This window comes from Phlebotomus papatasi, chromosome 2 (assembly GCF_024763615.1).
Source record: "Phlebotomus papatasi isolate M1 chromosome 2, Ppap_2.1, whole genome shotgun sequence".
Lineage (NCBI taxonomy): Eukaryota > Metazoa > Arthropoda > Insecta > Diptera > Psychodidae > Phlebotomus > Phlebotomus papatasi.
In genome coordinates this window covers 5,999,524-6,143,702 of record NC_077223.1, presented here as the reverse complement: position 1 = coordinate 6,143,702, position 144,179 = coordinate 5,999,524, and the positions used below count along the sequence as shown (strand labels likewise).

Below are 144,179 nucleotides of genomic sequence, written 5' to 3'. Positions count from 1 at the left end.
ACAAGAACCAACACGAAGAAAAGTCGATAATGCAGAATCACTTGAGAACAGTCAAGTGCTAACAGAACATCGAAACGTTGGCTAATACAGTAGAGCCCCGCTATAGGCCATACAGTAGACTCTCGCAAATTCGGCTCTTTTAAGATCGGGCCACTTTTTAATTCGGGCAGCAGTTACATTTGAAAAAAGTTTGTTGTCATTTTTCAAGTTTGATTATGATTATCAAATGAATGAAATATGCTCAAATTTGGCATGGTTTGTCTTAGTTTTGATGTGATTTTGCATTATTGAGGGATTTTCATGCAATTTACGTTATATATGAGTGTGTAAACTCAATATCTATATGCACATGAATAAAAAATCGTTGCATTTCAAAAATTTTGTCGCCCGAATTTCTGTCTAATTCGGCTGACATTTCGGTCCCATGTGCCCGAATTTGAGAGAGTCTACTGTATTTGGTTCTAGATTTAACACTTGGGTCGCACACTATAGTCTATGTCATTTTTTAAAATTATCAACGACTTTTAGTATTGAAATTTGCTCAACGGCTTCCACTTTCTTTGCGATTGTTGTACTTGTCCTCGCTCTCTTCATTATGGATCACAATTATCACAACTACACAGTAAAAAATAAGTACCACTATAATAGTAGGTAATTTTTGACATCTCTATTATAGTGGTAATTTTGGGAAAAGTGTATTTTTTAAAACGTGTAATCTTCAGCGTGTAATTTCTTTTTGCGTGTAATTTCCAGCATGTAATGTTTTTCGTGTGTAATTTGCAGAATGTAATTTCCAAATTTGTGTAAAAAGGAACGTGTAAACTTAAAAAACATGTAATTTCTAGCGTGTAATTTTATTTATTCGCAATTTTTTTCACATTTTTTCAAGTTTTTTTTTGCACTGCCGCCAGAGATTCCTCCATGTCCAGCATCAAATTGCCTCGTTGATTTAGAAGAAGGATGTGATTTTGGTGACAGATCTGTAAATTAGAAAAAAAAACAATCAGTTTTTCAATCAAACTTTCACTGGACCTTGGGAGGATCACCGAGCGATGGATTTAAGACTCTTTAAGAGCACAGGAGGCCCCACGGTGTAGAAACACTGAGGGAAATCGTCTATTCCGGGAATAGAATGTGGAATTATGACATGTTTTAACAAGTTCAATACCCGTTCAAATATATGCAGATTTTCACACTGTATTTCTTAAAGATTGGACTGAAGGACTGATGATCACAAGGGGTGGTTATTGTGGGGGCCACCACTGCCCTTTGGACAAGATTCCGAGGCAAAATATGCGCAAATAGAATGCAACTGAAAGTGACACCACGTAAATTTCAACACTGGATTTTTTCACAATCACTCATATAAAACATTAAAAAATACACAGTAGCAGTAGTATTCCACTTTTTTCTTGAGGGATTTGGTATTTTTCACAAAATTAGAGGCTATAAAACTGAAAAAACTAAAGAAAATACTCACCGAGGTGGATGCTTCCAGCAGCTGTCAAACTGTAATGGCGATTTTACACGTTTTTGAGTACATGCACCAAATTTTACACGTTGTTGAATATTTACCACTTTTTAAGTGACACTGTTCCACTTGAATAGTGGTAAAAATTACATGTTTCAATTACACGCTGAAAATTTTTACACAAATTATTTTTTACACAAAATTTACCATTTTAATAGTGGTAAAAATCAAAATTTACAATTTTTCTAGTGGTAATTTGGAAATTACACGTTATTTTTTTTTACACGATTTTTTACTGTGTACTCAATAAAGTTTGCCAAAAATATTAAAATAATTATGATAACATTGCATGTCGCGTACTAAAAAACATAACCTAACTTAAAATCAGTGTTTTGAAATCAACGGTCGATAAATTGTGGAACATAGAGCGACGGCCTATAGCGGGGTTCTACTGTAAAAATAAATTGAGGTACAAAAAAATAGACCGAACTTTCACCTTGACTTGTCCGAAATAACATTTTTGTTTAAAAGGATATTTAAATTTTGTTAAATCGATCCGGCTCACCTTTTAGATCGGGAAAAATTATTAAATCAAAATTCACATCCATTTCCTTCTCAAATTCTTTGAATATGTCTATAACACTCTTTTGCACTCTTCTTTTTCTTTTGAACATATTGCATCAAAATCAATTTTGTTCAATCAAATTTAGAATGCGAAACGTATGAGAGGGAAAATTAATTTTGATTTCATAAAATATCCTCGATCGAGAAGTTGTGGTGGAGGCGTTAAAAAAGTTTTGGCAGTTAAAATTTGAAATGGTTAACAAATTTTTCCATTTAGATCACTAAAATGTTCAGTATTAGAGTTACGTTGGAGAATTTAACCCAAGGAAAATTTCATGAAATCAAAATTTACATCTCTTTCTTTCACAAACGTTTTGTCAATGTCTATTTAAGTCTTTCGAACTTGAAATTGGATTGAACTAATTTGATATTAGATAGAAAACGAATGCGAAAGAGTGAGATCAGACAGATATATGCAAAACATTTGAGAAAGGAAGGTATGTGAATTTCGATTTCATTAAATTTTCCAGATCAAAAAGATATTCCGGAGTCATTATTAAATAATTTTAATATTTTTATCACACTCTCATCAGGAAAATTTAAACTAATGAAAATTTCCATCCATATTTTCTCAAACATATTGAATCTTTCTGTACCACCGTATTTATTTTGAAGATCTTATGAGAGATGGCGTAAACGTCAATACAAATTCAATTTAGATTTTAGAGAATGGCATGGTTTTATGAAAATTTCTTATTAAAAATGAAAGGCTAGACATTATTAAAAAAATGATTTTCATAAAAAAAGTGATTTCGTGAAATCAAAATTCGCGTCCCTTTTTCCTCAAAAGATTTGCCTATTCCACTCTTTCGGTTTCAAAATTGGTTTTAACTAAATACTAAATTTAATTTGTTATGACGTTCAAAAGAAGAAGAAAAAGAAAAGTTCTAAAGAGTTGGATAAACATATGCACTACTTTTAAGAAAGAAAGAGATGTGAATTTCGATTACATGAAATTGTCCTGATCGAAAAGGTGTACTAGGGCCATTAATATCAAAAATGGTTTCAGGTAAAATAAAGAGCTATTTATTTTCTACTTCACAAAACTTGTCTGAAAATTTCACTGCACTTAAAGTTCTGAATTGATTACTGCTTAAATTAGATTTTTCTTGACCAAATTTAGTTTTTCTCTTCGTGTGTATAGATATTAAAATTATTCGAACTTGAAATTTAGGATTTCGATTTTGAGAAACTCGATATTGAAAGTTTCAAAATTCATTTTATTTAATGTAGTATCCTGAATTGTAAGTTTAAAAGGGTCGGTTGAGGGAAGGTGGGGTTACTTTGACATACATTGATATGTGATTTTTCGTATGTTTTAAAAGAAAGTTGGTCTTTACAATTATTTTATATAGTTTCACAATTGTTTTATAAAGTTAAATTGCGTAATATAGGCTTCAGACCTAAGGCTTAGCCATAAGGCTTAATTTCTCTAATTTCTTATTAGTCGAAAAGATTTGGAAAATTTTGACTTAGAAATGGACTATTAAGGGAAAGTAATCTATTTGAATCAAAGGAACAAATTAAATTGGTTGCTATTTAGGGTTTTGAGACCTTCGAAAACTAGGCTAAACCTCTAGTTTGAAGACGGTCTAACGTTAAATCCCAATCAAGTTTTGTTTTTTTTACTGACCGTTTTTAAGAGAAACTGTTCTTTTTTTCAATTTTTTACTGTCCATTTCGAATTCTTTGTTGACTAATTTTTTATTGCTAGTTTATTCGATACCTAAAAAAAATAGTGTCACCCTGACCATAAAAAAGAGATTAAGCGTATTTCTCAAAATATTCACTTATACTAGTGATCTACCTTTAGTCAAATTTGAACTGGGTCTTTGGGTGACAATGTAACAGAAAGAAGTGTTCCGGAATGGACTATTCTACCGCCCTAGACCAATCTATTGAACTAAAAACACTTTCTAATAAGAGCTTCTTTGTAAATCCAGTCAATAGATCTATTATTGGTCTCAGACGCGACTATAAGTTATAAAAGAGAGCTTACTTCTTTGTTCTGTTTACTGGATCTCCTTGTATCAGTCTGGTCACTTCCATTGTAACTCTTTTGCGTGCCTTTGGTTGTTCCCTCGTGGTGGGTCACATTATTGTTGATATTCACGTGATTCTCCCTCAATTCATTCATCGATTGGAACTGTATGTGCCCCAGAGACTTTCTTCTCTGTTCACATACCTCATTCACAATAACACTCGTCCTCTGACTGTAGTCTGAACCCATTCCATCGGCTGGCTCCATAGGAGTTCCTGGGATATTCTCCATATTTACACGTGGTCCAAATGCATCACTAAAATCAGCACTGTATTAAAATAAGGTCCACCTAGAGTCATTCCGCCAATCTATTTCAGAGGTACAATCGATACCGGTCATAGTGGAGTGCCAAGTGGTACTTCAGGTGCAATAGTCGTGCAATGTGTTCGACAAACCATTGGTAACTGAATTGATAATGCAAGTATGGAATGTACGGCAACTATTAAAATTGTAACAATTATCCTTTGAGGAGGGTTCGCAGGTGCGATGTCTCGCTTATTTTTTTTTTCTAACACTGATTTTTAATCAATAACATAGCACATGCAATAACTGATATAAATATAAATATATGAAGACAAAAACAGATGGATATTTTATATTTAACTTAGAAAATATTCTTTAAACTCGTGAGGGAGAAACAATCATTTTAGCTATAAGACTATCATCAAGATGGAAATGCAACGATGAACATTTTTATTTTCCACGATAATGTTCACTTGTGAAAGATTGCACAAAGTGAGCTTGTGGTAAAATAAGACATAATAAAAACATAATAAGACATAACAAGTAGGGTGAGGCAGTTTCAGTCGATTTTCGAAAATATTATAATTTTAGATGGGAAATGTGTTATCTATATTTCCAAAATATAATGATAAAACAAAATGGAATAGGAATTAGATGGACTTAGATAGATTATAGGTTCATAAACATTTTGCAAATAAGTTCTAAAACAACTTAAGCTGTCTGAACTATCCTACACTCCCCTTTCAACTATTTTTGTAATATTATTCATTATTTCTAAATAAATTGATAGCAAGTAAACTTTGAGTGATTTTAGCTTATCAATTTATATTATTATACTTACTATATATAAAATCAGTCAAGTTCAGTTTTACTGACATTTCAATATTTAAAAATGGTTTTACCTGTTTGTTTGTGGAGCTAAATTCTATCACGGTATGGTCCAGTTTCTTTTAAAATTAAGTGAAAAGCCTAATTTTGAAGGTGTCCCAATTCAAAGGTGCCAGACTTCCCCCTATATGTTATACCTCAAAAGCACTTTCAGATCATTTATCGACTTTTAGTAACTCTTTTGAACCGATTTGTAAATCACTCAGGAGATCCCTCAAAATCGGTTCGTAACCGGTTTATTATCGGTTAATTACAGATTAATAGAACAAAAGATATTATGCGTTGGAAATAACAATTGGCATTGAATAGTAGGAGGAGTAAGAGAAATTCAAAATAAATTATACCGAAATTTCAAATATTTAACATATGAGAAACTGGGGCAGTAATAAACACGGGGTAGTTATAAACACAGCAGTGTTTTCAATTAAATTTCGAATTTCAGAGGACAAGCCTTACATTTTATAGATAGTATAGGGATCCTCGTTCTCTGAACAAGGAGTCGCCATACGTTCAAGTAATGTAGACATAAAAATCAGTGTTTACAACTAGGGGAAACTGCGGCACCACCAAACATGGGGTAGTACCAAACACTGCGATGTTTTAATCAGATATTAAGCTTGAGAGGACAAAATCTATAGAAATTAATAGAAATTATAGGTATGCTTGTCCACTGAAGATATGGTCAAGAAATGGCCAGAAATAGCCAATTTCCCCTACCCTATGTTTATTACCGCCCCAGTTTCCCCTAAATTAACCTCTTTAAACATAGAAATTTTCAAGGGATTCCAGTAAAAGAAAAATCAAAAATATTGAAATTTTGAGCCTTGTTTTTAGTATATTTTTTCCTACAAGAAATGTCAATATTAATCAACTTAATTTAAGTATATTTCTCAATAAGGTAGAGAAAAAATGGTCTTTAACAAATTGTAGGGGAATGAATTTCCTGGAAAATTGTAGAGCTAAGTACGCTCCCTAATTTTAATTCACGTTAATCGAAGGTGAACATTCGAAGGGAGAGTATTTTCACCCATATTTATATTGGCAATTTTTTTTTAAAGAAAGCCTTAGCATATATTATTAAACTTTCTAAAATCTCTCAAAAAAAAAATAATATGTCTCTTTCAACAAATTTTGCTCCAGTCTCCCCTATTCTGTGCCAATTTAATCTTTTTAGAAAAGGACTAATTAAGGAAAATGAATCGCAAATTGGCCAATTTGCCCATATTCGCAGAAACCGTTTCACTCGAAGTCAAACAGTAAGAGACATCGACTTCTGGCTACCGAGATATTTTTCTTCCTTTTATCCTTCAAGCTCCCACCATCCTTCCATTTCTTATTATTTATTACAGTTTATTTGGTTTATCTCAAAAATGGCTTCAAATGATGTCTTGAAATATCGTCTGCTTTGTCTCCAGCAGTATAGAATCGGTAAATTATCAACAATCGAATTAGGGGAAGGTGGGGTTGTTTGGAAACTGGGTTTTAACGTAATGTCACTTAGCGCCGCAAAAAAATTGTGGAACTTAATAAAATAATTGTAAAGTCCAGCTTCTTTTAGAAATGTACTACAAAATCGTATTAATGTAGCCCCATAGCTCAAATTGCCCCGTCTTTCCCTATTTTGGTTGAATATTGCTTTTTGTTTTTCCGTATTTTTGTTACAGGCTTAGAAGTCGAATGGTAACAGATATTGTTACTGGTCTATGTGGTCTATGGTAACTTCTCTATGAGATTGTTCAATATTCATTTTCTTGTCTGATAATAAGAATAGTGATAAATCATTTTTTGTCTTCGTAGGGCCTTGCCTTAAAATGTTTGATAGGTTAGTCAGAGCTAGCCATTTTCTAATGTCTCACAATGCTTTAAAAGCGTATTAGGGGAAACTGGGGCAGAATTCGAAAATATAATTAGACATTGATGTGTTATGCCCAACGCACAATAACTTTTGTTTTGTAAACATGCTTTTGGCATTTCAATGAGGGTGAATGAAACAGAGATCTAGTCATTTCCCTCTCTCTCATAGAAAATTTTGAAAACATGTTTGCAAACAAAAGTTATTGTGTGTTGGGCATTATAGTTTTAGAAGAAATCAAGTCACTGTTTATTCAGAGTAAACACCTCCCTCTATTTACTGGATTATTAATTTATCAGCCTGATTCAATTTTTTTCACAAATTATACGTAAAGAAAAAACTAATTTGTTAGCCAATTTTTTCCCAGTTTTCCCCTGATGTAGATTTTCTTCTCTGTTGGGGATTTGGTGTACTCAAAAGTAGGTTTTCTATTTTTTTGCTCTGGAGGTTGTCATCAATGCTAAGACGGCGGTGGACACCTGAAGCTACACAGTCTCTCATTAATATGAAATTGTACTTCTAAAGCGTCTAAAAGGCTTGTTAATGAATAAATTTATCTATTTCTCTGATCTATCCCAAGAAGAATGGTCGTTCCCCTGTACTGCAACACCTCCGCATCCTTTCCCAATCCATGTTTTTTTATAGGATAGATTAGTCTAATCAGTGTCTAATTCAAAACCTGTTAGAAATTGATTTTTTTCATCAAATAATAAGATTTTAGAATAGTTAATTTAAGGATGTAGTTGTGGAAGACTCTCAGGCTTCGCACACACTCTTGCTTCGAATACTTCATATTTTTCCAATATTCATTTAGTGTGCCTTATGCGGGCTTAAGATCTGAGGCTTAGCGATATGGTTTAACTTATCAACTCTCGTATTAGTCAAGAATTTTTGAATAAATATGACTTTAGAAATGAGTGTTATAGGCAAATAACCCATTCTTTCCGTATAGTTAGGCGGAAGTTACATCCTGTTCGAATTTCGAAGTGCTCAAGTGTCAAAATGTGACAGTCTTCACATTGTTGTGAGGAAAAAATAGAACAACGATGTTTATTGTTCTTGCCCCAGTATTTAATCAGTCCATAATAATCACTGAGTAACTCTTTTGCCAGCGTTTTAGTGTGATATTTGATAAATTTTCCCCATCTTGTTCGAAAATTTAGTATGAAAATTCGAAATTGAATTTGAATTCTTCGAACATCAACGACATTTTGTGCAAATAGAGTTCCATTTACCTTTTATCCAAGACACTATTTTAGAATCAAAATCTACTTCTGTTTGGGCTCTAAATTTTAAAAACCAATAAAATTGGTTACTGTTTGTAATTTTCAGACCTTCAGAAACTAGATAAAAGCTCAAGTCTGAAGCCGGTATTACGTTATTTAAGGTGTTCCAAAATCCTGGGAAGCTTTTCCAACTTTTCATTAAATAAAACCAGAGTTATGATGGGTTAAATTTATGTTAATATAAATTTAGATTTTATTTACAATATTCTTAATTAAAAAATGTTTCGTGCTCAAAGTAAATTTAAAATAGACAAATCAGTAGTGATAAATGATAGACCCTTATTTTAATCGTGTAATACTCCACTTTCTCCTATACCTCACTTTTTTAGTCCGTGATCAATTACTGACCTTCCTTCCAACTTAACACGTGGTGACGAATTGAATTTTTAATAAAAATATCCTCAGTACTATAATTATCTTTTATTGAGTAACAAATATCACGAAAAATAACATTTAAACAATCTATTGTCACTGGCGTGATCTAATTTCTCTGACGGCGCTTTCTCTGACGAAGGAACACTTTTTAAAGTTACAGACCACGCAAGAGGAGAAGGATTGAACATTTTCCCACGATGATTAAATGTGAAATTTTAAATAATATCGACATTCATGAATTAGGAATCATTATGATTTTTTTTCAGTCTTTGCTTTTTACTTATAGTGTTACATTACCAGTTTTATTGGGCGAATGGTAAGCATTAGAGTTTGGATTAGGTTAATTCTTGAAAATTTTCACAAAACGCTTTGTCTAAGAACAATACCACTATGCATGAATTCTTTAGCAATTTATCTGTTGAAATTCCGTGAGCATAAATACCACAGTGAATGAAGAGGTGTATCAATTTCTGGAAATTCCCATTTTGAAAAGGATTTGCAATTGTCTGGATATATGTGGTGGAATTGAGTTTATGAAGTGAAGCTGGGAACTAAATTTCTGCAACAGCTAACACATTAATTTATCTCTAATTAAAATTTTATTGCTCGAATTCTATTGAGACAGCAATATGTATACAGTGGTTCAATTATATTATGCTATTCGTTCGGTGGTTATCAGATCTATTTAGTCTATCAGTTCTATAATATTCTTCTTTTTTTTAGTTTTGAAGATCACAACAATTTTGGATTAATTAAATTATTTATTTATTTATTTATTTTCGAACCAGAATAAGTCGGAAATAATGGTGATTTCTCGACAGCCTGTGCAATGCACCTTACATGTTGATGGAAAATCATTGACACAGATGGAAAAGTTCAAGTATCTCGGGGTGTTATTCACGAGTCATGGTAGGTTTCATACCGAAATATTCTCGCGAATCGATCAAGCTTCTGCAGTAATGAGGGAGCTTGGCGGAAGCGCAATGAGGAAAGCCGAGCTTAGCCGTTCGGCTTAATTATCGATTTCACTGTGCGACACCTTGTGGGTGTCTTTGACGAGAGTGCCAAAATTTGTTAGAGGGTCATTTAAGGACCTCAAATCTGCAATCAGTTTGTCCGGGTCACCTCTAGATTTTTTTGAAAAAGCATTTTTTGTTTTTTGCTGTTTTATAAAATTCAAAAATTCATATCTCCGGTTCTAATTATCCGGTGGTAGTCACATAAAGCTAAACTGACGCGTAATTTCATCCTCTATAACTCTTGTGAACATATCAAGCACCTACGATGAAATTAAAGTATATTTTTTTTTAAAAAAATTTGAAAAAGGGCACCTAAAATGGTGCATTTTTCTGTGTTTTTCCATCTTCTAGTAATTTTCCCACTTTAATAGAGCATTTTATATGTCAAATAACTATGCCTAAAAGTTAGAGAATTTAATATTCTTTCATTTTCTTTTGGTTTGAATTTTCTATCTTAATTTGTTTATTCACAATAATTTCTTGAAAATAAAGTGCATTAAAATCTCTTATTATATATAATTATATTAGTATCTTTGTCTAACCTACTGAAGAGCATTCTCTTTTGCACTCTCACTTACACATTTCATTTAAAAGAGGTGAAATGAAAGAAAAGAGACGTATTTAGAAATAGAGAGAGAAGATTAGCTGTTATGAGTGGCAAAAAACTATTTTTCTCTCTTTATTTCTATATACATCTCTTTTTTTCATTTCACCTCTTTTTGTATGAAATGTGTAAGTGAGAGTGCAAAAGAGAATGCTCTTCAGTAGGTTAGACAAAGATACCAAATAATTATATATAATAAGAGATTTTATTTTTATAATAATGCATTTTATTTTCAATAAATTATTGTGAATAAACGAATTAGGATAGAAAATTTAAACCAAAAAGATATGAAAGAATATTAAATTCTCTAACTTTTAGGCATAGTTATTTGACATATAAAATGCTCTATTAAAGTGGGAAAATTACTAGAAGATGGAAAAAACACAGAAAAATGCAACATTTTAGGTGCCCTTTTTCAAAAAATCTTTAAAAAATATACTTTAATTTCACCGTAGGTGCTTGATATGTTCACAAGAGTTATAGAGGATGAAATTACGCGTCAGTTTTATGTGACTACCACCGGATAATTAGAACCGGAGATATGAATTTTTGAATTTTATAAAACATCAAAAAACAAAAAATGCTTTTTCAAAAAAATCTAGAGGTGACCCGGACAAACGGATTGCAGATTTGAGGTCCTTAAATGACCCTCTAACAAGATTTGGCACTCTCGTCAAAGACACCCACAAAAAGGTAAATTTTGTCGCACCGTGTTTTCAAAGCTGTGTCATTCCTATTCTCACCTATGGTCATGAGAATTGGGTAATAAACGAAAGCATAAGATCGCGAATACAATCTATTACTTACAAGGTTCATAATGCCACCTCACAAAATCCCAGGAAATCCTTAGATTTTCCTCTAGAGAAAAATGAAAATTTAATGGCGATTTGTGCGAAAGTTCACTCAAGTTTACATCTTCGCACACGATTCACGCCATCATTGAGCACACCATTTTTACCGTAAATACCGATGTGATTCTTTCATTGCACATCCAGTTTGTGCATGCTTGAATAATATTTTTATATCAAAGAAATGCAAAATTGCTTTTACAATTACCACAATTACTCAACTGCGGCCTATTTGAGTCAAATTACTTCTTGTTTCTCGACTTTAGAGTTTTTCAGTCGTACTCTTTATTGGTGGATCAAATCGGAGAATTACAATAATTGTAAATGGAAAATATAAACGGAAAATGTGCGAAGGGCAATGTCTTCGATGTACGATCGATCAATGTGAGTCATGCTTGTGAATTTTCTACCACCCACAAAAATGGCCACCTCCAGCCCAAAAGGTTTTTACATAAACATAAACCCTAATAATCTCTCTACCCCCTGTGATAGTCGTCTTTCATAAAAGTGATATTAATTGTGCAAAATTGTATGAAGTATGACACAGAAAAATTACATTTTTGAACCTGTTTTTAATTTTTGTTTCCTGAAACTAGGAAAAAAGGATTAGACTGCCAATTTTTCAGGAAAGGTTTAATTTAAGACTAGCTATTAAAATATATAGCCATAGTTGAGATTCATAAAGGAATACGGAAGAAATACGAAGTGTTTGAAGGTAGCATTTGTGCGATCCATCAAAGCCTTCCCCTACTCTGAGCTCTAAACCAATTTTTGGATTTTTTTATAATGCCAATTAAGAATGTTAGTATTCCATTTACCTACAGTAGGTGTCAAAAGTTTGTTGCCTCATGTGTGATCGGGAAACCAGTTGCAAAAAATTATAGAAAAAATTACTTTTTCGAATTTTTCTGTTTGCAAATGAATTTTCTGTAATCCGTAGATCTTATTTATGTATTTCGAAAAAAATAATTAATTTTATACCATATGAAAAAATTATTCTTTTCCAAAGATCATTTTTAATTCGTCAAAAGTTTGTTGCCTCATTTGAAAATGTAATTCAAAATGGTCAAAACATGCAACCAACTTAATGAAAACCAGTTACATTTGGAGTTTATTTCATTTGAGAGGCAAAATACATGAGGCAACAAATTTTTGACACCTACTGTACATCTTTATACTTCATTTCTATTTAGAAAATAAAAATAGTAAAAAATAGATAAAATTGCAACATTACCGTGTATGTTGCACAATTAAATTAGATAGGGATCGTCCGCACTCTTAGAAAAAATTAGTTCGTACAAGCTCATATGCAGTTATTAGAACTATAAAATATAGTAAATATAGACCCAACTATATATAATATTTAGTTTGGGTAACTAAATGAAATAGTTGACCACAGTTAGTTAAAGTATCCTTTTCATTTAGTTATCACAACTAAATCAAAATAGTAATGGGTACTATAACATATTAGTTCCAATTACTAAATAAATGGGGTTGATACCCATCTTATTGGCTGTAATAACTATATCATATTAGTTGTGGTTACTATATAGCATTCATTGTGATGCATATTTCTTATTAGTTGCTTAAAATTCGAAAGAGCTTCAACGCATTACTAAAATAAAAACCACTCTTTACTGTTGGAAAAGTAGTCATAACTTTATGAAAATATAAGCCCATCTATTTACATTGGTTGTGAGAACTAAAAGGAATTAGTGACCAATATTAGTTGGGATAATGATTTCATTTAATTAACACAAGCAAATATAATTGTATGAAAGCATTATGAAATAATTGCCGCAACTTATCCACGTAAATATTGTCTTATATTCTCACTACTAATAAATTTATTATGAGTATAATGTTTTAAGAATATAAGAACTATTTTAAATAGATTTGATAATAATCGCCCGAACAACTTATTTTCATTAGTAATCAGGTCTAAACTTTTCTAAGAGTGCGGGAATAACACTTTACACTTTTGTTTTTCCCAGTTTGCATTTGGAATTTTTGTCTTCGGTAATTTTTGTTTTTTGGAAACTTTATTTTTGGAAATCTTGTCTTTCATACATTTTGTACAATTATCGGAAATTTTGTCTGTCACACATTTTGCACAAGTATATTTTATAACTTTCTAAAAAGTTCCCTTTTCTCAGAAAATTTCCCTTTGCCTAAAAGGACGAAACTAAAAACTTCCCAAAACACAGAAAATTTCCCTTTGCCCCGACAGGAGATACTGATAACTTCCCAAAACACAGAAAATTTCTCTTTGTCCCAAAGGACGAAATGAAAAGCATTCCCAAGACACATAAAATTTCCCTTTTCCCCAAAGGACGAAACTAAAAATTTCCCAAAACACAGAAAATTTTCCTTTGCCCAAAAGGACGAAACTAAAAACTTCCCAAAACACAGAAAATTTCGCTTTGCCTCACAGGACGAAACTAAAAATTTCGCAAAAATAGAAAATTTCCCTTTGCCCAAAAGAACGAAACTAAAACTTCAAAAAAATCACCATTGTAATTTCATTATTTTATTTAATAAAATATACTTTTTTTTTAAAAATATTATGAAAGACAGGATTTCCAAAGACAAAGTTTCCAAAAAAAAAAACAAAAATTACCGAAGACAAAGATTCCAAAGACAAACTGGGAAAAACACAAGTGTAAAAAAGAAAAAAAAAAAACAGAGATTCCGCAAACCATTTATAAATTTTATTATATTTACGATGTAGGGGAAAGCGCGCTACCTTCAAATGACTCAAATTTCGAACAACTCAAGATTTTTCTATGATCTGGATTTGAGAGGAATTGGCAGGAAATTTGAAGCACCAAATTAGTTATTAAAATATAATATTATAATATAATAGTTCAAATTCATTAAAAACATCTATCGAAAAGAATGAATTGTTCAAAGCTTGAGTCGTCCGAAGGTAAAACCCTTTTCCTTACTTGAAAATATATTCTACAATCACTCATTCCTTATTAGAACCGGCAATTTCCCAACCATTTGGAACAGTTTTTATCACTTTCCAGGTACATTTTTGATGAGGGGTGTCTAATGTCTATGTCTTCTGATTTAACGACAGGAAATTCGGTATTGACTTATTTCATGACCCTCTTGATTGAATTATTCTTTTCTTTGGCTTAGTACAGGTTTACAAGTGAGTTTTTCTTTTGATTGTCTTCCGAAGAGTTTGTCATTCAGGGTTGCTTTGAACACTTAATTATAATCTTATCCGTAAAATAAGACGAGTAGAGTACATAAAGTGATTGTAAAATGATTAATAAATATTTTAAAGAATAATTGAATACTTTACATGCAATTCTTTGAATTCACAGTACTTAATTACATGCATGAATTACAAGGAATTGTACAAATGATTTTTTAATTAGGGTGGCGGCATTACTTGTGGCTTTTGTCTTTACTTATGGTCTCCTCGCAGAAAAACACTAGAATGTTACAAAATTATTTCGAAAAACTCCAAGTATCTTATGAAAAAATATCACATTTTTGCGATGAGGACATCAGTCAAGACAGGCCACAAGTAATGCCACCACCCTAAGTGGTAAAAGCATGCAGTTGATAACATTACAAACCCCTTTTGAAATGGCACATCAATGTTCAACTGATTCATCATTGAGCGTTGTTGACTGTGGCTCAGTGGCCAGTCATCGGCGGGTGTTTTAGTCAATGGAGACTCAACGATATCATCCAGATCACGACAGTGGTGCTCCTCATGCCAAGAACGCTTAAGTGGCTTCCCAAAATCTTGCCTCTGAGCACCCTCCAAGAGGGCCATATGCTTGATGTTGTCCGAACTGTGACGGGAGAACGGAAAGGGATCACATTGTGTAATTCTCTGATTACTTCCACTGCCCGGAACGTTGAGCACTGAATCCTGACTATATCTCCGATGATGTGTTTTTTGAGGCACTTGTGGTGTCTCCACAAGATTAGGAATTTCTATTTTCAGACACTTCACTTGATCATCCACACACGTCACTTCCGACTTATTCTCATCCTCATCATCTTGATTCTTCCTCGTTTCAACATCCTCCTTATTCGACATTAACACAGAAATGGCACTAATAGTCACTGGGAGAATCACAAAATGCACAAAAATCCTATATAAAAAAAGTTGTTGAAAAAAAAATTAAACAGACAATAATCGCGTTAGATTTATTTTCTTGTGGGTCAAAGAATGTCCGTCCACGGAGGCACGATTCACACGACTAAAATGGAAAAATTCCTTAGAAGCTCAATTTATGATTCAATATACAACCAACGATTTATATTGATTTTATTGAAAGGTGCTTCAAATACATATGCGTTGTCATAGAAAAGAAATAGTCGGGAGTGTTTCGGAAAGGATGCACAAAATCACAACGACCACTCAATCTATAAAATTATAATGCGATACCTTACAGAGCTTCACAAAAGTATACAAAAGCACAAAAACTTTTGTACTTTGTAACAGATTAATAAATTATCTGTTAAATTACACCACAGCTTATGATTTCTTTTATCTCTATCTCAAATTTTCATTTATTTTTTTTGAATTTAGTGGTTCGTGTCTTCGCCTTCATCGATTTGATGTTTCCTAATTTAAGAAAAAAATTATGAAAAAAATTATGAAAATATCTTCCTTTTTCGGTTGTATTTTGTCAGTGATGTATTGAGCGCGCGACTTATTTGACAATTGTTAACCCAGTCGACGGTCAAACTCTTCCTGTAGGGGAGACCGGGGTAGAATTAGCCACCAAATAACATTTTTCATTGCGTATTATTTGTACAAAAAATATTTGTATGAGGCAGATAAATATTTTAATGAATTGGAAGGGAAGTATATATTTAATACTAGTAAATTATGCGGGAAATTTAAAAACACTATGCTTGTTTTTCAGAATAATTATTTCTTTTATTAAGGTAAAAATTTTAAATATTCTAACAATTTATTGAAGAACTCTGGCCAAAGAATACTGTTTGTTGATGAATTTCTTTTAAACAGTTGAATCTTTTTGCTCTGACTACTTTTACTCCGCGCGAAATTCGTTCTACGACAGATTCATTCCAAAGAAATCGCCTGCGGGTAAGCAAATTATCTCGATGCATAATGCCATTTCGCACTTTTTTTTTGATCCCGAAAATGTGCATAATCGTGGGACTGAGTGTATGTGCCACGCTCTCCTGTGCCTTCCGGTGATGTGGGCACTGCAACGGTTGAGATGGGAAAATCCAGAGAGATGGATGTAGTGGAGGATGCTGCGGGAAGCTCAGCACTGCGCTTCAATCTTTCTCATGGCTTCCGGTGGCGGAGCGGAGTGGCTTGGTGGTGATGATGGAGGAGCTAGAGCGACGATCGGATTTCGAGGAGCCTGACGTTGAATTGTTGCTTCCTCAGCGGCTCCTGGTAGAAAAGACCGATTGGCGGTCTTTTCGTTATCAGGCTGCTGTTCAGTTTTCTTCTTTGACTCTTAGCCCTCAGCGCCCTCGTCGCCTCAGCAGGACACTTTGTTCCACAGGTTTAAATTTAAATAATGTGCCCTCGCAACAAATATTCGAATGAACCAATGAATGACCTGTAGAGAGTGCGGCCTATTCGACACATGTCAACCCTGTCGACGGCTGTATCCCACCAACCCAAATCCTTTATTCCTTTGACACACCCAAGTCCTACTATCGCCAGGCAGATGCTGAAGGTTGTTATAGTGTTTTTTTTTGCTAATGCCAATTAACACAAGTATTTCATTCATTGAGCATCAGTCACCGTAGACAGTTCACTCTCAGGAAGTCTAAATATGGGTGGCAGCCTCAGTTCCTTAACATTAGTTAATTGAGTCTGTTTTGGATTTACAAGCCGGACACGATTAACAGTGACAAAAAAAGTGAAAATGGGAAATCTTGAAAAAGGAAAAAATTTCTGTTGTTATGTGCTTCTGCGTTATCGATTTTTTTGTGTTGGTTCATGTCACGACTGTTTGGTGGTTTTTAAGCACGATGAGAACTGGGGAACGCAATTGTGACAGGGACAGGAACCAATATTAAGAAGAGTTGATAAAGTAGAAGGACAAAAGAACAGGCATTTTCTTCCTCTTTTCCAGATTTCTCCTTTCTTTTTTTGAAATAGCTCCATAATAATATCAATGACGTATGAAACAAACAGTTTTAGGGTAACGTGTGGTATTTCGGAACACTTTTTAGCATTTTAAAGTTTCGAACAGCTTAACGATTTCTCAAATTATTTTTCTCTTTGTTGATACAAATATTTATATTCCTTATGCTATCCAGAATAAGATTCTAATCGAGAAATGTTGAAACATGCATCATTTTTTATACAAAATAGCAAAATATGTAAAGAAGTAAAAATAGTATATTTCGGGACAGACAAAAGTCGCTATTATGCAAATAAATTTCACCGAGCCTGATTATTTACCATCAAGTAGAAGGTCTAAACTTCACTCTTTCATAAAAATTTTGTTTAAATTTGACTTGTAAAGTGACTTAAATCGAAAAACTAAGCACTGTTTGTGTTGACATCTGCAAAATTGACCACACTGAAGGTTTTGTAAAAAGTGGAATGTGACACTCACAATTAATGCGTATTTCTCGCTTTAAATTAAATAAAACTTCAGAAGTTTTATGATTACTTAATACGTAAAGAGCTTAATATTTCATATAGAACTTAAAAATAAATAGAAAACAAATACTTATAGCATTTTTGATGTGTCCCAAAATACCCATATTACGTCCCGAAAATCACCTTGTTCAGAAATACCACACGTTACCCTATTAGCTTTTTGTCTTTTGGGTTGAATATTACGGTCAAAATGGCGGTGGCCGCACTCTACAAAGAATTCCTGCATTTGCAAAGTGTTACGCTTCACAAAGAATAGATGTATATAGGGGAAATGCTTCTAATTTTGTCCAGTTTCTTATTTTGGACACTTTGAGGGTAAAATTGGACACTAAAAATAAATTGATTAAAATGATGGATTTTTATTCCAATATTTGATGAATAATGAATTCTATCTAAATATTTGTTCTTTTTGGAATATTTTAACACTAAATACGTTAAAATTTGAATATGATTTGAGTTGAAATTGCTTTGTTGAAAATTCAGTGTGAGCAATTGCTTACGAGAAATATGACAGAACTTCGTGGCTTACTTCAGTCTTATTTAGTTTTGGTGAAGTACTAACAAAGTTTGTTCGCTGTTTTTGAGTGATATTATTGAATATTGTGTTGATTCACGTTACTGATGATTTGTACATTTGACCTGAAGTGAGATTTGCCTTGTGAATTATATTTTTCGTGTGAAAAATGGGAAATTTTTTAAGACATTCACCAGTGAGGTGATGATTCTTATTTTGGACAGGTGTTTTTCTCACGAAATTTCGTGAAGTTTTAGCTTTTGTGATGACTAGGTTGGACAAATGCCTGGAGAAATGAAGGAGCATCATCTCTACGAAAGAGATGCAGTGAGAAATGCCTTGAAAGGCTCTCGGAAAGGGCAGGGAATGAGCGAATCCGCACGTACTTGGAGTACCGAAGTCAACTCACTTTAATGAATGATATGGAAAGTTTCTGGGCTTCTGTGACATTCTACGTTTCCCTTACATGAACAGGAAGAGGACTTGGTAAGATTGGTTCATAAAATGAAGAACAATGGGCATCCTGTTGAGGCGGATTATCTGTCCAAATTTACAGACAAGTTGTAAAAATTAATAACCAAGTTGTCCAAAATAAGAGTCAAATTCACCTCTACATATCAATTCATTTTTAAACGTATTAAAACTAATTTTAGTAAAAATGAGATGATAAATAGCTTGCCAAGTTTCTAAACAATCCTTCTGGAAAGAGAGTAACAAAAAAAGTCAATTAGTATTGAAAATATGGCACTTCAAACTTAGGATATCGATGGTTATATGCAGACTGTCCAAAATTATAAGCACTTCCCCTATCTCTGTCTATCTATTTAAAATTTCAAAAAGAATTTCTTACAAAAAATAGAAATATAAAGTCTTTGTTTTTTACTAAATAATTTATAGAACTTTCTTTTTCAAATTGTTTTATATTATCTGAATACACCGGGATTTCTATAAAAGACACTTCTATGACTTTTATTAAAACCCTGTTACAAAGTATTAGGAAAGGACAGTATAAGTATGAGGAGAATTTTCTGAAAATATATCTCATTAATGCTCATTTTGTCTCCCTGACTCTTGAACTTTATGTAGGACAAAAGCGATGGTGCATTGATTGTATTGGTTGGGTTAATGTTGAGGCCAAAATGACTTTTATGCCTTTGCCTGCGTGGCACATAAGGGGAAACTTTTCAATTTAGTAAGCAACTAATTGTTCAATAATTGATTAGGTGACCAAGTAAAAGGAGTCACTCATAGCATTTTATAAGCATAGTTTTTTTTTTACCATGATGTTTTCTTCACAGTAAAACTTTTTTGTGTTGAATGTTGAATATATTGGTCATTTTAAGTCTTCAAGCTATACCATATGAGATGAAGAACCTCATAACATAAGTGAATAGTTTGCGTTGGTTTTCACTTCCCACATATAGTCATGTTGAACTTTTTCTACCACTCAATTATGTATAGTGCATGAGGTTTTACACCATGGTAACGTACGTAACATAACAAAGAGACCATGCTTTTGCAGTGAGATTAAAAAGTGGAAGTTGCATTTCCACCGAAGTTTGTGCAAAACTATTTTCAATTGAATAGTATTCTGTGTAAGCCTGTCTTTTTCTAATCCTATGCAAAAAGCATTTGACTTGTAAGTGCCAAACTTTTTCGCTTTTCAAACTTTCCGTTTGTAGAAATTCATTGTGATGTATTTAATATTAACCTAATTAAATGATATGGGAATGCATGTTCTCTGAAGTTGACTGATAACTCTGCTAGCTTCCATTTCACGGAGATTCTCGTGGGTTCTTTGAAAATATAAGTTCTCCACCAAAATTTACTGGACAAGTGTTCTCGAGGATCAGCCTAATTCTATTAAGGCTTTTAAGTTCATTGAAACTGTGACTCATTTTAAGACAGGATCATTTTATTTTCTTTTAGGGTCTTCTTGAGTCTGAGGAGGACTTTGCAACCTCATTCGCTTCACTTACTTCATTGGCCTACGCACTAAGTATGAAGGAATGACATCTGGCATTTGAGCAGAACAAAAAATGCACGTACATATGCAATCGAATGGGTTAATCCATGAATAAATTGACAGTAGATAGTGAACTTGTTCAGAATTATAAAAATATAGATAAAGATGAAAATAGAATATTAAAAGTATTGCTGGGATTCTAAAAAATATTATTTACTAAAGGTTAAGAAAAAAATTGTGATACTATTACTACGGGCGGGAACCAAGGGCGTAGCCAAGATTTTAGTAAGGGGTCAAATTTGAATTTATAAGAAGAATATTTTTGAAGCATTATCGCTCGTTTTTAATGCAAGAAACCAAAGGTTTTCTAGAAAAAAAGTCAATTTTTTATTAATTTGAGATTCTTGAAATACATCAATAAAACCCCGTTTAAAGAGGTTTAAAAAACTAAGGAATACAAAAAAAAAAACTTATGAAGTGTTCTTTGAGGAAATTCTGTTCTTTAATCCATTTCTTCACCAATTTTGACGATTTTGATGGATTTAGACAAAGGAGTAGGGGAGGCTGGGGCAAAATTTGTTAAAACGAAAATTTCAATATTCAATATTTTCTAAAATAAAAGAGACTGGGGCTTGAAATTTTTATTATATGAACCCTTCATATAATATCAAGCCTTCATGAACCTTCTTAAACTTACAGCTCTTTTCCGTTTGAAATGCATAATAATTATCACAAAAAATTAAAATTTAAACACTGAAAAATATATTACATCCATATTTTAGGAAATCCATAAAGTTTGATAACTATATTGTACCGTTTAAAATATGTGTTAATTTTGAAAAGTTTTTGAACCGGACAATTTGACTGGGTCTTGAAAGAAAATCCTGGGAAATTGATAAAAAATTCAGTTGAAATACTCTTACGAGTCTCAAAAGCTTTTTTCTGCAAAATTTGTGTCAAAAATGCGCCGAAAATTCTATATTGGCCTCAATTCTGAGACCAAGATTAAGACCAAAATTTCATGCTGACAAATATTTCCAAGATCAAGATTTAATATTCTGACGCGAAGCATTTATGGAACTTAAAATGCCTTAGCTAAGAACCAAGATTTCAAAGATTTTCCACACTTAACGAAACGTAATTTCTGACAAATATCTTCATTTCTTTGTCGAATTTATTGAAATTTCGTCATATAAATTAGAAAAAATAATTTTAGGTTGTATTAAATAAAATACGACAGGATATTATCGGGAATAAAAGAAGTGCACAAAAAACTTGTGACCTGTGATAAACCCTGAAACTCTTATGCAAGATGTCATTCTTTCGCAGGTATTTTCAGGGTGTTGTGGTTCAAAACGTACATCTAGAACGTTTTCAACCATTACGATTAAATTACAAGATCAAACATAGTATTTTTCATAGTCATTATCTTTTTGTATCATCTCTTATAGAAACATTCTTCATCAAAAACTATTTTCGAATGAAACTCTTCAAATTGTTAGTATCTTTAAAATTCCAAGCACCTCCAAGTGGTTATTGGAATTATTTCAAGAAAACAAGAAATTTGAAGTCTTGAAATATTGGTTTCAGAATTTCAAATATTGATATTCACACGGTTTGTGTCTTGGATTTCAAGATTTCAAGACATTTGACAGATTTGACATCTTGATCTTGATTTTTTTGATTTCAGAATACCAAAATCTTGAAATTTTCTTGATCTTGATCTTGGTCTCAGAATTGAGGCTATTGCACCAATTTTGATTACTTTATGAAAATGTGGAAAGTTCGATGGGCACCCCAAAGGATCTTTTGAAGTTGTACTCTTGATTTCAGCTTGCTATGAGAAAAATTGATAAAAACCTCTCCCAAAGTTCTCATAAAAAACCATTTGAAGATTTTAAATTAGATTTTGTGTGATGTTTCTATAAAAAATCACCAATAATCTAATTTTAATCCAAATTGAACAATTTTGAAATTTTGACAAGCTTGAAAGAATTAATAAAATATTTTTCTAAAGGGAATTAAGCTGCTTCTAAACGAGGGTATTTTTAAAAAGTACCCCACTGTGTGATGTACCGGTGAGTTTTGGAAAATCTCCCCCTGTGGTTTGTGTCATGGATAAAATTTATCAGTTAGCAATTACAGTACTCCCATATGTGTCTCGACTGAAATAGAAAGTCTACCAGACTTTGTCCCATATGCCCGATTGAGAGAGACTTTCCGTACAGAAGTAGATCTTGAAAAATTCGAAAATCTATTTGAAGATCCAAAAAAGAGACTTTCTTACTTCTTAATACTTTCGCAAGGTGGCGGAAGTTACATCCTGTTCGAATTTCGAAGTGCTCAAGTGTCAAAATGTGACGGTCTTCACATTGTTGTGAGGAAAAAAACTGAACAACGACGTTTACTGTTCTCGCCCCAGTATTTAATCACTCCATAATCACTGAGTAACTCTTTTGCGAGCTTTTTAGTGTGATATTTGTTAAATTTTCCCCAACTTGTTCGAAAATTTATTATGAAAATTCGAAATTGAATTTGAATTCTTCGAACTTCAACGACTTTTTGTGCAAATAGAGTTCCATTTACCTTTCATCCAAGACACTATTGGAGAATCAAAATCTACTTGTGATCGAGCTCAGAGAGTCTACTGTATTTTGTGCGCCAGGAGGTAGGCAATTGTCACAGAGAGAAAGCTCAGTGTGACATTTTGTGTGCCTGAAAGTAGGCAAAATGACTCTGAGAGAAAGCAAAGTAAGATATTTTTATTTCGAAAGGGTAATTTCGAATCGAAAGTCACCCCTATAAATACCACTTTTGGGTACTTTTCTTTGTGTGAAAATACCCTAAAAGATGAGCTACCTTAATGTTATTGAATTATTTTTTGATTTATTTATTTATTTATTGAATATCTGTGGTGAGAGGGCATCAGCCCCTTCCTGACCCTTCTTAGCTGCGCCCTTAGTGGGAACATGGGGCAATTGTGGTAAGCAGATATATTAAAATTTTAAAATGTACTTTTCAGCTGATATGAAGTCTCAAGATTCAAACTTTTATTGTATGTAGCCTTCCGCATATCCTCCAAAATTTTAAGAAATTCGAAAAAGGTATAGGGTACCATAGGCTAACACAAGACCTACTTTGCACTTTAAAGTACTAATCCATTGTCTTTTTTTGATCCATATGAAACACTGAGAAAAGTTCAAAGTTCAATTTCAAAGTTCGATTCACAATTGGTCTAGTATATCCTATGAATAATAAAAAGAAAATATAATGGAATTTTGTGCTTTAAAAAAAATATTTTTCTTCCAGGAGGTATCAGTTTTGACAAACACTGATATTATGGAACACGATGTTATTCTTTTAGGATTGTCCGAAGAGTTTTCCCTACCTTCTGAGAATTGAGACAACTGCAAAAGATTTTATTTGAATCACCCCGAACATTTTTTTCTTTTATTACAATAATTAAATACATTTATTATATATTTAATACTTTTCATCTACACATTTACACATTTCTTCTAAAATTTTTTATTTCTCTTTTTTAATTCATCTATTTTTTAATTTAATTGTATTCCTCATTTGAAAAAATAGGCCGTGTCTTTTCAATAATTATTTCTATGCAATTTTTCCCTACAAATTTGCTCTAAAATTCCTATTTTATGTTATAGTAATTTAGAAATTATTTATTAGTCCAAAATTTGAATTGTCGATTTAAGTTTTAATTTTTGCCACCAACCATTTTCTTCTTTCTTTGGTCATTTTTATTTTCAAAATATGTTGTTAAATTTTTATTATATTATTAAAGTTTTATTCAGTTTGATTTTCTTATGGACCAGCTAAAGAGAATTACAGGCACGAAAAATTTTTGCTTTGATTTTTTTTAGGATTGCATTCTTTACAATATTTTTTAATTAATGTTATATCTTTAAAATTGTTTGTTTTTCTTAAAGTAATATTACTTGCACTTTGCTGTTCAAATCGGGAAGATTTACAAAGCTTATTGTATCACTATTTCTCATCCATTAGGCTTTCTGTTCAATATTTTTTTTCATTCTATTTTTTTTTGTGATACAAAAATATACAATTTTTTGGTAGTTTAATGGAGAAATAGGGAGGGATGGGACAGTTTCAGGACAGTAGCGGTTATACGACGAATGAATGGGACGAACTGATGGACGAGCACAATCGATCAGCGATCACGATATTCAAGATCTGTGAGTTTTGAAACGCGTTTCTGTGATGCTATAGACACACTTACGATTTAAGCCGATAGATCGCTTAACGTAATTTAAATCAAAATAACGATTTGACTCTTATCAATTTCCCACTAAGTCAGTTTTCAGCTTAAGCCGAGTGACGGATTAGTCAGAAATTGTTGGAAATGTATTCTGATCATTATTTTGATTATAATTAAAGTTTGCTAATCTGGGCGCTTCGCTATATCGATCGTTATGACTACGCTATCTAGATAAAATCCACTTAAAATAATATTTTTATTTTTATTTCCGTAATATAGTCACTACAGTAACATAATATAACTATTCAACTTTTAGAAAAAGCAAAAATAATATTTTTATCCAATAAATAAGTGAGTGTAATCGATTTATTTCAAGCTTGTGCTAGCTGGGTTCTGTAATAAAAACTTTCTTGCAGAGATATTTTTGCTAATGACAGCTGGTTGATTGAAAACATTTATTATTATTTATTATTCCTTGTGGAAGAAATATTTGAAATCTAAAGGTTTAATTAAAAGTGAAGTGCAATCACTCCCCTACAAGGTGAGTAAATCGATTTTCATGAAATAATAATATTTTATAAAGAAATTAGTGAATTTGTGGCTGTTCACATTTTGCTCTAAAACGGGCGCTATGCAAATCAAGATTTTTTTCCGGGAATCGCATTGTTCAGCACCTACCCCCTGGCAAAGGGTTTTTTATATGGGGCTGTTTGAAGCCAACTCATAAATTACTTCCAAACTCAGCTTATACTTCGAGTTCCGAAAAACTTTTTAGATGGAAATATAAGATATTTATCCCTCTTTACAAGTCACAGAGTCCTGTATACAAGGCACACCTCAATTGAGACATATATCGTGTAGCGGTCACGAGTGCAGAAAAATTTCCATACGAATCTGTATGTAAATGTGAGAACGTGGCTTCAAGTTTTAAGGCCACTTGCCAAGGAGTAGTTCAGCACTGTTTTACTGTTTCAGATGCCAAAGGGAACGAAGGAAAAGATTCCTAAGAACAAGGAAGATCTGAAGAATGCCTTGAAGTAGGTACGAGATGGTTCTACCATAATCTATGCATCCAAAACTTTTGGTGTACCAAGGGCGATACTGTACAACAAATTGTCTGACAAATACCCGGAAGAGTGCCCCAATGGCAGGCCATTGACGCTTACAAAAGAACAAGGAGAAGAACTTATCATGCGGATCCTGGAATGTGCGGATGGTTGGCATCCTATCAGCAAGGAACAAATTCTGGACAGCGGTTAAATCGTCTGCGAGACCTTCAAAATTCCAGGCCTGGAGATGCTTGCTTCAGGAATTTTCTCAAACGTCATCATGTGCAAGCCAAAGTCCTTCTCATTGGAAAGGGCTGTGGTTACTGCTGAACATCTCACGGAATGGTTTCAGAATTGTCTTGAATATTTCACAGAACACGATCTGCTGACCATTTCACCAGATCGGGTTTTTAATTTCGACGAAAATGCCTTTTTCTTGACACCAGAAGATGGAAATGCATTGGCCAGGACAGGTTCACGTGTTGTGCCAGCTCTTAAAAATTCTGGATCGAAGGAATGTGCCACAACACTCTTCATAGTGTATGCTACTGGCCAACTTGTTCCTCCAATGGTTGTTCATAAAACTGATATTACACCAAAGATTGCCGTTCACAACGCAATAAAAATTTTAAAAATGTAATAAAAAATTATTTTCTCGTTTTAATATGCTTGTAAATTGAGTGATCCAATTAAAAGACCATGTGATCCAATTAGCGAAGAGGCGATCCACTTAGTGAATGCTAACTTATTTCAGTATTATCATTATTTTATAAATTTTCTTTAGTATTTTTGATATTTTTTTTTATATTATGCTTCTGAATTAAACAGTGAATAATTCTATGGATTTAGAAGAAGTAAAAGAGAATTTCATCAGTCCAAAAACAAGCGTTTAAGTAGCAGTTTAAATCTTAAGTGTGTCTAGGGCATAAGGTTTGCACCTAATCTGACGAAGTTGTATTTCACATTTTATCACAGAAGCTGGAATTTTATTTCAGCTAAAATGTGTTTACAACTTGAAAATTCACTCAAACTTAATAGCTGTGCAATTTAACAAAAACATGTTTACTAAACAGCAACAATTGTGCTCATACCATTAAATTTTCTGATATTTTTAGATTTTATACAGAAACTTCATCATTTATTCCACAATTATATTAAGTCAGGGTGATTCAAAATGTTTGAACACCTAACACCCATTGATATTTCTCATTCTTTTTCATGTTTTCTTTGAGTTTGGGGATTTAAATTATATTCTTAATCCTGATGGAAACGTAATCTAAAATCATTTTAAGATGATGCTTAGGAAGCCCAAGTTATTTGAAGTAGTTTTAATAATTTATAGAAATTTAGTCAATTGAAATGGCATCCTGTTTGAGCTAGTGTTAAAAGTTCAAGCAATAAAATATATCAATAAAAAATGTAATTTCGTGGGAGAAGCTTTCCAATTTAGCACATGTAATTTGACATTATTGATAAACCACAAACGGATTCTCTCAATGAATTTCAAATTAACTTATCATACAATTCTCCATATTTCGTGAGAGCTACTGCTATAGTTACGACTAAGTTGAACATACCATTGATAAATTCTCCTTTTTATGAGAAAGTTCTTCAAAAAGTAACTAAAGTTTATTTTTGGTCAGTGAAACCAAGTCCCACATGTCTAGTTAAAAATTCAATATGATCGAAGAGTCATATATTTTGGTACCTCGGATAGAGAGGTGGTTAATAACAGGACAGGCATGTCCAAAATTAAGTACTCAAATTTTTCATGAGATGTTTACTGTAGTGGGCAGAGAGAATTATGAAAATTTCCTACAAAGAATCTTTGAAAAAAGAGCTTTCAGTGGTGAACGGGTTATCCTAAAAATTGGGTTAAACTGACATGAACTGAATTCGGAATATTACTGTATTTAAGTGTACAGTGAATATTACTGTATTTATTATGATAGATACATTTGTGTAAATAAAGCGCAATTCTGATTCTGTAATGTTTAAAAAATCATCAAGGATAATAAAAATGTTTATCTTTGTATCCTACCGACGCGACATTCCAAGATTGTTACTTAGGGATTTAAATTGCATAAGGATTATGTAGGAGAAGATTGTCAGTCTTCGAATACCGCATTTTCTTAATTTTTTTTCTTAAAGCAAAGTTGATGTCTGGGCAAATAATTACAATATTCAATAGTTTTCTGTACTTGAACTGACCAACTTCCAATAAATTATCTGTTTGATGTATATTAATTTCTTTATAAGACTACTGCAAGGACTTTTAAAAGTTATGTCTACCGTCTACGTCTATAAAATATTAATAACAGCAATTTCTTATATACAAATTACCTTAAATATTCGCAGTGGCGGCCTTTCTGATAAGATTTATGGCAGTTATTTGTTTAATAAAGCATTGATACCTAATATTACAAATTTTGTTTAATACTAAACCTGCCGACCGTTTTTGGACGGTTTTCCTAGTACACTCGGTCAATAACAGACCGCGGTAAGTAAGATACTCAACAAATTTTTCTTTGAAAAGAAGAAAAAAATTAAAATTTAAACACTGAAAAATATATTACATGCATATTTTAAAAAAGTCATAAAGTATGATAGTCATATTGTACCGTTTAAATATGTGGTAGGGTATTGTAGAATGAATTAGCAAATAATACAAATAGAAAATAAAAGCCACTTTAACATAGAATAGGCAACCGAAAACCCAAAATTGGCTACCTACGTAGTTTCGGAGATATCTCATGAAATGTGTACAAAAACAGGAAAAAATTTGCACTAAAACTGGTCGCATTTTTAGAGCTAATGCCACCTCCCTGTGCTAGGGTAAATTAAGCTAATTCAAAACCTGCTCCAAATGGAAATTTTTCGCTATTCCAAATGGAAACGTCATTTTTTCCATGATAAATACAGTACTAAATTATTTATTTATATAATTTTCTATACCACTGTTTCATTATTTATTTAATTTTGCTCCAAGTAAAGTGGAAATCCATTCATATTCACAAATTTTAATTTGTTAATTTCTTAGAAAAATTAACAGTGTACCTTTTCACCATCGAATTTTTCATCGATCGACCATGTTTTCCAATGAAAAACACAATAAGGTGACTGTTGTTTATTCGTTTTGTTTAATATTTATGTCATATTTCTGACTAATTTTCGTTAAATGGAGTGCTAATCTTTATTGTTAACGGTACGTGAAGTTTTCAAATGAAATAATTACTTATTTCGTGAACAAAAAGGGTTTTTCTGAAGTGTCTGCAAATGCTTCAATAGGAAACCCCGGAAATATGATTTTTTGGGGAGATTTTCTTATTGTTTTAGATGGGAAGGCAGAAAAGACCAGGAATAGGAAGAAATCCTGCACTCAAGAGCAACTCAAGAAGGCTTTGGAAGCTTTTCGTCGCGATTTCAATTACACTGTTTGTCTCCAATTAGAAAATTTCCCTTGTCTCCATTTGGATTAATTTGTTTCCAATAGAATCATTTTGCACTCACGTATTTTTCTTGTATTTAGGAAGTTTTCAAATTATATTTTTAAAAAAAATCACTAAACAGTAGCATTCCAGAAGAATCAAGGAGCAAATTTGTGTAATTGCCTTCAGAAACTTAACGTTACTTGAACTTAACGTGTTGAATCTTCTGTCAAAGTTAAAGCGTCTGGAAATGGTTTTGAATTAGGACATTCACCCTAATATTAAATTTTTATAAACCGGTCAATTTGACCAGTCTTTAGTAGGTTTAGTGTTAATGCAAAAATATTATTGTAATTGCTGAAAGTAAGTAAGAGTTCATGATATTATTATTCAGAAACATAGACCACACAGTGGAAAAATAAGACTTACAAAATATATAAATTTAAAAAACGATTAAACATTTTTCTACTCTTTTACTTGCAATAGAATGAATAAAATCAACACAATACGTGTTATAAAAAAAAGTAGATTTTACAACGGGTACCGGTCAAAATCCCGAACGCCAAGATCCCGAATGGGGCAAATAGGGATTTTGGCGTTCGGGATTTTACCTGCCACCGTTTTACAACTAATCCACCCTCACGTTTCTTCAACTCTAAGTGAACTTTCTAGAATGCTACATACATTCTAGAATACTATAATATATTGCTAGACCTTGCATTTGTATTCTACATCGTTAAAAATGGTGCAATAGATAAAAAAAAATGACCTTTTTCCTAAGTCAATTTTATCTATTTTGTCTGTTGATAAGTTTAACTGGGCTTTCTATATTATGCCATAATTCAATGTAATTTGAAAAATTTAAATTTATACAAAAACTTTTAATTCAAATTCAAAAGGAGAATGGATACTCAAGACCAATGGGGCTCAGTAAGTCTGTTTAAGTATCTCATTCTTGTTTTACTTAACCGTTACTAAGCTAACGACTGTGATATATTAGTGCTATAATTTCTAAAAATCTGTATATTAATTTCTGAATAAACACTTTTATCTTAGACATAAATCTTTCTACTTTAATTTACGTATGTGTCTTACCTGAAGTTTATCTTGTGAGGTATCCTAGGATAATAAGATGGAAAATGTCGTAACATTTTCCAATGGTTCTGTAAATGCAAAATACCAAAAAGAGTAGCTCAAAAAACAAAGACTTCGTGGAAAGCACAGTTCCATAACTGAAGGCGGGAGTCTGAAGTAGGAGGCCAAAAATTAGCTTTTTTTGAATTTTTTCTTAGAAAAGAAGAAAGCAACTAAGCTTGCTTAATGTTTGATATTTTAAAATGATTGGTGGATAATGTGTAGATCGTAATACACGTGTGATATAAAAATATCCAAAAATGCAATTTTCATGAGTGTTTTTGTAATTAAAAGAAGAAAAACCGGAGGAAATAGTGAAATCTGGCATTTTTACTGCGCAGACTGCATAGGCAGAGCAGTATATATATTTGAGGGTGGGGTAGTTTCATCCATTACTTCCCAAAATATAGTTTGTTAGGTTGAAAAATAATTATTAAGGAATTTTCACGTGTATTTTCAGATAGTCAATACTCAAAAGAAAATGACGTAAGTTTGAATATGATTTATATTCGTTTTGGAAAAGAGTCGTGATAAAAATTTCAACTGCGTGAAACTGCCCCACCCTTCCCTAATCCTTCGATTTTGGTAGAATTTTGGAAATCTGAAGTTTCAAGTTTTTTGGCATCACGCTGTTTATCCGTCTGTCCGTCCGGTTGCCGCCAGCTCTGGAAGCCAAACGGTTATAGATAGAGACTTGGAAATATCAGGAGACTCCCCATAAAGAGAATTTGATTCTAAAGGAAATAAGTCTTATTAATTTCTATTGATAACGTGAAATTTTAAAGGTAAAAAGTCATTTACCACCAGACTATTAGATTTTACTAACCATAGGATAGTAAATTTTAAAGACGAGTATGTATATTCTACGATTTGTGTCTGTCCGATTTAATATACCGTGTGCTGGGTGATTTTTTTTTACTATCCGTATATTAAAAGTTTGTATGGAGGTTAATAAATATTACCATCTTAGTTTTCTCGGTGCAGACAATGACATTAATTTGATAAGGTGTTATAAATAAGAAAGGACGTGAAGTGATTCAGTGTCATATATACATTTTAGGAACTAGAGAATCTTTTAGAAATAAATGGCATGTACACTTTTATATTGTATTCCTTTTGATGATAGATCATTTCTTATAAAAAGTAACGTTTCTATTAAGTCCTATAAGTCTTATAAAAATCATTTTATATTCAAGTGTCCTTTCCGTAGTATTCTTCCAAGCAAAAATCTACATTCCTTTTTGTTATGCCCAACGCATAATAACTTTTGTTTTGTAAATATGTTTTCAAAATTTCCTATATAAGTGAGAAAGATAATTAGATATATGGGTTTCACTTATTCTCATTGAAATGTCAAAAATATGTTTACAAAAGTTATTATTCGTTGGCATAATGCCCAGCGCACAGTAACTTTTGTTTTGTAAACTTTTTTTGACTTTTCACTGAGAGTGAATCACTCTCATAGAAAATGTTGTAAACATATTTGCGAAACAAAAGTTATTGTGCGCTGAGCATAATTTTTTGAAATATTTATTACTGATTATTATTATTATTTTAAATTCAACTGTAATGCCCAGCGCACAATAACTTTTGTTTTGTAAAAAAGTTCTTGACATTTTAGCGAGAGTGAGTGAGATCTAGATCTAGTCATCTCGCTCATTCTCATGGGAAATTTTGAAAACATGTTTATAAACAAAAGTTATTGTGCGTTGGGCATAATACACAACTCATAATAACTTTTGTTTTGTCAACACTTTTTTGTACGTTTCAGTGGGAGTGAATGAAACTGAGATCTAGTTATCTCGCTCTCTCTCATAGGAAATTTTGAAAACATGTTTGCAAGACAAAAGTTATGTGCGTTGGGTATAAGAAGAATTTCGAAGAGTATATATTGCTGCAAAATACTTGACTTACTAAATTTATATTTTATCACATCTCCATTTTAAGACAAAAATTTTGAAAAAAAATTGAAAAGGACTAGTTCAAAAATCATACTGAAATTATAAAGCGGTTTCTAATAGGGTTAATGAATGTTATTGAGTTAAATAGAATATCAGGAAAATATTTCGTTCACTCAGAATATAAGTCAAACAACTCGATTTTTCTTTTTTGCAAAAAACGTTAATATTCGCTTCTTGGATACTTTTTTATACTCTCTACCTTCCATGTGAATATTATACTTGAAAGATAATTATTTTCAAAGTTATAGAGATTTTAAATCTCAAGAATCCTATACTCCGCATGTAAAATCTTAGTTTCAAATCATTCTCTTGTAAAATTTGCCTACTGCGAGTTATTCATTTCTTATTCTGAGTGGTCGATTTATTGTCTTTGATTTACTTATTGTAGAAAACCCAACTAAACCGGATGATTATTAATTAAATCGCGACCGAGTCACCAACGTGTATTCTAGAACTCGCGGGAGAATTATAGTAACTCATTGGAGGGCTAACCCCAGCGCAACCCCAAACGCACTCTTTGACGATCGGCGAGAGACTGAAAGGAATAGACATGCGCATAGCCCTCCTCAAGACGTTACACCTAAAGTAACGACTACTATCCCAGCGAGCATAGATACGAAGGTGACTATAATACTACTTTATAGGGGACTATTTTTAAATTCAAATAGAGCCGTTGAGCGCTGTTCTACATTATATTGAGATTGACTTACCTTATTCTTGCGCAGTGCGTTTTCATGGAAGAAATTGGATTAAGCGATTTATAATGAAAATTACAGTTCTGCTGGTGCCTCTGTTTTAAAAAAAAATGTATTAAACGGTTTACTACTTACTGTTCTAAGTTAACAAGATGAGGTAATTTAGAATCATGCCTATTTTGAGATTTTCTCACTGTTTGAAATGTTGGAAAAAGAAAACCACGAAGAAGCAAAAGACTTTACATTCGAGAGTACTTCTTCGTTGTTTTTTTTTCCTTTTGCCATCTAAAACTGTTAGGAAATATCAAAATTTCAATTTAGACATAAATTCCAAATTACTTCATCTTACCCTATATCTTACCTTCATGAAAATTTTGTCACTTGGATAACGAATTATTGATTTTTTGCTATTAAAAAATACACAAGGAGTATTCGAACACAAAAATAAAAACGTCATGTCAGGTTCCCAAATTTTAGACTTAATAACCCATGTGTAAAAAAAATTTAATCTATCTGAAATGTTCTATATTTTTTTTAGAATTTGTATAGGATGTCTCTTAAAGTATTTACATTCATCTCAATTCAAATTACCCATGTTTTCTAATAACTGAACTTTTGATACTTAGCCCTCATAAACATAATTAGGTAAGATATTTTTAGACTAAAAAATATATTGTACTACCTATATTACAACAGAAAGTTTGTATTACAATTTAAGCATTATATTTTAAAATCTCTTCATTGTATGATATTGTGTATAAAAAATTGGTGAAAATATGTGTCTTTTGCTATGAATTAGCACCGCTTGATAACAAATAAATATATGACAAGAATGCTTACATTCGTTTATGATTTAACATCTATTAATTTGCGGAATATTTGCCTCTTTTCTACACATAAAAGTCATAAAAGCAAAATGTAAATTAAAAGTTATTATCACTGCTCGAACTCAAAGAGAGAGCGGTTGTGTAATCAACTTCTTTTCAATTTGTCACCGTCCTGGAGCTTAAACGGAAAAAGATATCAACTTCCGGCCTTCGGTGACCCGCAATAAAAAAAATAAACAATATCTTCAGACGTTTTTTTTCTTCCTTTTTCTCTACCCCCGTCCATCACCTTCAAAACCGTGTTTTTTCGGTTTATTTCGAAAACAGCTCATACGATTTCTTTTATTTTTGAATAGGTTTTGGAGGTGGTCCAGATGAACATTTCGTCCAATACGTATAATCTAAAAAAAAACCATCTTGAATTTTTTTAAGGAAAAAGTTTAACTACTTTGAAGAGCCTATTTTCTACCGATTTGATGAAGTTTTGATTTTTTGGAAAGGCCTTCAAATCAGTAATGAACTGGTTAAGTATCCGTAAATGATATATCTTTCTCGTATTTACACTTTTGATTTATCCGTATGCTTGTAACTCATGTTAGATGTTAGATGTAAAAAGCGCACTTCTTTTCCAATTTTCGGTTTTTAAATGTTTTTTTTATGATTTATTAATTGAGTTAATCGCTAGTACACCAGTAAACACCCAAAGACCATGCAAAAAAATCTCTCGTTGAGTAATAACCTTCCCGATTTGAGAGTTCTTTCCGATTTGAAAGTTCTGTATCGATTCGAAGGTATATCAGAGAGAACTGACCTAAGGATAAGATATTAGGGTCGTAAGTGGTGTACAGCTGAAAATGAAGTGCTTGGAAGTCTTTGGTAGTGGGAGTGTCTGAAAATAAAGTTTTCTTTGTTTAATTTCGAATCTTTCAGACTATACGCACCTTTACGCTCAGATTTTAAATTCGAACGGCAGTATAATTCGAAAAGGAGAACTGTAGGAACTGTATGAACTGTATTACGGGTTATGATACTTTTTTGTGGTAACCTTTTAATCAAAGTTCTCTCTATCCAATTCCGGAGTACAGGATTTTCCGGATCCTGTACTCCTGGATTAACGGCAATGAAGTAAGAGCGTGATGGTGCATGGGGCTTTGAGAATAGTAACCTTAGAAACATCTCACTGATCTGATCGCTATCCTGTCCCATGATCTATTTTTCAAAGTAACTTAACTAAGTTTTTCAAATGTGACCAGAAACTTTTAGCCGATAAAAACGATTAATTCTTGGAAAACAATATTTTTGATACGATATTAAATAAAATAAATTTTTGAAATGCATCAACAATAATTATGGATTACAGACAAAAACAAAAATTTTAAAAGGTATTTTTCTTATTATTATTTCCATTTCACCCGATTTCCGGATTTTTTGTTAAAAATTTTTGGTCGATACTATACTTCTAAAGTGCAAAATTAGTTATTTTATTAGCAAAGTTGGGATGCTTTGCTTGTGTATTTATAATTAAAAAAAAAAATTAAACAACTACCTACATCAACTTTACTTATGAAAAAGCTTCAACAAATCGTAACTTTTTATTAAATTTTGTTAAAATAAAGGTTGTTATTTAATAATTATGTAACGAATTTGCACCATGGGGGCCTAGAAGTAGTAATTTAATTACGATATGTTTTAGAATAATTTGCAAGCATGCTGTATAAGGAATTTTGCACTTAAGTCTATACTTCGGGAGGGCAATGTAAATATATTTACGTATAAACAATAACGAATTATTTAATGTAGTGTAAACTAGAATTTTTCTTATTTCTTATCGGATAACAACTTTCTTCATTTACTAAAGTTGTGATGCTCTTCCACTTCATTTACTATTTTAATCGTTAGACCCATTGATAGCCCCTTTTCTAATCTAGCCTCGCTCTCTCCTATAGAGTCGGTTGAATTAGCAATTGGCTTAACTGTATGTTCTTTGTATTCACATTCATTCGCAACTGCATATACATAGGAAATGCAGATAGTCCGTTCGATAATCTAACTTCTGGTATTTTAAATTTTTCTTCACTTTTATGTGTAGAATAGAGAAAATATGCTAGACATTTAGATGATACTTTATTATTGACGCGTACCTGTAATTCTCAGTTTCTTTTTTATTATAAATGTGGTAGTATTTCTGTGCCATCACACTAGGATTTTTCAATTTGTAAATTCAATTTAATTTTCACATTAATTGCTCCTATGCGTTATTTTGCATTAAGAATCAGTTGAGTTAATAGACTTTCACAAATTTTTCACAAAATGCTTCTAGACTGTGATAAATTTTAAGTTGTTTTCAAAGTTTTAATGCTAAATTCATTTAAAAAAAAAATGTAAAAAAATTCTAGTGTGATAGCGTAGTTTTTTTTTAATATATGCATTTATTTCATTAAGTAACCATTTTCCAACAAAGGCTCTTTCACTTTGAACAATATTTCACCCAATTTGGACAATAATAAAAACTAGGATCATAAAAGCTGAGATTATAAAAAAGAATCTCAGCTAAAAAGAAAAAATAAAATTATACGATAGCTGGAAATAAATTGGAATGTTATAGGGGGAACTGAGGTAGCTTTGAAATTGGGCTTTCAAACTGTATTACAACATGATATGGCTCAAATCCATTTAAAAATAGGAGAAAAAAGCTCAATTTCAAAGCACCCCACTTCCCCTAAAAATTTATAAAATAATGCAAAATTCTTGGATTTTTTTTCCATTTTGTGAAGAATAATTTCTGTAATAGCCTTCTCAAAATACTGTCAAAAACAAAATTGATTTATAAATTACATAAATTACATTTTATCGAAAATAAATATAATTAAAATATCACTGACCATTTAATTTTAACTACTTTCATTAAAAAAATTTACTGATCAAATATTATTGTGACCAAAGTGAAGAAACCCCGTTGGGAAAAAGTTTCTTGCCTTCAGGAAATTTTCACACAATTTTAGTTAATTTTAGGACTAATTAAATAGAGGGGGTCTTGTATTTGGTCACTTTTGATGACAAGTATAAAAAGGGTGGAATGTGTTAGAGGGTACTACTGTGTCTAATGATACGTATAATGGTTTTTCTGGGATAAAACATTAGGCCAATGATTTTAAAATTTGGTCTTCTTCATACCGTGCTCTCCAGACCATCACATTCCACAGAGACATTGGATGAAGCGCTATTATCCCGCTTTGGGCTATGTCCACAACTCCGGGAACGATCTTGATCATTTCGTTGTTCACTTTCTTGTACACTACCTCGATGACTGCACTGTTCGATGAGTTCTAAGTGATCCCTTCGATTCTGAAGTTGTTGCATATTTCCAACCGATGTTCCCGGCATTTGATCACAATTGAGGTTGTTCTGTGACGTGATATGCTTTGTTTTCACGAGCGGAGGGTTTTTGGTTGTAAAAGAAAAGGCTAGACCACGCTTAAGAGTTGCCCTATTGATTTAAATATTGTTAATTTTGTATTGCATTTATGAAAATCTTAGGGTGAATTGACCACTTATCGCCACTTTAACAGAAAAGATTATTATTATCACATTTTTTGCAAAACGATTATCAGAAACAGTAATTTACTGAAGACGGATATACACAAACAATCTTCATTTAGTTTGTCACAAAAAAAAACTTAAATAAAAATAGCATTTTCCTCAAATGCAAAATTTTGCAGCCCACCTCCCCCCTATTTTTCGTCACCTCGGTAATCTTATCACAGCTGAAAATCTTTTAAAATACAGAATCTTTCCTTTGATTCACAATTATGTTTTTGTAGAATTAAAAAAAAAAGAATATTAAAAACATTTTACATTCAGTCCCGGAATTATGCATTTCGGGATTATGCACCTGACGAGATTATACACATACAATTATGCAAGATTACCTACTTTTGAAAGACAATTGCTTATTGCTTATATGCTTATTCTTCAGTAAATTGTTTAATTTTTTTATTAATTATTATTAAAAATTTTAAATATTCTAACAATTTATTGAACAACTCTGGCCAAAGAGTACTGTTTGTTGATGAATTTGTTTTAAACAGTTGAATCTTTTTGCTCTGACTACTTTTACTTAGCGCAAAATTTCGTTCTACGACCGTTGCATTCAAAACAAATCGCCTACGGGTATGCAAATTTTCTCGATGCATAATGCCATTTGGCTAGTTTTTTTCGGTCCAGAAAATGTACATAATACCGGAATTGATTGTATAGCTTCATAGTAAAAAATGTTACAACACGTAGACTTACTTTTTTCAATGATTCTTGTATAAAGCTACTTAAATATACATTTTAGAAAAAAGTTTTTAATATCTTCAGCACACCTTTTAGATCAGTAAAATCCTACAAGGTCAAATTTCATTTCACTTTTCTTCTCAAAAGATTTGCATAAGTCTATCCCATTCTTTCGGTGTCAAATTTATACTGAACATAATTTAATTTGGTGTGGTGTTCAAAAGAAGAAGAAGAGTGCGAAAGAGTAGGATAGACGTATGAAAATATTTTAAGAAGGAAAGGGTTGTGAATTTTGACTTTATGAAATTTTCCTGATATAAAAGATGTGCCGAAGGCATAACTTTGTCTAATTTGAATACTGCCAAAAACGTTATTTTTGAGAGCTTTCAGAAATCTGGAAACTTTTTGGAAATCTACTCTCTGTGGTCCTTTGGTAACCTTGAGATGTTCCGAAACGGTGCCGATCAAAATTCGAAAAGCCAAAGTACCAAACAACGACATCCCAAAAAGCTAATATCCCACAAAGCTGAAGAAACAAAATCCCGATTGGGCCAAAATTCCGAATGGGCCAAAATCCCAAAAAAGGTCAAATTCGGAATAGGCGAAAATCCAGAAATGTCAAAATTCCGAAAAGCCTAAATCTCGTAAAGCTAAAAACCACTCGGAAGCCAAAATCCCGAATGATTTAAACGCTGAAAGGAACAAAATTATATGAAGAATAATGTGTATCATAATTTCCAAAACAATAGTTGAAGAATTCAGAATTTTAGCTTAACGCAGAACTTTTCACACTCAATAACAATAAATTTGTTTATCCTTCTAGCATCAAGAACAAGACTAAGAAACTGGACAGAAAAGCTAGGAAAAAGAAGAATGGGAAAATGGTAAGAAATTGGAAGAAAAAGTTTCGAGAATTTTTCGAGTAGCTATAAATTGGAAATTATTTTGTCAAAAATATTTCCAATTGCAAAAACTAGAAATTTGGTCAAAATAATTTCCAAATTAATGGAAAATTATCTGACCTGGATCTGTCGAAAGTATTTTGACGATATTTGGAAGATTTTCTATATGGAAATAAAATGTTATTTGGGTTGTGATTTAGCTCCTTTCGGAATTTGGCTTTTTGGCATTTTGGTCCATTACTTTAAAGTCTCGGATTCCAAAATCCCGAATTCTTAAAAGTATTATACCTACTTTCACGATTGCACCCGTGCTTGTTGAAAGCAAAGGAAAATTCTTTTACGCATTGTCCTTTGGATAATTTCGTCCTTTCAGGATTTTAAACATTCGGAATTTTACCGTTCGGGTTTTTGGCTTTTCGAGATTTTGGCGTTCGAGATTTCGGTTCCCGGTATTTTAGTTAGTTTACGGGATTTTGACCGGGACCCATTCCCAAGAATTCTCGAAATGTTTAGGACTTCAAGAGAACTCTTATAACACGAGAGAGTTTCCATAATCATCGGAAAATCCTAATAATCCTAAACAAACTTCGTGAAAAGATTTAGAGGTTACTTTAGAGATTACCTAGGCGGATATTTCGTCCATATACGAAAATACCGTTGAATCATTTCTAACAACGGTTTTTCAAGCTCAAAGGTTAAAGAAACACTAGAGCAGACCTGTGCTCGTTAAAAATCGTGTAATATCGTAAATTTTGTGTTGATAATTTTAATGGAAATTACAGATAGCCATACTGGTAACACTAATTCCGCTCATTCACGGTGACATGATAAATATAATATTTTTGCGCCAAAAACACATAACAGACATAAAAACTCGTATAGAAAAAAATTGTCTTCTTGATATCTTTGTCTGAAGATGGATAGCTGTTCACTACACATATTTTTACTTGAATCTTTGCAGAAATTCAAAGAAATTAAATGCAAATATCACTTTAAATGGAAAGTTCTTAAATCGCGCGCAATTCAACTGTGAGAGAGAGATAGAGACACAAATAACTCACTTGACAAACGTCTGGCGGCGCTGCGGTTGAAAAAAATCTCTAAAATGCGACAAAATATTTTCTTCTCTATTTTATCCTTATTAGCAGGTCGTGTCTCTTCTTGTAATATGTACTTTTGCATTCCTTATTAACCAAAATAGTGTTATACAAAAGGGTTTTTCTCAAACCTTTCCTGAATTTTGGGACAGCTCAAAAGAATATGAGTCTTCCAGCTTGAAATTTCATCACAAATTTTTTGTTGTAATATCGACAATTATTCACAATAACTGTAATTCAACTAAATTTTTTAAAGGATTTTCTTGTGAAAATGACAACTCTAAGGTATTAAACAATTTTCACATTAAAGAATCTCTCACTTTCTCTACGTGAATATTCGCGGCATTTCGAAGTATACCAACAGGCACCACCAAATTCAATTCGGCTTTTCTTTTAGCTCAGGCGTGCAATATAGAACGCATTTATCAAGCTATGGGATCATATTTGGGTCCGTTGGAAAGGTCGTGGAATTTTCTATAAAACTGAGTCGGTTTCAATCGGTTCTGAACTGGTAATGAATCGGTTCATAACCGATAAAGAAATTTTATCTGAAAATCAATCCTATTACTTTTAAAACTATTTTGGAGGATCCTTTGAATGATTTATGAATCGGTTAAAATCAGTTGAGAACCGGCAAATAATAAATGATGCGAAAGTACTTTTGAGGTATAGCATCTAAGTCATGAGTTCGAGCATTTCGCAAAGTCTGGGACGCTTTTCCACCCCTTTTTACAAAAGATCATTACATCGACACTAAAAGTGGACCGTGAGCAGTACAGTTATCTACCCCTTGGTTGTGAATATTTGTTTAAAATTACATAAATATATAAGAACAGTACACAGAATGTTCTTCGATGTATCAAATTATTTTGTCAAAGTTGCGAAAAGTGGTTAATCCACCCTAGAGACTTACCTTGTGGGAGAGGGAGGTGGATAGGAAATTCCGCGGTAGCTGGTAGACAAAAGGCTACCATGTGCTGCGGAAGTTCCTGGTACCAAGAGGGTATTACTACTGCTTTGGCTGACAAAACTGGAATACAAATCTGGCATACTCTGTCCCTTATTATCACTCTGTTTCACTTCAAACAACACTGGACTATTAACTTTGCTAGAGTGAGGTTTTTTAGGTAAGTTTAACAATTTAGGCTTTGTCCCTGTACCACCCTCCTCACTTGACATGGAATTCGCTCTCTCAATATCCACTGAAACAGTTCTTAATTCATTCAATTCCATGGAGCCACTGAAATGATTGGGAAAACGTGTAGGTAGAATTAAATTAGTCTCCATTTCTCATGAATCACCAATATAAAATACCTTTGACTGCTCCCTGCTGATTTGGGAGAATTTTTAACACTCTGCCCAATACTCTTACCATCAATGCAGCTTTTCTGGCCCTGCTTCAGTCGCGTATAGAGTTGACGAGCTTTCTCGAGAGCCTCATACCAACTCTGTGTCAGCAGAAAAAATAAATAAACAAAGTTATTGAATGGAAATGAATACCACCCAGAGCGATCCCACCCTTCCGCAGCATAAAGAGATTATTTCCCAAGTCTATTAATGGGAATTTGATTATGAGTCAAAATAAAGGTTACTATATACCTTCGCCTCTGAGCATTGAAGGGAAAAAGCTGTGGACACCAAATTGAATTCATTCAAATATACACAGTACACTGTCTCGTCCCTCAACATTATCTTCAGTCTATCGGTGAAGAATGGCGTTCGGCAAACCTTAAATTAAAATTGAAAAATCATTCTAGAAAATCATTATTTTTTTTCTACATCTGGATTAATAGAATTAAGTGACCTTTTGGCAGATAAATTAACTAAATTAAGTAATATGCTACGGTCTTCTAGAACATTAAAAGTTTGTAAAGCCACCGCTAGGAGGTTATCAAGAATAAATTTAAGGAGGGTTGGCCAATTTAAATGCTCATGTTTTTTCTATCCCTTAAGGCATTACGTGTCACGAGGACTAGAAAACTGTAAGGGAAGGCTTTCAAGCTTCGCACATACTGTGGCTTCGAACACTTCATTCCTTTTATGATCTAATCAAACAATAGCAATATAGTGAGAATTTTACGAACTTTAGTTCAAGTTAATTATATTTGAGTACATCGTCAATCAAAGCAAGTGGAGATAGGTAAAATTCCTATACTATACGAGTGCTATACCAACAACTGAGCTATTAGATCCCACATGCTCTGTTTGACTTTTTATATAACCTTAACCAATTGCTTTGTGCACTGCAATCGCTTAAGGCCTCTACACATTGGGAGCAATTTTTGTCAAAAATGCCTTTTTGAGAGCATTTTGACGTTTTCACCAACGGCACTGCGAGCAATTTTATTCAAAAGAGTATTTTTTGACGAAAATTGCTCCCAATATGTAGAGACCTTTACTCTCGGGGTTGAAAGATTTGCAAACGGTATGGTGCGTACAATTAAGTCGGCAGCCCATAGTGTCTATGTATTTCGGCCGGTTCAATTGTACGCATCATACCGTTTCCAAATCTCGTAGCCCTGAGAGTAATGTCCTGGACACACTTACGACTAAAGTCCAGAGACGACTAAGCTCGTTCATAGCCAAGTCAGTTCCTGACATACTACAAACGAGGCTTAACATTTTCTGGCACTCACAAAACATAACTTTCGTGGGTTTTATGCAGATATTTCTATTAAAATGCACTAGTAATCCTTTGAAAATGAAACGACTTGTAAATTTACTTGACAATTCACGTATAACAACAAGAATTATTCACTAGAATAGCCAAAATTGGCTTAAGTCGTGAGTTAGTTTCCACCTCACAAATAATTGTAATTAACAATAATTTTATTGGACGTGTACTGAGACATGATATTACAAATAGTTTCATTTTCAGAGGAGTATTAGTGCATTTCAGTAGAAATATCTGCATAAAAACCCACGAAAGTTATGTTTTGTGGATACCAGTGAATGCTAAGTTTCATTTGTAGTGTGTCAGGAACTGACTTGGCTATGAACTAGCTTAGTCGTCTCTGGACTTTAGTCGTAAGTGTGTCTAGGGCATAAGCGATTGCAGTGCACAAAGCAATTGGTTAAGGTCGTGTAGCAATTCAAGTAGAGCATGTGGATTCTAATAGCTCAGTTGGTACGATTTCTTTTATTTTTCGATATGTTTTAGAAGTACAGTGCCCGCTCTCTAATCCGGATCGGCGTAATCCGGATGAGTTATTGACGGTTACATTTAAAATAATTTTGAGGTTATGTATGCATGTGTGTTCAGCAATGAAAATGAATTATCCTGTAATGTTTTTGTTTACTAAATGATTTATAATAGCATAGAATTCTCTAATTTTGTCTTTTTAATCTTCGTTAAAAGTTTTCTTCTAATTCTACAAAAAAAAAATCTTATATTATATTTTCGAGACGTTGAATAAATTAAGAAAAAAATCCATCCGGAGCATTTTTGGAACGTTCTTAGAATTAATATATCCATCATAAAACCGTAAGTAAAATCTTATCATGGTTGTCAAATAATAACTGCAATAATGTTCATAAATTGGTGAAAACCAGAAATTTGGATACACTTTTATGCAATCAATTGAAGAATGTGACAGGCACTCCTCAATTATTTTAATTTATATAAAGTTATAAGAGTAAGCTACCTTTAATTACATAAATGCTTTAGTTCCGTGAAATTGCCTAATTTTTCTCTATATAATATTGACTATTAATATATTAAGGGCATTAGCATTTGCTGTTTTATTTTATACTCTCTGACGCAAAATTGAATATTTTTCCTTGATTCAGAATATAATCCGGACAAATCGATTTTTTTTTGCATAATTCGTTTATTTCGCTTTTCGGGCATTCCTTGACACCCTATACTTTCCCTGTGAATATTATACCTGAAAATAAATTATTCTTAAAGTTATAGCGCTTTTTCTAAAAAAGAAAAATCACACTCATTTTTCAATTTAGTCAGGATAAGAGTCGCATAACTCGGACATCTGTCATATTGTCTACCAATCATCCGGATAACGAAGCGGGCACTGTAGTCCAGGTGCACATTTCATCTAAATATATCTATGACCTAAAAAAATCACCATCTTAAATTTTTGAAAGAAAAAATTTAACTACTTTGCAGGGCCTATTCTTCAACTGATTTGGTTAAATTTGGATTTTTTGGAAAGGTCTTGAAATTTCGAACCCGGCTGCATCGGTCTTTATTGGTAAGGAATCGGTAAAGCACCCGTAAATGATCTTTTTTTTAGTTCATTGCTGCCACTAAAATGATGATCGGACTTTCCGGTTACATGTGGCGTGGCCCGATGACGTTTAAGTAGAATTAAAAACTAGAAAAGTCTCCAACAATATTTTTATATTGGGGTAATATTTTGAAATTTGTCCAAACTGAACATTTCATCGAAATGTTATTAGCACCAGTCAGAGTGGTCAGAGTGGTCGGGGTCGTGGATCTTGTCGTCGTGGACACTCGTTGCGGATCGTTCAGTCTTCTGCAGTAATGATTCCTATTCTTATTCTTCTTCGTATTCCTGTACTATTCCTATTCTTATTCTTACTTTTGTTTAAGAGATTTGGGTAATCACCCAAAGAGTAAGATCGAGAGTATAAGCTGCCGTGTACTCGGGTGGTTATAAATGAACCACTCGTCAAGATCGAGTGAGGAATGTAACCGTTCGTGAGATGTTAAGATTCGAAGAGCTAATTCTTCGTGTTCACGAAAAGAGATTTCCCAGAAAAAGCCATGCAAGCCATTGTAGGAAGGCGTCGATCTCGGCTGAAAAAAATCAGGATCTTGCCATCGAACGCCTTGGAATGGATCACGAACATCTTTCTGAAGTGGCGAAAGATCGACAAACGTGGCCTGTTAACCTGGGTATCTTAAGCCCTCCCCTACGATCAGGACAAGTCATTGTGAAAATAAATCAGTCTGTGGGAGTGATATCCAAATCCTTCATTTTTTCATAGAGTAGACACAAAAAATGTGTGTTTCCACCCAGGATCGAACTGGGGACCTCTCGCTATCTATACGAATGCTCTACCACAGAGAGTGAGATAGACGCCTACATTTTGGCAAATAATGTTTATGCCTTAAACACACTTACAACTTAAGCCCAGAAGGCTTAACAAAATTGTAATCAAAATAATGTTTTGATTAAATTCCCATCAGTTTCCCACTAAGTCGTTTCTCGCCTTAAGTCGAGAGACGGATTAGTTAGAATCTGATGGAAATGTAATCTGTTTATTATTTTGATTACAATTACGTTAAGCTGTCTCTCGGCTTAAGTCGTAAGTGTGTCTAGGGCATTACCGATCTTTGGGGTGTCATTCGTTTTACTATAATCGTGACGAGAAATTTATTAGCTTGGTCATTCCGAATAAACAGCGACCTCAATGGATCGGTGAATAGTGTTGGACCTAAAGTGAAGATATTCAAGGCTGATCGGGTAAATTACTGCACTGGCCACACTGATACTTTGTAAAGGGGTTACTTTGTAAAGGGTTATCTTGAAATTCTCCCTCAAATGAAGCGCACATAGGCAATTCATAATTGAACTAAGATAAGATTTTGCCAGGGGTCAGTTCTCCATTTCGGATATTCCGATGCATCCAGGCCACCAATTGGGCCCCTTATGCTTCCCCACTCCTATTCTATCTTATCCCCCGATACGGGTAGCCGCTCAATATCACAGCTCTGTGAGCAGTCAGTGCCGTTACTATATCACAGCATCCCTTCTCGGTGTGTGTTTGGGATCAGTGACAGCGAATATTTGTATCGATTGAAGTACCACTTTCACATCGAAACTCGTTTTCGTACCAGCCTCTATTGTTTTTAGGCGGTTCACTTTTTTTTTTTTTTTTGCCAATATGCACCATTGACATTACTATTCATTCATTCACTGGACGAATTCAAAGCCGATATGGCATGAGAAATCTTTTTCTGCTGCTGCTCAGCTTTGAACCCCAGACCTCGCAGTCATAGAGCTACTACTCTATCCACTGATCCACTCGAGGCCCATAATTGAACTATATAATCCTAAAAAAAATGAAAGTATCGCTTGATTCTTTAAGATTAATATTAATATTAAGAAAAGCCGGAGAGAGAGGTATATAGTATCCAAAATTTCAAATAGAATATCACATGTGTTAGAAAGAGTACACTATAGTGGAGTAATACGATGAGTAAGATATTACTGTTCGTATTAATTGCTTTCTGAATCGTATTACAGGCAATTCGAGTAAATTTCCATGTATGCCAACTGTGATTCAGTCAATTTTCGAGCGAAACACAAGAGAGAGGCAAGATAAAACACTTGCTATCCTTTGTTGGCATTCTCGCAGTTCAGACAGTATTAATCTTAATATCCTTAATATTAATCTTATACATATGTGACATGGTCATTAAGTTGTGAACTGACTTACTATTAGTTTCAAAGTCACATGTTCGAGCGTTTCGCAAGGCTATAGTGCTTTATACCACTCTTTTTGTAGGATCAATAAATAATTTTATGTGGAACATATTTTCAGGTGTGCAAGACACAAGTGAAATAAACAATATTTATTCTGAGTATATGTCGTATTAATTTGGTAGAAAAGTCTTTACCTTTAACTCTTTCGCGTCCATAGGGTCATATATGACCCGGGGAAAAAAGTTTCTTTTTGGCTATTTACACTAATTGAAATCTAACTGGAGTCTTGAGAAAATGAGCCAAGAATCTTACATCCTTCTATTATGATGTCGTGCACGAACAGATAGATTTCAATTAATGTAAATACCCAAAAAAAACTTTTTTCCCCGAGTCATGACATTACCCTATGGACGCGAAAGAGTTAATAGCTTAAAATTAAAATTTTAAAGAGCGTTCTATACGTTAGTAAATTAAAATTTATAACTTTATATTACTCTACTGAGAAATACATAATAAGACACTTAACAAAGCATAATGGCAAAGGATAGTAGTTAAATGATGTAAAATGACAAGAAATGAAGTAATATGACTAGGCAGAAATATGCTGTCTATTTGCAAATCAAAAGCTTTCCTCTTCTGCTCATACGGACAATTAACTTGAAATAATGGGAGGATCAATGCGTCACAGGAGTTAACTTAATATTGAGATACATCAGCAATTAAGTAGTCTCTATTCCCTGCCTTTGTTATATACTTTTACATTATATGCTTACCTTGAGTTCACACGGAGTCTTCTTGGTGTTTATCCTGCAAACGAGCAGAATGTCTGTCAGCAGGAAACAGTGGACGTCGAACTAATGCGATGCGGAAGAGTATGATAAGAATCATGTTCGAGGAAAGCGGTAGAGAGAAAAAAAAACATCAATTAGGATTTTTTGCGTCATTCTCATGACTAAGTGGGGTTTTGAGGGTGGAATAAAAGGGGTTCTCACCTTGCCTGTGAAGTCCTTGAATTTTAGGTCACCCTCCATGAACACATGGCGGGTCGTTTCCACAGCACATCCTTCAATCGAGTCACTCAAGTCAAACATACTGCTATACTGCCTTGCCATACAATCCAAAGTGTCGCCACTTTTATCCTTTATTGTTCAGAATTTACATGGAAAATAGGTGTAATCATCAATGATTTACCTTTGAGACATCTAAAACGTAAATGACTGTCGAATATATGTTATCATAGAATTTCTTTACGAAGGAGCTCATTATTTGTTAAGACAGAGATTTGAACAAGCGCTTTACTAGACGTTATGCTCTTATACGGGCTTCTTCAGACCTAAGGCTTAGCCATATGGCTTAACTACACTAATTTATTATCAATCACGATTTTTTGGAAAAATATAACTTAAAAAATACGGTCAACTACGTGTAATCAAGATCCTGTTATCAGTTATTTTATGAAGTTATGTTATTTTAGAGACAAATGGTTGGCACACTTTAAAAATATGCTAATTAACTATTTGTCTCTAAAATAACACAATTCCATAATTATAACTGGTAACATGATGCTGTTTGCACGCATTTAACCATTTTTGCGCCACTTTTCAAATTTGTCAAGAAATTTTACAAGCTTGCGAAAAAAAAATTCTTCTATTTCATTTCTCGAACATAGCTTTGCCAAGAAACTTTTGGCCAATAGTGTAAGCTCACATATATTCAACAGTGGCAACCATAATAGTAGGGGAGACTGGGGCAAAAAGTCACAAAACGGATATTTTATTTTTTTACAAGCTACCCTAGCGCCCTAGAAATTTCTAATTAGTACTGTTTTATAGAAAATTTACTGCTCTACAACTTTGTGAAAGTCATTTTTCTCTATTTTGTAAGGAAATACATTTATCGAGCTGTTTTCTAAAAGGTAATTTTGTGGCCATTCTCAAAAATGCTGGGGCAAATAGTACCAGGAGGGGAATTCTGTAACGCTCTGGCAATGCCATATGACAAATTGGGTTCGAATCTTAGGAGAGCTTATTCGAAAATGCCATTCTGTAGCCGTGACATTGCCATTTAATGTCACGTGGCATTGTCAGAAGTCACATATTTAAGATTTCTGGCAATTCAAATAGCAATGAATTTTATTGAACAAATCAACCAAGACGTACTCTATTCTCATAAAATCATCAAATAAAGGGATTTCATTAAAAAATCAATGAATTGCATTTTCGAACTCATATGATATGACAAAAAAAGTTCGATTGATATTGTCAGGTTTCGAACTCACGCGTGACAATGCTACAAAAATTACAGAATTCCCCTACAGGTATGGAATATTATCACATTTTGATTTGCTTTATTACGGACTTTCGTCAATTTAAAAAAGTAGCTAGGTGACATATTTCTTTAGAAAATTTATTCCTCTATACCTTTTTAAAAGACAGTTTTCTCTATCTGAACGAGAAAAACGTTTTTTAAGGTTTTAGAAAAAAAAACACCCAAGAGACTGCTAATCGTTTGACCAATGCAAACAACAAGCGGCGAGACGCGGAAATTACGTTTCTTCTCGCCGTGAGACATCCGAAACTGCTTCGATCTTTGTAACATTTTGCTCTATACCTTTTGTTACTTTTTACTCCAAGTGGTCATTTTTAATGAGAGGAATTTCTGGAGATAAGAATCTTTGTATAATTCTAAAATTGATGGTGGTTTTGTATTCAAAGAATCCAAATCATTTACACACAGACAAATTTTGACTCTAAATTTAAGAATATAACTTTTGAACTTTGAACTTAAATTGGACGTGAATCCCCGAGGCGTTTAAGTTTAGAAGCTCTGAGCGAAAGAAATGGGCTAAAATCTCTAGCTCTTTCAAGTTAAGAGATTGGGAACTTAAGTTCTGCATTAGCTGGAAAATGCAAAATGTCAACGGAGTTCCAAATTGCAACTAAAACTAAATGATCAAGGATTTAGAATTAGGGCATTGGCATTCATTGGATGGGATTTGAAATTAAATTCCTGGGTCTTTCTGTTTAAGAATTGTCCATTTTTCTGTGTGCAGGAAATATTTACCAGTGCATAAATTTTAGAAAATAAGTAGGTCAAAATTGATATCTGCTGTAAGGAAAACATTTGAAAAATAGGGTCAAAAATTTCAATATTTTGTTTTTATTTTCCTTGTTTGAATTCTAAGAAACTTACGACTTTGAAGAAGGTCTATGGAGGCCATCTATGGAAAAAATTTTAAGCCGCTATCTCTTTTATCTTGGAGAATTTTCAATTTTTTAATTTGTGACTTTTTGCCCCAGTCTCCCCTACTCTTTGCAACATTACTTTCAATATAATTATTTTAGTTCACGAAAAAAGGGTAAGGGATATTTTTTAGGCTTCACACACACTCTGGCTTCGAACACTTCATATTTTTCTCATAGGGGAGGTAGGGCTACTGTGAGCTGTGGGGCTACATTGTTATACGATTTTTTTCGCCCATATCTAAATGAAGCTGGTCTTTACAATTATTTTATTTAGATCCACAATTGTTTTGTCTATCCAAATTAGATCAAGTTAAAACCCAATTTAAAGTAGCCCCACCTCCCCCTATGTCTTTTGTGAGTCTGACATGGAAAAATTATGAAGTGTTGGTAGCCGGAATGTGTGAGAAACCTGAAAGCCTTCTTCTACTTAGCATAAAAAAATCTTCAGTGGATTACTTTGACTTACCACAACATCATAACCGTCAATTCGTGCAATAACTCCTCTAAGACGCTCCATGCCTTGTATATCGGATAAAGAGGAATCCACGCTGCTTACAAAGTTACCAACCGATTCAATCTACAATGGAAAAGTAAATTATTATTTATAATTATTTATTTTTGAATTATTGTTTGTTATTAATTTAGTAATTATTATTAAGTAAACTTTAAGTAAAGTAAATTTTATTAAATAAATTTAGAATTACTATTAATTATTATTTAGTAAACAAATTTAGTAATTATTAAAGCATCTGATTAATAGCGTCTCCTCGCACTCTCTTTCTTCGATTTTTTTCAATTAAAACAGTTTTTTTTATTTTAACTCAAAGAGTTTGAGCATTCTACAAAGCTAGGACGCTTTGCCATCTCTCTGGAACTTTATAATTTCAAAATTCAGCCAAAATATGATATATTGAGGAATTAGGAGTCGAATATAATCGCCTCTATCAGAAAGTTTTATATTATTTGAGTATCAGCTACGTTACTTGCTAATTGAAACGACAATGTATATAACTCACAATCTATGAATTACTATTCTCCATCTTTGAGCTAGGAAAATAAAATACGACAAAAATATCCACAAGAAGGAATAGAAAAATCACAGTTTTGGTGATATAAATAGGGAAAAAAATGTGTCCCGCAGGGACTTTTTTATTCTGAAGAAATCCTTCAGCTTCCATAGAATTTAATGTATGATGATGATGATGCGGAGAAAAAGTGCAAATTACTGAGGATTTCCCTTATCATCTTTTTATTATCTGACAAGGTAGCATGAATTCGCGTTTTTTTTTTCTTCCCTTATCGTCCTAGTATCCACCGTAAAATCATCTTCTATTCACATGAAATTAAGTGAAACATTTCACACAACAATTTGTTTGCTTTTTCATTGAGTACAAAAAAATCCCATTTTTTCTGCAACATTAGTTTTCCACATTGTCAATTATCCACCATTTCGTTCTTTTCCCTATCACAAACTTGCCTCTTGAACACCCATAACAACATGTTGGAGTCCTTTAGCCAAGGTTTCCAACACTGTAACCTTCTGTTTTCTGAGGTGAAATCAGACCTGATAGATAGAGCTCAAACTTTGGGTGTAGGGGAAAGCGCGCTACCTTCGGACGACTCAAGCTTCGGACAATTCAGTTTTTTTCTATGTTCCTACTGGCATTGGACTAGCTATCAAAATATAGGAGAGTTCGGGGTAGAATTATCCACCAAATGAAATTTTTCATTGTGTAGGGGAGACTGGGGCAAAAAGTCACAAATTGAAAAATTCTAAATTCAATATCTTCCAAGAAAAGATAGCGGCTGAAATTTTTTTCTATAGATAGCCTCCATAGACCTTCTTCAATGTCGTAAGTTTCTTAGAATTCGAACAATGAATTTAGGAAATAAAAAAAATATCAAAATTTTTAGTCCTATTTTTGAAATATTTTCCATGCAGAAGATGACAATTATTACTTAGGGTGCAAGGAACGTCTATTGACACTTTAAGAACTCGTGTGAGCACCTATTGACACCCTACTCTGTACCATTTGGGACACGAAATTTGAACATCTTTGTTTATAGTAAAAGGTATATTACAGAAAAAACGTTATATTACTTATATTTTACTAGATACATTAAATAATTTTCAACATTTTGACGAAAGTGTCAATAGGGGTTCCCTGTCGAACAGACGTTCCTCCGACCCTACATATTTTCCAAAATTGATGCACTGGTGAATATTTTCTAAATAATTTGGATTCTTTGAATACGGATCCGTTATCTATTTTAGAATTTCACAAAAATTCTTTTCTCCAGAAATCCTTTTATTAAAAATGGTCACTTTGGGTAAAAAGTAACAAAAGGTCTAGAGCAAAAAGTAACAAAAAGCGAAGCAATTTCTGATATCTCACGGCGAAAAGAAATGTCATTATCATGTCTCGCCGCTTGTTGTTTGCATTGGTCAAACGATTTGCAGTCTTTTGTGTGTTTTTTTCTAAAATAGCTTAAAAAGCGCTTTCGTCGTTTTCTCAGTTTTCTCGCAGAGAAAACTGTGTTTTACAAAGGTGTAGATGAATAAATTTTCTATGAAAATATGTCCCGTAGGCAAGGATGATTAACTAACGGATGGAGCATTTTAATTCAGAAATGGTATATTTTTCTTAAATTCTTTCTAATTTTGACGTCTTAGATCCCACAAAAATAAATGTAGCACGAAATGGTAGGCACATGTACAGAGAATATATTAGGTGAGATTCTTAACAATCTCACCTACTATAATCCTAACAAAATTTCATGTCCTCCGATCGCGCTCAAACTTGGCCAAAATGCGGCGGGCCGGCCGCTCTCTTTGGAGCTTAATAGCTCCTAAACTAAAAAAGATATCGACTTGCGGTTTTCGGCAAAGGTTATATATCGGGTGAAAATTGCAACTTGGTGCATTGACCCCCCACCCCCCACCCCTCCTTCCGCCATTTTGAATACCCCCCTTTTTTTGTTTTCTCAATAGCTCCGCCCCTATGGCATCGAGCGGGCTCAAATTTTAGTATGTTATAGCTGGGCCTAAGAGCTTTCCAGCAATACCAAACTTAAGGTACCCCGACCCCCCTGACCCGAGCTATAAGGGTCCAAAAAATAATTTCTTAAAATGGCCATAACTCCGGTTCTAATTGTCAGAATTTAAAAAATGAGGGCTTTTTGGAAAGCTCTCGTGAAATGCCACTTTTCCTTCTAACATTGCAAGTTCATAAAACCACCGCTAGGGGCGCTTTTTTTAAAAAGAAAATTTTTAAATCTTAAAAGTTAAATAACTCAAAAATTCCTTATGCAATCGGGCTGAAATTTTAGTATGTTGTAGCCGTTGATTATACCTATCAAACAAAAAAAACCTTAAGTCGATCCATAACCCCTGACCCGAGCTATAAGGGGTCAAAGTTCGAACATTGACCGGCCTCTATCTCCGGTTCTAATTAACATAGCAACCTAAATTTTACCTTTTTGGTTTCGTCTCGATGAGCACTTTCAGATGGAAGTTCAAAAAGTCACCATAGGTGGCGCTGTGATAGCGTCAAAATTCATCGAAATTCAAAGTCACTTTTCTCAAAAACGGCATTGTGCAAGTTAATGAAATTTTAGTATGTTGTAGTCCAGTCTAGGACGTTTCCAAAATGGTGCGTATGTGCGCTGTGGTTTCAATAGAACCGGAGATATGAGGGGTCAAAGTTCACAAAATTTAAAAAATCATATCTCCGGTTCTATGTGACCGATTTTGATGAATGAGGGCTTAAACGAAAGATCTCACCAAATACTACAACTTTCTAGAATATTTGAACTTCGTGGGACCAACACCAGGGGCGCCACAGTCGAAAAACCAATTTCAATATCACATAACCTCAATTATCTCTACTGTCGCTGAACCGATTTTGATGATTACTTCGACATAATTATAGAGCACATTTGTCTCTACATTTCGTCCATACATCATTTTCCACTCAGACTAAGCTATCACTCAGATTTTGCCGTTTAAGTGTGAAAAAATTGATTTTTCCCATAATAACGCTTTGAAATCACTCAGATGCCAATTTGACTGCCTCTACTCCACCAAGACACTTAAAAAAGGGTTTTGAATGGAAAGTCCCACAAAAGACAACAATTCTTTGATATAGTTGAAGTTCAACAAATGACTACTTGGGGAACTCTGGATGAAAAAACGAGTTAAGAAACAAAAAACCTCGATTATCTTGACTTCTGAGTAATCGATGAGATCATGTTCTATGGAAAAATTATAGAGAACATTCTGGTCTACATTTCACCCATATAACACTTTTCTGTCAGTTCATCCAAATCCTTGATATTTTGGTTTAAATACAAAATTTGTATAATTTCACGAATTTTATTCAAGATAACTGAATGGCGTCTCCCAACTTCAGCTCTAAATCGAATTTGCATGCACTCCGAGTTAGCTCACGTTAAGAATCTCACCTACATAAGCCGGTTAGGATTATCTGTCCCTTTTTATTGAATTTAAAATGTTACTGGTGTTACAAATAGAAAATTTCTCAGAAAAATTCAAAAAATTGCGAATTTTACGTTTTTTTTCATATAGGTTTTAGGAACTGTTATCCTCGTGCAATCATTATAAATTTTGAGCCAATAACATAACATTAGATACTCTTTCATTTGGAAAAAGTTTTAAAATGATTGCATTAGGTTTTATACTAAAACTAAAAAATCACTTAAGAAAAAATATACCATACTTTTGTACGGAAAATGTTTGAGAATGCTCCGCCATGCCCGTAGGTATTTTTTCAAATTTACGGAAGCTTGTAATGAAGCGAATCAAAATATGACCATACCCCAACCCCGTGTCTGGTACTATTTACCCCAGCATTTTTTAAAAATGGTCACAAAATTACCTTTTAGAAATCGGCTCGATAAACGTATTTTCTTACAAAATAGAGGAAAATTACTTTCACAGTTGTAAAGCGGTAAATTTCCTATAAAACTGCGCTAATTGGAAATTTTTAAAGCGCTCGAGTAGCTTGTAAAAAAATAAAATATCCGTTTTGTGACTTTTTGCCCCAGTCTCCCCTATAATTTGTACAAAAAATGTTGTATGAGGATGATAAATATTTCAATGAATAGTAAGAGAGGTAAGGGATGTGTTTACTTCGAATAAGTAGTCGTGTCCTCACTATTCCTTCGAAGACAAACTATAAGATACCACTATCTAATACTATACGAGGCTAATTCTGCCCCGGTCTCCCCTAATATTATAATGGGTTAAATTCATTTAAAACACATTGAAAAAAATGAATTTTGCTAAGCTTAAGGCGCCTAAAGTTAGTGCGTTTTTCCCTATACGTTTCGTACTCTTAAGAAAATCTCTCTAATTAGGAGGGGAATTCTGTAACAGTTTGACATGACAATCTCATATGACAAATTTTATGAGGTAAATTCGGAAAAAATAATTGAAAGTCAGATTTACATCACTTACTAAAAGCTTTATAGAGCTTTTTGTAATGACTATTTGATGCTCATTAGCCTTCACTATTGTCCTATTTCCAAATTTATCACGAAAATTTGTCATAAGACATTGTCATATCGTTACAGAATTCCCCTACGGGTCCGGAATAAAATCATTTCTACTCCAAATTTTATTTTGTCAGTAATTCAGCCCCTATATAGCATGGATTTGTATTAAATTTTAGTAATGTGGGGTCACAGTAAAAACCCTGAACGCCAAAATTCCGAATTGGTCAAAATTCCGATAGTCAAAATCCCGAAAGCGAAAATCTCCAATTTTCAAAAGTGTTGTAACTACTGTCATGATTACACCGGCATTTGTTAGGGGCAAAGAGAAATTTTCTGTGTTTTGGGAAATTATGCCATACATTATTCTCTGTATAATTTCATCCCTTTCAGGATTTTGACCATTCGAGATTTGGTGTTTGGGATTTTAGCTTTTCGATTTATTAAAATTCAAAATTCAATTTATTAAAATTCCCAACGCCTAATATCGGAGCTAAACATAATGCGTAATAATAAAAATTAGGTCACTTGTCCGTTGCCCCTTGTAAGGAATCTCAGTTACATTAAGCTTATTTGGGCTTATCACAGGTCATTATATATCCCTTCCTTCCTGCTTTATATAATATTAATATACTTGTTTACATACGTAACATAACACGATAAATAACATTGTCAGTTGAAGAACAATAGTTATGACATTGAGAAAAATTTTCGTATGGTAAGCAATAATAAAGAAAATTCGATAAAATCAAACGATTTCCTATCTAATAGATCTGTTAATAAGTAAATTGCTGGCTTGAACTATGAACTAGAGTTATTCATTAAATTCTTAAAGGCTCTTTGCAATGCAGGAAAAAATATTAGACGTAACATATCATTACGAAATAATTAGCTGGAATGTTTAAATTTAATGTGAGGGTTGTAAAATACATATTTCAAACCGAAAACATCATACCAGATTGCACGAGTAATAAAGCTAATGTGTAAGAAACTGAAGAAATTAATTTAATTTCTTGAATTAATTTACCACGACTTGCTAATAATGTTTTGGGGGTGGTTAAATTTATGTGTACGTCATTCCACTGTGGTACGGGTGTTATGTGTATCGCAATCGCAATTGCAGAATTTTAGAGTAAAAAAATATTACCCCTATGTCCTATTATTTACATGAGCGCTTAATTATATTTAAACAAACTACATAACGCTCCATGGAAATTATATCAACCCACATAACCCTTCATCCACTGGGGTAAGTGTGTCCAAGCTCCGCTTTGAGCAGAATTAAGGCTAGAGGGAAGAAATTATTCCGAATCGTTCAGAATAATTTCCTGCTCTTCGAGTGGTACCAGAAGCTTCCCAGTCAACGGATCCTGGTTGAGTTATCCCCAGTGTCCTTCGACAGCCTCTAATGGTTGGCTAAAAAGCCTCAGGGGTATCAAAGGCAGAAATGCCACCTGTTATTGGCAACGATCAGTTATCTCTCTGGGGAAGGGCATAAAATTCTGCACGCAACTCGGCTATGGTAAGCCTCAACGCAGAATCTCAGCAGAAGGTTCACTATGAATCTCGTTGAAAGTCGACTCTGATAGCCGTTGGAGGCAACTGAAGTTGGGCCGTTGATTATCAGGCACGCAAGTGCCTCTGATTAAGTGAAAAAAAAGCCCTACAAAGTCATTAAGACACTTACTCTTTCTACGGGTAAGTGCCGCTGTGCTCTGCACCATAACTTTTCTATTTAATATTCGTTATAATTTTAATGGTAATGTAATTGTTTTTATGGAAGAATCTTTGGAATTAAATATTCTGAATATTCATTCTAGAAGTCCTCGAAATCATCATCGATGGTATGGACATGTTCAACGCATGAATGAAGAAAGATTCCCCAGAAAAGCTATAGAAGCCATTGTGAGGAGGCGTCGTCCTTGCGGCAGACTTAGGACAAGGTGGCTGAACCAAATTCAGGATCTTGTGTGGGTGCGCCTTGGGATCGAACCCGAACATCTTCCTGAAGTGGCGGAGGATCGATAAGCGTGGACTGCTAATTTGGATGTCATGGGCCCGCGACCCCAATAGGGATAACGATAAGCAGTTGAAAATGAACATGATCATTTTCAACTGCTTATCCCTATTGGGGTAGCGGGCCTATGACATCCAGTTTAGGAGCCCACGCTTGTCGATCTTCCGCCACTTCAAGAAGGTGTTCACGGTCAATCCCAAGGCGCTCCAAGGCAAGATCCTGAATTTGATCCAACTACCTTGTCCTAGGTCTGCCGCAAGGACGACGCCTCCTCACAATGGCTTCTATAGCTTTTCTGGGGAATCTGTTTCTATTCATGCGCTTAACATGCCCATACCATCGTAGTTCTGATCTCTCAACTCGATGAAGCAACTCATATACTCTTACTTAGCTTCTCACGAACGTTTACGGTCCTCACTCGATCTCGACGAGTGATTCCCTCAACCCTCAAATCGTGATTTTATACATTCGGTCATTAATAATAACAATAATGTTGGCACAACATTCCATGAAGGAACAAGGTCTTCCCACAAGGGGATTTCTAGACATGCATTATTATTTTTTCTTGTACGGTATGAGGTTGTCAGTCCCATGCCCCGTGGAAACAAGTGCAGTGAAGATCTGAATGCAATCCGAACGAACACCTTTAACGCCAGAAAAATTCCTGATGACCTAAAGAGGATTCGAGCCCGGGACACTTGCATCACAGAGCGAGTGCTCTACCACTTGACCCATTGAGATCTCTCGGTCATTAGTCCTTGAAATTTTATGTTAAATATTCATAAACTTAAAGGTTTTTAAAAGGAAAAATTGCTCAAAGTACTTTTGATATATTAACGAAACTATGGGTCCTTCAGGGACGAGTTGCACTCTCCTATTAATTAAGGACATAGAAAATATATTGAGACTAGTCCCGTGGCTTTGGTTCTTATGGAAAGGGAAATAATATGCCCCTTCCTTTGGCATTACAATCACTCAGCAATACTTAATATTCTGTTTTATTTAATAGTTGATTCTTTAAACGGATCTTATCGATATTCTGGGAAGAAAGATAAAGGTTCTTTATCTTCTAAGTCTAAAGGATTTGTTTGATGAAGTCCCAGTCAAAAACCCGAAATCCCAAACGATCTTTCGGGATTTCGGCCCTTTCCGGATTTTGTCTGTTGGGGATTTTGAATTTTCGAAATTTTGGTATTTGGGATTTTGGCTTCTCGGAATTTTAGCGTTTCGGAATTTTAGCTTTTTGGGATCTTGGATTTTCGCGATTTTGTCGTTCGAGATTTTGGCTTTTCGGGATATTTGGCCCATTCGGAATTTTTGCTTTCGGGATTTTGGCTCTTCGGGATTTTGGCGTTTCGGGATTTTGGCTTTTCGAGATTTTGGCGTTTCGGGATTTTGATTTTTCGGGATTTTGAATTCTTGAGATTTTGGCATTTGGGATTCTGACCGGTACCGGTTAGATAATAGTTCCCTCGCTGTATGTATCGGGATCCATTGTAAATCTTGATGATGAAGTCTTTATACCCTAAGTCGGCTTTAATGATTATGATCAATTTATGAAATATATTTGAGTGCTGTGTTACCATTTTCATCTTTCAACAAAGTGTTTTTTTATAGGTGAATTTTAACCGTGAGAAATCACATAAAATGTCTGCCATCAAAATTACCAATTTTGGGCCAATTTTGCATTTGTACTCCTATAATCTAGGAAAGAAGGGCTAGACTGCCTATTTATGGATTTCCTATTTTATTGCTAGCCTGCCTTTCCCTAATACCCCACTAGAGGGCAGTGTGACCTAAGAAAGAGATCTCTGAGACTTTAGCTCAATTCTTTAAGACGGCGGCAGACGCTCATTATACGACAGTTATAATTAAAAATATAAAATTGATAAAAAATTAACTTGCTTACCATTTCAGTCAAGTTTTCAATAATAATCTGGTCTCCCATCTCCTGTTTGATGGTGTTCAGAATGAGCTTATACTTGGTGAGTCTCTGCATTGGTGTAACAAGGATATCTGCCAATTTCAGTCTCTGACACAATTCATGGGCTTCACACCAAGTTAAATACGCCGAAAAGAAAATATTGGAACGTGTGAGATGTTTGCAGTAGTTAACACATGAGGTCTGTTCTGAGCAGAATTTTTTGTAGGGTCCAAAAATTTCGGCAAATGAAAGAAATCCCGGTTCCAGAAAACTTATCTTAAGTGGTTGTGCTGTATCAATACTCCATCGTACCATTGGATAGACAAATGTAGTCCAAAAAGTTAAATTTGCCTCACAGAGTTCCCAAATGTTGGAAAAGAGCTTTTTCTTGTTGACATCCAAAAGTAAATCTTTGGCATTTAGGGCATTCATGCAGGCCAGAAAGTGATCAGTAACAGTTTGAAGTGCAAAAATATACTTTACTTCTGTCATAACGATCTCCCATAGTCGCGATTGGAGTAATTTCTCGAGATCTGAGAGGCCTTCGCAGTTGACAAAATCGCTCCAGGCATTGTGTGGATTACCTAGGTAATTGAGGGCATCTTGGAAATCAGGGTAATTGCAGGTGTAGGAAGATGTAGCATTGGGTATGCCATAGACCATAAATTCACTGAGGATATCACAAAGTCCACTCTGCTGTACAAGTTTAATGCTTGACAGAGAAGCACCTGATAGGAAGAAATTAGAGAGTGATCGGGATTTTGGTTGGATCCTTGGATCATCGTCAAATGACGTTGCAGAATCTCCTGTTCTGCGTGATCCAACTGAAGATGCTTTCCTCAGTGAATGACCACTTTTCTGTCTCTTTGGATTTTTTCCTAGGTGGGCAAAGGATATATCTTCAAAATCAGGATATCCCAGAAAGAAATGTACCGTAGATGCGAGTGACTTTGTCCTTCGTTTGTGATTTTGTCCCTTTACTGTTGAATGGTTCTTACCGATCAGACCTGATAGATTGGATCGGCAAAGACCATCCTTAGGCCCTCAATAGAATCAGGCTGATCCTCTAGAATATTTAGCCTCTAAAATTTGACAGTAAAGGATTAGTAGATAGCTTTCGGCCAGTAAACTGAGTATGAGGGACAGTGAAACACGGTATTGACCTTTGGCTCCTTTCTCTTTTTAATTTCCTAAGCCGACGTTTCGAAGGGATTTTCCTCCTTCTTCAGGTATAGAAATTTTGGGGAAAAAATTGTCACAAAAATCGTTACACTGAGAGCACAATTCGGACTTTGCACGAGAGAAAATTTCTCCAACAACATCCAACAAAGACTCATTGTTGGATGTTGTTGGAGAAATTGTCTCTCGTGCAAAGTCCGAATAGTACTCAGTGTAACGATTTTTGTGACAATTTTTTCCCCAAAATTTCTATACCTGAAGAAGGAGGAAAACCCCTCCGAAACGTCGGCTTAGGAAATTGAAAAGAGAAAGGAGCCAAAGGTCAATACCGTGTTTCACTGTCCCTCGTAAAGGATTAGATTAAGCAAATTTATGCAACGGATCTCTAATCGATTATCCCTAGTCCTCCGTGTATGACAGTTTGGAATAAACCTTCACTACCAAATTTTACAGGCTAAATATTCTTGAGGATAAGCCTGAGTCTATGTTGGCCCTTACGTGCTAGAAATAAGGAACAGTCTTGGGAACAGTTAACCAACAGGAGGGGGACAAAGTCACTCACATCTACGCCTACGGTAAAAATTAATCTACCTGTAACAATCAAAGTCTTTCCTGCCAATTGACCTACGTCGACATCCCTGTCCAAACTAACTAAATACTTTAAATATGACGATGAATCTGTCAATAACAAATTAAATTGAGTTTTGCAGCTAAATTGATATTTTTTCAATACACTTACCTCCGGTTATCGGATAATCTTCATTAATGGACAATTGAGAGAAACTTAAATTCCTTTTGATGAGGCTGCTCTTGATTGCTACACCTAAGGGTACACCATCAGCAACAGGAACAAATTCCTTATCTTTTGCATTGAAAACAATCGTGAAGAAATTTGGTCGTTTGTCCTGGAAAAGTACAACACTATATTAATAAAATTAAAAAATAATTACATACATTTGGCTAAAGCAACATTAAACATCTAGGGGAAAATTTCCATTGAGAAAAGCAAGGATACAATTATTTTTTTAATGTATTATCCGAATTCCAAAATACGCTACAGAGGATCGTAAAGAGTATTACATGGCATAGAGTCAGTAATAGGATATTTTTTTATTTTTCATTTTTTTTTATTACAGTATTAATAACTTTTAGTAGACAATTAATCGACACTTACACGTAATAACATTGAAAGATGTGTAAAATTCAGTCCGATGATCAAAATAAAATAATTCATGAATTAATTATTTTTATCAAACAAAATATTTCGTAACTAATCCAATTTATTTCTAAAAATAAAAACATTTTTCCGCAATAGAACATTAGGAATACATTCATTTTCCATACAGTAGAGTTCTAAAATATCCTTGTTAATAATTTATAATTTCAATTGATTCCAATTAAAAAAAAAAGAAAAAAACAATTTTTGGTCTGATTTTTTTTTATTTTTGTAAAAAATCTCTTTTATCTCATAATTACATATAATTACCTTTCTTTTTAGAACTCTTATCAATGAATAATAGGAAGGATTTTTGAGATGAAACCAGATGATACACCACTAAGACTTTGATTATTTTCCATTTTTTTCTTTTTATCAGCCAATTAGATTACTCACTGAATGAAAACGTTTTTAATGGATGATTTCACAATTATAATTTGAGAATGGTTTGCAAAATGTATGATAGGCAAACATTCAGAAAAAATACTTTGTGTCTGAAATAAAACAGTTTAGAAAAAAAATGATTACATAGATAGGGTGAAATAAATTTCAGAAAACAAATTTACTTACTTTAATTAATTTGTTCAATTTCTTTTTAAAAGATTTGGAGAAATTGTTGTAAACTACCTTCGCTTTTCTAAATTTTAAGGTTATGCAACTTAAAGTGAAACAAGCTCTTTTGCTATTGGTTTCCTTGGGATAGCATAATTGAGAAAAAAATGAAGCAAGTTAAAAAAATTGTAAATATTTAATTATTCATCATTAAAAATTTGCAAAAACAAAAAAGGAAATTTACAGTGAACTTTGTAGGGGAAGGCTTTCAGGCTTCGCACACATTGATTCTGTTCAATAATAACCTTTCGAAAAGACAAGGTCTTTCCAAGGTCAAGCCAAACCTATTCGAAAATCTACCGGGAGCCTAAAGTAGAAGTTCACGTACTCGCCGCTTTAGCGCTGATTGTTCTGCCATTTCGAATTTCAGTATTCTTGACACTTTGCTTTAAAGTTTGCTGCAAAAAGTGAGTTTTTGTGGAAATACCGGATAGCAGAACGTTTGAATTCCAATTTTATTAAAATACAATGCCCGCTCTCTAATCCAGATCTGCATAATCCGGACGAGTTATCGACGGTTACATTTAAAATAATTTTAAGGTCATGTATACACTGTATACATGTGTATTCAGCAATGAAAATGAATTATCCTGTTATGTTTTTGTTTAATAAATGAAGTATAATAGCATAGTATTCTCTAATTATGTCTTTTTTAAGCTTCTTTAAAACTTTTATTCTAATTCTATAAAAAAGACTTGTATTATATTTTCGAGACGTTGCACAAATTCAAAAAATCCAACCGGATTACGAAGCAGACATCTGTCATATTGTCCCGCAATATTACAAAGATTACAAAGCGGGCACTGTAAATGTCCTTTTGATGAACTTGCTCACTTCAAATTCATCGGTTTAAACATTCGAACTTCCAACGTGTTTTTAGGTAAGTTCTCTCTGATAAACCTTCGAATCGGTACAGAAAAACACTCAACCGGAGAGAGCTCTCAAATCGGGAAGGTTATTACTGAACGAGAGGATTCTAGCTTCGAACACTTCATATTTTTTGCATGTTCCTTTAATGCATCTGACCTTTGAGTAGAGGTGTCCGAAGCTAGGGTGCCAAGCTTGCAAGACTTCCCCTATTTAAAAAATAATTTTCTTTGCAATTTCTCAAGCAAAGATAGAAGCTATTATTATGTCTGAGATGTGTAAAAAGAAAATTAAGCCTAATTTGCAAGGAACGCGATGGCTAAAGCTTGTTCGGCATACGAAGAGGTTATTTCTGACACAGTAGCTTGAAGACATTAAGGCGCTAGAGCAAAGGCAGGAAGTCAGAACCTTTTGCAGGACAGTAGCGTCTCTCTAAACGCATTGGATTACATACGCAGTCGTCAATGTATAAAGATAAGCGCCTTGACAGACTTTAGGATTAACCGAGAGACGGTTTAGACTAATTATATTCGAAATAATGGTTAAACCACATTTCTATCATTTTCCACTAACCCGTCTTTCGGCTTAGGTCCTAAGTGTGTCAAGGACATAAGGCAGGTGAACTTTTGACTCAAGCACCTGAAGTTGTAGAAAGATGGAAAGAGTACTTCCAAGACCTGTTGGGCGTAAACGATGGACAGTCGAAGCAGGTGGAGAAGATACTAGCTGCGGACGGTCAGGAGGGGAACGCCCTTTCTTGAACGGATGTGGCGAGGGCAATCCGCTTTTTGAGGAACACCAAACCTCCAGGGGAGGAGAACATCCCTGCGGAGTTGATGAAGCTTGGAGGGGATGAACTTTTCAACCGCACCCACGGTCTAAACCGTAAAATCTGGGTAACGGAGCAGATGCCAAAAGACTGGAACCTTGCACTCATGATTGCACTCAGTAATAAGAAGTAATGCATTTATTAAGTTCTCACATATGTTGGCCTACGCGGACAACATGAAAATCATGCGCCGCTCCACACTCGCGATGAAGGAGACATTCGTCGAAGTAACCGCGGCAGCTGAGAGAATAGGACTCAAGGTTAACGAAAGCAAAATGAAGTGCATGGTCACTGGCGATACAGTTTCCCGATCGGTACTGACAACGGGTAATGAAGTCGGAATAGAGGTTAACGAGAGGCTCGCAGCGGGGAGTAGAAGTTACTTTGCACTCTTGGTCAACAAAGATCAGGACATACAGAGGCATACTGAAGCCAGTCATAACGTATGGTCTGAAAACAGTACCGTTAACCCTCACAGAAGAAAGAAAGCTTCTGATCTTTGAGAGACGGGTCCTACGGCGAATCTACGGGCCTTGCCATGAGGATACTATACAGGGGAATTCCGAATAAGAAACACGAACTGGAGGAGCTTTATGGAGAGGCCGACATTGTGGCTTCTATCCGGGCAAGAATATTGAGTTGACTCGGTTAAATTTGCCGTATGCCAGAGGAGAGAATGCCCAGAAAACTCTATGAACAAAATCCAGTGAGAACGATGAGGAGGGTGCGTCTCCGGACGAGATAGAAAAACCCTGGGGGTGATGCGACGTGTCGCATCACCTCCAGCAAAAAATAAAAATATTTGTATTTACTGAAGGTATTTATTTCAGACCAAATCCATTAACATAACACGCGATAGAGTGGATATAGGAATTAGCATATTTAGAGAACAAACTGATCATCAGCAGTTCCTGCAAGAATGAGAATATCTTCTTTAGTTGTTGAAGAGTTTAGGGTTATGAATATGTCTGAAGCACCAGTATCCTGTCTGGCGGATTCAAGGGCCTTCCTTAGGGCAAATACCACAACAATGGCCATAGAAGTGGCTGGTTCACTACAAGCCTTAGCTCCCAATACACCTGCCGAAGCAGATATTGTTTGCAGAAGCGTTACTCGAAAATCCACTGGAATATCTTTAGCACCTGGAGGTTTGTAATTCCATGCACGATTTGTCAGCAGTTCCCCGGTTTCACGGTTGTAGACGAGTTTCTCATGAAGCCAGTAACCAATACCTATCATGAAGGCTCCTTCTACCTGACCAACATCCACTCTTGGACTAATACTCTGTCCAATATCCTCCACAATGTCCACTCGACGAAGCTGAAAGTCTCCAGTAAGGACATCAATTTCGATTTCGGCACAAGAAACACCGTAGATTATATACGGTGGTATCTGTTCAGGGGTAAATTGATGCGTAGCCACAAGTTCAATATTGGCCAAATAGGCCGCCTGAACAGCATCCTCCCATGTTCCAAGAGCCCGAAAAGGAGCTAAACGAACATTTAATATCTCACAGCAAACTTTGACAGTGGTTCCTAGGGCATCAGTAGACATATTTCCAGCAGAAACAAAGGTATTTGCACTCACCACATTGTTGGGCGTCTTAATTTTCACCATTTCAATCGGTACACCAAGGATTGAGGCAGCAATTTGGGTACACTTTGTATGGACACCCTGACCCATTTCAATTCCTCCAAGACTTATTACCACACTTCCATCTCCGTGGTAGATAGCCACAAGGGTTTCAAAAGCATTGACAAACAATTGCGGAAACTGCATAAGGGAAATTGCTATTCCACGCTTTCTCCATCGATTGACACTATTAAATTGATTGACTTCCTCAAGTCTCTTGTAGTATTCACAGGAGACTAGAAAATCTGCAAAAATCTTCCTTATAGGATTCACAGGAGCAATATTGGCTAAGCGAACTTCAACAGGATCTTTCTGCAACGCCCAAGCAATATGTTCCATAACCGTTTCGGCATTTGCTATGACTTCGGTACTTCCTGGAGCTCGCATCCAAGTGTTCGAAGGCGCCTCAGTGACAACGTGATGAAAGACAATAGTCCATGTCAAAGTTACGTAAGCATTTGAAGTAAACAAGGATGAGAAGAAGTCCATTGCTTCATTAGTAGAGCACCCAGAATCATGAGTAACATCGCAGTGTAACCTCTGAATAAGACCCTCGTTGGTAAAATCCACATCGTATTCTGAGAATGCTGGGGTTCTCTTTCCCATAGAACGCATATTTGTTATCATGGGGAGAACCATTCGTATAGGACGATGAAGGTGATAACATGCTACAGCTGCAGCTGCTGCTATTTGTCCACATCGACTAATTTTAGCCCCAAAAGCTCCCCCAACGCGTCGAACACGAATATTTAAGGCATTATTGTTTACCCCTAGCACCTGAGCTACTCCCATATTTATAAAATCCATCCATTGACTGCTTGGGTACAGATCCATCCCATTTTCAACTGGAACGGCAATTGTTTGTTGGGTTTCCATGTGGAAATGATACTGAGGACCACAGAATAGAAAACCCTTGATGTTGTTATCAGCCTGGCCTACACCCTGTTGAGTAGCCACTTTTATAACGATAGGAGTTTGGAAGCGATGTTCAGTAAACTTGCGATCTTCTTTGAGGACATCCGCAAGAGTTGGTAAAACCTTATCCTTCTTATCAATAGAGTCCCCTTTGAAATACCGATATAGAGAAGCAAAGGTTCCTTCGTCTTTAACTGTGCTAGTGCTAGCATATTGAATGTTAACCAAGTCTGCTGCATGGACAGCCTGAGACATTTCTTCAGCAACAATCATACCTACAGGCTGGCCATGGAAGAGAACCTAAAAATACAGAAAGCCTAATTATCAAGAACATCACATTCGAAACTTGAAGAATTAACCTTTCCACTGCAGAACACCTCTTCAGGCTCTAAATAAGATGGTAATAAAGGACCTTTCTGAGAAACAAAAGAGTTTACACCGGGAATGTCTTTGGCGCTGTAGAACGCCTTGACACCTTTCACAGCCAAGGCCTGACTTGCATCGATACTTTCAATAGTTCTCAGAGCATCATTAGCCAAGACAAAAGTAGCCCAAAGACCATCATGCAGATAAATATCATTGACATATTCCGCCTCTCCACTGCACTGGACCAATGCCTCGATTTTCATAATGGGCTGAGTTAAAGGATATAACGCAGGGGTTGATTCATAATTTTGTTGACCAGAAGAAAGTGGTCGGGCAATCAAACTTGATCCGCTTAGATGGCGAGGCTGTACAAGCGGACTAGGAGTTAGATTTAAAACCATCTGCAACGATATGAAAAAGCTTTAGCCATAAATTTTTTTGGAAAACCTATGCCAGATGTACCTTGTAAAACAATCCTTTGGCGAGTCTTCGACGAAAGTCCGCCGATGAATTAGGAAGGGAATCATCGAAAGCAAAATCAGAATCTATAAGATCAATAACGGACTGGATCGTCTCGTTGTCGAACAAATTCTTTCCATTGATGTAGTTCTCAATAGAAGTTGCATGGATAAAAGTGGGATTGACTCCACCGTATACGATTCTCGAAGATATTACTGTCCCTGACCCCTGGGTCATCTCCAATAGGAACCCAGCATTCATATAAGTGATGGCATTCTGAGCCCTATCCGTCATCTTGTAAGATCTCAGTCGGAATCGATCAGGAGCTAACTGAGGCATTGTTATCAACGTTATCACTTTTTTATCCATGTCAACGGTCAAGAAATCCTGAGGAGATACAGTTTGGAGCGCCCCAGTTGTGTCTGATATTGTAATTGTGGCTCCAATAGTCTCCAGCAAGAGGAAAACATCTGAATAGAATTCATTGTGATTGTGCTTGATCATCAGATTCCCAGCAATTGTGCCAATATTTCTTACGGGGACCGTTGCAATCCGATTGAGATGATCTCTCACGAGGCGACAATAGTTGAATCCTGACGTTCGATCGGAAGCTTCCAGAAGAATAGCCATCCATTCCGTGATGGTGATGTTTCCACCCAAGATTATCGAATTCCCAATTGAGTGATCCCTCAATTCGGTCACCGATGACACGTCTATGAAGACCGCAATGTCATATGGCATTCTGTAAATCCCATGAGCTGTATTCCCTCCCACGAGTCTGTACTTTTGACTGCCAACATTGCTAAGGAGTTGCAGAACCTCAGACAAAGTGTGGACCTTGTGCCATTCGGCATTATCAGCAGCTTTGATGTGGATGGCATTGCGACATCCTCCAGAACAAAGCTTTCCACTTTTGGGGCACTTCTTCAGGGAGAGATCCTCAATGTCTTGACAAAGTGCCTTAAGGTCCAGTGAAGCATTTGTTGCGAAGGACTTGAAGGCATCCAGGATAGGACGATATCCCGTGCATCGACAGATGTTCCCTCCAAAGGAGTCCTCAACTTCCTCTGCAGTCACGTTACCATATTTTCCAAAATACAGACTGAACATATTCATGACGAATCCAGGGGAGCAATAGCCACACTGGCTACCATCGAATTCCGCTAAACGTTGCTGAATTGCGTGGTATCCCGTCTTCCTGTCTCCCAGACCTTCGATGGTAGTGATGCTGAGGCCATGGCATGAGAAAACCAGGAAGAGGCACGAATTAACAGCCAAAGTGAATTGCTCCTGAGTCACTGGCTGAACTCCTTGAATGGCCACAATGCAGCATCCACATCCACCCTCCTGGCACATGAACTTTGTTCCCGTGAGACAGAGACGAGTTCTGAGGTAAGTATTGAGGGAAGTGTCGGGAGCAATTTGTCCCGGCGAAATTCTACACTTTTCTCCATTCACTGTGAATATCACTTCCATATCTGAAGCACTTTGCAAAAATGTTCTGAATGAAGTCAATGATGAAGGACTGGCGTAATGTACTTTGTGAGGGACTTTCGGGTGTTCGCCAGTGAAAAAAGGTCACCCTAAGATGAAAACACTGTTTTCGTCTTGCCCAGAGCTTTCGGTCCCGATGTGGACCTTCTTTAGTGGTCAGTATTGTTTAGTCGACCACTGAAGAAGGTTCACATCGGGACCGAAAGCTCTGGGCAAGACGAAAAAAGTGTTTTCATCTTAGGGTGATCTTTTTTTCACTGGCGAACACCGGAAAGTCCCTCTCAAAGTTCTGAATGAATGTTCGGTCTGATGAGATATAGTAGACAGGGGCGGAAACACAGATCTCTTTTGATTTTTACTTTTTAATTCTTCACAACGGCGACGTTTCGATGATGAATGTCCTTTTCAACAGGTTTACAAAAGGAGGAAAACGAGGAAGTGAATTGTAAAGCGACACTCCTCTGATAAAGAGCGTGGGAGAAATTCTTTCTTGCGTCGCTCTAGGTTAGGGATCAGATATCCTCGAACCCTGATCGAACCCCCCCCCCCTCGTCAAAAGGTAAGCCGGGTACGCCGGACTCCCAGCTCCCAATCGTTATCAGACAATGTAGAAAGATGAGGGTTCGCATTTAAAGGAAGGATGGTATGTCACAACCGGCAAAAATGTCCTTGTACGGAGAGATGTGGTCACGTGAACATAAAGCACATATTTAATCTCACACAGTTTTTCATGGGCAAAAGTAGGGCTCGTGAAAGAAACAGGCGAGTGTCATAAGACATGATGGAAACAAATGGAAGTAGCATGATCAGGGTTCTGTTGACAATGATTCCAAGATTTTTAACCTGAACCGTAAGTAGAATGATTGCTCCGCGGAGAAAAAAGAGCTTACAGGAAAATTAGAAGATCTAGAGATAACATGGGCCTGTGAGTTTTTTAGAATTTAAGAGAAATCAATTTCTGGACGACGAGTACTCCATTTTAGATACTCGTAAATCCTCATTCATCAGGTCGAAGGCTGACGAAGGATTTGAAGGATCACCCTCCACATATGTTTGCAAATCATCCGCATACAAGTGTTAGGGTCCAAATAGACTCAGTCTAATCCTAGAGAATATTTAGCATAGAAAATCTGGCAGTAAAGGATCTGATACAGGATTTTTTTTGCAAAGGACTGATCAATGATCCTAAGCCCTCAGTCTATGACAGTTTGGTAAAGATCTACACTTTCAAATTTTACAGGCTAAATATTCTCGAGGATCAGCCTGAGTCTATTTAGGCCTTTACGAACAACCTGCCAATACAGATGGAAGGTCATTGATGAATAGTGAAAACATTAGCGGGCCAAGTATTGAACCTATCCGTTTTGATCATGAGGCAGGTGAGGAAAGAAATTAAAGAATTCATTTAAGGTTAGGTTAGAATTCAGGTAAGCTATCGAAAGTCTTGGTAAAGTCTAACAGCACTAGAACAACAAACCTGTTGCGATCAATAGGCCCCACTACATCATGATTCACCTTAAGAAGAACGGTTATAGTGCTGTGACCGCCACAGAAGCCCGATTGGATGTCACAAAGCAACTTATTATTCGATAAATAAGAGGAAATTTGCTCATGCAGAATGAATTCGAAAACTTTGGAAAGCGTGGGTAGTAAACTAATGAGCCTGAAATCAGAAGCATAAGTAGGATTTGAGATTTTCGGTATCGGAATTACTAGGGCATGACAGGGAAAATAGAACAACATGGTATTGGAATGGCATTTCACCTGATATGGGGAATAGCATAGGCTACGTTTGCTTAGGGAACGCAGCTGAAGTTACACTGAGAGAGGTTCACCAACTAAAACCCTGACACAGAATCCATCCAAAAAGCTGTGTTAGGCTTTTGGATGGTGATCTAATCAGTGCAAAATTGTAAAAAGAGATGGCAAAGCGTCCCAGCTCTGCAGAGTGCTCGAACTCACGAGAAAGAACTATCCGTGTATTAACTTTTCGCATGGTTTTTGGTTACACACCGCTTTCTTACTGGTTAAATTGATTAATAAACTTTAAAAAATCATTGCAAAACGAGAAATTGCTTATGAATAATAGGTTTTAGAATATTTTAGCATGAGTAACAAGCTTTCGACTCATGACCGATTAAATCCGATGCAATCGGGTTGGAAACTTCAAGATCTTTCAGAAAAATTCAAATCTAAGCAAATCGATTGAAAAATAGGCCCTGCAAAGTGGTTAAACTTTGATTTTTGAAAATTCGATATCGATCTCGGTGGCGCAATAGGCAAGAGCGTTGGCTCTTGGGCGGATAAGATCTCTGACTCGACTTTCACAGTTGTGAGTTCGAGTCCCGCCCGGTGCAAAGATTTGAAAGTCTAGAAAAAGACATTTTCACTGTGATATATCGTCATGATAATGCACCACCTCTGCTAAAAAGAAACTCCGGGAAGATGGAATAAGTATCCACACTACGAGGAAGGCGTTCCTGGGCGATCTACGATCAACAGATTCTTCCAACACGAGCATGTTTTCAAGATTACAGTGTAATAGAAATAAAATGTCTCGATACGATTAATAATAACCTGTAACACATATTCGAATATGAAAAAAATCGTAGGAGCCGTTTTTGAAATAAACCAAAAAACATGGTTTTGGAGGGGTAGGAGCTAGCCCCTGCCTAAAGGTTTTTTTTTATATGGAGTTATTTGAAGCCAACTCATAGACTGCCTCCAAACTCAGCTTACACTTCGAGTTACGAAAAACTTTTTAGATGGAAATATAGAATATTTATCCATCTTTCCAAGGCGCAGAGTTCTGTGTACAAGGCACACCTCGATTGTGACATATATCGTGTAACGGTCACGAGTGCAGAAAAATTCTCATACGCATTTGTATGTGAATGTAAGAAATTGGCTTCCACGTTGAAGGCCACTTGCCACGGGGTAGGGTAGGAGGAGTGCGCGGGGAAAAAGAAAAAGGACTGTCCTAGATATTGCTGACTTATGGGGGGTCGTCGAAGATCGAAAGTTGATATCTCTCACCGTTTGGCTTCTGGCCGTGTCACTACTTGAAAAAAAGTGGATTATATAACTGCTCTCTCTTTGAGTTCGAGCAGTAAAGGTTCAAGCGAAGTGCAGCAGCAAATTTTCCCACCTTTACGTGATATTTCCTCCAAATTTAAAACATGATTAAGGGGTCATTCATCCTCAAAACGTTGTGAAATGTGAAGACTTAAAGAATCAAGAAAAGTCAAACTTTCCGTCCACTATTTGTCACTTTGTAAAAACTTAAACAATTTGAACTTAATTACTGGAAAAATTGATCTTCCGTCTGCTTTATTCAGAGAATATCTTAAGAATAAACCGATGCAATGGTGGACGCGAAATGAAGAAGAATATCTTTCAGAATATATTTTCTGTATAATGTTACATAAGAACCGGTGTGTCAGGTATTTCTTTTTCTTTCAATTTTATATACAAGAAGATGCTTGTTGTTTTTATAAGAATATTGGCTATTCTGGCTATTGAACTCTGTATAAGTTGACAAAGTAATTTATCCAATTTATCAGTGATTTGTTTTAATCATTTATGTAAATTAATGTATCAGAAGAATTTCGATCCTCCTTTTAATATAATGCACAACATTTTGGTAATTTATTGTCACGTGTTTGAAATTTACCACTATTATGGTTGAAAAATTTTCAACACTGTTGTTTAATTTGAAAATGTGTAAAATTTTAACACTATAATAGTGTGAAATCGAATAAATTCATTATTTAATTGCGATCTGTGTAAAATTTCTCACTGTTATAATCATAAAAAAAGTTGTTGAATTTTTAAACAAAAGTTGTGTAAAAATTGTTGAATTTTCAATTACGACTTATACTTCAGTCGAGATGCTTTTCATTGGGCAAAAGTCATGTAGAACATCAAATATTTATATATAAAGTAAAGTTATTTTTTTCTAATGTTTGTACGTAATTGCAAAGTAGAAAGTTGAAGGAATCAAGGATATTTTTTGCAAGTCTCCAACTATTTGCTATATAGTAAATTTTTAAGCTCAAAAATTACGAATTTTTAAATTCTAATATAGAAAATTTATTTTAATTATTTTTTATACTTCCATTTTTTTTAAGTAAGTACAACCGTTTTGGAATAAGAAACTACAATACTCAAACATTATATTTTTCATTAAAGTGAAAATTATCTGTCATTGGTATCGTCAGAAAAATTATTAAAATTTTTGAGCTATTTTTGTCCCTATCGTTCATATAGACAAAAAATACACCAAATTAGATTCTGATGACTTTTCGAAAATTAGATGTAAGACGTTTCATAAGTTTTGTTTATCGGTTTCACTCTTATTGCTGATTTTCGGTCAGCGAAAACTGTCTTGTCGTTAAAGGGTTAAGCAATTGATAAATTTTATATTGCCATTTTTTTATTATGAGTTTAATTTTTCGAAGTTTACAGTTTACAGAACAAACTGATTATTTTTAGTCCCTGCAAGTTTAAGAATATCTTCAACAGTTGTCGGTGTACTGAAGTTCAGAAAGATATCCGGTTCACCGGCATCCTTACGAGCGGACTCCAAGGCTTTCCTTAAAGCAGATACAACCACAACTGCCATAGTTACAGCAGGTTCACTGCAAATTTTCGACCTTAGAACTCCTAGTGGATTTGTGCTGTTTTGCAGAAGGGTAACGCGAAAATCAACTGGAATATCCTTAGCACCAGGTGGTTTGTAATTCCAGGATCGATTAGTCAGTAGTTCGCCGTTAGAACGATTGTAGATAAGTTTTTCATGAAGCCAGTAGCCCATACCCATGATAAAGGCACCCTCCACCTGCCCAACATCAATTCGTGGACTGATACTTTCCCCAGTATCTTCGACAATGTCCACTCGACGAAGCTGGAAACTTCCAGTAAGGACATCAATTTCAATTTCGGCACAAGCCACCCCGTAGATGATATAGGGAAGAATTTCTCCCATTGTAAACTGATAAGTGGCTATTAGTTCAACATTTGCGAGATATGCAGCCTGGACTGTGTCCTCCCATGTTCCAGTAGGGTTAAGGAGCTTAATAGGTTCCAGACGTTCATTGAGAATCTCGCAGCATCGTTTTACAGCATGTCCAATTGTATCGCTGGTAAAACTTCCAGCAGTGACCATTGAATTAGCCCCTATAACATTGTCCGGAGGTGCTATTTTGACCTTATCTAGGGAAATTCCCAACACATGTGCTGCAATCTGAATGGTTTTAGTATAGAGACCTTGACCCATCTCAATCCCAGCTATGTAGAGAACTACACTTCCATCGCCGTGGTATATTGACACGAGAGCTTCATAGGTCCCTAGGTTAGCGTGCGGATACTGCATAAGGGTTATTGCAATGCCTCTTTTCTTCCATCTGTTGTCCCTGTTGAACTGATTCACCTCATCCAGCCTTCTGTAGTATTCACAATTTTCCAGAAAATCTCTCAAAATCACCCTAATTGGATTCACAGGAAGAATATTGGCCAAACGAACTTCAATTGGATCTTTCTCCAATGCCCATGCCATGTGTTCCATAATGGTTTCGGTGTAGGCGATCATCTCTGTAGAACCTGGTGCCCTCATCCAGGTATTGGTAGGTGCATCAGTTATAACCGTCTTGAATTCTACAAGCCAAGTTGCTGTTATGTACGCATTTGCAGAGAACAGTAGATTGCTCAGCATTATGTAGTCATTTGGAGTAATACCAAGATCATGAGTAACAACAGCGTGTAAATTCAACACCGTTCCAATGTCGGTAAAGTTTACATTGTAATCAATTGCTGCTGGCATTCTTTTACCAATTGCTCTCATGTTTGTTTCCATTGGCAACACCATACGGATAGGTCGGTGCTGGTGATAGCAAGCAACAGCGGTTGCACAAGCCACAATACCATTCCGAAATATTTTCGCGCCAAATGCACCACCAAGACGCCTAAGTTTAATATTAATGGTGTTTTCTTTAACTGCAAGCACTTGGGCCACAACCCTTTGCGTAACGTCTATCCACTGCGTACTAGCATAGATATCCATACCATCCTCTGTTGGCACCGCAAGAGTTGTTTGAGTTTCCATATGATAGTGATACTGAGGACCACAGACAAAGAAACCCTGGACGTTATTAATCAACTGGGAAACATTTTTGTAAGAATCCCCTTCAATTTTTTTCGAAAATCGATACCGATTTTGCACACTCTTTTGATCTTCTTGAAGAACATCCTGAATTGTTGGAAGCAATTTTTCTTCAGTATTCACATTGTTTCCTGCAAATAATCGATGGATTGAGGAAGCAAACGATCGTTCTTTTTCAACTTGAGTGGCATATGCAATCTTAACTAAGTCTGCGGCATACACGGCTTGAGACATTTCTTCAGCAACTATCACACCCACCGGCTGACCATGGTAGAGGACCTAAAATTCAAAAAGTCTGATAGCTATCAAGAATCTGACATTAGAAACATGAAGGATTAACCTTTCCACTGCAGAACACCTCTTCTGGTACAACATTAAGAGGAAGTATAGGTCCTTTCTGGGACGAAAATGAATTCATTCCTGGAATATCCCTGGCAGCATAAAAAGCTTTGACTCCTTGAACAGCCAGCGCCTCACTTGCATCGATACTGAAAATAGTTTGTAGTGGATCCTTAGCCAAAACAAGGGTAGCCCATAATGCCTTGGGAAGGTAAACATCGTTAATATATTCCGCCTCTCCACTGCATTGAATTAGAGCTTCAACTTTCATAATGGGCTGAGTTAAAGGGTAATTGGCCGGAATGGTATCATAAGTTTGTTGACCAGAAGAAAGTGGTCGGGCAATCAAACTTGATCCACTTAGATGATGAGGCTGTACAAGCGAAGTAGGGGCTAGATTTAAGACTGTCTGCAATGACATGAAAAGTTTTAGCCTAGTTTTTTTAGTTTGGGAAACCTATGCCAGATGTACCTTGTAAAACAATCCTTTGGCGAGTCTTCGACGAAAGTCCGCCGATGAATTAGGAAGTGAATCATCGAAAGCAAAATCAGAATCTATAAGATCAATAACGGACTGGATCGTCTCGTTGTCGAACAAATTCTTTCCATTGATGTAGTTCTCAATAGAAGTTGCATGGATAAAAGTGGGATTGACTCCACCGTATACGATTCTTGAAGATATTACTGTCCCTGACCCCTGGGTCATCTCCAATAGGAATCCAGCATTCATATAAGTGATGGCATTCTGAGCCCTATCCGTCATCTTGTAAGATCTCAGTCGGAATCGATCAGGAGCTAACTGAGGCATCGTTATCAACGTTATCACTTTTTTATCCATGTCAACGGTCAAGAAATCCTGAGGAGATACAGTCTGGAGCGCCCCAGTTGTGTCTGATATTGTAATTGTGGCTCCAATTGTCTCCAGCAAGAGGAAAACATCTGAATAGAATTCATTGTGATTGTGCTTGATCATCAGATTCCCAGCAATTGTGCCAATATTTCTCACGGGGACCGTTGCAATCCGATTGAGATGATCTATCACGTGGCGACAATAGTTGAATCCTGACGTCCGATCGGAAGCTTCCAGAAGAATGGCCATCCATTCCGTGATGGTGATATTTCCACCCAAGATTATCGAATTCCCAATTGAGTGATCCCTCAATTCGGTCACCGATGACACGTCTATGAAGACCGCAATGTCATATGGCATTCTGTAAATCCCATGAGCTGTATTCCCTCCCACGAGTCTATAATTTTGACTTCCAACATTGCTAAGGAGTTGCAGAACCTCAGACAAAGTGTTTACCTTGTGCCATTCGGCATTATCAGCCGCTTTGATGTGGATGGCATTGCGGCATCCTCCAGAACAAAGCTTCTCACTTTTGGGGCACTTCTTCAGGGAGAGATCCTCAATGTCTTGACAAAGTGCCTTAAGGTCCAGTGAAGCATTTGTTGCGAAGGACTTGAAGGCATCCAGGATAGGACGATATCCCGTGCATCGACAGATGTTCCCTCCAAAGGAGTCCTCAACTTCCTCTGCAGTCACATTACCATATTTTCCAAAATACAGACTGAACATATTCATGACGAATCCAGGGGAGCAATAGCCACACTGGCTACCATCGAATTCCGCTAAACGTTGCTGAATTGCGTGGTATCCCGTCTTCCTGTCTCCCAGACCTTCGATGGTAGTGATGCTGAGGCCATGGCATGAGAAAACCAGGAAGAGGCACGAATTAACAGCCAAAGTGAATTGCTCCTGAGTCACTGGCTGAACTCCTTGAATGGCCACAATGCAGCATCCACATCCACCCTCCTGGCACATGAACTTTGTTCCCGTGAGACAGAGACGAGTTCTGAGGTAAGTATTGAGGGAAGTGTCGGGAGCAATTTGTCCCGGCGAAATTCTACACTCTTCTCCATTCACTTTGAATATCACTTCCATATCTGAGGCACTTTCTCTGCAGACACTGAACAATTACCTTGTATCACTAAACACTTAAACTAAGACGAGGCTATGTGTCTTCTTGACACACGTCTTGACTGCGTGAAGAAATTAACTTGAATGCTTAATTATGGATAGGGCAGATCTTTCATATAAAAAAGTATCGATGATCAACTTGTTCTTTTCTTCATCACTAAAACATGTTTGTTCGTATATAAGGTGAACGTTCTTTATACCTCCCTGGATGTGAGAAAATTACGAAAAAATATTATATAAGTGTTGCGACAAAGTTAGAACTCACTGAATTAAATTAAAAAAGATTCTATTGGCTTCTTGTATAGCGACTACAAGTGACTTCAAGTGACTTTAAGTGACTTCAAGCTATTCTAGTGTTGCACTCATTTTTATGCATATTTTATGTTTATTCAACAGTAATTGCAACACTGGAAATTTACAAAAGGAGTCAGCATAGCACAATACAGTATTATCATCAAAATATTATCATCAAAATATCTCAACAAATATAAGCCAGAGGAAGGAGTTAATAAATAGGAACACGGATGTTTGCTACAATATTCCCCTCTCTGGTTCTTAAAATTTGTATCACACATTTGAAATTTTATGTGCAACGGATTGAGGAGAAATGAAACCATTTTACTTACTTGAATAACATTTGGTGATGTATTACTAGCAATCTGCCCATCTAAATTCGCTGGTTGTGATTCAATAGAATCTAAATGTGTCAAACTGCGGGATTTTGTCTGAAAAAAAAACAGCAATAATTTAATAATTTAATTTACATCACAAAAAAACATAAAAGAATATATCAAAGTATTTTAACAAAAAGATAGTTTAATTAAAAAATAAATAAATTTATATTTATTTTAAATTAAAACAAATGAGATGAATTTTAAAGTGAATCATCAAACATAATAATTTCCTATAAAATTGTGAGGAATGATACTCAATTTATCGGTGTAGTACTTCCGTTTTAGGGTTTTTATGAGAAGCGCAAGTGTTGTTAATATTGCTCAATTTTAATTACTGAAAAATTCTTTTGGCTTCTAGTGATACGTAAATTTCATCACACGGTATATAAATTTACTCTACAACAGGGATATATCTTCAAACAGAGACAAAGTGAACTGACTTTGCCGCATGCTTAGTCAAATTTTAACGTTTCTATCTGTAAAGGCGTCTACACATTGGAAGCAATTTTCGTCAAAAATTGCGTTTTTGACAGAAATTTGACGTTTCCACCTACAACACTGCAGGTAATTTCCTTCAAAAAAGCAATTTTTGACGAAAATTGCTTTCAATGTATAGAGGCCTTATGAAGGAATCACACCTAAAACCTGTAAGTTAGTCCTTTCCTATAAATGAAATTTATATTATCGAAAATTAGCTTTTGTGTGTAATATTTTGGGTCTGCAATTGAACGATATAATGTCCTTTACCCATTGGAAGCAATTTTTGTCAAAAATTGCATTTGGACTTAATGGCCTCTACACATTGGGAGCAATTTTGTCAAAAATTGCTTTTTTGAAGGAAAATCCCTGCAGTGTTGTAGGGGGAAACGTCAAATTTCTGTCAAAAACGCAATTTTTGACGAAAATTGCTTCCAATGTGTAGACGCCTTAAGTCATAGAAAAGGGAATTTGGGTCATAATTGGTCATAAATTATTGGTCATAAAAATTTGGGAAGAATCTAGAATTTTCTAAGGTAACCCCTCTTCCCCCGACGTTCAGCAGTTCCAATAGTCATAAAAAAGGTTTTCTCATTTCATAAAATGATTAATAGATATTTTTGATTTATTTCTTTTTTTTGTTTAATTTTATTTATTTACATTTACAATGCGTGCTATTGAGATTAAATCTCTTGAGAGCATAGAAAGGGTTTAAGCAATTGAAGAACCAGTTAGCGTCCACCGCCGTCTTAGCGTCAGTTGCCAACCCCCAGAGCCAATTGGTGGAAATGCTCTTTCGCAGAATGTATAGGGTGGAGTCTACACTTATGGACAACTCAAAAATATTAAGTTATTTCATTAAACAAATTTCAAAAAATCAAAAAATTGTTAATTACATCATAAATTAATAATATTATAAATTTTCGAAATCTGTTTTACGTAAGAACTTAAGATTTTTACACGCTGTCTATGTATAACAACCGTAACAGTAAGCTCCACCCTAAGCCGTCTGATTCAACCAAGTTCAGAAAGGACGAGTTAAACAAAGAATTAAAAGAAAAACTAATACGCGACACAAGAGAAAAAAAAGAATTAAAAAATATTAATAGAGGGTAAAATTGTTCAATTATTGTTTTATTAGAGATAATTTATCTAAAAATTTTATTTGAAAAATAAAATAAAATAAATGAAGTAAAATAGCAGAGTTAACACTGGTTCCCTTCAAGAACTTGCTTGAAAAATTAAATTTTTCTTTAAAAACAATTAAATAATTTAAAGAAATCTTTGCCAATATGTACAGGCCTTAATAAAGTAGGGGAAGATGGGGGAGTTTAACGAAGGGGCAGTTTCAATTTTTACGTATTATTCTTATTTCTTGTTTGCTAGTGGTTTAATGGTTATAATAAGGTGTTTAGCACTGGATGAATTCCCATGACCATGTCACATATAAAATTAATATTAAGATTAATACTTTCTGAACTGCGAGAATGGCAAAAAAAGGATAGCAATTGTTTTATCTTGCCTCTCTCTCTCATATCCCCTCTGTGTACAAAGTTGGCAGCAATACAATCGCTCGAAAACTGACCGAATCACAGTTGGTACGCATGGAAAATTGCTCGAATTGCCTGTAATACGATTCAGAAAACAATTAATACGAACCGTAATATCTTACTCATCGTATTACTCCACTAGTGTGTACTCTTTCTAACATACGTTCCATTTGAAATTTTGCATACTATATACTTCTCTTTCTGGCTTTTCTTAATATTAATATTAATCTTAAATGTGACACCACGGTCAGATCGTTCTGACAATCTTGTTTTAAATTTTGAAAGTACGAGAGAGGCAGTTTCAAGCAGGCTCATAAGGAAGTTTCCTGTGGCCAGTAACTAACTATTTTAATAAAAAACAACTTTAATTAAATGTTCATTGAAAAGGTTATGCTAGCCGTTTAAGTTGATTAATTTCGTAATTTCAAAAATATATTTTTAAACTGTGTATTTCTGGCGCCGAAATACCTTTTATAATCAGGGAAATAGCATGAAGACGAGATTCGCTAAAACATCTCTTTCTCAAAAGATTTGCGTAAGTCTATCTCATTCTTGCACACTCTCCTTCTTCTTTTAAACATCAGCACAAAGTCAATTTATCTCAATCGAATTTGGAGTGTTAAGGAAGGAGATAGACATATGCAAAACGTGTGAGAATGAAAGGGATGTGAATTTTGATTTTATGAAATTTCCTGATCTAAATATTCAATATTGAAATAAACTTCAATATTGAAGCGAATATTGCAAACAATATTTCAATAATTGCCTACACACTGAACAAATTGTTTTCAATATTAAAACTTCAATATTACAACATATTAAAATAAAATTCTAATCAGGGATTCAGTTCCTTCAGAACACCAGAAAACTCTTGGAATTAGCATATTTATGAACAAGAAAACATCTCAGAACATCATCGAAGACAGGACCAGGGATTCTGCTGTATTATCTTGCTCAATTCTTCCCAGAAACTAGTCTTTGGCAGGACTTCTCCCCTCCTTTCTTCAGAAAATCCCAGATCTTCTGGGATTTTGTTGTGTTTTTTGTGAAGTACACTCAGAATACTCATGTTGGTCAGAATATTTCTCCTACTTCCTCCAGAAATCACAGATTTTCTGGGATTTTCTTGTATCCTCTGTCAAGTACGACCGGAATACTCAAGTTAGTCAGAAGATTTCTCCAGCTTTCTACAGGGAAGTCATAAATCTTCTCAGATTTTCCTGCATTTTTTGTCAAGTACACCTAGACCCAAGTTAATCAGAGTATTTCTCTTGCTTCCTCCAGAGAATCACATTTCCTATGGGATTTTCCAGTATCTTATGACAAGTATGCCCGAAATATTTAAATTGGTCAGAAAGATATCTCCTGGCTCCTTTAGGAAATCACATATTTTCTGGAACTTTCTTCTGTATTTTCTCAAGTACAGGAAGCAGAAAAAAATTTCCAACCAACTCAAGTATTCTATGCGTATTTTATGACAGACACCACAAAATCCCACAAGATCTGGTATTTCTTAGAAGAAGCAGGTGAGAAGTACTAACCACACTGGGTTCTTGGGAAGATTTAACTAAATGTACGACGAAATCTCAAGAATCTGGGATTTTCTGGAGGAAGCAGAAGAGATACGTCCTGACTTGAAATAAAATATCGAGAAAATGCTCTATATTGAAACAAATATTGCAATAATTGCCTACACACTGGACAATTTTCTTCAATATTGAAATCTTATCACTATAATGGCCTCTACAAACTAGACAAATTTATGTCCATATTAAAGCAACTTCTCTACGCCTGTGAAGGAAAAGCTCTAAAATATTGACATATTTGTTTCTAGTTTAGAGTTACTTGCTCTCTATTAGACGCAGAATTCGAGCAACCAAATGGACTGCAATTTCAATAAAAGGAAATACCTTCAATATTGTCACCTCTTCAAATAAACCTTTGAAGAAATGATTTTTACTCTACATAATATATCGTTCTTGTGAGAAAAAAAATGAACAAGCATTAATCTCTGTGACTGAGCCTTTGATAGTGAATGGAAAATTCTCATGGAATTTTTTTAGAGCGTGACAGGAAGAAATTGATTACGTGGATAAGCTGTGCATTCATATAGCAAGAAGATAGTCAGTCCCACGAAGTGACAAAAAAAAAAGGAGTGAAAAAGGTTCTTGAGAGAAATTGTATATTTGGAAAAATTACAATATTAGTATCGTGACTTGTCCTAGAGCTGAACATTTCAACTAATATGAGTATCCCGGTAAATTTTCAGACTTTCAAACACAGATTGATTGCCTCTCAACAATTTCTATTCATGAAAGAATTTGTAGCACACGCAATGGAAATCGCACAAAATACGATGGACATTTTGTGCGACAACACCATCGAGGGCCTAATTGGAATAATAATGTAGTTTAGCGGCGAAATAGTGACGGGAAACATGAAACATGATATTCATCATGATGCTTAATTTTTCATTTACATTGAATGCCATATGAGTTTCTACTACTACGTATTTTTAATAAAGCTTCGCAGAACTTTACTTTGATGTTTATATTTTTTCTATTTCATTTTTTTTTAGTACGAGGAGTTTTCATAAAAAAAACCTTGTAATTTATACAATGAGACAATTTATTAATATTGCTGTAAAAATATGTTTTCAAATATCATTTACAAACATTTTAAAATTCAATTTCAAAGGGAATATTAATCCTTATGCAAAATATAAATTTGTTGGTATGTTACAGTTTGTTTTGTGAGGTTTTATAGGAACTCTAGAAAATACACTTTTAGTAAAACTCTTCCATATAGTTTTTTCCTATATTTCAATGCTAAGAGTGAACATTGAGAGTTCGTAAATTGATGAGAACTAACTAAAACTAAGGTTGGGGTAGAGTAGATTTTCAATAAATTGTTTTATTAGTTCTAATTTCTGTATTTATTGTCACGAAATTAGAATATACTGTGTTCAATTAGTGGAAAAGTTTATTTATAATACTCTCACTTCGAGTTCGAGAAACATACATATCTTTCTATGTAAACTTTTTCTAAGAGTTGTCTTGAAATGTTTTCCCTAAATAATAATAATAATAATAATAATTTTTTGCCAGTCTCCATTTTTACGTCTGCCGCCGACTTCAAAATCGACTTCACCGGGTAAGACGGCAGAAAACAGTTTATTTCAATTTTCAAATTTCAAATTTGAAATTTCAAAATTTCAAGAAATTCAAAAAATTTTAAAAATTCAATATATATTTTTTAAAGATTTATTATTTAACAGATTATCTGAATATATTTGGCATTTAGATATATTTTGTTAAATTTTTAAGCATTATAATACACCCTGTGAAATTCAAATATGCTCACTTTTATGAAATATGAACTTCAAATGACATGAGCATAATTTTTATCGGAATATACGTATAGTAAATTTTCGGGAAGAAGATTTTATACGGGTTTAATTTATTTTCATTATTTTTTTTATTTTTATTTATTTATTTTATTTTTATTTACATTTACAAAATTTGAGCTAGGAATTAATTATTATGCCCAACGCACAATAACTTTTGTTTAGTAAACATGTTTTTGACATTTCAATGAGAGTGAGTGAGATCTAGATCTAGTCATCTCGCTCATTCTCATGGGAAATTTTGAAAACATGTTTACAAACAAAAGTTATTGTGCGCTGGTCATTAAGGATTAATAACTTTTTACATTCTGAAAAACTAATAAAATTGGTTGCTATTTACAATTTTGAGACTTTCCGGAACTAAGCTAAACTTGTAGTCTGAAGACCGCTTTATCGTTAAATGTTTTTCCCAATCAATATTCATTGGTTATTTTAAATCTTAAGGTTAAAGTTAAATTAATTGTCAAGCGATACACAGTACGCAATTGTCGTATCCGTCGTATCAGACATTGCTTTTGAAAATTTTTCTCTGCACTTCGGTTCTAAGTTGCGAGAGATATCATTAAGGTGAAGTAGAAAGTTCTGAGGCCTGAAATTAGGGTATCACCGAACATGGGATAGTACCAAACACTAATTTTCTACTTGTACTATTGGAACATTTTATTCAGTGGACAAGCATCCCTATAGTATCTATAAGTTCCTGTTGGTATTGTCCACTGAAGTCTAATATCTGATTAAAATATCGCAGTTTCGAAGCTAGCCAGTGTTCCAGTGATGCCCCAGTTTCCCCTACATCGCATCTTATAACATTGAATCTTATTTTAAGGTAATCGCTAACAAAATGTTCTTTGATAGTTTTATGCTTGGTGAAGGCAGTTGTATGACCTTTAAAAAAAGACGGTAAAGCAAGTGCGAATTCGATATGTTCTTTAGTATTATTGCGACCCAATACAGTATCTGATACGATAGTAAATCAGTGGTTGAAACGATTCCGTTCTGAAAAGCGTGGACGTCAAAAATAAATCACGCTATGGTAGGCCAATTGTCGAAAATGTCGATCGATAAATTGTGAATCGATAAAATTTTAGAAATCATAGAGTTGGACCGGCACGAGAGCACTTATTCTCTTGCCCAAGAACTGAAAATTAGTCGGAAAACAGTTCGGAACCATTTGAACAAGGTTGGCCTAGGAAGAAGCTAGATGGGCTAGATGTACGGGTGCCTGTGGGAACTGGAGTGACGTCAGCTGGGATATGTCGATCAATTGGTGTGTGTCCAGGACGGGGAAGTTACAGCAGAAGAAGAAGGTTGACAGCAGCAAACAAATAAAGACGCATGTACTTTGATGCGAGAAATTACTGATAGATTTGTTAAAACTAAAAGTGAGTGTTTCAGTCAGGATAGAAACTGTAAAATAGGTTATCATTATCACAGTGCCACACGAATTGTCGCAAAAGAACCTTTTGGACCGAATTGATATCTACGACTCTTTGCTGAAACGAAACGAAATCAATTCACCTGTTTTTGAAACGGATGGTAATTGGCGATCGATAATGGGTCACATAAGAAAACAACAGTCGGAAAAAATCGTGGTCCATGCTTAACGAGCCGGCCCAAATAATCTCCAAGACAGGATTAACGGCTAAAAGGTCTTTGAGCTGCTGCCCAATGGTCAAAGGCTGAATTCGGTCCTCTTTTGTCTGTAACTGACCAGAATGAAGCAGACGATCACTCAAAAGCGCTCAGAATTGACGAATAGAGGTTGAGTGTTGTTGTTGTGTTCCATCAGGACAACGCTAGGCCGCACACTTTTAACGACGCGGCAGAAGCTTCGAGATCTTGGATGGGAAGTCCTATCGGACCCACCGTATAGTCTAGACCTTGCACCAAACGATTATCACCTTTGAGGCATTTGCAATTTTTTTTGACGGTACAAATCTGTCCTCAAGAGAGGTTTGTAAAAATGAGCTAGCCAGGGATGATGACTTCTTCAATTGTGGGATTGTTACATTGTCATCGAAATAAACGAAAGTGATCGACCAAATGGTGCATACTTTGTTTAGATAATCTTTATGTTAATGTCATCTTAAAAATAAAGCTTAATAGGGTTCAGAACTTTTCACTTCACATAATTACATCAATCCTGTTATCTATTTATTTTTTTCTTCATTTATTAATTATAAAATTTTCCCAAATATTTTTGAAGAAATATTTTAATTTACTGTGTAATATGATTAAATAAAATATTATTGCTAATTTATAGTTTTGGTAAATGTCCAAAAGTGTATGAAGAGGTATGTTTGGTATATTCTGCAAAATAACATTTTATGATTGAATAAAGCTAAATCTAAATTATATAGAAATTATAAAACTACTAATCAAACAATAAGAGAAACAAATTATTGAAGAGACTTTTCTAACGCCTCTTTTGCAATTAAAAACAGAAACAGGTGAATGCGGAAGTTCGTGCCGAATCTTCGTCGATTCTCTTAAATTTATCTCGAGGTTTAAACTTTTATTTTTGAATGGCAAAAATTTAAATTAGGGTGAAAGGAACACCTATTGACACTTTAAGAGCTCGTGTTAGAACCTATTGACACCTTTCTCTGTACAATTTGGGGTATGAAATTCGAACATTTCTCTATATAGGAATAGGTATGGTACAGTAAAAAGATCATACTATACTTAAATTTTATTAGACATGCTAAATAAATTTCAACATTTTACTAAAAGTGTCAAAAGGGGTTACCTGTCGAAGAGGTGTTCCTTCGACCCTACACTTAAGTTATCAAAAGGGTACTTTTTCATGTGTCATTCGAACTCAAAGAATAATTAGCATTACATTCTTGATAAAAGACAATAGGGGGAAGTGAGGCACCTTTGAAGTGGGGCAGCTTTAAAACTGGACTTTTTCTACCTGTTTTTAAATGGCATTGAGCATTATATCATCAATTACAGTAGGTATCATAAGTTTGTTGCCTCATGTATGTTCGGCAAATCAGGTGCAAAAACTGATAGAAAAAAATAATTTTTATTTTTTTTCTTTTTGCAAATTAGTTGCCTTTAATCCGTAGATCTTATTTATGTATTTCGGAAAAATTATTTAATTTATTTCATATAAAAAATAATTGTTTTCCAAAAGTTGGTCATTTTTGAAAAATCAAAAGTTTGTTGCCTCATTTAAAGAACTAATTTAAAATGATCAAAACATGCAACCAACTTAATGTAAACCGGTTACATTTTGAGTTTATGTCATTTGAAAGGCCAATGGTGGGTTTGTACATTGGTTAAGTTATCTAGGGTAGATGTGTATAATTTATTTATTTTAAATTAGTTCTTTTTCTTTAAATGAGGCAACAAACTTTTAATTTTTCAAAAATGACCAACTTTAGGAAAACAATAATTTTTTATATGGTATAAAATTAATTATTATTTTTAAAATATATAAATAAGATCTACGGATTACCGGCAATTAATTTGCAAAAAGAAAAATTCGAAAAAGTAATTTTTTCTATAGTTTTTTGCACCTGGTTTAACGATCATACGTAAGGCAACAAACTTTTGACACCTACTGTATATCATCACAAGGTTCAGGTTCATTTAAAAATAGAAAAAAAAAATAAAAATTTCATAGCTGCCCCAGTTCCCCCTATTTATAAAAGAAAATAATTTGTCAAAGTTTATCTTAGAATTCGGCACGAGCTTATGCAATGACCTTATATATCACGATTACCTGTAACTTACTGCTGGGCGGTGAAACAACTAAACATATTTTCATGGTAGCTTTGAGCAACTCATCACCCTTGATGGTTTCGGTGGGATTTGTCTTTGTCTCAAATGGTTTTTCTGTGGCACATTCACTTGATGCTGGAGATGCTCCTCTAACTTCTTGTTGTGGAAGATTAATTGGGATGGCGTGTGGATTATCCGATAAGTGGGATACATTGTGACAGAGCTTTGGATGAGGAGTTGCTGGGGGTCTGCGTGTTAGTGTGGCCAAAACACCAGCCACAGGAGATTCTCTCTGAGAACTAGATTGACTATGCTGGGGCGAATGTTCAGCTGAGGAACGTGCTGAGCTATCTGGTGATTTGGACTTGCCATTGCGGCTGCTGCGCCGGAAGGAGAAACTTGGGAAGCGCATGAAGCTAAAGGTTGACTCATCAGACTTTGTTTGTTGCAGCAGGGGACTTCCCTTGGTCTCCTTCTTGGCATTCTTGCCGCGAATTTTGACCTCACCCTCAGTCTTATTTGCCAAACAGTTATCACTGCGGCTGATCAATGGTTGAGAAGAAATGCTTGAATTACTATCTTGAAGGCTGCTACTTGATGTTGTTGCAAGGGGATGAAACGATACTTCTGGAGCTCGAGTCAATTTTGGATGTCTTTTCATATTACCCTGTTCACCCATTCTAAACAAAAATTTTAAATAATCTCCAATAATTCTCCTTAAAGTTGTCCTTGTAGCCTTTGACGGAATTGCGTCGCCAACAGACAGTTCTTGAGAGGTAAAGCAATTGTAATCCGAACTATGCTTTCAATACCCCTTGGTACACTATATTTTAATTTGTTTTTGGGTTTAATTTTAACTCTATTCATATCAGAATTACTTATTATATTCCGATATGGCTGTGACTGATGAAGACAATCCTCAGCAGCTAAATACAACGACAATTTTTCAAAATACAGCAAGAAGAACCATTTGATGCTGAAGTGACCTTTTATCACAAATAGGGTAAAGTGATATAAGTTGGACATAGGGTTACAAGTTGGACAATTTGCGGCTACAAGTTGGACATGGCTTTTTTCTTGATAAATACAGTACAAAATTTGTTTTTAAGCACAAGGAATCAAATTATAAAACTAAAGCATTAAAAATATACAAATAAAAATGAAGTATTAAATTTGTCAAGAAAAAAAGCCCTGTCCAACTTGTACCACTTTACTCTATTCCCAAACTTTGCCCTAAAGACAGCAAGCCTTTAGAATGAAACCTTTTTTGAAGCCTTTAGAATTAAGCTGAATATATTTAGATTATTTTCTTAAGCAAGAAAAACAATCGACCATGTTAAAATTATTGTCGTTTGTTACATTACAAACTTTTTTGCTTATCTGACAAATCATTACGAACAAATGACAAAATTTTACAAACAATTTTGTGTGTTTACGAAAACTTACGTGAAAAAGTATAAACATTTATCAACTTTTTAGTGGGTTATACGATTTACGATAATTTCGTAAGTTCCCATTAGAAATTAACAAACATTTACAATTTAACGAAATATCTTCTTTCTGTTTATGCTAAATCTAAGTTTAAGAATTCTAAAATGAATTATTGAGGAATAAAAATCTATCAATTTATCATTTATGTTTCACTTTCCGTAGAATTCACTCCATGAAAATGATTTATCTCGTGAATATTGCAAAGGATCGAATGAGCACCTCTTCGACAGGGAACCCCTATTGACACTTTTGTCAAAATGTTGAAATTTATTTAATATATCCAATAAAATGTAAGTAAATATGGCATTTTTCATTAATCTACGTTTTTCCATAAGGATAAGTGTTCAAATTTCGTATTCCAAATGGTACACAGAGTAGGGTGTCAATAAGTCCTGACACGAGTTTTTAAAGTGTCAATAGGTGTTCCTTTCACCCTACAAAATTTTTAAACTACTCACTGAAATTACTTTTATCATTGCATGACTTCTGACTCTTGTCCTTTTTATATTTGCTCGTTAAATTAAATGCAGAAAATGTCTTTGCTATGAAATTTTTAGTCCTTTTCTAAAGACTATCGAGGGAAATCTTGGCACGAAGTAAATATCTCTTCACCGCATTTTATTTGTTCACTCAATTATTTAGGTGTAATTGCGGTTTTTCTTCTGCTCACAATTTCAACAATTTTCTGGTACTTAAATTGTGTTATTAGAAATAAATAAATCACTGGAGGTCATATATTCTCATCCAAAATACTTATAACAACCATTTAATTACGAAAAGTCAATGAGTTCGAAAAGCATTATATTTTGATATTTTCGACTAAATCTTATCTGGACATTTATCTTTATCATTTATCATTTATCTCTCTTCCTAAGGACAATATCATCGATGTTTGTTTTTCGAAACATCTCGAAATTTTGAAACAGACATGATTCCGAATTACCCCATCTTACCCTAGCTAGAGTAAATAGACTTTTGTGCTCAGAATATAACACAAATATGCTGTAGAATTCATAGGAGCTCAATATAGCGTAAAATAATAATCAAGGTAGAACTCCACAGCGAAAATCATATTAAAATGCTGAGATTGTACTGTCTATGTAATAATATGAGGAAATCGATTTATGCAAAGGAGAAGGAAGAAATTATGAAACTGGTTGCAGGCACCGTTCAATCGGCGTACTTCTATCCATATCACACTTAATTGCATTTAATGCTTGATTGTTTGAAATATTGAGAAAATTATCTTGAACACGCGGCTCTTACCATCCTCTTTCCGCCAAGGATAGATACATTTAGGCAAGTGTTTGATAAAGTAATATGTAAATTAATTAATTCAGAATCCTTCTTATTTCTACTACTAACGCTTTTAATCGTATTATTTGTCGTCAAAATTGATATAGAACGAGCGATTATCATACACTACCGATGGTAGCTCTCAATTCGTATTATTGAATCATTGAATTGAAATAAACGCAACAATTTATCTTGAAAAGGTCTTGGAAGGTGGGCAAATAAATAATTCAGCTGCAAAATATGAACATTCCAACATAACCTTATTTATTATTTCAATCTTGCTGAAGCCCAAATAAATATATAAAACAAATGTCACTAGAACTTTTCCTAATAGAATTTTTCCTGATAAACTTGTGATATCAAAAGATCAAAAGTTTGTAATATGTTTGGCTTTGTCATTTAAAGTTTATATTGTTTTGCCTTAAACTTTGGATGCTTTTCTAATTTTAATTTTAAATTTCATAGAAGAAAATTCATATGCCATCGCAATATTGTTGTCTTGAAAACTAAAAAAATCACAATAATTAAAATAGTTCTGCTACTCATTTGTGTTATTGTTCAAACTCCAGAGCGCAATGCTTTTTAATTAGGAGTAGAATTTCTCTTATTTATATAAAAATCAACATATTCCTACTACACAGCTTAATGCAGAAGTTTTCAAGATTTTAAACTCAAATAATTAAGTTCACACAGGCATAAAATATCTTTAGTATATCTCCAAAATCTTCCTATGTGAGGATGCCTTTCTTTGTGTGCTCAAATAATCCAAAGATTATATATATTATATGTATATAAAAGGCACAATGGGCTACATAAGCATATCACGATTGTATTGTTATTCTGGAAACAAGGGGTGATTAAGTAGCAATTTCAAGGAAGCGTGAATGGCATACCATATAGCCCCTTACGCCATAGACACGCATACGAATTAAGCCGAGGGAGGAGTAGTCAGAAACGGACATAAATGCAATCTATAGGGGAATTCTGTAACTCTATGACAATGTCATATGACAAATTAAGGGTTATAAGCGCTGCTTATAACCCTTATAACGGTCATTTGGTACTCACCGGTCTGCAATGTTATCCTGCATTCGAATTAAATCACGAAAATTTATCATATGACATTGTCATGTTGTTATAGAATTCCTCTACTGATCATTATTTTGATTACAATTATATTAAGCCGTCTCTCGTCGTAAGTTTGTCTAGGGCATTCGCCTTAACCTTTTAAGGATTAAACGCTTTTCACTGACCGAAATTCCATAATAATATGAAAGCGATAAACAAAACTAGTAAAACCGTTTAACATCTGACCTTAAAAAATCGAACCGATATAGCCGATTGGAACCTTATATAATCCTTATCATTTAAGAAGTTTTTCTGAAAATACTAATGAATGATAATTTTCATTTTTAAGAGAAATATTATAAATAGTTATTGTACACTAATGACAAGAGATTGCTGACTTAAAAAATCGCAAAAATAAATCAAAAAAGAGATGACAAAGCATCCCAACTTTACGAAATGCTCGAACTCAAGAGAAAGTCCTTTCCGTTAGCATATTTGTTGTATTTACATAGGTTTACTGCCGATTTAATCTTGTTTATGGACAATGCGAAAGCATTTAAAATAATGGAGTAGTCATCGAAGATCGGAATTCAATATCTGTTACAGTTTGCCCTCTAGCTCGGGAACAAACTTAAGGTCAAGTAAAAAATAAATTCCGAAAATAATTATTCAAAAATCGGTACTTAACCGATTCGTTACCGATGGCGACCGATGTACCCGGATTCGAAATTTCAATACCTTTCAAAAAAATCCAAGTTGAACCAAATCGGTTGAAAAATGGGCCCTCCAAAGTGGTTGACCTTTGATCTTCTATAATTCAAAATGACGAGTTTTCCGGTCATAGGTACGTTTGGACGAAATGTTCGTCTGTAACTACCTTTAAAACATATTCGAAAATCTTTGAAAAAGCTTGGGCCAATTTTGAGAGAAACCAAAAAAACAACATCTGGAGATATTGTTTTTTTTTATTAGGGGTTATCGAAGACCGGAAGTTGACGATTATATAACTGCTCTCTCTTTGAGTTCAAGCAGTAAAAGGAAGTGATAAAGTTTTCGTACTATAGTCCAGCACTCTACGAATTCTCTTTCAACTCTTTTTTGGGTATCTTCTAAACCGATTTAGGGTAAAGTAGTACAAGTTGGACAATGGTACAATTAGGACAGGGCTTTTTGTCTTGATAAATTTAGTACTTCATTTTTATTTGTATATTTTTAATGGTTTAGTTTTATAATTTGATTCCTTGTGCTTAAGAAAAAAATGTACTGTATTTATCAAGAAAAAATCCCTGTCCAACTTGTACCGGCGAATTGTCCAACTTGTAACACTATGTCCGACTTGTATCACTTTACCCTACTATGAATTTAGTAATAAATCAATTTACTAATTTAAATTTAACATTATAAGTTGTTTGCAGTTAAAATGGAATACTTTAATTTTTGTTTTTGTGAAACTCTTGCATGAAAATTTCACTGCTTTTAAAGTTGAAAATAGAATATTGATAAAGTTTGAAATTTTGCAGAACAAACTTAATTTTTTACTACTTAACTGCTCATTTGCTCAGTGTCCAAACATGATCTAGAATCATATAATTATTAAAATCGGTAATTTACCGATTTATTACCGATAAAACTAATACAGTGGCGTCGAAAATTTTAAGACCTTTCAATTAAATATAATTGCAACTGAATTGATTAAGAAATTCTATAGGAGTGCTTAAATTTAATAAGAGTATGGGAAAAACATACCGTAGGCGTAGGAGAAGTAAGCCTTCTCGCAAGCGAGATTTCTAGACATCCATTCTTAATTTTTGTTATACATCTATACTACTCATATACATGTTATCTTGACTGCTAGAAAAAATCCTGGTAACCTAAGGAGAGTCGAACTCGGGTCACTTGCATCATAAAACGAGTGCTCTACCACTTGACTCATAAAATAACCAGTCCATATATTCACTGGTAAAAATAAAGGGACCAAATTGATCCTTTAGCAAAGGATGGATCAAATTAACATGTTCCATTATGATAAATGTGCATTGAACGTTTGAAATTTGATCCTTTTATTTTTACAAGTGTTAAGTGACGAAGTTAGGGACACCCAAAGTTGTTAAGATAATAATATTAACTTTGATAATGAAAGTTTTAAAATGAATAATTGTTCGAACTGAAGTTTGTACGGAGAAAAGACTATAAGTTACTTCAAAAACATAACCGTAATGACTGTAATGAAGATAAATCATTGAAGGTATTTTCTTGAATGTTTCTTTTTCTTAGAGAAACTTTAGTATTCCAGAATTTCATCAAGATATTTGGGTATGAGGATTCAAAATGTATATATAGCTTAAAATCGATAGATTATGTATATAGTTTTCTGTTTGAGTTCAAGCAATAAAAAACTACATAAAGATTTAGAACATTGAAGCGCTCTAAGCAAAATAAAAAGGTGAATATCCGATTTAGGGAGTTGCAGAAAGCATATAAAAAAAAACAATGAAAACCATTATGAAGCTTTCCACAACAATATAGCTCTAATTCATTTGCCATTTGCAGGTCAATATGCCAAAAGAGCGAAGGAGACCATTTTAACCTGGGGTAATACGACCTGACCATAAAACTTCCTCCCATGTCGTTTTCTCGAAATGTGACGTGAAAGCTTAGTGGTGTTGCTGAAATTATATTGTACTCCCCCCTAGAGTCCTTTTATAATAGTGTCAATATATTTTAGTGTAAACTTTACCAATTAGGATATAGGGAAATTTACGTTGCAAAAGCACAGAATACTGGAGAGATTTTAAGTGAGGGATTACTTTCCTAAAGATTAGTCAATTAATTCAGATTGGGCAGAAACAATAAAATAAATTAGAGTAGATATTTTATAGTTCATATTATTTTACTATGATAATTGATTTATTAAATATTCCTTTTGTTTAAAAGTAAAAGTTTGATAAAATAATTAATCCAAGAGTGTCTGATTGATGCCCATGCCCAAGTAGCAAATTAAGTCAACATAGGGGGAAGCGAGGTACCTTTGAAAGTGGGGTACCTTTTAAATTGAGATTTTTCGCTTATTTTTAAATAAGATTGAACCTTATCGTGAGATAATTTAGCTGCATAAACAGATCGCAAAGTTAAATTACATTATTATATGGCTCAATTCCACTTAAACATAACGACGGCTCCATTCCATACCATTCTAAGTCGACTTAGAATTATATTATGAGTCAAGAAACACGGTATAGACCTTTTTCAAAAACTTCTCTATTTCCTCCTGCTACGACGTTTCGGAGATTGGTTGTCTCCTTCCTCAGGTATGGGTAGGTATGGGGAAGCTCTTATCAGGTTTCTGGGGAATTACTTGAACAATTACATACACAAGTAATTCTAAGTAATTCCCCAGAAACCTGATAAGAGCTTCCCCATACCTACCCATACCTGAGGAAGGAGACAACCAATCTCCGAAACGTCGTAGCAGGAGGAAATAGAGAAGTTTTTGAAAAAGGTCTATACCGTGTTTCTTGACTCAAAATTATCCACAAAAGACCGAGAATACAATTTAATAGAATTATATTACTCCGAGAGATATGTTGTTCCTGGGACCGAGATCTACAAGTGGTGAAAATTTGGTGGTCATCCGGCGTTCGGGTAACGAGATATTCAATTTTTTCGAAAAAAATTTACACGGGCAGCATAGGAAATCGCCAACTTCAAATGGCTCTCCTGAAATGTTGTCATTCTGGGATAGAATAGTATGGAATGGAACCGTCGATAAGAGAGAAATCCTAATTTCAAAGGTGCCCCACTTCCCCCTAACGTTATATATTTTTTACTGCTCGAACATTTCCACCATCCACACCTAGAGCCCAAACGGTTAGAGATAGGGTCGCGGGATCTTCGGGGGACTCTCCCATAAGTCGATCCTGTGACTATTAACATGCTCTTATCCCCCCTCCCCTCCCCTACCCATCCCCAACCATAGGTTGTCTTTCATTCCTAACCATTCCTAATAATGTTTTTTCAAGCCAAAATTTAAATGGCTCTAGATAGCGTATTTCACAACCCAATGGTATCATTAACCGAACTCAAAGAAAGAGAAGAGTGCGAACGGTAAGAGATATCAACTTCCCGTCTTCACTGACTTATTGAAATTCCGAAAAAGCAAATTCTGAATGAGCCTAAATGGGCCGAAATCCAAAACGGATAAAATCCCGTTGATCCAAAATCTCGAATTGTCAAAATTTTCAATACGACGAAGTTATATTTAAGATAATACGTAGGATAATTTACCGAAACACAGAAAATTTTCCTTTGCTTCAATCGGGATTTTTACTCAATTGGGATTTTGGCGTTTCGGGGATGTGGCTTCTAGGAATTGTGGCTTTCGGAATTTTGACATTTGGGGATTTTTGCTTTCGGGATTTTAGCTCATCCGATATTTCGGCTTTTCGGGATTTTGTTTTTTTGGGATTTGGGCTCATTCGGGATTTTGACCCGGTTATTTAAACATAAAAAAATATTCATTAACTACTGTCAGTTATTGTAACAGGCGCCAAAATTTCACATAAAATCCTAAAATTCGTGAAAATTATTTGAAAAAATTAGGGAAAACGTTCTCCTAAAAGCAAAAAACCAAACCCACATTGACATTTTGATAGTGATGAGTGATATGTACCACTTGAACGTCACGATCCCTAAGAGTAATTACGAGAACATTGTTTAGTCGACCACTGAAGAAGGTCCACATCGGGATCGAAAGCTCTGGGCAAGACGAAAAAAGTGTTTTCATCTTAGGGTGACCTTTTTTTCACTGGCGAACACCGGGAAGTCCCTCTCAAAGTACATTGCACCAGTCTTGCATCATTGATTATGTTATCTCTTTAGTCAGTTGTGATGTAATTAAGCTCGCAGTAACACCCATTCCGTAGGGAACACTTATAGGGAATTCGAAACTGACTTTTTTCATTAATCTACCATTTTCTATAAGGATAGGTGTTCAAATTTCGTATCCTAAATGGTACAGAGCTAAATGTTACATGCTAATAGGAGTTCCTTGGACCCTAGTTTAGGGCAAAATAATGTGTATAGAAGCAAAAAAGCGTGAAGAGGTAAGGGTCCATAGCTTTTGTTACTTTTTACCTCAAGTGGTCATTTTTAATAAAAGGATTTCTGGAGAAAAGAATCCTTGAAAAAATTTAAAATAAATATTGGTTTCACATTCAAAAAATCCAAATCATTTAGGAAATATTTATCAGTGCATAAATTTTGGAAAATAAGTAGGTCAAAATTGATATCTGCTGTAAGGAAAACATTTCAAAAATAGGGTTAAAAATTTCAATATTTTTTTTATTTTTTAAATTCTTTGTTCGAATTCTAAGAAACTTACGACTTCGAAGAAGATCTATAGAGGCTATCTGTGGAAAAAAAATTTAAGCCGCTGTCTCTTTTATCTTGGAAGATATTGAATTTTCGAATTTTGAATTTGTGACTTTTTGCCCCAGTCTGTCCTAATTACATTAAGCCGTCGCTCGACTTAAGTCGTAAGTGTGTATAAGGCATTACTCCTAGTCATTTCAATAATGTTCAAATAAAGTTTTTAGGACCTTATAGGATTACATTGTTATATCTCTTCAAAGTTTAAACAATTAAGTCCAATTTGTGATTGAGTAGCCTCTCAACTTAAGCACAATAGAACCATTTTATATGTAAAAATTTTATTTTATAAGGATGATTTTTACAAAGTAAATAATGGATTTTTTTTAAATATCTTTTCAGACAAGCATAGTATTTTCAAAAGGTGCCATTGTTAAAATATGAGGCTAAATATTTATGACAAGCATAATAGCATTGTAAATTGCTTTATGTGTCTTCTAATCGAGATATTCATCTATTCTAAATTTAGATTTTTCCCTTGGCAATTTCTTTTTTGTGACATCATGAATAATTTAAAAGACGTAAATATACGTATTTGGATCGTTAGAAATCACGAAAAATAAAGTTGTATTTTCGAGGAAGATTTTATTGGTTAGCCAATGTTGGGGAAGCACGTGAGAAATGTACAATTTACCTGACCTAAACCACGCACTAGGTTCATTAAATATTAAATTGATTTTCTAACACCAAAGACTAGAGAATAAGTCAGCAAACTTTCATGAACTCGGGGTTGTTTTGAAAATGAATTGGTAGAGACCAATATTTGTCCACTAAAAGATTTCTTATGTGCTATCTTACATTCTGTCTTTTGGTCGCAATATTCAATGTTTTCTTTTATTATATTATATACTTCAATACCCATGGAATTTCCATTTTTTTTTCCTGTACATTTTTGGGGTTGAATTAAAGCTCGAAAAGCACACAAATACAACTTTAAGCGAATTCGAGGAGAGAATATATCGATTAGTTTTTCTTTCCTCTCACAGTCTGATTACATAAGTGAATAGCCTCATTTTCGTTCAACCGCATTTGCCAGATTTTACAATCAAATGCACTTAAGCAATGGACAACTTGAGGATTAGAAATCACATCTAAATTACCCTTCGATGCACCAATCAATTATGTGATTAAAAGGTCACGTCAGCAAAGGTGTTAATATAGGTTAGTACTTACTCAAATAGTCAGTGAAATTTTGCATAATAACAAGAGAACTTTTGTGATTGTTCTTCAGGAAGTCTACTTAAGTTGTTGAAGAAACAGTGAATCTCCTTCAGAAAAAGTACACTCATTTATTAAAGGCAAGAGGTTTAAGAGATATTATTTATATTACAGAAGTACTGTCTAAAGAGGTACCTCTCGAAGTATTTATCGCGCCATCAAATATACTTTCAAAATATTGTATTTTGTAAGTTAATGAGTTATATATCATCGCAATACGCTTCATAATATCTTTCCATGTACATCATACAGCCCAAAAGAACAAGGAGGAATATAAGAAGGATTACTGACAGAGAAACTTGGAAAATCAGTAAAACACTACTTATAAGAATCATAATAACTGTCTTTCAATCTGTCACTATAATGTGCCACTTTTCCCTGAATTCACTTTTGGCGGAAAACAAATAAATTATTCACTTCATTTTTATTTTCTCTTAGTATCTTTTTTATACCATGATATTTTGAATACTTCATTGGAAAATCAGTTTGATTTTTTTTAAATAAGCTTTTTCAATGTTTGTGATATTTCTCTTCAAAGTTTTTCGTGAAATTCTTCTCGCAAATCAAATTTCAGGTGTATATTTCATCAAATTAAGGTTGGCAAAAGGACTAGAACCACTACCATCAGCACGAAGCCTTATATAGCAATTGCGAGGTTTCTTCTGCGCCTGTCCACAGAATCTCTTCTCTCTAAAAGCACATCTTCCTCCTACACCTTATAATCTTACTATTTTATTAATATCTAGCAAAAGGAAAATATTGAGGAAGATCAGTACAAGCTAGTGATACATGAACATATTTTAGGTGAATTTCTTAATGCTAAACCAAAGTGAAATACCTCCAATGATGTAAGGATGAAATCCAGGGATATTTGCTGGAATTTTTGGCAAAGTTTATGATCCGGTTTTCGCAATAATTCCATATATCTGACTTGTTTTCTGTTTTATTTATATTTTTTTAATAAATTTTTAATTTCTTTTGATTTTTTTTGTTGAAAAGGGGTAAAGCGTCACTCGTGACTTAGATGCTATCCTTCAAAAGTACTTTCACATCATTAACCGTTTACCGGTCCACAACCGATTTAAACTGATTCATAAATCACCCAAAAATATCTCACAAAATAGTTATAAGAGTAATAAAATTGATTTTCGGATAAAAATTAGTTATCGGCTATGAACCGATTTAGAACCGACTCGATACTGTAGCACGAATGCTACAGACCCAACACAAGAACATGCTGGAGCACCCATAATCGCTCGCTTCTTGGAATTAAGCCCCAATTGCCCATTCCAAGACAGCCACCAATCTGGCGTCCACTTCGCTTCGCTGGTGACGACCGACTGAGAAGCCGATAAGATTATGCCTTTTGGAATATGTATCTCGTTGAGCACTCACAACCCCATCTAGTGGAACTATAGCGATATCGTAATTTGAGGTTAGGTACCGTTATAGCACCCCTCGGAGTTACCACTCCAGCTGAACAGTGATTGGTACTGTTGGCTTAGAAGAGTTTTCGTCAGGACGGATTTTCTCCCTCCAACTCCTCTCGGCACAAGAGTCCTACAACTACAATGCCATTCGCTTGATAAATGCACTGTCTAGATCCTTTTTAACTTTTGATCTTGAAAAACCACTTTTAAGAATGATTCACGGTTTAAAATTAAAAAACAAAATATCTAAGAGCATGAAGATACCCCCCTCCCGGTCGAATTGAGATGACTCACAGGGGTTTGCAATATAAGTGCAAAATATTCATAAAATTGTTCAAATTGAATTTTAATTGAATATACAGGAAAGTTTCATATTTTTTTCTACATTACGTACAGCCTATAAATCATCAGTGATCTAATTACATAGCACATTCTGGTTTAACAACAAAGGAAAGATAAATTTTCACCCCAATCAGTAATTTTGGAACTTTTTATTTTCTTCTCAAATGAAAAAATAAATATAATGATGAAATTATAATAATGAAAAAATAAATAAACTAAGTTCAAATATATATTAAAAACGTAAAACTGTCATTTCTAAAACTTCACTCCTTATAGCTGGGCGGGAACTGTATTTTATGCATTTTATGAGTTTCTTATCAGTTCAATAAAATTGTTAATAATTTCATCAATTTTCTTTCCCTAAAGGAAATCCTTATTTCAGTTCTCATTTTTGCACCCAATATTTGCACATCCTTCCTCTTTATATAAAAGAATAATAAATTTATCAAGAAATGCAAAGATATTCTCCTGAGAGCACCTCATTGAACATTATCTAATTTATTATTTTAGTTTGTGCATAAAATGCCTTTTTCTTACTCAATATATTGCAATATCAGTAAACCACCTACAATGGGAGTTGCAATTTTCTAAAGGACAGAGTTAAGGTGGGGAGGTGAGCCTACTTTGATCTATGGGGCAATATTGTTATGCGATTTTTCGCATATTTCTAATGGAAACTGGGTTTTAACATGATGTAATTTGTATACACAAATTAATTGTGGATCTAAATAAAATAATTGTAAGCACCAGCTTCATTTAGAAGTAGGCGAAAATATCGTATAACAATCTAGCCCCACCGCTCAAAGTAGGCCCACCTCCCCATATATGAGTCTTATTGAAACATAGGCAGGGGAATGTGGTGCAGTTTCATGCATGCATTGCAAATAGAATTATGAAATCGTTTTATAGTAACGCAATTTTATGCAAAAGTTGGTCAATTTCTGAGAAATTAAAAATTGTATATATTTGAAATTTGCAATACCAAAATTATAAAACTTTAAAAATACATATAAATATATATAATCGTGCAAGGATTTTATTACGAAATTTTTATACTATTTGTTTATAAGATCAGAAAACTTGGAAAGTACGAATGGTTTTGTAGTGCCAAACCACTTACTGTCCAACCAAACCACTTACTTACTTGACGTTTCAGTCCGCCATTTTGATTAACTATAAAAATCTAAAACTCATCCGATAAGGCTGAAATTTTACTATATTATAGCTGATGTAGGTCGAGCAATTACCTAAATCAAAGGTGTACTAGAAGCGTTTGAAACCGAAAAAAAGTCAAATGAAACTTGTAAGTCAATGTTCAAAACGCTACCTGAAAAAACTTATTTCGACGTTTATTCGGTTTCAAACGGTTCTTGCACACCCCTGACCTAAATACAGAGGCTCAAAGTTTAAAATTTTTTGAAATATTCACATTTTGCCAGTCTTTATTTTCTAAGCTGGAATATTTGACACCTAAACGAAATGCCTCAGTAAGCATTAAAAATGGTTGAGGTTTTTACTTTATACATCTATTTACCATTACATAAATTTTATAACATAAATCATGCGTAGGAAGAAAATAATGAAAAAGGGTATTTTTATAAAAAAGAAATTACCAAAATCAAAATACATTATTCTAGCCAGATAAAATTAGAATAGAATTGGACAAATTACTACCCGTTTTTGACAAAATACCTATATTTGCATTTTATTGAATATTACTGAAACTATATCCTTTTGAGGATCATTGTACGTTTCTTGGTACATGACATATCCATTAAAACTTTGACATAATAGACCAGATAAACCGGATAGATGAAGACTATCAATAAGTGCTAGAATTAATGAAAGTCTTAAAAACAGCAGAGTACAAAATCATCCGGAAGACGGTACCGATTTCGTATTGTATTAGATACTGTATTGGGCCGTATTAATACTAAAGAACACTTTGAATTTTGAATTGTTTTACCTTCATTTTTTGGAAAGCTGCTTCATTTTTTGGAATGCTTGAACTCCTGGAACACCACTCTTTTCCTCATGAATGGAACCAATAAAAAGCTTTGCTAATATAAGGTAAGTGTGCCAAATTTCGGCATAATTGCATGCAAGCGTCAAAGTTTCAAGTTTGAAATGTAATACTTTAAATTCAAATTGATTTTTTTAATTTTTCCTTCTTAAAGAGTGTTGCTTGGAACCTTGTAAAGAGTTTATCGTCTCTATTTACTCTAAAATCATTCTTAGTACCTTGCCCTTCGGGAATTCTTCCAATATCTTTTTCACGTCATCTCGTTTGTCGAAGCTACATTTTTTATTATTCTTTTGCATTGTATAATCTCTAGAGTACGTAAAACCTGAAAGTTCGTGGAAAGGAACAAAAAAGATGGCCGGAATTTGGCACACTTACCCTAGGTACTCGTAAATGATGCGAAAAAACTTTTGAAGTATAGCGTCTGAGTCATGAATTCAAATTTCGCAAAGTCTGGGACACATTGCCACCCCTTTTACTGCGTATTCCCGAGGAATCATGGAAGAGAATCTTTGTACTTTGAACAGGAATATATTGTCCTATTTCTGAAATCCAGCTGGGTTGAGTTGTATGTATACTTTCATGGAAAAGAATATTAAAAGCAGTGTTCAGTACATGGTACAGGTGAAAAATCTAAATGGACTTTTCCAACTAAAAAGCTTTCACATCAAACGCCTCAAAAATGGTAAAGGCTGGACTAAAAAATTTCGTCATATATAGCGATGTGATATGTAATGAATAGAGATAGTATGCATATCATAAATCAAGCATTTCACATTATGCCAGTCCTTAATATTTGATGAGAAAATCGATAAACATATTAGTCGTATATTTTGCGCTAAGCTTCTTCTGAATACCAACTAAAGGGTACTTCACTTTCATGGAAGGAAATTTCTGAAAAAACACTATGTTGCAGTTATTTCAATAAAAATCAAAAACAGTTTTTAACCGTGTTTAATTTTCACGAACTCAGAAGTGGCGGAATCATTTCCATATTTCAATATAATATTTAAAGTGCTCTAGAATATGACTCATATTAGAAGTCATTTTCATTGGTACTCTTGAATATGAAGTTTATCGAGAATTTTTTTTCTTGCCAATATTGATTTGTCAACAAACCACAATAAATTAATAAATGTCGTGCAATGAAATACTAGCAATTCCTTTTTAAGTATTGTATCGCATAAAGGACCCTTCAATAAGAGCAATTCTGCCAATACAATTAGGAAACTTAGGACAAAATGTTACAATGAGGATATTTTTGTCGCCTACTCCTAAAAATCTTAAAGATTTTTAATCTGCATAGGGGAGAGCCGGTGTGTTTGAGACCCTTTTTTATGTTTTGACTTAAGACAATATTTCCAAAATATAGCGTTTAGTATACTTACTACTAAGACTTTTCCAACACGTCTCAAACATGCAAGCTCTCCACTATTCTTTTAAAGAGTTTACAACTCTATATAGTAAGGCCATGTAACTCCGACGATTGCAAAACTCGGATGCCGCGACCGATTTAACTCCGATACATCCACTTAAAATATAATTTATATTTTTATTTCTGTAATTAATTACTGTAGTATCATAATATAACTATTCTACTTTAAGAAAAACCAAAAATTATATTTTTATCGGTTTAATAAGTGGGTAAAAGAAATATTTTTTAAGCTCGGGTCAGCTGGGTTGTGTACTAAAAATTTAATTTCTGAGAAAATTTTGCTGTTGACAGCTCGTCGCTGGAAAAAGTTTAGTGTTTTTTCTGTATAATAAAACATTATTTGCAATCAAAATTATTAATAAACTTAATATTAAACTCATCTGTGAGGTCTACAAAATTCCAAACCATTTTACAGCTGGAAGACCCGGAGACGTTTGGTTCAGGAATTTTCTTAAGCGTCATCCAGAGCTCAGCATGCGCAAGCCAAAATCATTCTCATTGGAAAGAGCTACTGTTACTGCTGAAGACCTCACGGAATGGTTTCAGAATTGTCTTGGATATTTCACAGAACACAACCTTCTGAGCATTTCACCAGACCGTGTTTTTAATTGCGACGAAAGTGCCTTCTTTTTGACACCGGAAGATGGAAATGTCCTGTCCAGGAGAGGTTCACGTGTAGTTCCATCTCTTAAAAATTCAGGACCGAAGCAATGTATCACAGTACTCTTCATGGTGTCAGCTACTGGCGAACTTGCTCCTCCAATGGCTGTTCATAAAACTGACATTACTCCAAAAATTGCCATTCACAACGCAGAAGGATGGAAAATGGGAACGTCACCACAAAGTGGCTGGATGGATGGGCCACTTTTCTATGACTACGTCACAAATGTATTCTATCCTTGGGTGAAGAGTCAAGGCATAGAGTTTCCAGTCATACTCTATCTTGATGGTCATGCTTCACATGTGACACTTCCATTGAAAAAGTTCTGTAACCAGAACGGAATTGTTCTTGTTCTCCTTTACCCAAACTCGACACACCTTATCCAGCCACTGGATACAGTCTTCTTCGCACCTCTGAAAACAGCCTACACAAAGGAAGTGAAGAAATGGAGAATGGCAAACTTGTCATCAGTGAAATACCAGCCTATGCACGTGGCCAAGGTTTTGAGTGCAGCCCTTAAGCATTTGGATCTTCCTAAAATTTCGAATAATCGCTTTCGAGGATGTGGTTTGGTGCCATTCAATCCTGATGTTGTGAATAGCATGGAAATCCTGAAGTCAAAGAAATCAGGGAATCAGGAAACGAATCTGTCAAATGATCAATCACTTCCTGAGAACGACGAGAGCATTGCGAATGCTTTTACAGCTTCTGACTATCAAGTAGCTCTGCGGATTATTGATCATCTCATCTCACCTGACACTCTCAGCAAGTTCAATGAATGTAAAAAGGATCGCATTTGGAGTGGAGCATTCGAAGATGAGAACTTGTTTGAGGTTTGGTGTAAAATAAATGAACGTTGCGAACCTCAATCTCTTACATCAGCCTCGACCTCAATCTCCATTGACTACAGAAATACAGGAATTGATAACTTCTCCATCTCCAGCTCAGGAAACGCAAATCAGTCAAGTGCTATTTCGGATTCTGGTCTGTTTGCAAATGAAGACACCAGTTTGAGGGAAGACATTTCACTGCAGGACTATATTGTCATTGAACCTGTTGACAATGGACCCATCATCAGCACGGAAGACGCTGGTCTTTATTTCCCGAAAATTGTTTTCCAACATTCAGAGGAGTCCATTATCAATAACCAGCACGATCAGGCCACCGACAATAATTATTTCAAATGATCCAGTCATCCCTGGAAACCAACTCTCTGCAACTTCTGAGACTCTCGATCCTCCTGAAACTCAACCGATCTTCGACACACTAAAACAATGCTATTTCTGGCCAGGAGAAATTCCAAAACGTCGTCAGAAGAAGAGGGTCAAAGCCAGCAATGTCAAACACCAGTATATTGTATCTTCCGAGGAAATTATCGCGGAACAGGAGGAAAAATTGAGGCAGGATTTACAAAAAAAGAAAGAAATTGCTGAACGGAAGTTGACCAGAGAGAGGAACAAAAAAATAAAGGCAGAAGAAAAGGAGATAAAACTAAAGGAGAAAAACATGGTAAAGGAAAAGGCTCAAATGCTAATTGAAGCTGAAAAGAAAAAACGTGGAAGGAAGTCAGCCAAGAAAATCGAGGAAAAATCAAAGAATTGAGTGCAATCTTAAAATAAATAAAAATATATATAATTAAATAATAAATTAATGAAATGAATTGATGGAATAAAACTCTAAAAAAATGTTTTTGAAATAATATCTTCTCATTTTTATGCATTAAACTTTTCCTTAAAATGAGCATCCGAGTTTCATCGAATTCAACGGAGTTACATAAAAGCGTCGCAGTAACATTCTTGCGCATATATTAATATTATCGTAATTTTATTAATTTTCATCAATATTATTGCTAAAATTCTATTTCTATTATGATTCTAAATTAAACAAAGAATAATTCTATTGATTTGGAATGGGGAAAAAATATTTCATCAGTCCAAAAACAAGCATTAAAGTCGCACTCTATGAAAAGTATCCGGATTACCTCTCTTTACTATAACTTTCACGTTCTTTACCACTACGAAAAGCACTCAATGCATTCAGTGACATTATTTAGCAATATCAGAAGATACTAGAAAAATCTTTTTTGTCACATCATTTTCGAGATGGATATGAGGAATTTTAAACTTTGACGCAAAATGAACTACTAGGTAAATGACTACATCAAACTTCAAACAGCAAAGTGACTTCTAGTTTGAATCCAGAGTAAAAATATAGGGGAAAGTGACCATGATTCGTACGATTCCAAGCTTCATAATGACTAAATCATCTCGTTCAGTAATAAATTTCCCGATTTGAGAGCTACGTAATATAATCCTTCGCACCGTGGATGGACACTTTCCGGTGATCCTTCCGATTTCAGAATAGCTCGCTTTTGGATTCTTTAGGTACGTATCCACGATCAATTTGCGCAGGTTCTCCATTTTTATGACTTTTCTCAGCCAAAACGCAACCTTTTTCAATATTTTTTTCAGAAATGAAAAGCTGATGAAATTCTCTTGATAAGTCAAAAAAAATCAAAGCAAAACTCAATTCCTATTGTGACTATCATCATGTCGAAAACTTGGAATTTAAATCCCGGACACGCTTTAGTTACACAAAAGTGCGAGTAAGTTCATGAAAATAACATTTATCTTAATTGCAATTCAAACGTTCTGCCATCCTAAAAGTCCAGAAAACAACACAATTGCCTCAAGTCTGAGGCCGAAATCAAGATCAAAATTTCCCGCTGTCAAATATTTCCAAAATCAAGATTTCGTATTCTAACGGCGTTATCACACTTGCACATTAATATTTTAATGTGATTCACATTAATTGTTGCTTGCGAGCGTCTAAATATGTTATTTTTTTTCTAGAAAACAAGAAATTTGACGTCTTTAAATCTTGAAATATTGGTTCCAGAATTGCAAAACTTGATATCCACAAGGTTTGTGTCTTGGATTTCAAGATTCCAAGAAATTTGACGGATTCGACATCTTGATCTTGATTTTTCAGAATATCAAAATCTTAAAATTTTCTTGATCTTGATCTTGATCTTGGCTCAGAATTGATGCCAATGATTCACTTTTTGCAGCAAACGTATACCGAAATTTACGAAAATTCAAAATAGAAGAACAGCTAGCGCTAAATGTAGTGAATATGTGAACTTGCATTTCGGACTTTCGGTCTTTTTCGAATATGGTTGGCTTAACTTTGGGGTGATTTTGTCTCTTAGAAAAGTTATTATTCAACAGAACCATATAAACGGAAGGCAGACTTAAAAAGGGAATTAATTTATACAGTTTGGGGGAAAGTGGGGGGGGTACCTTTGAAATTGGACTTTTTCTCTTTTAAAAGAAATTAAGGTTATATAATAATGTAATTTAACTCCAAAAATTGGTTTGTGAAGCTAAATACGGTTAGGTCCAGTTCTATTTAAAAAGCCAGTGATAAGTCTAGATTTATCTTAATTTATCTTTTCAAAAAAAATTGAGCAAACCACTATTTCGTGTAATTTCTTTTTAAAATATTTGCCAAATAAGACGTAAAAGGAAAATTTCATTTGCTGACTAATTCTGCCCTAGTTCTCCCTAATGACTTCTTCGTGTATCTCTTCCTTCTATGAAAAGGAAATCTGCCGACTTTTCTTTTATCTTTTAGAAATAACAATGACTTATGATGTTTATGACATTTTTTGGATTAAAGAGAAGGCATTCCGGATGGCCAATCCTCGCTTCAGAGTACATAATACATCGAGAAGTGAAAGATTTTGTAATAAATATCGAACTAGGGGAAAGTAATCTCCCTTCGAACGTTCATGCCTTCGAATAATGTGAATTTTCTTTTATTTTTCCTAAGAGACTTGCATACAATTATCACGTAATTATCCATAATTGATGATAAGTTACCTAATATTTAATAGTAATGTGTAAGTTTCCTAGGATAAATGAAAGAAAAATCACATTATTCGAAAGCATGAACGTTCGAAGGGAGAGTACTTTCCCCTAGTGATATGCATAACACTATGCAATTTCTATTGGAAGAAGATGGAATTTTCAATTGAAATTCATCCTCATCGAAATAGTCATCAATTTCTTGGAAAATTTGTCATCTTCAACCACAATCATTTCCCTGTGTTCCAATTCACATGAACGCTATCGCTGTGAATTGCGATATCACAATGAAATGTTTGCCTAAAACGACTCACCTTATCAGCTTGGGCGTACTGATAGGGCCACTATCTGCATGGTCTATGTGTTGGCAAATTGGGAAGGTGTTCACCATTCAATTTGTGGATTTTTAGAGATAAACACGCATCTTAGCACTTGTTCCGTAGCTTTTGTCAAAGCCAGTTACTGTGTATCTCAATAGGAAAGTGGAAGATTTTTTTTCAATTTGTGAAAAAAAGGACTTGCAAGAAAACTATAGCTTTTTACGCATAAGGAAAAGGGATTATTGGTGAAAATGGTGTCTGTGGAAACTATTGGTTCAGTTTTTCTCAAAGTGTTCAAATTGGTGAGTTTACGTATATCACAGAAAAGGATTTTTTCCAATCCTGTTTTTTTTTATATTTAGAACACCGCGTTAGTGAATAAAATTTTTATTGTGGCCTTATTTGGATCAAGGAAATTTTTTTTCACATACGAACCACACCCGTTTAAGTTCAATTAATATTGCGTTTCTTTGAATTTGTCTTTCTTTAAATTTTTTGGTGACTGTAGTGGTCTCAAAGATATACTTTTTTAGTTAAAATCTATCTTTCGGGGTGTTTTAATAAACTTTAGAGTCCTAATTAGTGGAATGAATCATATTTGGTGGGAAAATATGTTGGGAAATTCATAGAAATTCCAACATTATTTTCTACAGAGTAAAATTGACTAATCGTTAACTTTATCTTATCAGCATGTGTTGTACTCATAAACTCGCGTCACGATAACACAAAATCGAATGAAATGATCTCACGGCTAAAGAAGCAAATGGGTGTATTGCTGTGGAAAGTAAATTGAATAATTTTTCCACTGTTCAACAGGTTCTCAACATAGTTATCCTCATTCTCTACCGAACTGGCTATGGAGGTGATTTCCTGGGTGTTGGTGGAACATGGAATTTGAACGAAGAGAAGAGTCCTGATGCAGAAATTGTAGCTTCAGGTGTTATTGTTGGTTTCATGATTTACACCTCAGTTCAGTTAATAACATATGCCTTTGGTACGACAGCACACAAAAGGTGAGAACTCAAAACTATGTTTCCATGCAGAACATCCCTAATTAGCAATTACGTTAAATTATAGAGAACTCTCGGATACGATCATGAACGTTGTGGGTACTTTCATGTGGGTGGCTGTCGGTGGAACTGCCCTTCACTATTGGCACGGATATATGCCAGATCATGATTTCCTTCATGTGGCCACAGAGAGGCAAGTTGGTCTTGCCATGGGAGCCCTATGCATCATTTCTGGTGCTCTCTACCTGGTTGACACCGTATTAGCGTTTGTACACTTCGCGAAGGATGCCTAATCTTCACCTCACATTTTGCAATCTGCACCAAAATCATTACACCAAATCATTCAATCAAAACTGAATGACATCAACAATAGACAAAATCACCTTTCCCTTTACTTAAGTGCCAAAAACATGATGCTGAAATGCAAAGGATAGTTCAACTATTCTCTATTTTATGATTAAAATATCTAATCAAAAGTGTACTTTTCATATTTTGTAACTGTAGAATGACGAATAAAGTTAAGAAGAAACCATATGCAAAGAATATTTCATTAACCAAAATTCAAAAAAAAAATACACGGAAGAGACATTTGGAATAGGAGAGACTCTTAACAAACTCACCTACCAGAGGAGAACTCAAGCAATAGAGCATCGAATGCAATTAGGTAAGACAGATTGAACAACACAAATTGAAAGTTTCATAGAATCACTTTCATATTTTCTTCCTTCTACTTCGCCTAAATTGATTTTCTCATAGCATTTCGCAACATGAATATTATCAGAATTGTAATATGATTTTCTCTGCACCTTAAACTAATTTTATTGTAGAGGAAATGCTCATAATTTGGGACAGTTTCTAATTTTGGACACTTTGAGGGTAAAATCGGACACTAAAAATGAATTGATTAAAATTATAGATTTTATATCAATATTGGGTGAATAATGTATTCTACCTAAATAAGGGAAGAGCACCAGCGATCGGCAGTGTTCCTCGGATCGTCAGGTTAATACCACATTTTTTCTCCAAATTAAATGATTTTTTAAAAATTACTTATTACCATTTAACTCTCACAAGAATGCAGTGCATTAACTCAGATTTAATTTATAAAACCAATTTTCCCTGAGACACCTGATTAAATTTCTGACGATCCGAGGTACAGCATGCAAGTTTGCAATTACACATATTTTTTATGAATTTATTGTAAAAATAAAAAAATCAAAAGCACAAATATAGTAAAAGGGGTCACTAATGTGTCCATTAGCTTACATAAAAATACCAAATAGTGTTTTTAGGATTATATTTTCAACTAAATATGGAGCATGTCTCTTAACATTCCGGTCCGTGGTACTCTTTTCTTATTTGTTCTTTTTGGAAGATTTTAACACTAAATTCGCTAAATTTTGACTATAATTTGAGTAAAAATTGCTTTGTTGAAGCTTCAGTGTGAGCAATTGCTTATACGTATAACCTAGTCCCCGGCGAGTGGCCTTCAAAGTTGAAGCCAATTTCTTACTTTTATATACAAATGCGTATGAGAATTGTTCTGCACTCGTGGCCGTTACACGATATATGTCAAAATTGAGGTGAGCCTTGTGTACATGACTCTGAGCCTTGTAAAAAAGGATAAATTTACTATAGGGGAGACTGGGGCAAAAAGTCACAAAACGGATATTTCATTTTTTTACAAGCTACTCGAGCGCTTCAAAATTTTTTTAATTAGCGCAGTTTTATAGGAAATTTACCGCTCTACAACTTTGTGAAAGTAATTTTGCTCTATTTTGTAATGAAATACGTTTATCGAGCCAATTTCTAAAACGTAATTTTGTGACTATTCTCAAAAATGCTGGGGCAAATAGTACCAGACATTGGGTATTATCATATTTTGATTCGCTTCATTACGGGCTTTCGTAAATTTGAAAAAATACCTAGAGGACATATTTTCATAGAAATTCATAGAAATTTCATAGAAATTATTCATCAATACCTTTGTAAAACACCGTTTTCTCTGCGAGAAAAGTAAGAAAACGAGGAAAGCGCTTTTCAAGCTATTTTAGAAAAAAAAACACACAAAAGTCTGCAAATCGTTTGACCAATGCAAACAGCGTGCTGCGAGACATGATACTGACGATTCATTTCGCCGTGAGACATAAGAAATTGCTTCGCTTTTTGTCACTTTTTGCTCTATACCTTTTGTTACTTTTTACCCCAAGTGGCCATTTGTAATAAAATGATTTCTGGAGAAAAGAACTTTTGTGAAATTCTAAAATAGATAGCGGATTCGTATTCAAAAAATCCAAATTATTTAGAAAATATTCACCAGTGCATTAATTTTGGAAAATAAGTAGGTAAAAAGTGATATCTTCTGCAAGGAAAATATTTCAAAAATAGGGTTAAAAATTTCGATTTTTTTCTAAATTCCTTGTTAGAATTCTAAGAAACTTACAACATTGAAGAAGGTATATGGAGGCTATCTCTAGAAAAAAATTTGAGCCGCTATCTTTTTTACATTGAAAGATATTGAATTTTGAATTTTTCGATTTGTGATTTTCTGCCCCAGTTTCCCCTATATCTATCTAAATGCCGTCTTGTTCTGAGAAGAGTAAGCTGAGCTTCTGATAAATTTGTGGGTTGGCTTTAATTAGCTTTATATAAAAAAAAACACTTTCCTGGAGGCTAGAAAATAACAGAACCCTTTTCGTTTACTTCGGTCTTATTTAGCTGTGGTGAAGTAGCAATAATTTTTCATCGACATTTTTAAATGATATAACTAAATATTCATTGAACGTTGCACTGGTTCACGCGTTGGAATGCGTGAGTCAGCGCGCACTTGGAATGCTGAAGTCAACTCTCTTTAATGAAGTTTAAGGACAGTTTCTGGGCACCTTCTGACATTCTACATAAACAGGAAGAATACTTGGTAAGATAGGTCCTAGAAATGAATAATAGTGCATCCTATTGAGGAGTATTACCTGTCCGAAATTACAAGCACAGTGTCCAAAATTACAAGCAAGTTGTCCAAAATTAGAGTCAAATTGACATCTAAATATCAATTCATTTTTAAATGTATTAAAACTAATTTTAGTATAAACAAAGACGATAAGTAGCTTGTCACTTTTCTAAATAATCCTTCTAAAAAGAGAGTAACAAAAAATTCAATTTGCATAGGAAATATTACACTTCAAACTTAGGACATTGATGCTTATAAACATCTTGTCTCAAATTATGAGCACTTACCCTACATCATGAAATAATAAATTCTACTGAAAATTTATGATATATTCAGCACAAGTCTATCTATCTGTCCATTAACCGCTCACAAATATTTTCAGTATATCTGTTTCCTTCTCAAATTAATAGCAAGAGGAGCAGTTGAACAATTAGGATTATAGGAAATATGTGAAAAATACAGAAAGAATGAAAACTTAATATGTAATCGACCAGCGTGATCAAGATACAAAATTTAAACATTTTATACTATTAAATACATAAACGGGCCGCCAAAATGTCTCTATCCGGTTTTATAGTTTCATGGTGAATCCGGTTGTAACGTATTGTTGAAAATCACAAGATTTTTATGAGATAATTTTATCATTAAGGGGTTACATGGGTCATGCAGACTAAAAAGCATCATTTTTTAAAATATTTTAACTGCTCGAATTCGGAGAGAGAACAGTTTCTACAATTCATTTTTTTTCAACTTCTTATCATCTCTGCTGCCACACGGTGAGAGATATTGACTTACAGTTTTCAGTGACCCCTCCAAAAATATGTTTTTTTTTAATTTCAAAATTGGAACGGACAATTTCGTTCACTTTTGGATATGTTTTGGATGTAGGCCAGCTGAACGGAACATTTCGTCCATCGACACCTTTCACTGGAAAAATCGCCATCTTAAATGATTCAAGATCAAAGTTTAACCACCGTGGAAGGCCTAATTTTCAATGAATTTGGTTAAATTTAGATTTTTTGGAAAGATTTTGAAATTCTGTACTCGACAATCGGCAAAAAATCGGGAAAGTAACGATGCTCTATTTTAAAAATATTGTTTTTCACTTTTTTGTATTTCGACCCGTCTAAAATTCAAATAGTAAGATATATCGACTTCCGATCGGCGATAACCCTACTAAAACGACACTATATCCAGATTAGTCTCTTTATCCCCCCTCTCCATTCATTCGTTGGCTAACCCGTTGAAATCTGTCAAAAATGAGGTTTTTCTAACTTTTTTCAAATTTTGTCCAAAGTTTTTCCATTATATTCGGATAAATTTTGTTGCTAGTTCAGCTGAACAAAAAAAGCAGACTAAAACTCTATCCTGAATCATTTAAGGGCAAAAGGACATAATTTTCACTCGAAATGGTCAAATATTAAAAATATTTAGAATTTGCTAAATTAGGGTAAGTGTGCCAAATTTCGGCATAATTGCATGCAAGCGCCAAAGTCTCAAGTTTGAAATGTAATATCTTTAATAGAATTTGATTTTTTTCATTCCTTCTACTTAAGGAGTGTTGCTTAGAACCTTGTAGAAAGTTTATCGTCCTTATTTACTCTAAAATCATTCTTAATACATTTTAAAATAAATAAAACTATAGACATAGCATTGGTGCCCTATTTCGGCCACCTTCATTCTCATAGTTCCTTGCCCTTCGGGAATTCTTCCGATGTCTTTTTCACATCATCTCGTTTGTCGAAGTTAAATTTTTTGTTATTCTTTTGCATTGTATAATCTTTAGAGTATGTAAAAACTAAAAATTCATGGAAATTCGAGGAAGAAAAAAGGTGGACGGAATTGCAAGCTGGCCGGAATTTGGCACACTTACCCTAGGCATATTTCACTAGATAAGATTAAAAATGTCTCCGCTCTATTTGGACTTTTAACTCTATATACTGCAACAAGAACAATGATTAAAATGTAATTAAAAGAAAAAATATCAAGACGAAAATACAGGCTGATAAAATGTGATTTTATTTTCCAGTCAATAAAACACCCAGGCGCATTTTTTTAATTTTTGAGTTAATAAATACTTGTCGAAAACTATTTTTTTTTATGTTACCTAGAAAGAGATATCTTGTCTCTTCAACGGGCGTGTAAAAATAGCGACACTCATTCTTCTTGAGGAATTTATTTATGACACAAACATGATTGAGTTTTGATAATAAGTGCGTCATCTAATTTGTTCAGCAAAATTGGACTGAATCCTAATAAAGTTATGATGGACTTGCACTAAAGCAAAATCATTTGAAAATATATCTTTTCTTTGTACTCCAGAAGTTTCATTCTGTTGAAAAGGATTGAGAGGTTTCTGTTGTTGCTGAAGATTATAAGGCAATTGAGTTGTGCTTTCAAGGAATGGGAAAAGCTACCGAGAATGGAAATCCTTCTTCAATAACTACGATAAGTTATAGAATATACATACAATACACCCAATGCACATTAAGTTAAATTTCAATTTTGAGCATTTTCATGAATTCTAAAATAGTAATTTTCAAAAGTGTCTCAATAAATACTTAGATTTCCTGAAATTCTTGAAATAATAACATTCGAAAGCTCTGCTGATCTTGAAGTTATTGAATTATTGAAATGAAACAATAAACTATCAGAATCAGAATATTAACTTAAACTAATAGACATAAATTTACTGAGCAAATTTATTTTTTTAACTCATATTTTATTTTCTTTTTGTCGTAATATTATATTAAATTGCAATGTTGAGAATTTGTGCGCACATAATACAATATTTACTTAAGAATATTCCTGTTACCTTCTCACAGGAAACACAGAGTAGTTGAATTTCCGGTATTTTTTTTTTCTTTCAAAGATAATGTTAAACCAAGAGTAACTGAACTGGTCCATTAATCCTCATTAGCATCCATTAGCTTATTTAATTAAGGTAAGGGATTAGGTGAGATGTGTGATAAAAGCTCAAACATGAATAATTTGCTTTAATTCAATCCTAAAGGAAGAATTGAAATTCATAGGACAAATTGCTTTTAAGTGCAATTTTTTATCATTCATATGAACTTTTATTTTAATTTGAAAAAATAGTCAATGACATCTTATCAAAGATTTTCACACTTTGAAGGCTAGGGGAAAGTGGGGCACCTTTGATATTGGCATTTTTCATCTATTAAATAAAATTGAGCCTTCTTATGATATAACTTAGGTGCACAAACAGATTGAGAAGCTAAATTACATTATGATATGGCTCTCCACTTAAAGATAGGAGAAAAATCCCAATTTTAAGAGTGCCCCACTTTCAAAGGTGCCCCACTTCCCCCTACTAAATTTTGAGTGAAAACCAGGTGATAGGGGAAGTGAGGTAGCTTTGAAGTTGGGATATTGGGATCAAAGAGAGAGCAATTTACATCGACCACTCATATAAGTCGAACAACTCGATATTTTACAAAAATCGTTTTATTTGCTTTTTGGATACTTCTTTTACCCTCTACCTTCCCTGTGAATATTACGCTTGAAAAATAATTATTTTCAAAGTTAAAGAGATTTTAAATTTCAAAAATCCTACTCTCCATGTAAAATGCTTCAATTCGCTCTCCTGCAAAATTTGCCTATTGCGAGTTGTTCGTTTCTTATTCTGAGCGGTCGACTATAATCGACTTTTTTTAACTGAAGCTTAATCGGTAAAAGATATCAACTGCTCTTCCCCACCAAAACCATATTTTATTGGTTTTTCTCAAAATTCTCCCAAGATTTTTAATGATTTTCGGATATGTTTAGGTAGTTCAGGCGAACATTTCGTTCAAACGGAAAATTCTCCATTTTGAATTTTTGAAGGTCAAAGGCTTTGGAGAGCCCATTTTTCAACCGATTTGGTTATTTTTGGATTTTTTGAAAAGATATTGATATTCTAAACCCGGCTGCATCGGTTTTCATCGATAATGAACCGGTTAAGTACCGATTTTTAAATCATTTTTTTCGGAATGATTTTTACTTGACCTCAAGTTTATTTCCGAGCTTGAGGTCAAACGGTAAGAGATATCATCTTCTGGTCTCCAATGACCCCCTCATAAGTGAACATTATCTCGGACGGTCTTTTTTCCTTTTTCCTCTATCCTCCCTCCATCCCCTAAAAACCATGTTTTTTCGGTTTTTCTCAAAATCGGCTAAAGCTTTTTCAATTATTTTTAGATATGTTTTAGAGGTAGTCCAGGCGAACATTTCGTCCAAACGTACCTATGACCGAAAAAATCTCTATTTTGAATTCTTGAAGGTCAAATGTCAATCATTTTGAAGGACTCGTATTTTAACCAATTTGGTTAAATTTGAATTTTTTCGAAAGATCTAGACCTTTCTTATCAATTGAATTTCTTATCAATTCTTTCTAATTGGTCAAGTAATCGTAATTGTTTTATTTTCCTCGATTATCATCGTTTTTTTATTTTAAAATAGTTTTTCGCTTTGAGAATGAATTTAATCGGTAATAAACCAGTATTTACCCAAAAAATATGCTAAACGATAATTCACGTAGAGCTCTATCTTGTAAGTTCGACCATTCCACAAAACTGGGACGCTTTGCCATCTCTCTTTTTAAATGGAAGGGATATCAAAATGGGATTTAGCTTTTCAATCTTTTTGTAAGTGCTAAATGATACCGAAAACTATAGTTTAATGTTTGAGAGCTTCTATCCTTGCTTCTGTCTCAAAATATCCAGGTTCTAAAAATGCTACTCGTATCGTGTAAGTGGGATATAATAATGAGCTTATCTAGGGTTAGGGGGAACTGGGGCACCTTTAAATTGGGGCACGTTTGAAATTGGCTTTTTTCTCTTATTTTATAAAATGGAATTCAGCTTTATGTTAATTTAATTTAGCTTCGGAATATGTGGAGCCAAATCATGGAACGGTCCAGTTTCATTTAAAAATAGGAGAAAATAGTTCTATTTTAAAGCTACCTCAGTTCAAAGATGCCCCACCTGCCCCTACATGAAGACTGCCCCTTTTCTTCGGTGTGGGTTCTATCAGTGCAGGTTCTATTAGAATTTCTCTCTTGTGCACTTTTCGCACATTCAGAGAGAAAAAAGTAACAACCTTTACACTCAAGAGAGTACTTCTTCATTATTTTTTCCAAAATTCCAATATTAGAAATAATTCCAATCTACCCCATTTTACCCTAATTCAACCAGAAAATACTTTATTTGTTTACTTACCCATGCATCTTGTGGCTGCAAATCCTGATGAATGAGGATTGGTAGTGATGTGGTGTGATTCAATGTGGTGGGATGACCAATTGGTGTCGTAGGAATGGTTCTTTCACCGGAATCTGGCACTTTTCTTGAATTTTGGACAGTATCCAATTGCAGGTAATCTGTGGGAACAGGTTCAAAGGCATTGCTCCATCGGAAGGATTTTCTATTAACACGACTAAGAGTTTGGAGTTTATCAGTGTCCAAACTCTGCCGATAGAGATTTTTGTCCATGTCAAAATTAGCATCCCATTCATTTTGGAATTTGTACGATACTTTCTTCTCTCGTTTCTTAACCCTCTTTACTACTTCTGGCACTTTTGGCGGGACAGGTGAGTCTACCACTGAGGACGCCTTAACGTCCAATTGACTGAGAACTCTATCAACTTGCTTCTCAATTTGATTAAATTCATCGTAATTGATAAAGCTTAAATCTTCATAACTGACCATATTGTCCATTTGCTGCAGATTCTGAAGCGATGCTGACCATCTAAAAAAAGTAATTTATTGATGAAATTGTACAATGTATACAATCAAATATTTTTTTAATATTCATAATGGTATATTAGTTGGAAAAAAGTCATTTCACAAAGTAATTTATTTCCAAAATGAACTCCCAAAAGAAATAGAATTTTATATATTTATTATTCGCAGAAAATATAATATCATAATGAATCGCCACGGGTGTCCAGTGTCCATATAACCCTTTGACAAAATTATTATTATTTTTTTTAAATTTGTACTGCAAAAGAATTTTGCCAAAGGGGTATTGTTGCTCGAATTCAAAGAGACGGATTATAATCCATCAATTTGAGTATATTTCTACATCTGCATTTCCATTATAGTTAGTTTTTCCATTTTATATAACTTTCCAAACTCACTTTTACATTAAAAGGTTTGTGCTGAAAATTTTCCACAATTTTAATTTTCTTTAACTCTCAAAGGGACAACGGTTATAAATACACTTATTTCCAACTTATCACCGTTCTGGAGCTTAAACGGAAAAAGATATCATCTTCCTGTCTTCGGTGGTCCCCAATAAAAAATACATTATCTCCAGACAGTAGACGTTTTTCCGATCTAACCCCCTTTCAACCCTCCAAAACCATGTTTTTGTTTTTCTCAAAATTAGCCCAAGCTTCTTCAATTATTTTCGGATATGTTTTATAGGTCCAGGCGAACATTTCGTCCAAACTATACGTATTGAAAGCCAATAATGGCATTAAAAATTTCTGCCGCTACTTGGCTTCGAATCCGAGGCTTCACAGTCATACAGACATTATTCTATTCACTGATCTTTTAGTACGGCAAAGAATATAGAGTAACGGCATTATTACACTTGCACATTAAAATTTTAATGTGATTCACATTAATTGTCGCTTGTGAGCGTCCAAATATGTTATTTGTGTCTTTGAGTCACTTAATATATGGGGTTTTTCAATTTATTGATAAAGAAGTGGACTTGGCCTGCAAAAATAATTTTAAATTTACCTAAAGCATAAATATTTTTCACATTAAAAAATTAAAGAAAAAATCGCATTAATTTTTCGCATTAATGCTATAAATCAATTTATATCAAATTTTGCGGGCCAAGGTCTACCTTTTTATCAACAAATAGATCAAATTTTGAATATAAAATGATTCAAACACACAAATTACACATTTGGATACTCATCAGCGACAATTAATGTGAATCATATTAAAATTTTAATGTGCAAGTGTGATAACACAGTAAGGCAAATAATGCAAAAGTACTTTTGAAATGAAGCTTCAAAGTCACGAATATGAACATTTCGCGAAGCATGGGGCGCTTTGCTGTCCCTTTTATAATGGATATTACCTAGAAAAAAGTCAATTACGCACGACTTCCATTAAATGGAAATGGTGCCAAAGAATAAAAATTATAAAATTAATTGAAAAGCCGAGATATTTCAATCATGATAAAATATTACAACTCCTAGAAAAAAATGTATAAAATATATTTTTAAAAATTTAATATTAAAAAATGAAATTTACAATCTTGTTGCCCCCAAATAAGAATACTGTATGTCCAAAAATTCAACTTTTCAGGAGGGATGTTTAAAGTTTTAAAGCTAATAATATTTTTTTATTAATTTCCCTGCAATTGCTAGACTTTTAATTTTTGAAACTATTGTATTGAATACTTAAGGGGTTAAGTGGGTCAGAAAACCGAAAAACATCATGTTTTTTCTACTTTTTTTTAAATATTTATTTATTTATTTAGTAAGTTGCTATTTTCATCTGAAATTTTCTAAAATTTCAGATGAAATTTTTCTTAGCTTCGAAGTTACTAAGGTCAAATGACCGCACGGACGATCGGTAAAGTGTCTAGCCGCCCATATATTCGTGGCGAAACATATTTTAAGAAAATTTGAGAACTGCGAGGAGTGCTGTATCGCGTAAATTTGAGTATTCTGCAAATCTGGGACGCCTTCCCATTTCATGGAAATTTCTCGGATTAAAAAAAAATCAATCATAATTTTCATTAACTCTGGAGAAATATTGTAATTCCATGAAAAAATATTAATAATTCAAAAATTTTAATTTACACAACCCTTTGATCTCGATTAATTGAATTGGATATTGAAATATGAAAAGCCTTGGTTGGTTCAAATAGTGAAACTTATGTCATTTCCAGATTTCAAAGAAATAATATACGATGTGTTTATAATAGGAAAAAAGATTAAAATGAATCCTACAAAAAATTTTCAATAATGAATTTAAATGTCATACTTTTATTATATTGAAAAAAATTAAGAAAATATGTTACTTTTTTTAGTCTTCTTGACCTACGTAACCCCTTAAATGGAGCATAGTAATTTTCTTTAGTATTTTTCTTTTCCTTTTATGTATACCTTGAAAAATTGTTTTGTCAAATTAACAAGGAAAGTTTGTTAAAAGTCTGGTTGTTTGGTCTGGTAATGGACGTATAAACAGCATACAAACATTTCAAGAAATCAAATATTAAAAATTATCTGAAACGCAAAGAAATTTTAACCGTGTAAACAGACGGAATTTCCACGGGAATTCCCACGAGCAAATGGTAAATTTGCTATACAAGCACCCTCTGCAAAAGTGCACGAAACTGCCCGAATGTCTTGAAATATTTTGAATTTCAAATGGAAATTTTCCGTTGGAGGGTGAAATATTCAATTTTCTAAAATGGAAAAAAGCTATCTCGCTCGAGATAGCTTTTTGCTTCCGGAGAATTCCGAAAATTTAATTTGGAGTGTTTTTAAGCAAATAATATATGAAAAAACATGTAAAATCTCCTGTAGTGATCAAAACATTGATTTTAAAAGCAAATTTGAAATCGGATAATAATACTATAATAATTTTGAAAGGATTAGTGTTTCTGGATTAAATTAAATATTCATCAATAACATTTCAGAAGAGGTTTAAATGATTGGAAAGGCAGATTCAAAATTTATCTTTTTCAATAAATCCCATTATTAAAAAATGTAAAGAATAATAATGTAGATAAGGAAATACAAAGAATAGTAAGAACTATCGAAGTTCACTGATGAAAATTATAGCCAGAAACCATAAACTGCCTTTTCGAATATAAAATATTACTTCAATATTTTTTATTGTTTACTTTTTTTGGAAATAAAATTTTAAAATATTTTACAGTCTTCTTGTTTTTTTTTAAACAATTTGTATTCAATTATTATACAATTAACTAATTTTTGTAAACATCTCTGTTCCGAATGAATTGACTGCTTGGTCACCCAGGGATATTTTATACATTTTCTTCCAACACTTTATAAAATTTTAAATTATCAGCACTACAATTAAACGAAAATTAATCAATAGGTCCTATCAGCAAAGATATCCAAAGCCTGTCGTTGATTTATCCACTTTAATTGGGGGTTTTTGACAAGATATTTACGCTATAACAACGTTTCTAATCATTTCTCGAGAAATTTTAAAAGATTATCCATGAAATGTATTAATAGATAATATTACTAATATCTTTGTGGTATAATAAAGCCACTTTAATAAAATAAAGTACGTAAAATATCTTCTAAATACACATTCCGTTATTTATATTCGGAAAAAACAAAATTTGAAATTCAAATCTTCGGAGCATTTTTGTGTTGCGCTTGAAGTCCACCAGAGGCGCATAGAGCGGATGGTAAAAATTTGACAGTTCAATATGGGAATTTCCATCCGGAATTTCCATCCGGAATGGAAAATCTCATGGGAATTCCCGTGGGAATTCCGTCTGTTTACACGGTAAAGGGTAAAAAGTAGAGGAATTTTATACAGTGGGACCCGGAATTATACATTTCGGAATTATGCACTTGACGGACTTATGTACACATAATTATGGTTATTTGCCTACCATTAGGAGCCAGCTTGTGAATAATTTTTGTAATATGCCTTAATGTAGGGGAAAGTGCTCGCCCTTCGAACGTTCATGCCTTCGAATAATGTGAATTTCTTTTGTTTTTTCCAATAAATTATCACGGAATTATCAACAATTGATCATAAACCAACTAATATTTAATAGAAATGTGGAAGTCTCTTAGGAAAACTAAAAGAAAATTCACATTATTCAAAGGCATGAACGTTCGAAGCGAGAGTACTTTCCTCTATACTATTTTTTGACGCGGAAAATTTGACAACACTTTATTCTTATTTATCAGAAAAAAAAATATTTTAATAAAATAATTTTTTTGAATATTTTATATTTTCACAATTTATTAAAGAACTCTATGCAAAAAATACTGTTCAACAATTGAATCGTTTTGTTCTGATTACTTTTACTCCGCGCGGAATTCGTTCTATGATCGACTTATTTAAAAGAAATCTCCTGCGTTTCCGCAAATTTTCAGGATGCATAATACCATTTCGCGCATTTTTTCCGGTCCCGAAATTTGCATAATACCGGGATCCCCTATATATTGCAATCTCTAAATGTTTTGATAAGTAATATGCGATTATGGTTAACTGAAAAACTGATAACTGAAAAAAAACTAACTTAGAAAATGTCTTGAAGTCAATATCTCTTACCGCTTTATGTCTAGCTCAAAGACACACGGACATATAAAATAAATTATCAGTAAAAAATAAAGTAAGCGTAAATTTTGATATTTCAGATCAATTTAGCAGTTTAAAATTTGATAATTGAGCAGTAGGGGGAGACTGGGGCAGTAGTTCACATGGCAGTAGTTAACTAGGCTAAGTGTGCCAAATTCCGGCCAGCTTGCAATTTCGGCCACCTTTTTTGTTCTTCGAATTTCCATGAATTTTTAGATTTTACGTACTCTAGAGATTATACAGTGCAAAAGAATAACAAAAAATGTAGCTTCGACAAACAAGATGATGTGAAAAAGATAGTGGAAGAATTCCCGAAGGGCACGGAGGAACTATGAGAATGAAGGTGGCCGAAATAGGGTACCAAAGCTATGTCTATATTTTTATTCATTTTAAAATGTATTAAAAATGATTTTAGAGTAAATAAAGACGGTAAAATCTTTACAAGGTTCCAAGCAATACTCCTTAAGTAAAAGGAATAAAAAAATCAATTTCTATTAAAGATATTACATTTCAAACTTCAGACTTTGTCATGTGCATGCAACTATGCCGAAATTTGGCACACTTACCCAACTTGAACATAGGTCGACCATTGTTTTAGTAGACAAGGATCCATATAATATCTATAAAATCATTAGAGGTCTCGTATCGTCCTTTAAAGCCTGATATCTAATTTTAAAAACCGTAGTGTTTACAACTACCCCAAGTTTACGACTGCCTCCTACTTTGAATATTAATATTTTTATCATGTTTTGAGAGAATTATCCGAACTCTGAATTGTTTTGACAAGAAATTAGAATCGCTTTGAATTAGGAATTTCAAAGCCTTTCAAGTACACTCAGTCCCATCATTATGCACTTCGGAATTATGCACCTGATGCAATTATGCACATACAATTATGCAAGATTACCTACTTTTGGGAGTAAATTTATAAAATCATTTTAGAAATACGCCTGAAAGTATACTATTTGTAATGCGGGAAATTTGAAGACACTGTGCTTATTTATCTGAATAAAACTTGAATTTCTCTTAATTAATGTAAACTTTTTGAATATTCTATCAATAGGGTGGCGGCATTACTTATGGCCAGTTTATACTTGTGGCCACTTCGCAGATATCTTCAATTTTTCCCCCCAGATTAATTTCGAAGAACCACAAAATTAGGAATATTTGATGTGCTATCATTAAATGAAACTTTTAAACTGATTTACTTTTATATTTAGGTAGAATTTTAATTATTTTGTGGAAATTATTTCACTGATGCGGCAGACGGTCAAAAATACGTCAAGTCGTTAAGAAATTTACTAACGATCTCATAACTTTTAACAACTAAATTTTATATCTTCAATTAAAAATATTTAGTATTATATTTCAAAACTTGTTTTCTTAGTAACTATATTTTCATTTACCACTTGATTTTGATGATTTTTTAAACAAAAAATGTAAAATAAAGACAAGGCCATAAGTTATGACCTATTTGATAAGATTATTAACTTGTGGCCACATTTTGTTGTAAATAACCTAACTTTTTCTCTTATATCCCCCTTAGGACAATGCAAAATACGAAAAAAAAGCCCTATTATTGAACTCAAAGGATGCAAAAAGTATTGAGAATGGAGTGATCACGACAAGTATTCCAGTCATTTCAGCTGTACCCCAATCCCCACACAAACTCTGCATTAAAATATCCGGAAACTCTCCGGGAGAAACATTTGATCACGGATACTTTCATAGTGCCCAAAAGAGAACAAACAGGAGGATATTCTGATGTGGATTCTTCATGCAACCAAACATGGCTTTTCTATCACGAAAGACAGATTGGATTACTGGTCACTGTGCGCAGAATCAATGTTAGTAGTCTGCCACTATTATGAGTAAAATTTTTGAAAAACTATGAAACTATGAAAAATAATAAAAACCTATGAAAGTATTTAAAATGCTTTTCTTTACTTTTCTAATAAAATAATTTTATTACTAAGTTTGTTTTATATCATTTGAAATTGTGGCTATAAGTTATTTCACGAATGGCCATAAGTTCGTAAAAGAGGCCACAAGTTATGAATTTTACATGGTTGGGAAAACCACATATTTTCCCGGGTTTCAGGGATTTTCCTAGGAAATTCATTTGAATATATCGCTAGAAACTACATGAAAGAAATTACTCTTAAAATTTTGCTTTAATTGGTCAAAAAGATCAACAGCTATAGGCAAATAATGTCCTTAATGTGGCCATAAGTGATGCTTGCACCCTATAGTGAAGAACTGAGGCCAGTTGCTAATGCATTTCTTTTAAACAGTTCAATCGTTGAATCTTTATGTTCTGACTACTTTTACTCCGCGCGGAATTCGTTCTACGCCGATTTATTCCGAAGAAATCTCCTGAGGGTATGCAAATTTTCTCGATGTATAATGTCATTTTGCGCGTTTTTTCGGGTTTGAAAATGTGGATAATCCCGGGACTGAGTGTAAAACCATTCTTCACCCTGAGAATTCACAAATAGGCCCTCAATAATATCCGAAATGCCCTGAAATAAACCCCTATTGAAAGATCAGATACAGAAGACAGAGTTCGTTTAAAAGGAAAGTTTAACGTAAAGTTTTAAAAATAAAAAAGGAATTACCTGTTGTTTAGTCCTTGTCTCCGTTTATCAGAAGTGATGCTAAAGGTTCTCTTAAGTCGTCCCAAAAAACTACTACCCAGAGACTCTCTTGAACCACTGAATTTTGACCCCATGCCTTGAGAGGATGCCTCGTCAACACATGGTAGGCCCAGAATTTCTGCATCCTCTTCGCGATTCCTATGCTCACTTTCTTCCGTGAGTTGTTCAAGTGGCGTTGGCATACTTCTGCGCTGCTTCCTCAGGGATATTGTTCCCAGAGTTCTGCTGCGTCTTAGAAAAGTCGGTGGTTCTGGGACTTTGTCGTGACTCTCGATACTCTCCCCGGAGCTGGTTTTGTTGATGCCATCGCGACTACCGGCTAGAGTGTTATACAGCTTTGAGAGACCGCGAGAAATGAAACTGTTTGATCGCTCGAGCTTTTTCCCTTCGGGAATAGGCTGTTCCTTTGGGACTGGGATGGGTGTTGGTGGGATCACTTCGGTAATACTGTTCTTCTTGCTGATCTTGGCATTGGATTTATTCTTGCGCCCCGGAGGTTTTTTCTTCTCATTTGCCCCATTATCTGTGGTACTTGATGATTTAGCACCCTTTTTATTTCCCGCTTTTCCTCCTTTTGATTTGTTCATTGCTATTTTTTCTCACTTCTAAAGGTACACGGATAGTTAGGCAAACACTTTAAGCACCACACAAACTTCACTTGTGAACTTGCTGCGGAGCGATAAAAAACTTATCACTGGCAGGGTTTGAGTAAGTTAAATTGATACACGTAGTGTTTGTTGTCAGATTAAAAATATTACATCAACACAAATTGAGACTTGAGGAAAACACAATAAGAATCTGTGGAACATTGTTCTGGTCAGGGGGAAAAAACGACTTCAACTTTAAGTCTCTGTTACACTAAAGACAGAGAGTTTCTGGGTGTTTATTATCTTTCACGGAGAAACACTACCGCCCGAAATATTCTCTCAAACACACAGACTTCTTCCAGAGGTGTTATCAGAGGTTTTTTTTTTTTTTGTTGATAAATGAGCATGATTCTCTCTAATATTTTTTTCCCACCTGCGAACGTGTGCAAAGAGACAAACACTGAGACAATTTCAACAGGTGAACACCGGAAGATTCACATTCTCTTTGTCACTTTCTTCCATCCACCTTCAATTTCTGTTATTTCACTGTGAGGTACTCTTTTTTATTAATATTAGCCGCATTACGTAAGTGTCTGGAGATGAAATCACCAACTTCCACTCCACTCTCAAAATGACTAACTGCACCACATTCTTCCAGCTCAATCAAACAGTATCTCACCAGAAATAAAAACACATTCCACCCAGTCACATGGGCTAAAACTTCTTTTGCTGGAATATCTCACGCAAAAAAAAATATTACTTAATATCTCTGTATTTGTAAAATAAAATTTACCAGAGATAAATAAATGAAAAAGATCGAGGATGAGCCACGTTAATTTCACTGCGAATGACACCTTATGCCATACTAATTAACAGGTAAATCACACACACTCAAGCCGCTCGTCTCTTCGATGATTTTTTTTCGAAATAAATAAATAAATAAATAAATGGTAAATACAGCTGAACCTTCAACAAAGGCACACAATATTTATGAAATAAGCCTCTACTATCGCGAGAAATTCCGTGGAAATAAGGTATCGCGCACAATTATCGTGAGTTTACAAATTATACTTTTGGAGCACCAGGAAAATTCTACATACACAAAAAAAACAATCATGTGTTTACCCCAGAAATGTGCCAATTAGTCAACGAACAAAATACCTCGGAAGTTCTTCACCTAACGCATATTAATGTTTGGCATTGATACAAATTGTGTAGATGCATTTTGATATTGCTTCACCTCGTACGCGGATGAAGCTTACAGTTCTGCGCGATACTTCTTATCACAGTGAAATACAAATTAAAAACAGTAACCTTAATATTACAGTCGAGTCTCTCAAATCTGAATCTCTCAAATTCGAACGCCGTTTGGATTCAAAATGTCAATTGTGAGGTTATGTTAGAAAGTTCGTATTCTTGGTGAATGAAAATCATATTTATGTGCTTCTTCCTGAATGTTTACATACATTATGGTCGTGTAAAATGAAAAGGAAGTATGTTACCACTAAAACTTGCGAGAAAGTACGGAAATTTGATTCAAAGTACAATTTAATCTCACACAAATTTCGTTAGTTTTGAAAAAATCGTTCGAATTTGGGAGGTGAGAAATGCCAAAAATACCCCCCGAGCTTTCGAATTTAGGAGACTCTACTGTATATAAAATGTTGGCTTTGTAAATTTCACACTCGAAAGTACGATAGTAAAATAATTTTTCAATTTTTTCATTAGTTCACATTTAAATATAAGTTATTGATTTTTTTTTAAAAGAAAAATGTGGTAAAGAGTCCGAATCTTTGGGAGCTGCTCGATGAACTTTCGAGAAGGAACTCTATTATTGGTCAAACTCCACAGAGAGAGCAATATACATAATTATTCGATTTTAAGTTATTAATATTTTTTGAACCACTTAAGAGGTAGTATTTTGGTAGAATTTTGGAAATCTGAAGTTTTTGGTTTTTTGGCGTCACACTGTCTGCACCTCATTTTACCCAACCCTCCCCTTTCCCTCTAAAAACTTTTAGGGATTATACAGATCCGACATTTCATCTTCATACGAAAATGTCGTTAAATTAACTAGGAAGCGTATTAGGTGAGATTCTTAACAATCTCACCTACTATAATCCTAACAAAATTTCATGACGTCCGATCGAGCTCAAACTTGGCCAAAATGTGTTTCGCCACTTCCTGATTCCGAATATATATGTGGCTAATTTACGTTTCCGACCGGCCGGCCTCTCTTTGGAGCTTAATAGCTCCTAAACTAAAAGAGATATCGACTTGCGGTTTTCGGCAAAGGTTATATATCGGGTGAAAATTGCAACATGGTGCATTGACCCCCACCCCCCACCCCTCCTTCCGCCATCTTGAAGACCACCCTTTTTTGTTTTCTCATTAGCTCCGCCCCTATGCCATCGATCGGGCTCAAATTTTAGTATGTTATAGCTGGGCCTCAAGGCTTTCTATCAATACCAAACTTAAGGTCCCCTGACCCCCCTGACCCCAGCTATAAGGGGTCAAATTTCGAACATTGACCGGCCTCTATCTCCGGTTCTAATTAACATAGCGACCTAAATTTTACCTTTTTGGTTTCGTCGCGATGAGCACTTTCAGATGGAAGTTCAAAAATTCACCACAGGTGGCGCTGCGATAGTGTCAAAATTCATCGGAATTCAAACTAATTTTTCGCAAAAACGGCATTGTGTAAGTTAATTAAATTTTAGTATGTTGTAGTCCAGTCTAGGACGTTTCCAAAATGGTGCAAATGTGCGCTGTGGTTTCAATAGAACCGGAGATATGAGGGGTCAAAATTCACGAAATTCAAAAAATCATATCTCCGGTTCTACGTGACCGATTTTGATGAGTGAGGGCTTTAACGAAAGATCTCACCAAATGCTACAACTTTCCAGAACATTTGAACTTCGTGGGAACAACACCAGGGGCGCCACAGTCGGAAAACCAATTTCAATATCACATAACCTCAATTATATCGACTGTCGCTGAACCGATTTTGATGATTACTTCGACATAATTGTAGAGGACATTTGTCTCTATATTTCGTCCATACATCATTTTTCGATCAGATAATGCGATCTGTCCGATTTTGTCGTTTAAGTGTGAAAAAATTGATTTTTCCCATAATAACGCTTTGAAACCATCTCAGATGCCAATTTGACTGCCTCTACTCCACCAAGACACTTAAAATAGGATTTTAAATGGAAAGTCTCACAAAATACAACAATTCTTTGATATAGTTGAAGTTCATCAAATGAACACTTGGGGCGATCTGGTCGAAAAAACGAGTTCAGAAACAAACAACCTCGATTATCTCGGTTTCTGAGTAATCTATGAGATCATGTTCTATGGCAAAATTATAGAAAACATCTTGGTCTACATTTCAGCCATATATTACTTTTTTGTTACTCCATCCAAATCCTTGATATTTTGGTTTAAATTCAAAATTTGTATAATTTCACGAATTTGATACAAGATAACTGAATGGCATTCCCCAACTCCAGCTCTAAATCGAATTTGCATACATTACGAGTTAGCTCACATTAAGAATCTCACCTACATAAGCCGGTTAGGATTATCTGTCCCTTTCTCAACCGAATGGTATCATGTTTTAGCTTTTTAGAAAGATCTTGAAATTTCTCATTCTTCAAGAAAAACATGCACATTCATACAAACAATTTTCAAATTAGGATTTTTCAATCTTTGAGAGACAGGTAATATGCGTTTAAATTCATATCACTGTGCTTTTGTATAGGGTAGAGTCAGTACTTTTTCGCCAGTAAGCACTTTTTCGCCACCTACAAATAAAATCACTTTTTCAGGGAATTTTGAGCTTATGGAACTACGAAATGACTATTACTTCGTAACCTCTAGTCCAACGGATCAGAAAACCATAACTGGTGCTCCACCGACTAGATTATTTGCAAGTTAATTGAAGAAATTGTCGACAAGGTGAACAGTCACCAAAAAAAATATGGAGTTCTTAATAAACTTGTCAACGCTCAGACAAATTGTCTTGCAATATTTTATGTTTTTGCAGTACAGTATTTGATATTTTTTCACTGAAAGTCACTTTGTTATTAACTAAGCTTCGCTCTAATATCATTATTTAATAATGTTTTCCAAAAAAATAAAGAAATACGGATGTGGTGAAATAGGGCTTACTTTTTTCGGTTGTGTAAGTACTTTTCGCCACTCATTTTTCCAAGCATTTTACAAGTGGCGCACCTCGCGGAATTTAGTTGAAACAGACGTAATTGTCAATTGATTTTTGTCGCAAACAAAAAATGTGCAAAAAATCTTTCGAATAATACTCTAATAATTGTCTAATATAGGTGTTAAATAAGAAAAGTACTGTGCAATGTACTTTTGCGGGTTTTCGAAAGCTGCTGTTTCTTAAAAATCAATTAAAAACAAGTGGCGAAAAAGTGCTTACACAGTGGCGAAAAAGTGTTTACAAAGTGGCGAAAAGTACTGAAACATGCATTGTTGCAGGAAGTGTTTTATTTCAACTAGATGCCCAAAAATTCCCAGAAATTCTCCTGGTTCATTAGAGAGACAATGCTTCAAAGCACTTGTACAGAAAATCTCTTTTTATTTCGACAAAAATTGTAAGAATTACAAGGGTACAAAACTTTAAGGTGGCGAAAAGGGCTTACTCTACCCTATTGAAGAAAATATCTAATGAACTTGATATCGACCATTTCTTCCATATTCCACTTCAATAATATTATGGAAGAATAATATTGATGATATTTATCTCAATGTGTAGGGGTAAACCGAGGGGTAACTCATTTCAGGGAACTCGAGCCAATCTGGCTGGGGAACCCATACATATTTTTCAGGAAACCCGGGGAACCCATACATTTTTTTGGGAACCCGAGCCAATCTGATAGATTATGAATTACCCCTTGGGGTAAACAATATTGAAAGACAATATGGAAGAGAAGTCATCCATATTGAAACGAATATTGAAGAAATTGCCTCCACATTAGACAAATTTTCTTCAATAATCCGAATTCATGTCCATATGTTTTGCTAATGTGTAGGCAATTTTCATCAATATTAAATATTGATTGCAAATATTGATGAAATTTTCTTCTAATGTATAGACAGCTTAACGCATGTTCCGGGAACATCAATAATCAACCGAATATCTTCAGTCAAACAGATGAATCACTCAACCCACTCAACGATGGAGATAGTTTTGCTGTAATTAGACGGGACATCAATGAAAAAATGGAACTTACAGAGTTGCTCAACAAGTGGGAAATTCTAAAGACGAAACATGGACTCTTTCGAACACTTTAAGAATCTAACAGAAACTGACATCCAAAGCTCAGGGATAAATACGGTATGATTTACTTTGCATGCATGAAGGAAGAATTCGAAGGAGAAAAAGACCTGGAGAAATTGATAAAAGCGGCCACTATTTCAAGGAAGATGCTGGCACAATTTTGCAACACCGAGAGGTATAGATTGTTATTTCGTATTTTGAAGCATAAATAATTTTTGTATGCTATTTGTATTTTTCAGATCAATTCGCAAAATTTCATGACGTCACATCCTGGGGTTTATATTATAGGTAAATTATGATAAAAGTAAGTTTTAAGCAAATTTTTTACATAGAATTTTTATTATTACGATTTACAGAAAACACAGGAGATCACATGATATTCTATACAAAGGGCAGGAGATTAAGAAAGGAGCAAATATCTGGGAAGCGTTTGAAATAATGTTCGCAATGTATTACATTTTCAATTAATGCTTTCCCAGAGAGATTGCTTGCACACTGGAATTTTTCCAGCGATACGTGTTAAAAATACATCCAACAGATGGAACAAAAAATATGAAAAGAAGTGTGTCCAAATGTAATATGAAAGTTTTGGGCTTAAAGCTGTCTACACATTATGAGCATTTTTTTAAAAAATTCTTTAAAAAATTTTTTAAAAAATTTTTTTAAAAAAACTGTTTTTTAAAAAAATTTTTTAAAAAAAATGCCTCCACACTAGACTTAATTTTTGTAAAAAATTTCTGACAGATTACTATCAGCATTTCGCTTGGGATTATTTTTCATGAAAATTTGTCATTTGAATGGTGGAAAAAGTGTGAAAAGTGTTTGTTGGAATTCCCTGGGATAGTTGTTAGTGAATGGTCGTGGAAAATTTTCCAAAATTGCAAAAGTGCAGTGTTTTTCTACAGAAGTTGTTCCCAGTGGAATCAATATTCCGGAGTGTGTGAACATAACCTCAAACTGTTGTTTTTCCCTAAAAATTTTGTGTGACTATCGCAGTTATTTATGTACAGAAATTGTTTTTCTTTGCGATAATCTGGAAACCAAAACATGCTCATCAGAAGAACCGCAGAAATTACTCGGAAGGACAAATTTATTACCAGGAACAATGGGTAGAGTGAAGAAGAAGGTGTGCAGCTCAAAAGATCCTAGATTCCATTGATCAGCAGCTCTTTCTGGAAAAGCTTCAGGACTTCAGGAAAACTTGTGGATACGTTTGGATGAACAGGAGTATTTGTAACCAAGAACATTGACGTAAGTACTGTGAATATGCTAAAAAAAACTCGCTGATTTTATTGCAAAGCTATTCCTGCAAAAAATTCAGGACTACAATTGGAAGAGCATGATAGTGGATGAGGGGAAGGACTTTGAGGAATAATTAGAAAGTGCTTCACCAAAATTCCTGCAAAAATTGATCCAGTGCAACTCTACAAATTTGATTCCGGATACTGGATGACACTAATTTGATTCCGGACACTAGTGATAATTATGATAAATTTTATGAAAAATAAATTCTCATATCTTGGTTTCCAATCCGAAATCTTTTATTGGTTATCCGGTGTACATTAAAGCCTTCTCCCTCTATCCACTACTGTCCAAGCAGGAGTCCCATGGAGGAAGCAAAAGTTTGTAGCCATCTCATCCTTGTGCTTCCGGATGGGAACATTTCCATCGTGGTTGAAAAGGAGGAATGATGGGAGGTGGTTCTGGGGCTTCAAGTGATGGGCTGTGGTAACTACGGATGACTCTTGTATGTACTAGGATCTCCTCAGTGGCTCTGAATAGGTCTATTGTCTTTATTGATTTACCAGGTTCAAGTTCCTTCTTTCCATTTATGTTTTAATTTGGTGCACGAGGTCACTGTACCATAAAAATCTTCAAGAATACACAGACATCACAACTTTCGGCAACTTCAAAAGAAAAATCAGCGAAAATGTTCCTCCAAAGCTGGCTTTGATTCCACTGGGAACAACTTCTGTAGAAAAACACTGCACTTTCGCAATTTTGCAAAATTTTCCACGAAAATCCACCAACAACTATCCCAGGGAATTCCAACAAACACTTTTCAAACTTTTTCCACCACTCAAATGACAAATTTTCATGAAAAATGTCTCGAGTTGCTGTGATTTTTTAAAAAATTCTTTAAAAAAAACTGTTTTGTAAAAAATTGTCCCAGTGTGTAGAGGCATTTTTTTAAAAGAATTTTTTTAAAGAAAAAACCTTGATTTTTAAAAAAAAAATGGGTCGTTTTTTTACAAAATCGCCTACACACTATACAAATTTCTGTAAAAAATCCAGTTTTTTTAAAAAAAATTTCACTAGTCTGGAGGCGATTTTTTTAAAGAACTTTTTTTAATGTCATTTTTTACAGAATTTTTTGATAATGTGTAGACAGCTTTTAGATGGACATTTTGAATATTTTAAATTAACGGAAATTACTTTGGTGGTAATTTTTTTCTCCCTATGCAATTGTATGTGAAAAGATGTGGCGTCCATGGGAATTGATCAGCAGACCTCTCGGTTGCGAGTCCAGCACCTTATCCATTGTGCCACTCGTGGCATGATAGAAACTATTCAGAGGTCTTTCCTATGCAGTAAGCGCGATTTTGTGTACTTTCACAGTAAAAAAAATTACCACTATTATAGTGTGTAATCTTTCACACCACTATAATAGTGGTAATTTGGAAAAAATGTTTAATCAAAAAATTGTTGAATTTCTAGTTGTTTAATTTAAAAATTGTTGAATTTTAATATTGTTGAATTTTTTTTTGTTTAATTTTAAAGTTGTTTAATTCTCAAATTGTTTAATTTTCAGTTGTTTAATTTAAAATTTGTTGATTTTTTTTGTTTAACTCAAAATTTGTTTAATTTTGAATGTTTTAAAATTTTAAAAGTACAAACACGCATTGTTTAAAAAAAAATTATTTTTTTATTTTCTTCATTATGCCCAACGCACAATAACTTTTGTTTAGTAAACATGTTTTTGACATTTCAATGAGAGTGAATGAGATCTAGATCTAGTCGTCTCGCTCATTCTCATGCGAAATGTTGAAAACATGTTTACAAACAAAAGTTATTGTGCGCTGGTCATTAAGCTGTCTACACATTATCAAAAAATTCTGTAAAAAATGACATTAAAAAAAGTTCTTTAAAAAAATCGCCTCCAGACTAGTGAAATTTTTTTTAAAAAAAACTGGATTTTTTACAGAAATTTGTATAGTGTGTAGGCGATTTTGTAAAAAAACGACCCATTTTTTTAAAAAATCAAGGTTTTTTCTTTAAAAAAATTCTTTTAAAAAAATGCCTCTACACACTGGGACAATTTTTTACAAAACAGTTTTTTTAAAGAATTTTTTAAAAAATCACAGCAACTCGAGACATTTTTCATGAAAATTTGTCATTTGAGTGGTGGAAAAAGTGTGAAAAGTGTTTGTTGGAATTCCCTGGGATAGTTGTTAGTGAATGTTCGTGGAAAATTTTCCAAAATTGCGAAAGTGCAGTGTTTTTCTACAGAAGTTGTTCCCAGTGGAATCAAAGCCAGCTTTGGAGGAACATTTTCGCTGATTTTTCTTTTGAAGTTGCCGAAAGTTGTGATGTCTGTGTATTCTTGAAGATTTTTATGGTACAGTGACCTCGTGCACCAAATTAAAACATAAATGGAAAGAAGGAACTTGAACCTGGTAAATCAATAAAGACAATAGACCTATTCAGAGCCACTGAGGAGATCCTAGTACATACAAGAGTCATCCGTAGTTACCACAGCCCATCACTTGAAGCCCCAGAACCACCTCCCATCATTCCTCCTTTTCAACCACGATGGAAATGTTCCCATCCGGAAGCACAAGGATGAGATGGCTACAAACTTTTGCTTCCTCCATGGGACTCCTGCTTGGACAGTAGTGGATAGAGGGAGAATGCTTTAATGTACACCGGATAACCAATAAAAGATTTCGGATTGGAAACCAAGATATGAGAATTTATTTTTCATAAAATTTATCATAATTATCACTAGTGTCCGGAATCAAATTAGTGTCATCCAGTATCCGGAATCAAATTTGTAGAGTTGCACTGGATCAATTTTTGCAGGAATTTTGGTGAAGCACTTTCTAATTATTCCTCAAAGTCGTTCCCCTCATTCACTATCATGCTCTTCCAATTGTAGTCCTGAATTTTTTGCAGGAATAGCTTTGCAATAAAATCAGCGAGTTTTTTTTAGCATATTCATAGTACTTACGTCAATGTTCTTGGTTACAAATACTCCTGTTCATCCAAACGTATCCACAAGTTTTCCTGAAGTCCTGAAGCTTTTCCAGAAAGAGCTGCTGATCAATGGAATCTAGGATCTTTTGAGCTGCACACCTTCTTCTCCACTCTACCCATTGTTCCTGGTAACATATTTGTCCTTCCGAGTAATTTCTGCGGTTCTTCTGATGAGCATGTTTTGGTTTCCAGATTATCGCAAAGAAAAACAATTTCTGTACATAAATAACTGCGATAGTCACCCAAAATTTTTAGGGAAAAACAACAGTTTGAGGTTATGTTCACACACTCCGGAATATTGATTCCACTGGGAACAACTTCTGTAGAAAAACACTGCACTTTTGCAATTTTGGAAAATTTTCCACGACCATTCACTAACAACTATCCCAGGGAATTCCAACAAACACTTTTCACACTTTTTCCACCATTCAAATGACAAATTTTCATGAAAAATAATCCCAAGCGAAATGCTGATAGTAATCTGTCAGAAATTTTTTACAAAAATTAAGTCTAGTGTGGAGGCATATTTTTAAAAAAATTTTTTAAAAAACAGTTTTTTTAAAAAAAATTTTTAAAAAATTTCTTAAAGAATTTTTTTAAAAAATGCTCATAATGTGTAGACAGCTTAAAAGCGCAATCTTAAAAAGTCTTAAAGTTCTAAAAAGTTGAAGATGGCCGTCTAAAGTTTACAGCTTAAAAGCCCAAAATGGCCACCAGAACGGTTGACATTCAAACAACAGTACTGTGCGCGATATCCAATGAAAATCATTCATCAACAGTAATCTGCGCGATATTTAGTTAAAATTATTAATAAAATATAATAATAATGAAGTGGGGAGGGGCAACAGGGGATGGGGGGAAGGGCCTGAAGGTAGCCCATCGACCAGAGTTATCGATGTGGCGTCACCAAACAGTATCGTGCTCGATGGAAAGCCACGCCCACCAAACAGTACTCTGCGCGATTATTACTACTACTGTCCCTTTTTCTACGTACTTAATATGGAGCACATTATTTTTCTGCCAGATTGTTCTGAGTGATAGAGAACTTTTATAAGAGATGTGGAAAAACTACTGGACAATATGTTTCGGCCAATTTAATTTTTCTTTAAATATCAACAACCAATTTAAGAGTTTTTAGATTTAGAGTATCACTATCGCACTAGCGAGTAATCATTTGTAAGAAATCGGTTTACACTTACCCCGTTAATATGAAGTCTTTTGATGATATGAAATTCACACACAGTTAAATAAAGAAAAATCATGAAACCTGAATTTTACGAAAATGTATCACTAAGAGGTACACTAGAAGTTCACACTCGCTGTGATATTTTGGCTACAACTGAATTTGAGGAGATGTGAATGCATAGGGATGCAGTATTTGACGCTTTTCCGGAATAGGTCATCAACCTCATTCGTGTGCGAGTTGTTCGAGCAAGGTCGGGATACTTCTGCGCTTTTCCAATTTCCCGACTATTAAGGCAGTACTACTTGGGGAATGTGATGTAGGGGAAGGCTGTGATCGTTCGCACATACGCTACCTTCAAACATTTCATATTTCTCCCAAATTCCTTTATGAATCTTACCTATGGCTATATATTTTAATAGCTAGTCTTGAATCATACCTTCCCTGAAAAAATTGAGAGTCTAAGTCTAGCTCATTTTCCCTGGTTTCAGGAAGAAAAAATTAAAAATACAGTGTCCGCTTCGTAATCCGGATGATTGGGAGACAATTTAATAGATGTCCGCTTCGTAATCCGGATGGATTTTTTGAATTTGCATAACGTCTCGAAAAAATAATACAAGGTTTTTAACGAGAATTAGAATAAAACTTTTAAGGAAGCTTAAACAGACAGAATTAGAGAATTCTATGCTATTATATTTCCTTTATTGAACAAAAACTTCACGGGATAATTCATTTTCATTGATGAACACACATGTATACATAATCTCAAAATAATTTTAAATCTAACCGTAGATAACTCGTCCGGATTACGGCGATCCGGATTAGAGAGCAGGCACTGTAGGTCTAAAACTGTAATCTTTATGTGTAATATTTCGAATAATTTTGCGCAATTAATATCACTTTTCTGAAAAAAATACTATCACAGGACGTAGAGGTGTTACTAGGGTTTATATTTCTGTAAAAAAGATTTGAACTGGAGCAGACCGTTTTCGTGGGTGAAAGAAAATCCGAAAACTTGACTCATATTGATCGATCGCACATAGAAGACATTTTTTCTTCGCACATTTTCCCAGAAACTTCGTATCCGTTGCTATTCTCTCATATTCACATCTATTGTAATTCTCCGATTTGCTCCTTCATTCAAAACTAAAACTTAAAAAACTTAAAGTCGATAAATAAGAAGAAATTTGACTCAAGTAGGCCACAGTTGAGTAATTTTTAACCAATTTTGCATTTCCTTGATATAAATATATTTCTCAAGCTTGCACAAATTGAATGTACAATGAAAGAATCAAATCTGCAATAAGCTCATACAGCTTACAACTGGTTTTTGAGCAACTTTGACATAACCTCACTTTTGTGTTGTTTTTAAAACTGAGCGAGTGAGATTACAGTAGACTCTCTCTCAATTGGGCATTTGGGGCAAAATGTCATCCGGTTTATCGATAGATTTAGGCGTCAAAGTCCTTGTAAATTCCACAAAAAGCGTTCAATTATAAAGAATCACGATGAAATAGGAAGAACTACAGCGAATTTGAGCGAATTAGCTTGATAATTAAACGGGAAAATTGTCAACAAAATCTTTCGCCCGATTGACAAAGAGCCGATTGAGCGAGAGTCTACTGTATTAGGTTTATAGATCAAATTTTCAAATATGAGTGTTTTTTTGCCTCAAACGTTGCGTATATTTATAGTTTGTCTCATTCTGCAGTTTTTCATTCAATACATTTTGAGATGCTTCTTTCATATTCCGCATGAGGCATAAAGCATATTCTATAATAATGTGAATCTCGAAGTTCCTTGTTGTAACCAGTTAACTCGTTCAATCCCTTATTGTAGTACAGGAATTGACACAGAAGAAAATGAATCTTATCACAATTTTGAAAGTAGGAGTCAATGGTCTTGGGCTAAAGTGTAGATCTGAAGACTTATCTTTGTTGTTATTTTTCCATATTTTGTAGATTCTGCTGTGACCAAATTTGGATATTAGTAGTAATGGCTCCGGCACGCCTTTTAGATCAGAAAAATTTCATGAAGTCGAAATTCGCATCCCTTTCTTTCTCACATGCTTTGCATATGTCTATCTCATTCTCTCACACTCTTCTTCTATTTCTAAACATCATATCAAATTCAATTTAGCTCAATCGAATTTGGTATGCGAAAGAATGAGATAGTTATATGCAAAATATGTGACAACGAAAGGGATGCGAATTTCGACTTCATGAAATTTTCCTGATCTAAAAGGTGTGCCGGAGCCATAATGAACTAATAGTCTATCTGAAGGACAGATTGCTCTATTTAATATCGGCTGCAGCAGAATGGTAAGTATTTTGGTAAAATGGTAAGTAAAAAATTCAAAAATGGTAAGTAAAAAATGCAAATTTTGTAAGTAAAAAATTAAAATTTGTAAGTAAAAACTCAAAATTTGTAAGTAAAACTTCAAAATTGGTAAGTAAAACATAAAAATTGGTAAGTAAAATAAAAATTGGTAAGTAAAAAATCAAAATTGGTAAGTTAAAATTCAAAATTGGTAAGTAAAAAAAAGAAATTGGGAAGTAAAAATTCAAAATTGGTAAGTAAAATATTGAAAAACGGTAAGTAAAAAAATCTAAAATGGTAAATAAAAAAATCTGAAATGGTAAGTAAAAAAAATTAAAATGGTCAGTAAAAAAATCTAAAATGGTAAGTAAAAAATTCACAAATGGTAAGTAAAAAATCTAAAATGGTAAGTTAAAAAATCAAAAATGGTAAGCGAAAAAATCAAAAATGGCAAGTAAAGAAATTAAATTTGTTAGGTAAAAAATTCTAAAGTTTTATAAACGTGTTTTTTTTTTAATTCTGACAATTAGGGCATTGAATAAACGAGCAGTAAAAAGTCAAAATTGGTCAGCAAAAAATTCGAAATGATCAGTAAAAAATAAAAAAAATGGTAAGTAAAAAATAAAACAGGGCAGCAAACAGTATAAAAAGATCAGTAAAAATTAAAAAAGAGCAATACTTTATTAAAAGCGGTCAGTAAAAAATGAAAAGTGGTCAGCAAAAAATATAAAGTGGTCAGTAAAAAGTTAAAAGTGATCAGCAAAAAATTAAAAGTGATCAGTCAAAAATAAAATATGGTCAGCAAACAAATTAAAACTGAGCAGTAAAAAATAAAATTTGATCGGTAGAAAATAAAATGTTATCAATAGAAAATAAAAAGTGGTCAGTAAAAAATTAAAAATGGTCAGTAAAAAATTAAAATTAATCAATAAAAAATAAAATTTGATCAGTAAAAATTAAAAAGTGATCAGTAAAAAAATAAAAAGTGGTCAGTTAAAAATTTAAAATGTGTAGTAGAAAATAAAATTTGTTTAGTAGAAAATAAAGTGGTCAGTAAAAAGTTCAATAAAAAACAAGAAATTGAAAATATTCAATTCAGTAAAAAATTGGTCAGTAAAAAATTAAAAATGAGCAGTAATTTTCTTCATTTTCAAGTGAAATTTCGCACATCTTGAGCCTAAAGCAGACTTTAAGAGGGTGTTAAGTATGAGGCCTCCATCTCTCATAGTTTCCAAGGATTTGCGGAAGCTTTGTCTTTTTCCATTTTGTTTTTTTTTCCAATTTGTCTTTGGAATCTTTGTCTTCCGTAACCTTTGTTTTTGGAAATCTTGTCTTTTATATATTTTAAACAAATATATTTTATTAAATAAAATAATGATATTACAATGGTGTTGTTTGAAGTTTTTAGTTACGTCCTTCAGGGCAAAGGGAAATTTTCTGTGTTTTGGGAACTTACCAGTATCATCTGTCGGGGCAAAGGGAAATTTTCTGTTTTGGTAAATTTTTAGTTTCGTTATTTAGCGCAAAGGGAAATTTTCTGTTTTGGGAAATTTTTAGTTTCGTTATTTAGGGCAAAGGGAAATTTTCTGTATTGTGGGAAATTTTTAGTTTCGTCCTTTAGGACAAGGGTGTTTTGGGAAGTTAACAGTATCACCTGTCGGGACAAAGGGAAATTTTCTGTTTTTATGAGGCTTTTAGTTTCGTCCTTCAAGGCAAAGGGAAATTTTGGTGTGTTTTGGGAAGTTATCAAAAAGCAAAAGTTACCGAAGACAAAGATTCCAAAGAAAAAACTGGGAAAAACAAAAGTGTTAAAAAAAAACGGAAAAAACGAAGATATCCGATCCCGAAGGAAATGCACCTCTATAAGCTGATTTAGGATTATCACTGGCTTAATTCTTCGCTGACCAATTTATATTTTTTACTGACCAATTTTAATTTTTTACTGACCTCTTTTAATTTTTTACTGACCAATTTTTATTTTTTACCGCTCGTTTTTAATTTTTTACTGACCGATTTTTATTTTTCACTGACCACTTTTAATTTTTTACTGACCAATTTTTATTTTTTACCGCTCGTTTTTAATTTTTTACTGACCGATTTTTATTTTTCACTGACCACTTTTAATTTTTTACTGACCTCTTTTAATTTTGCTGAACAATTTTTATTTTTTACTGCTTCCTTTTAAATTTTTTGCTGACCACTTTTTAATATTCCACTGATCAATACGAATGTTTCTACTGATCATTTTTAATTTTTTGCTGCCCACTTTTTATTTTTTACTACTCATTTTTAATTTTTTACTGCTTTTTTAAATTTTTTTTTGCTGCTCATTTTTAATTTTTTGCTGATCAACTCGAATATTTTTACTGCTCATTTTTAATTTTTTACTGATCATATTTTCTTTTTACTGACCATTTTTAATTTTTTACTGATTAATTTTTAATTTTTTACTGATCAACTGATATATATCTACTGATCAATTCGAAGTTTATACTGACCAAATTTAACTTTTTAATGAAAAAATTGAAAATTTTTGCTGATTATTTCGAATTATTTGCTGATCAAATTTGATTTTCTGCTGACCACTCTTGACTTTTTACTGATCATTTGTTTTTCGCCATGTGTTATTAAAGTTGAATTTCTCTGGAGTTCTGTAAACACAAAAAACTCTCCGTTCCCTTTCTTCCTCTGTTTTGCTATGTGATGTGTACTCGGCAAATTTCGTTCACTTCAACCCTCTACTAGTCTAACAGTATTAGGTGAGATTCTTAACAATCTCACCTACTATAGCCGGCCGGCTGGGAACGTAAATTAGCCACATATATATATATTCGTGATCAGGAAGTGCTGAAACACATTTTGGCCAAGTTTGAGCTCGATCGGACAACATGAAATTTTGTTAGGATTATAGTAGGTGAGATTATTAAGAATCTAACCTAATATTTTTACAAAAATATTAATACTGATGAACCCTCTATGTGCCTATGATAGTAGTTTTCCTGAACAGCGACATTATGTATCGAAATTACAGTTTTGGATCCATTTTTAATTTTTGCTTCCTAGGAAAAAAGAGCTGGGATCCTAATTTTTTTAGGAAATGTGAGGCTTAGCACCAGCTATTAAAATATATTGCTATGAGTCACAATTATTGATTAACGTAGGAAAAAAATAGTTATTATCAAGCTTGGATCGTATCAAGCATGGGCACTTTCCCCTAGTGGAAAATAAAGTAAATTGTATGAATTCCTTGAAAAAATAATAAATTTTCGAATTTCCATCCAAATGCAAAGCACACTTCCCTGTGATTTGAGTGCGCCTGACGACCGACGCGACGTGACGACAGAGAAAGCACATTTTAACTATGCAACAGGGTCTTAATAATCGTTCGACTGCAGCCGTGGAAAGATGCCTGCCCCTGAGGTTCAGTCAAGTTTCTTTAGAAGATATTTTTACAGTTTGATTGTTGTAATATTAGTGACAGTTCTTTGCGCTGTGATTTTCATCTTACAATACAACTGCATATTTCTCTCAAAAATTGGAGGGTGTGATAATTCAACACTGCCGAATGATAAAACACCTGTAGGATATTTTCTTCTCGGATTGTTGCTCGATTAAGTCTTTCTAATTTGTGTGTAAATTTTTAGAAAACCCGTGTGAAGGCACCAATGCTTTTTAAAGTGAACCATATAGAAATATATATGCAAAAAGTAAATACTTATGATAAAAATATCAAAGTTATTCAAAATGAAACAACACAAGAAGAGAATGTAAGTGTAAAAAAATAGTGTACACATAGGGGACACTGAGGCAGTTGTAAACGCTGATTTATGTGTCTAAACAACTGCAACATGTTTAATGTTGTTTAGTGTTTACAACTACAACATGTTTAATGTTTACTACTGCCGCAGTTGCCTCTAATAAAAATTTTGGTTACAATTCGTTAGTGTTTAAATATCATTTTAAAATTTAGTGATAGGACTTAAATGGTTTAATGAGTTATATGGGTTATGTAGGCCGTAACTAAAACACAGTGTATTTCCTCTATTTTTCACATATTAAAAAAATATTTTATTATGTCTTTGAAGCATATAAAAGTGAAGAAAGCTTTTTATGCAATGAGCATTTTAACGCAAAATTTTAAGCATTATTATTTGAAGCAATTTTACGCAATATATATTATAAATGTAACAGACAATTGTAAGACACTAAACAATCATAAGAACATTACGTAATATTAATTTTCATTTAAAATTACTTTCGATTTTCTTTATTGACAATAACTGTTTTCTTGTGTTTTTTTTTGTTTACTTTTTTGGATATAGAAGTTATTGCGGAAACCAATCCGTGTTTCGAAAATTCCGAAAAGACATCCGATTCTGATGGATTCCAAAAATCTTACAGTAAGTTAAAGGAAATCTTATTGACAAGGCTGAATGTCATAGGATGTAGTCATCATTATGATCCTTATACCCTTAAGGACAATTTGAAAAATCTAAAAGTCTTACCTAAAACAGGTTTGGAAAAATGACAAAATTGTTACAGTAGACTCTCGCTTATCCGTGGACTCTTTTTCCAGGTGACATAAAAAAGTCTGTGAGACAGTTGAATTTTAAAAAAATTTGTTGGCATATTGTCCCCGTTTTGGGATTTTTGTTAAAGCAAATGTGCTCTATCTACTGTAATTCTTTCTCATTGTAACTTTTTTGGATAGTATGCATGTTTGGAGAGAATGTCGATTCTGTTAGGTCAGGGGGCCAATTCTGAACGCATCTAGTTAGACTACATATATCTAGTCTGACTACATAGCTGTACATGTACACTGCTGGTGAGTGTGTGTGAGTGTAGCCGAGACACATTTTTCAGTATTGCGGTATCCCTATCTAGTCTCTGGGATTCGTCAAGTTGGTTAACGAATTGAAAACGCGACAACCCCTGACTAGATAGGAGACTACATAGCCAAAAGCTATCTAGGCACCTCTTGAATATGCCTAGATGGTAATTTTTTTCTGAAATTGGACCAAAAATGTCTTTAATATAGTTGAAGACATTCAGTAAATGTAAAAAATGCTAAATAAATTAAAGTTATATGAAATTTATGCATAAATTTCACATATTTAAAATTGCATTTTTTGTATGCAAAAGTCCACTCAAAATTAGAATATTTCTTTACATATAACGTTTAAAAGCTTAAGATCGCTGTTATTTGAATTTAACATTTCTTTTCTAAGCTTAATTTTTTATGGATGTATGGTTGCCTATTTAAAAATATGCCACCCTTAAATTTTATTGCTCGAACTCAAAGAGGGAGCAAGAATATTATCATTTCTTTGAAAGGGAAGATTAAATTAAATTAAAAAAAAGAGATGTAAAATATTTTGATGTATTAACTTGTTCATTTTCCTCTTTAGAAGATTTAAACATTTAAAGACTTGAGGTATCGTGTTCACTAATCAAGATAATTAGTGAAAATTAAGAATTATAAAGATGTATAAATATAAAGAAAAGTTTTTAATCCACGAGGTTTGTTAAAAAAAAAATACTTAAAAAGTCTGCAAGCTACGTACACTTTGTCTGAAGGACTCTTACACTCTTAACACAAAAATTAGTAGAACTTTTTAATATCTCTTTAGAATATTACAACAATATTCTTGTTGTCTTTCAAAAGCATTATATCATATTAAACAATAAACAATAAATAATGATAGAGTATTTACCAAAAAAAAAGCTTTTCTTATGAAAGATGTCCAATTTTAATATTCCCTCCGTCCCAAAAAAAAACTCGTACTTTTGCTAATACATTTTATATGAAAGAATGTACGACATTTTTGGGACAGAGGTAGTATTAATTTACTCATGCAAATACAATTTATAAATAAAGTATAAATAAAATTCAATCACTAATACTCAAAATTTGCAATTAATTGAAAATTGTGATTTTCCGATAAATAATAATATGAAATTAGAAAAATTATTTCTAACGATTTTTTGAGAGTTTTTTAATCCCAATAATATGGTTTTAGTAAAAGCTATAA

The 144,179-nt window shown here is 34.0% G+C and overlaps 4 protein-coding genes across 4 annotated transcripts in view; 1 reads left to right on the top strand and 3 right to left on the bottom strand.

The window, feature by feature from the left end:
- Positions 1–4,454, bottom strand: part of LOC129802255 (anoctamin-4) — a 19,030-nt gene extending 14,576 nt beyond the window's left edge. Inside the window, 1 exon segment of the mRNA XM_055847938.1 lies at positions 4,095–4,454. Within this exon segment, the coding sequence (XP_055703913.1) occupies positions 4,095–4,367 (273 nt within the window). The 5' untranslated portion in view covers positions 4,368–4,454.
- Positions 4,455–33,380: 28,926 nt separating this feature from the next.
- LOC129802254 (pleckstrin homology domain-containing family G member 5) lies at positions 33,381–127,404 on the bottom strand. The gene is made up of 13 exons (XM_055847937.1): positions 124,455–127,404; positions 116,734–117,259; positions 77,765–77,863; positions 61,008–61,173; positions 60,860–60,946; positions 59,075–59,967; positions 50,101–50,211; positions 47,382–47,528; positions 47,163–47,243; positions 41,576–41,704; positions 41,291–41,424; positions 40,890–41,216; positions 33,381–37,186 (listed from the first exon to the last, which is right to left on the bottom strand). Exons 1-13 carry the CDS (start codon positions 125,078–125,080, stop codon positions 36,868–36,870), a joined length of 3,645 nt encoding a protein of 1,214 aa, XP_055703912.1. The 5' UTR covers positions 125,081–127,404; the 3' UTR covers positions 33,381–36,867.
- Positions 72,607–75,181, bottom strand: LOC129802259 (aldehyde oxidase 3-like). The gene has a single exon (XM_055847946.1). It carries the CDS (start codon positions 75,050–75,052, stop codon positions 73,127–73,129), a length of 1,926 nt encoding a protein of 641 aa, XP_055703921.1. The 5' UTR covers positions 75,053–75,181; the 3' UTR covers positions 72,607–73,126.
- On the top strand, positions 107,595–109,101 carry LOC129802275 (protein snakeskin). The gene is made up of 3 exons (XM_055847988.1): positions 107,595–107,859; positions 108,374–108,570; positions 108,635–109,101. The coding sequence occupies exons 1-3, from the start codon at positions 107,809–107,811 to the stop codon at positions 108,858–108,860; spliced, it is 474 nt and encodes a 157-aa protein (XP_055703963.1). The 5' UTR covers positions 107,595–107,808; the 3' UTR covers positions 108,861–109,101.
- Positions 127,405–144,179: the final 16,775 nt, after the last annotated feature.

Excerpts from the sequence above, each read along its gene's own strand:
- LOC129802259 (XM_055847946.1), bottom strand. The coding sequence starts at position 75,052 with ATGTCTCAAGCCGTGTATGCCGCAGACTTAGTTAAGATTGCATATGCC.
- LOC129802275 (XM_055847988.1), top strand. The coding sequence starts at position 107,809 with ATGGTGTCTGTGGAAACTATTGGTTCAGTTTTTCTCAAAGTGTTCAAA. Across the intron at positions 107,860-108,373 it reads TTCTCAAAGTGTTCAAATTG|GTTCTCAACATAGTTATCCT; the intron begins GTGAGTTTACGT and ends ACTGTTCAACAG. Across the intron at positions 108,571-108,634 it reads GGTACGACAGCACACAAAAG|AGAACTCTCGGATACGATCA; the intron begins GTGAGAACTCAA and ends GTTAAATTATAG.
- LOC129802254 (XM_055847937.1), bottom strand. The coding sequence starts at position 125,080 with ATGAACAAATCAAAAGGAGGAAAAGCGGGAAATAAAAAGGGTGCTAAA. Across the intron at positions 59,968-60,859 it reads AAAGACTTTGATTGTTACAG|GAAAAAATCCAAAGAGACAG; the intron begins GTAGATTAATTT and ends TTGCCCACCTAG. Across the intron at positions 47,244-47,381 it reads TCAAGGACTTCACAGGCAAG|TTCGACGTCCACTGTTTCCT; the intron begins GTGAGAACCCCT and ends GCATCGCATTAG.